Raw genomic sequence first — 144,179 nt, forward strand, 5'->3', positions numbered from 1 at the left:
CATTTGGAATGTTGTGCACGGCATTGATGTACTTCCACTTTATGTGAATGCATTATCTATTAAGGATGGTGCAGGTTATGGCATGTTTGTTGCTGCTAGAGTTGTTTTGCATGTGGTTGAGCAGTCTCGTTGGATTGTTTGAGATGTGTAGGCTCATGCATTGATTGAATTATCTATGAAGTGCACTATTACTCCTCTTCCTTTCCTTCCTTTATCATTTTCTTCTCTTTAGAGTTTCTCCTTGCATGATGTAGTTAGAGTTTCGATGTAGGTAGTGTATTTATTTGTTTTGAATCCATTAGAAAATGTGCATAATTGTCTTATATCTCAAACATACTTAGTCAAACACACCAAAATAGCTATGTCACGGAGCTTTTTTGTCCACCCACATATGCTTTTACTTGGAAGTGGTGGTCACTATTGAGTTTTGTCTTGTCAAAAAGAAATAACATAAAATATTAGATATCTAGTTTTCATGTTTATGTCCAGATATGTTCTAAGCCCTTTAAGGCCTTGCCCAAACGCCAAGGCCTTAAGTTGCCTTGAAATTTTGGCTTGGCTTGAAATTCCGAATCTACTTGGTTAATGCAAAAAAATCTACTATAAGTATGAAATTAGTCGTGTCTTATGTATTTTATATATATATATATATATATATATATATTAAAAAGGTAGGCCTTAGATCCACGTGATAGGATCTAGGCCTTCCCTAGATCGTTATTGCTTTTGTAATGGAATTTGCCTATTCATTTTGCGAGTAGCGGAATTTAATGAGAATACTTTCAAGAAATGATTTTGTGAGCATAGCCGGTAGACATAATTGAAGATAGCAACATAATCATAGCAATTAGTTAACTTGGCATAGACAATACTTTTGCAAGAGAGAGAATTTAGAGAACATGACAAAAGTTGAGGACCGGATTTATGTGGAGCCGGTCCCCCCTCCAATAGGCATTTGTATTATGATTTCTCCCATAAAGAGAGACTTGTTACAATACAGTCTTTGTGTTCCTTGTGACCTAGGTGATGCCATGAAGATGGAAGGCTTCATGCATCACAAACATAACATAAACTTGAAGAAAGCTTTAACTATCCCAAGCCTCAGTCCCAAGACCTCAAACACCTTCGAAGGTGGAGAGAGCTAGCAGGGAATGAGGGTAGGGAAGAGGAAGAAGAAACATTTCGTAGGAGAAAGAATTAGTTCCTCACTTATCATACTCTTGTTGCTAGCATACATAATAGCATAGTAATGAAGAAGAAGGAGATGGAAAGCTTAAGCATTGAAGCATGGCTCTTGGTTGGATTTGCACTCCATAGCCAAGAGTGTTGGTGTAGGCTCTCAACCTCTACTTGCTTGGAGAGGGAGCTCTTGCACTTTGCATAGCACACCATGAGAGTGTTTGTGAGTGTGTGTGGGTGAGTATACCCCCTAAGCACCCCCATAGCTTTCTTGGGTCGACCCCCCCTTGTAGCTCATGCTTGAAGCTCATTGGACCCCTCCAGGCCTAGCCAATCACAAGCAGGAGCCATTACAAGCAACAGGGGTAGCCTTGGGACAAGTGTCCCTCTTTCCCCTTTGAGAGAGAGGACTTGATAAATGCAAAAGCAATTAATTAAATATCCTAAATTATCATTGGACCCCTTGGGTGGCCAACAAATAGGCTTCAGGCACACCATGAGGGCAACATGAGGAGGAACTTGACAAGTGTCCTTGCTACCTCTTCAAGCTGGGGCTTCACTTGTGTGTGTGTGTGTGTGTGTGTGTGTGTGTGTGTGTGTGTGTGTGTGTGTGTTCTCTCTCATCCCCCCCCCCCTTGTAGGCTCGCCCCCCTCCTTGTAGGGATCTTTTTGACTTTAGGAGCTCAAGCACCTTAGTTATCAAGCATGACAAAGCACTTGGACTAGGGGGTATTCCCACAAGCATCCCAGGCAAGCATGTCAAGGCACCTCAAGCACCTTAATCAAGCGGCAAGTCAAGCACCTCAAGCATGGAGTAAGTCAAGCACCTCAAGCACCTTAATCAAGCACCTCAAGCAGGACAAACACCTCAAGCACCTCAAGCAGGTCAAGCACCTCGAGCTTGGGCCGGGTTCCCACCTCAAGCTCAGCCCTAGCTTACCTAAGGTCAAAGGACTTTTTTACACATTATTGGAGGTCTTCAATGAAGCTAACCCTAAGGTCTTATGTTCCATTGGTTAGCCTTGCTCTTGATAGACCATCTCCCATTTGGGTCCCTTTACTATTGTCCCCTTTTTGAGATAGATCTATAAGCACATATCTATATCTTAACACTTGTTCCCGTCTATTCTCCCACATTAAGTGATCAATTTAATATGAGAAAATCATTTGGGTTGGTTAGATATTAAATTTTATTACATTACCTCTCTCTTGAAATCATAGTCGTCCTCGACTATGAGGTAGAAGATATAAAGGCTTAGTCATTAGTCAATCGTACTTAGCGGGTAGAGGATCCCTTTTTTTACCCTACGACATCTTTCCAAGATGGATGACTAATCCATTTGGTGCTTGGGAGACATAGCTGCGGCAAGCATGTCTGCTCTTTAGTCCATTTCATTTTCCCAAAGTAGAGTGACAAATTCTACTTGGTGTTTGAGAGACGTCGTCATCACAAACATGATTCTAACCATGCATACTAGTTAAATTTGTGCACAATTAAAAAGAGGACTAGTCATATAAGACAAAAACATGAGTCATTTAAAAGAAATTTGTACATTTGCTTACTCTAATGTAGCATTGTAAGCATTGACAAGGTTCATACTATCCTTAAGTTGTACTCCTTGCATCCATCTAGCATCTTCAAAAGGATAATTTTTGAACTTAATAAGATACTGTCGGATTACCTTACCATGTCGTAGTACCTTGTCTTCATGCCGAAGGACAGCTTCGGGTTGTAGCACCTCTTCTTGGTCTTCGACTTCGGGAGGGTCTTCAATAATTGGTTCAATTGGTGGCTCTCCTTTGTAGGGCTTAAGTAGGCTTACATGAAAGGCATTGTGTATAAGCCAATGGTTGGGCAACTTGAGTTGATAAGCCGTTTCATTGATAGGCTTCAAGATTTGGAAAGGACCATAGTATCTTTTTGCTAGTTTAGCATAATACTTTTGATGGCCCGTAGGATTTTTGCCCGTCGTTTGCCTTAATCGAGCCTTAGGAAACTTGAGTAAGACCCAATCATTTTCTTTGAACATTAAGGCTCTTCTGTGCTTATCAGCAGCAGCTTTTTGCCTTTGTTGAGAGATGGCTATAGCCTCCCTAATCTTTTGAAAAGATTCTTGTAGGTCACGGCTATACTCATCGGCGGCGAAGATCTTCCCATGTACTTTCAGTAGCAAGGGACTTTTAGGTCTTCCCTCTATGATCTCGAAAGGTGCTTTCCCCACAGAAGTATGTACAATATTATTGTAGGCATACTCTACTAGCGGTAAATACTTTTCCCATTGTGAGCATTGATCTACTTCGGTAACATAAGTTTTGAGTAGATCGAGTATCGTAAGATTGGCTATCTCACTTTGGCCATCCGTTTGTGGGTGATAGGCCGAAGAGAAATTCAATCTTGTTCCTAGATTTTCAAAGAGACCTTTCCAGAAATTACTGGTCATTCTAGGATCTCTATCTGACACGATGGATGTGGGTAATCCATGGTGCTTGAAAATCTGAGATATGAAGAGAGTGGCCTTTTGATGTGCCTTAATAGTCTTTTTGACAGGAATAAAATGTGCTTGCTTGCTAAACCTGTCATATTCCTGTATTCCCATGGATAGACTTGGGCAATCCAAAGATGAAATCCATGGATATACTCTCCCATGGTGAATTTGGAATAGGCAATGGCTGGAGTAATCCAGGTTTCTTCCCTCTATCATACTTGGTCTTTTGGCATACTACACATTTTGAAACATACTCTTGTATGTCCACTTTCATGGTAGGCCAATAGAAATACGTCTCTACTCCTCGGAGAGTAGGTTGAATACCTCTATGCCCTGCATATGGAGGAGCATGGGATTCATACATAACCTTCTCACGAAGGGAATGGGTAACACATAGCCTATTGCCGTGGAGAAGATAACCATCCTGCAAGGTGAATGGTTCCTCTTTCTTCCCCAAAGCAAGGGCTGACATTATGTCTCTAAAGTCAGGGTCAGTAGCATACTCATCTATCATAGAGGATAGATCATTATGAGTAGCTATAGACACCGCATTAACTTTTGGTCGTCGTGAAAGTGCATCGGCAACTTGATTGTGCTTACCAGCTATGTGAGAAATATGGAAATTAAATTGCGAAAGAAAATTTGCCCACCTCATTTGTTTGTCGGAAAGCTTGGTTTGCGTCATGAAATACTTGAGACTTTGGTGGTCGGTTCGTAGGATAAATGGAGTCCCCAATAGGTAGTGCTTCCATGTGTCTAGGGCATGTAGAACAGCTAAAAGCTCTTTCTCATAAATGCCCAAGACTCGTTCATCACTATTGAGCCTTCGGCTCTCATATGCTATGGCATGCCCTTCTTGAAGCAAAACCGCTCCAAGGCAATCACCACAAGAATCACATTGGACCTCAAATGGCTTTGAGAGATCCGGAAGCACGAGGACTAGTTGGGAAGTAAGCTTTTCTTTGAGTTTTTCAAAAGCATTTTGCTCCTTAGCAGTCCATACAAACTTAACGTTCTTCTTTGATAAGTCGTGTAGTGGTCCTGCTACTTGAGAGAATTTTGCTATGAAGCGTCTATAGTATGCACACATACCAATAAATCTTTTTAGCTCATGTAGATTCCTTGGGTTAGGCCATGATTTTATTACCTCTAACTTTGATGGATCCATACGAATACCATCGTGAGAGATAATATGACCTAGATATTGAATCTCTTGAAGGAAGAATTCACTTTTCTTTTGGTTGAGAAAAAGTTTTTTCTCCCTCAAGGCTTGAAAAATCACTTGGAGATGTTGCTTATGTTCCTCCAAAGACTTGGAGTAGATGATGATATCATCAAAGAACACTCCAGTGAATTTACGATATGGTCTAAAAATTTTCTCCATGAGACGATTGAAAGTAGCTTGCATTAGTCAAGCCAAAAGGCATGACTAGATATTCATAAAGACCAAATGTTGTGCGAAACGCGGTCTTTAGGATATCTTCATCCACTATCCTTATTTGATGATAGCCACTCTTAAGGTCAATCCTACTGAAATAGGTAGAGCCTTGTAGCTTATCAAATAGATCTTCTACCCGAGGCACGGGAAATCTGTTTTTGATAGTGATATGGTTTAGTGCTCGATAGTCCACACACATATGGTATGTACCATCTTTCTTTTGCACTAAAAGGACTGGAGAACAAAAGGGAGAGGAACTAGGCCTCACCATCCCTTTGTCTACCAATTCCTATACTTGCCTCATAATCTCCTCTTGTTGAGCTTGTGAGACTCTATAAGGAGGTTTGTTAGGCGGTGAGCTTCCTGGAAGGAGCTCAATACGATGGTCATCATCCCCTCGTTTTGGAGGTAGGTCCATAGGGATATCATCGATGAACACATCTTGGAATCCTTTTAGAAAAGTAGACAAGTCTAACTCTTCTTGATTCCTATCATTTTCATTTGATGAAACATTATTAGCTTTTAGAGACTCTTTGACATAAATCATGTACGCAGAAACTGAACTCTTCATTGATTTATCAAAAGAAAGAGGATTTACAAGTGGAATAGTGCGACCACGCTCACTAGCATCTATATACATGTTCTTTCCCGTGTAGGTGAAGTAAATTCTCCTTTCAAGGAACTTCATGTTGGTAGCCATGCGATCAAACCATGGTGCCCCTGGGATAACATCTTGATGTTGGAGAGGAGAGATGAAGAAATCTTCTTTGTCAACATAGCTTTGGACATGAAGCCTCAACTTCCCAATCAAGGGAGTAACGGAGGCTTGTTGTCCCTTGAAAGCTGCATCAGTTGTTACTATATCTCCCATCTCAAAAGCTTGAATGCCCAACTTGGTGGCCAACTCTATTGATATGAAGTTGAGAGTAGAGCCAGGGTCAAACAAGATGAAGGCATCATGCTCTCTTACCTTTCCCCAAGCATAGGAGAGTGATGATCCTTTGCAATGAGCATCCTCTTTTGGAGCTTCGATGGTGGAATCCCTAGGAGTCTCATTGCGAGTATTCTTCTTGGGGCAAGAACGATAGCCATGTCCTTGCTCCCCACACTTGAAACATTTATGGTCCTTGCGAAAAGCTTCAAGCTCTTCAGGAGAGAGTTTGTTTTTACCTTTGTAAACTCCCTTCTCCTTGGACCGATTGTTTTTGTTGTTGTTGTTGTTGTTGAAAGTGCCTTGGGAATTATTTTGAGCATTGGATTTCCCCTTTGCATCATTTTTATCTTTGTTTTCCATGGGCTTGACATTACGTCTAGCCCCTTGATGTAAATTGATGTGTGAAGCAACCATGATGTGGTGGATTACTTCGGTAATAGTACCGGTCCGTTGAGAGTTGATGTATTCGGCCATCTCTTCAGGTAATCCCGCACAGAATTGCTTTCTTTGCTTGGCAAAGTCTATCTTTTGAAAGACAGTATCTTTGAGATGTAAATCCCAAAACTTTTCTACATACTTGTTGATAGACTCATGAGAGAGAAGCTTCAAGCCGCGCCATTCGGTAAGAACTTTATCTTTAGTATCACTTGGAAGAAATTGCTTCATGATGGAAACTCGTAGAGTTTTCCATGTCTTTGGGGCTTCTCCATTGCCACGAAGGCTAGCCCACCATTGACAAGCTGATTTTTGGAAGTGCATAGCTACATGGCGTAGCTTGGAGGACTCTGTGAAGCCCTCGTCCCCAAAGGCCGCATCAAATTGCTGGATAAAGGCCAACACTTTGTCAGTAGCACCAAAGGTGCCATCGTAGGTGAGAAAAGAGATACTCTTTCCTCCCTCCTTGAACTTCTTTAGCTTTTGTGACCTTCACCATGCAGGAAATGATTTGTGATGTCCTCCCCTCTTGTATTCTCTAGGAGAATAGCCATAACTTTCATCGGAAGAGGAGGAAGGTGAAGAAGAAGGAGAAGAGGGTGACCTCTTCCTAGCCCTTTTCTTCCTTTGTTTCCTCTCTTGCCTTTCAGAGTGATGAGGAGAAGGACTATAGGTTGCTCTTTTCCTCTTGGGAGGAGTAGGCGATCGTCTAGACCGCCGTCTTCGTGGAGCCACATCTTCAGAAGAACTTAGACTGTCATTGCTTTCTTTCTCTTTGGATTCCTCCTCTCGAATGGGAGAGAGTCTTCTTTTGGGGGTCTCTTCAAGAGGCCTCCTAAGCTCTCTCTCCTCTGGGAGAGGAAGGGAAATTCCATAAGCACGAAGTTGTTGAGTAACTTCGGCTTGCAAAACAGGGTTGCCCATAGCTTGTTGCAACCTAGTGACGATATAATTCACAAACATGGGAGCATCATCATTAGCACCTTCATGTGCAAAATCAAAGCTATCAATGTTCATTCTACTCTCTTGATTATTGTCAGCCATGTTAACAAAATTTATGTTTATACTTAGTGTATGCTTTGGCAATACAAAACCTTAGTTGCCACTCCTCTTAGCCTTTGAAACTCGGCTCTTAAGTATCTACACCCACGGCTCAAAGTGGTTAATTATAGAGAGTAGAGGAGTAGGTCTAACATAGCGGAATTGCCAAGGGCTAGCTCCTTTCAGACTTCTTATGGCTCAATAATGGTAAAGCCGTAGGCAAGTCTAAAAAGACTCCATTATGAAGTCCAAAGCTCCCGAGGTGTGCACCATCCCCCACATAGTGGGCTTAACAAAACCGATATTAGATCCCAGTTCCACTTACTCTATTATAATTAACAACATCAACCATTTATAGGCTACTTAAGGACCTCTCTTCTTAAGCAAGAAAAGAGAAACCAAATGCTCTGATACCAATGTAATGGAATTTGCCTATTCAATTTGAGAGTAGCGGAATTTAATGAGAATACTTTCAAGAAATGATTTTGTGAGCATAGTGGGTAGACATAATTGAAGATAGCAACATAATCATAGCAATTAGTTAACTTGGCATAGACAATACTTTTGCAAGAGAGAGAATTTAGAGAACATGACAACAGTTGAGGACCGGATTTATGTGGAGCCGGTCCCCCTCCAATAGGCATTTGTATTATGATTTCTCCCATAAAGAGAGACTTGTTACAATACAGTCTTTGTGTTCCTTGTGACCTAGGTGATGCCATGAAGATGGAAGGCTTCATGCATCACAAACATAACATAAACTTGAAGAAAGCTTTAACTATCCCAAGCCTCAGTCCCAAGACCTCAAACACCTTCGAAGGTGGAGAGAGCTAGCAGGGAATGAGGGTAGGGAAGAGGAAGAAGAAACATTTCGTAGGAGAAAGAATTAGTTCCTCACTTATCATACTCTTGTTGCTAGCATACATAATAGCATAGTAATGAATAAGAAGGAGATGGAAAGCTTAAGCATTGAAGCATGGCTCTTGGTTGGATTTGCACTCCATAGCCAAGAGTGTTGGTGTAGGCTCTCAACCTCTACTTGCTTGGAGAGGGAGCTCTTGCACTTTGCATAGCACACCATGAGAGTGTTTGTGAGTGTGTGTGGGTGAGTATACCCCCTAAGCACCCCCCTAGCTTGCTTGGGTCGACCCCCCCTTGTAGCTCATGCTTGAAGCTCATTGGACCCCTCCAGGCCTAGCCAATCACAAGCAGGAGCCATTACAAGCAACAGGGGTAGCCTTGGGACAAGTGTCCCCCTTTCCCCTCTAAGAGAGAGGACTTGATAAATGCAAAATCAATTAATTAAATATCCTAAATTATCATTGGACCCCTTGGGTGGCCAACCAATAGGCTTCAGGCACACCATGAGGGCAACATGAGGAGGAACTTGACAAGTGTCCTTGGTGCCTCTTCAAGCTGGGGCTTCCCTTGTGTGTGTGTGTGTGTGTGTGTGTGTGTGTGTGTGTGTGTGTGTGTGTGTGTGTGTGTGTGTGTGTGTGTGTGTGTGTGTGTTCTCTCTCATCCCCCCCCCTTGTAGGCTCGCCCCCCTCCTTGTAGGGATCTTTTTGACTTTAGGAGCTCAAGCACCTTAGTCATCAAGCATGACAAAGCACTTGGACTAGGGGGTATTCCCACAAGCATCCCAGGCAAGCATGTCAAGGCACCTCAAGCACCTTAATCAAGCGGCAAGTCAAGCACCTCAAGCATGGAGTAAGTCAAGCACCTCAAGCACCTTAATCAAGCACCTCAAGTAGGACAAACATCTCAAGCACCTCAAGCAGGTCAAGCACCTCGAGCTTGGGCCGGGTTCCCACCTCAAGCTCAGCCCTAGCTTACCTAAGGTCAAAGGACTTTTTCACACATTATTGGAGGTCTTCAATGAAGCTAACCCTAAGGTCTTATGCTCCATTGGTTAGCCTTGCTCTTGATAGACCATCTCCCATTTGGGCCCCTTTACTATTGGCCCCGTGTTGAGATAGATCTATAAGCACATATCTATATCTTAACACTTGTTCCCGTTTATTCTCCCACATTAAGTGATCAATTTAATATGAGAAAATCATTTGGGTTGGTTAGATATTAGATTTTATGATAGCTTTTCATCTTCAGCTTCCCTCCCAAGATTGCAAGCGCCATATTGAAGCATGCTGAGCTACGCTCTCTTGACCTGTGGACAACATCTCCTCTCTCTCTCTCTCTCTCTCTCTCTCTCTCTCTCTCTCTCTCTCTCTCTCTCTCTCTCTCTCTCTCTCTCTCTCTCTCTCTCTCTCTCTCTCTCTCTCTATCTATCTATCTATCTATCTATCTATCTATCTATCTATCTCTATGTAAGGTGTCTCTCTCTCTCACACACACATTCGGCCCTTGCATGCCTCAACTAACTTATCTCAACAGCGCATTGTCAGTACAGCCATTAAGACATCTTAGCATCCCTCTCTCAGTGAAGAAGTAGCCCCCTCTCAGTGAAACCAACCCTTTTCTCTTCGCGTTGCATGTGTGTTCCCTGGTATTGGAGACCACCATTTTTCTCTTTACGCTGCCTGTGAAGAGCAGGTAAAGATAATTTTTAAGCATTTTACTTTTTAACGTTGCCTGTGAAGAGCAGATAAAGATAGAGTTTTTAAGCATACGTTTTTAACGTGCCAATAGTTCAAAAAGTAGCACGAGGAGATGGTGGTTGATCGATCATCCTCAAAAATTCCATGGCTATTCCTACTGGTTGATCGATCATCCTCAAAAATTCCATGGCTATTCCTACCAACATTGTCAGCATTGGGTGAGACTATAATCGTTGAAAGGAGAGAGAGAGAGAGAGAGAGAGAGACAGAGAGAGAGAGAGAGAGAGAGGTTCATCATTTGTTTTTTTTTTCCTTTGCAAGTTTTCCATCCCTCGTTTTCAATTCTATCTATCCCTATCTCTTAGGCCTTGTAAGCTCTCTCTCTCTCTCTCTCTCTCTCTCTCTCTCTCTCTCTCTCTCTCTCTCTCTCTCTCTCTCTCTCTCTCTCTCTCAGTGCAGCCGTTTTTTGACCTAGTAGACAGCAGTCCACTCTTTTGATCATAACTTCTTTATCCGAACTCCGATTTGGGTGATCTATAGCCTCAATCGAAGAGCACGAAGTCCTCTACGCATTGATGTAAAGACAAAAATTTTCAGAGTTATGGAAGGCATTTCTGTAGCAGCATTTCCGAAGTGAACAGGTTCAACAAAATTGATTCTCATCTCCTATTTTACATACAATGTCTTCCGGCACTCGCAAGGGTTCTTCTTCTTCAACAAGGTCCACAACCATTGTGGAAAATGATCCAAAATCTCCTAAGTGTGGAGATAGCAACACAACCACCCAACCAACGACATCAGAAACCATGATCATGGCGTACTTGGTATCATTGCAAGAGACCGTAAACAAACAAGGCGAAGACTTACGAGCACTTGCAATGGAGAATGGCACACTAAGGGTACTTGTGGTTGAGAATGAGAATCTCAAGAGGACACTTGAGATGCAAACAACACGTTTGATGCAACTTGAAGAGGAAGTCAAGGAATGTAAACGCTCTCTTGTGGACTTGAATGCTTTGAAGGAGCGGATGAGCAAAGTAGAGCATGACCATGTATTGAAAGAGGAGAAATTTGACACTATGAGCCGGGATGTATGCGACATGAAAAATGTATGCACAAACAAGTCTTGGGCTGATGTATGTGGTAGCAATGTGGTTTCTAATTCCTCACTCATGCAAGCTATGGTTCAAACAAAGAATGTTGAGAATGTGGATGTGGAGGAGTTGAAGGAACGGGAGCGACGTTCCAAGAACATTGTTATTCGTGGAATTCCCGAAGAGAAGTTAGAGACACCTCCTTCTCTTGCCATTGTTATTGAAGATTTCTTCAAAACCCACTTTGGCATGTCCGGAGTTATGGTCTATGGAGCACATAGAGTGGGGAAGCAAAGAGCTCCTCGCTCGGGAGAACGGCCAATTGTATGCACCATGCCGGATGAGACCAAGCGAAAGATTATCCTTGATAATAGTTGGATCTATTTGAGGTACAAAATGTTTTGTATGTGAAGATCGCACTATTAAGCAACAAAATATGCGTCGCAAGGCATATGAGGAAAAGAATAATAAAAACAAGGAAATCTCTCATGAAGAAAATGTGCCCAAGGAGGAGGCAACTCTCTCAAGCAAATAGGGATGCGTGACCTATGAGACCGAGTTACAATTGAAAATATGATTTTTGAATTGTAATGGATACCCATGGAATGCGGGGGTTGGCATTGATGAACTAACAAGCAAAGCCGATGTTGTACTTCTTGTTGAAACTTGGGAGCATGATACACAAAGGATTAACGGCTTGGAGGATTACAATGTACATTCATTGATGTGGTCAAAGAATCTCAAGCAACGAAGAGGACAAGGAGGGTTAGCATGTATGGTTAAGAAAGGATTGGAAGATTTTGTATCAATTGTGAAAGATGACAAGTACAAACGTTATGTGTGGCTGAAAATTATGACACCAAAAAGAGCACCCATTTTTGTATCCGGTTGCTACATTCCTCATCATGATTCTCCCTTTTATGCTTGCATGGATAGAGATCAACCATTTTCTGATTTGGAAGAGGACATTGCTTATTTCAAAGGTGAAGGTGATGTTATTGTATTTGGGGATATGAATGCTCGCACAAAAACATTGCAACATGATACTCAACAATTTGATATGCCATACATTTCAAGGGAGTTGGAGGAAGTTCACTTGTATGATCGTACTTCAATGGATGAAAAAGAGCCGGATCACTATGGAAAGTTACTTTTACACATGTGTAATAGCACGGGTATGCTCATTGCCAATGGTGTATCTTTGTGGAGTGGAACCAATGGATTTACATGTAGAAGACATAATGGGGATAGTGTGATTGACTATATGCTACTCTCTGAAGCCATCATGTATCGCATAAAGAGTTTTATGTTTGGTCAATGGACCCCGGAATCCGACCATCGCACCTTATGTATTGACCTTTCATGTGGAGAAGCAACTAAGCATGATAATCTCAGCCAAAGGAAAGAGAAGTTATCACTATGTATGGATTTCAAACGGGCACCAATGTACATTGAAATGGTTGAGCAAAAATTATGGATGACAAAGCTTCAATGTGATGCACCATTGGAAACTAAATGGGAAGCTTTCAAGAAAGCTATTTGTTCTTGTGCGGAAGAATGTTTTGCCATAAAGCATCTCCATGGTATCAACAAAGATAGATCACGCAAAAGGTGGTTTGATAAAGAATGTCAAGATGCTCGAAAGTCCTTGATAAAGCTTGATGCAACTTTGGACAAAGACAACTATCAAAGTCATTTGCATACATACAAGGCATTGATTCAAAAGAAGAGAAGAAGATGGGAAGTAAAGCAACAAGAATTTCAAGTCCAAGAAAAGGCACATGCATGTGGAAGATTTTGGAGAAACTTGAGAGGCAAGCGGGTTGAGAATTTTGGTAACTTGAGTCTAGTGGATATGTACACACATTGTAGGCAATTATATGAGCAAGAAAATACTGAAAAAATGCCATTTTATGGTTCACTCCCATGTATGCCGTCCTTTTTTACTATTGAGGATGTATGCGGTGGGCTTGAAAAGTTGGCCACTCGCAAAGCGGGAGATCTTCAAGGTATCAAGCCGGAGATGATCAAATGGACGGGAGATTTTACCCATGAGTGGATGTGTGATATGTTCAACCTTGCACTTCAACATGGTATGCCTTATGATTGGAGTACTAATTGGGTTAAGCCTTTGCATAAAGGAGGGGATGTAAAGAATGTAAGCAACTACCGGACTATAATGATTGGGTCTCTTATGGCAAAGTTATTTGGGTGCATAATGGAGATGAAATTGAGTGATTGGGCTGAAGAGAATGACAAGCGTGCAAAGGGACAAGTGGGTTTTTGTCGATGCCATAGCACCATTGATCACCTTGTCACTCTTCGTGTTCTCATGGAGGAAAGTCGGTTGAAAGGCAAGCGATTGTATTGTTGTTTTGTGGACTTTAAGAAAGCCTTTGATATGATTCCACGTAACAATTTGTGGAGAAGGATGGAAGAACTCCAAGTGCCAAGTGAGTTTATGCTTGCGGTTTCTCGAATCTATGAGAAGGTGATTTGTCAATTGCGCATGGGAAGAGAAATTTCAGAAATTTTTGTAAGCACTATTGGGGTTAGACAAGGATGTCCATTGTCACCAACTCTCTTTGGTCTATGCATCGATCAATTGGAACAAATGGTACTTGACTTTATGCAAGAAGAAGGCATTGAAGAGGTCACTATTTGCAATGCGGTAATCATGCTTTTGTTGTATGCGGATGATGTAGTGCTTTTAGCACACACTTTAGAAGATGCACAAAAGCTTATGGTTGTCCTTGAGAACTTTTGCTTGCATAGTGGGCTGATTGTAAATGAATCCAAAACAAAGGTTATGCTTGTGAAAACCAACCATAAGGAGAAGCCATGCATTGTGTACAACAACGAGACACTTGAAGTTGTTGAGAGCTTTAAGTACCTTGGCCTTGAGGTTCCATCCAATCACAAGTGGCATGAATGTGCTATGCGTCGTTTGGAAGCGGGAAAGAGAGCATATTATGCATTTGAGAACATGTGTAATGCGGGAAACATCAAGTGTTGGGTTCTCAAGAAGTATCTTTTTGATGCATTGGTGACACCGGTTCTTCTTTATGGAGTTGAAGTGTGGGGTGGGAGCATCTCAAAGTCTACTTGGAAAGAGTTTGAGAATGTCCAAAAGCGTTTTCTTACAAACTTTCTCCAAGTTAAGACACAAACACCATATATGCTTCTACTTCTTGAGTCGGGATCTCTTCCAATTGAGGTTATGGGCATGGAAAGGGTTGTGGAGTACATGATAAAGATGCGTCAAAACCCCTCACATCGACTTCCTACAATTGCATGGGAAGCAAGCAAAAAAGTTCAAAAGACGCATAAAAGCAAGATCTTGAGCACAGGATGGATGCAAGACATAAAGAAGTGGTTTGGGAGATGGGATGCATTACACTTGCTACATGATGCTTCAATTGACTCTCAAGTGAATGAAGCTTTTCTACAACACCAATGTATTACGGCTTGGGAGAAATCCGGTGGGTCACGCTTCATACATTACACCACCTATATTGCCCCCAACTACAAAACCATGTTCTTCGCTGAGAGAGGAAACCGTACTCACACTTACATGCTTGAGCCTATTCCCTTGTCCGCGATACGCACTATCGCAGCAATTCGTCTTAGCTCCCATTTCCTTAGATGCGAGATAGGGCGTTGGGGCAATGGAGAAGAGTCAAATCGATTGTGCACATTATCCTCACTGCAAGTTCGAGTCTGAGTACCACACACTACTAGAGTTCTCAGCTTTTGATCACATCCGAACTTGCTTCTCTCACATTTTCAGCCATAACTTAGACCTACACACTTTCCTCTCCCAGCCAAAGTGTGGGCTCTCCATTGCGACTCTCATCACTACAATTTTGGAGCATCGAGAGTCACTCATCAGCCATACACATACTACATCACATGTAACTTTGGTCCCATAGGTCATATTTGACCTCCGAGGACGATAATAAAATCTATCTATCTATCTATCTATCTATCTCTCTCTCTCTCTCTCTCTCTCTCTCTCTCTCTCTCTCTCTCTCTCTCTCTCTCTCTCTCTCTCTCTCTCTCTCTCTCTCTCTCTCTCTCTCTCTCATATATGGTACCTTCTTGTTTCAAATATCGATAGTGAATTAAAAAAACTTCATATTGCTAAAAAATTACATATTATTAAAAAATTAAGAAACAACAAAAATAATTTGTAATTTAGAATTTAAAAATTTATATTAATAGAAAATATAGATAGAAGTATTAAAAAGAGTAAAATTGAAAAAAAAAAAGAAAAAAACTTGATTTAAAAATAAAATATAGATTAAAGTAGATGGATATTGAATGAAAAAAGATAGTGTGAGTTTAATTTGTAATTTAATTTTTATTTTATTCTATTTTAATGCTAGTTTGCATACTATTAAAAAAGTAAAAAAGCTAGTTTATAATTTTAAAAAAGTACTAATTAATAAAAATCTTGATACAAAAACAGAAAGAATGGAATAAATCAATATTTTGAAAACCAAATTGTATGGATAAATACTACATAATTAATAAATATTAAAAACAATAAAAAATCTATAATATATTTTTTTAAGTATTTTCCACCTCAGACTATGAATAAGGAAGGTTGTCGTTTTTCACCCATGTATACATGTGCTTGAGACAAGTTGAGTATAGGTCAGTTTTTTCAAGGAATCTTCTAAGTGACAGTACCTTGTCTTAAGTTTAAAGATGCTTGTTTACTAGAGATAGTCTTTCAGTACTGATTTCAATACTTGTTTCAATGAATCACTTTGTTAGAAAGTCAAAATGAGATATTATTTTAAATGTTAAAAGAAGGTGGTAGAAATTAAATAACAAAGAAGCATGTGTGAGTGCGGTGTGGTAAGTGGGGATCGACTAAGGTTGTTGATTATGAACAGTGAACTTGATTCATTAGGTAACTATCCATTCCCGCATACTAAACATTAGAAGAGTTCTTCATTGGAAGAGGAGTCCAGCAGCGGTCGTGCCCTCACTCATGTAGAGGAAAAAAAGCATTGGACAAGGATACCTTAACCCATTTGCAAAAATTATAGGACCAAAAAAGGTTTTGAACTTTTAGATTTTGTCCGCTTCGGTCTACGAGACAGGACTAGGTCTTTTATAGGGCTATAGTCCCCAACCATTGCCAATGGTAGAGGTCTATTCCTTGGATTTTTCTTAATTAAAGATTTTAGCAAAATCCTTGACCACAATAAAAAATGAGCGCCCAAGGTACTCCAAACCAACAATACATGCAATCAAAAACAAACTAAGCTAGGATGTGAGCATTTACCTCACTAATTCCTTTAGCTTTGACCCACTTGGTAAGATAGTTGTTAGCCACCAATGTGTACTTCTTTCCGCTTGTCAATTTAGGTGGACCAATAGTATTCAAACCCCAATAGTATCCCTTTTTACCTGACATTGACCCAAGAGCTGTTTAATGACTAAGAATGCATCACCCTTAACCACAAGTCCTCAAATCCAAAACTCCACACACTGATTTAACCCTAGATGGAGAGTCAAGTACTTCGCTTTATTGTTTGTGTGAATGCCTTCCAACTCATAAGCCTTAGGCAAAATCACTTTACCTTGTGGATCCTGTATAATCACACCTCCTCCCACCTTCTGTACTACACTTCTGTAATCTTTTTCAAACCACATAGTGAAGGCTTCTTCGAAATCAAGTTCCTCTTTGACCTGCTCTTTCACCACTCTCAGATACATCAGCAAATCCACTTCCTTGCTCACTAGAATGTCCACCAAATGTGACATGCTTGTGTGATAAATCTTAAACCCAAACTCAAACTCTTGCAACTAGAGCACCCACTATGCTTTCCTAGCTTTAGACAAAGCACTACCTTAGGCAAAAAATTGTTAGATGTGAGCACATAAACAATCATGTGCACTTTAAACTTACAACATGAAAACACTAGGGTTATCACCCAATGCTCAGTCTCCATGTATGACCTTTCCCCTGTGCTAATCACATGGCTATCAAAACAGATTATCTTGTAGCATTTACCCAACTTCTGCATTAGCACCACACCAATGGCAACCATACCTATCATCATGGCAACATAGAAATCATCTTCCTTGTTAGGAGGGAAAACCATCAACAAAAATTGCCAAAGAATCTCCTTTACTTTGTCAAAGGCCACCTATGTATCTTAATTCCATTGGAAGCCATGAATGCACTGACCCAAATTTTAAAGAGGGTATACATACTGTGAAAGCATCCAAAAGAACCTAGGCAAATACTTTAGCTCGTGCACAAAGGAAGATAAACCTGCCGCATTGATTGAGGATTCCATCAAAACCAAAGCTTTCACTTTTTTTGGATAGGCCTCTATCCTGATCTAGGAGACCACATGACCCAATAAATGAGCTTGAGGTCGAGCCAACTTGCACTTCTTGGGGGATTCAACTTTCCAATTTCTTCATCCAGCCTTTGAAAGCACAACTTTTACTTCGACAAATGCTCATCCCTAGAGTTGTAACACCCAATATCATCCATAAAAACTTTGATGAGCTTACCCAAGTATGGATCGAACACCTTGTTCATCCAATCTTGAAATGTCACATAAGCATTCACCAAACCAAAAGGCATCCTACGATAGGCAAAGCACCCCCATGATTAAATGAAGGTGGTCTTCAGTTGGTCCTCCAAAGAAATGCCAATTTGGAAATAACTTGAAAATCCATCCATAATTGAATATCTCTCTTGCCCTACTACCTACTTCTAGATCTCATCTTGGAATGGCAAGGGATAGTGATTCCACTTTGTAATAGCATTCAATGGCTTGCAATCTACACATACTCTCCACTTCCCATTATATTTTGGTGTAATGACAACAGTTGAAACCCACTTAAAATCTTTCATCGAATAAATAATATTTGCCTTGAGTAGCGTGTTGATCTCCTGCCACAAGGCCTCCTTTTAAATCTCTCACAATCATTGCAGCTAAAAAAAATTATATTTGTAGTAAATTGTATGCACTCTACTCTTCCTTTCCAATGTTGGTAGACCCTTCATCATAGGTTGATTTTGTCTCATACTCATAACTGGTTCTTGTTAAATTATTTTTTTGGACATCACTCACCAAGTTATACTCCGGATGATCCCATCCCAGCTAGAAATCCGACGGTTTAATCTTTCGATTATGCCTTCTTCTACTTGTCTCTAGCTGCTCTTTTCCTCCATCTACTCACTTTGTCTTTGCCCTTATGAGCTCTGGTCTCTCGTTCAATCTCCGTCTCCCTTTTGCCTTGTGCTCTTTTATTTGCCAAAACATCCACATCTTGTTTATCCACAGTAATGATATTAACTCTAGGAACTTCATCATCATCTTGGTGGAGCTGGTGGTACCAAATTCTCAACTTCCTATTGCTCTCTTTGACCATTGAACTATGCTTGCCCTCTACCTCTTCCAAATAAAGGGTGCATACCTCCACTTTCCCATGGTGGGTGTTGGCAATCTGGAGCATAGCGGCCTTCTTCTCTGCAATTGTAGCATCTATTAGGCAATAGCCTAGCTCTATCTCTTCCAACCCTTGGCTGCCCTTTTTCCTAAATACTTAAACAAATCTCTTGCATTTACTTAGTCAAATCTTGAACAATATGAAACCAATGTTGAGGAATAGTTTCAGATTCTTGACTTGCTTGATTATCTAGTTGTACATTCTCTTTCAGACTTTGGAGTGGGCTAGGATCCATAGCTTCATATCCCAACATTCCTTGCTTGATCTTCTTCTTAATCTTTTTGCTCTTTGCGCTGTCGAGAATTTTGCAATCTTTCCAGGAAAGCACCGGGATTTTGGCTATGAGAGTTTGTGAGAGAACTCCAAAAAACTTTATGAAGGAGTTATACCATAGATGCCATGAAGTCTACAGTTTAGAAGGAGGTGCAATCAAAAAAGCCCCACTCTTTCTCTCTTGCGCTCACACACACAAAGAAAGAACACAAAGAGAATATCAAAACAACACAAAGATGAAAACATCAAAGCTATGGTCGTATCATATCATGGGTAATATGAAAGGGTTAATAGATGAGTTGATGGCGTTCAATATGTGCCAATCAAACAGGTTACGAATTTTCTTTGGAATTGTAATTTTGTGCTTACCATAATATATATGTTTTGTCTAGTGATTGGGATTAGTATACAAATTCTTTTGGTACATAGCAAGACAACTACACTTACGTCAAAAGAAAAGTTATGGTCTATAAGGATAGTATGATGGGATCCAGTGAAAGAATTATTTCATTGAGCCTTTTTGGGCCAAAGAGAAAACACTATACATTGTTGAAAGCGTATTTTATGGCTAATACATACGTGAATTGTAATAGATCAGACAGAGTGGAAGCGATAGAAATTCACATCATGTGGATTATTCATCTATGATACCTTTAGTATGTGAAAAATGTAGACATGAGAGAAGTGAAGGAAAGAAGATTTCCCTCCCAAGCCCTATTCTTGCCCGTAGGAAATAAGGATACAGCAGGGAGAGATGTACCTGTAGCAAGGAGAACCTTGAATTTGTAGAGAGAATGACTTTCGTAGAGTGAGAGAGATAGATTTGGTTGGAGAGGGAGATGAAATTAGAGATATATGTTGGATTAGAGATGAAAAAGAAAACCACAAGAAACCAACAAAATTCCAAAGTAAAATACATCTTACTTGACAAACTCTTCGGGAGTTATTCACTATTTTGATGGAGAGAGAAGAAGAGGGAAGCCTTCAAGCCTTGATTGATGCACCATGTTCAAGATCTTCTTTGATTAGAGTTGATCTTTCAAGGATAGCTTACAAGATTGGCTATTCTTCCTCTAGGAGCAAGTGTAGGCTTAGGCTTATGTTTATGGCTAAATACAATTATGCATCAATCCTCTCACTCCCTCAGGAATGGTTTTCAAGTAATAAGAGGTCCCCTTTTACAGGTGAAGGGAATCCCCAAGGGTTACACAAGAAAGAGAAGAGCCAGTAGGAATTGAAACTGGCAAAGTTTGAAATTAGTTGTCCCTGCATAATATGGGCAGATTTGGTCCACCATTTTGATCATATCTCCTCAACCGTGGCTCCAAATAAATAAATAAAAATAGGAACAAAAAAATAAGCTCATTATCTACGACTCCCATTTTATATACTTTTCCCAATTCGGATTAGAACCTTGTGTTAAAAAATCATCAAAATAGGGTACATTTCTAGCAACAAAAGTCTTCTTGTGGTCCCCCTTATCATAGACTTTCATTTGATACCAATGGACACCTCATGCAATATGAAAGCATGACATTGCTCCTTGACAAATTTTTGTAATCATGTTTGCAATAATGCATTAAAATAGGTGTATCTTTGAAAATCATGCAAGCTAGTGTCCCACTAGGATTTGATTCCTTCCTAGTAAAAAGAAATATAAGAAATATATGAAAAATACATAGAATATATATATATTGGAAGTTACCCTAGATATAGGATCTAGCTAGGGTGTGAGATGATAATGAGATAGTAGAAATAAAGAACCAATGCTTTTGTCCCAAGTTAAAGAGGTGCAGCTATTGACGCTTTTTCCATAGTACTTCTTAATGGTAAATTAAGAATATGTTACCCTTGAGATAAATAATAGGATGAGATATAAAGCTTATTATTATACTTAGATATACATATGTACATTATAGGAAATATACTTATGTATCTAAAACGTTCCAAGATAGATCTTGTAGCATCCGTTCCCACTATGTACGTGTCACCTCTTGTAGATATTCCATGATCTCATCTTCAATCGGCATCACTGGCTTTTGACCATACATCAACTCTGCAAGCATAAAGCCAGTTACTGAGCTATGTGTTGTATGATCAGCCCATAAAGCATATGGCAACAGTTTTGGCCACTCACCAACTCTTCCTTTGCAAGCCTTGGCCAAAGCTTTGGTGATGGGAGGATCCCTCTTTCACTCTTTCCATTGCCTTCAGGGTTGTAAGTTGTAGTAAGAGAAAGCTTGATTCCTAATCTTGAAAAGAACTCCCTTGCTTCCTCGGCATCCACTTCACCTCTGTCTGCAGTGATCTTTTCCACACAACCATAATGGCAAATCACCTCATCAAGAAGGAATTTGCATACAAATAATGTGGTTTTAGCTCTTAATGCTTTCCCTTCAACCTGGTTAGTTAGGTCCTCTCGTGCAAGAACTAAGTATCTCATCTGCCAGAGTCCTAAAGGCATTGTGACTAGATCCACAACCCATTTATAGTGCATGGCTAGTGGATATGTAGGGTGCAATCCATCACGATGTCAAAAATTTGAATACATTTGACAAGTTATACATGACTCTACAAAATGAGATACATCTTTATACATACCCTTTCACCAGTATTTTTCTTTCAACTTGGAGAAGGTTGCCCATAGACCCCTGTGTCCAGCCCATAGACTCTCATGAAACTCTTGCATGAGTTTTACTTGAGTCTCTTTTTTACATATAACCCTTTGTGGTGTAACACCCTTTTGTTGAGGATGCTTCCACAAGTAACCATCCCTCAAAAAGTATCCATATGCTTTCCTGTGTATCCTCTTGAATTCTTGTTCAGACCAATCATCTTGTTTTGCTAGAGTACTCAAGTAGCTTCCAATAAGAAGCCAATCACCTTCATAAAGCTCTGTCAAGAACAATTCAAGTGGATTAGTCATGCATACATTGCTACCTTTGACATGAGAGATAGAATAGAACTTTGTGCCTACATCATCTCCCTCGTCAATCATTTGTGACTCATCTTCATACCTTGCCCTTGATAGCATATCTTCCACTGTATTGTCTTACCTACAATGTGCTTAAACTCAGGATTTAAGGACTTAATTTAGGCAATCCATACAACATAGCAATGTTTCGAGTTGAGCAGCTTGTAATCATCCCAAGAAGTGGTAGACAATTTGTTTCTACAACCACACATGCACCAATTAGGTACTCTTTCCCATTTTTCAAGGCTGTAACCATATCCCATAACTCTCTCCTTATCTGTTGGATAGTTTCTTTGGCCAGCACTTAGTACCTTCTCACCACATACATGTGTCCTTCTTCGTCATCTTGCCCTATTGCCCATCCAATTCCTGTAGGACTAGTGTCTACTGTCACAATTACTGGCCTTTGACACTCACACTCTATCTTTCTTAAAGTTAGTGCTAACTAGAGCAACTCCTTTAGCTTTTTCATGGCTTTTACATGTGGTTCTATCCATTTAAACTTTTGATTCTTTCTAAGAAATTGATAAAGAGGATTAGCTACATGTGCATAATGTGGAATCCAAATAACATAAAAGACACATGCTCCCAAAAATCTTCTAGCCTCAGTGATGCTAGTGCATGTTTCTTTTATTCTTTGGATGGCATCTACCTTTGTTGGTGGACAAGGTTTCCTACCATATGGCCCGCACAAGTGTCCCACAATGAGCACTTCATTGACACTAAACATAGACTTTTTCCTTGACAAAGTAAGATTCACTTCCTCCAACCTACATAGAATTTTATCACAATCATTTATGTGATTTACCACAAACTTGTGACATCCCTTGAGATCCAAAGCTTCATCTGTTCCACCTTCTTTACATTCTTTAATAGGCAAATCGTCAATGAAAGGCATTGTGATTTGAGGAATAAAGTCACGTAAGACCTTATTCATCCCATTCATCATATGTGCAACCGAGTTGGTTGCTCCATGCGGCAAGGTACACATCCTTACCAAACCCAAAGGTGTCCTCATGGTTGGCAAGTCTCTGCTTTCAATCGCAAGAAGAAACTGATCATACCCTGAGTAGAGATCCCCCATTGAGTAGATTGCCCTCCTTGCAAACGCCTCTCCAAACTCATCAACAATTGGACTTGTACCTACATTTCTAATTGTCACCTTGTTCACTGGTTGCATATCTTGGATGAAGTGTAGAGCACCATTCTTCTTTGGAACTGTGAACCACCTGTTTGAGTATGGAGCACAAGAAGGCTCCAAAATCCCCATTTTGATCTTTTCATTCAATAGCTCTACTAACTTGGGTAAATGAGCCTTTGAAACCGCAATAGGCTGCAGATTTCAAGACACATGAGGTATTGTAAAAATTACCATAGGAGCTACAATAGAAGGATCAACACATCCTATCTCATGTAGCTCAAATGTAGCCTTACCATGCTTTGAAAGCATTTCTTTGAAGCACTTTGTCTCCTCCTGTGTTAGAAACTCCTCGCCACCAATCTTCAACTCTTGAAAAGACTCCTTTGTAAAGGTATGCCCAATCTTTTTAGGATTCCTCAAACTTGGTTGCAAAGCAGCTTGCTCAATCTTTTCCCTGTTGTTGGGCGGTAAGGGTGAAGCTATTGGTTTCACCTTATTTGCTACACTCTTGTATTTAGTTTCAACATGGACTTCTGCGCCAACTGTTTGCTTGAAACATTGGTTTTCTAGAATTAAAGGCTTCTATGACTTGACACATTTCCATAGAGCATACTTCCACAACTTTATTTTCAAGGTGCAAACTAAACTCCATTATAGAATCAAGCTCACCCATAGTATCTACAAAAGAAACTTGCTCACACAAACCCAAAACATTTTTAGTAGGCTCTCGCAACCCATAAGTTGAACCATCATCCATTACCTTTGTTTCCATTTGAACTCCCACAATGTAGGGTTGTCCAAGGATAAGATGATATGAAGATGTGTCCTATATAAAGAAGTTTTGTTCAACCCTTACATCACCTATTGTCACCTTTACACTTGGACATGCTGCATACAATTTACCGATGAATTTTTTGCCATCCAACCATGCTCTGTGTCCAATGGCCATTTACATTTGTTGTAAAGACTTTTTTGACATTATATTTATTTCAGAACCACGGTCAATTAAAGAAACAAATGGTTCTTCACAATCACCTACCTTGATCAATGTCTCTGTAGTAGCCGTGCCCAATGGCTTCTAGAATAGTGGCTCCTAGGAATACTTTTAGATTCTTCCCCATCATCGGCAAATTTCACTTGCCTTACATTCCAAGAAGATTGGTAGCATCCCACCATAGCTTCATCACCTTCTTTAGCACACACTTGTACTCCTTGTGTCTTCACAGTATCACCTTCAGCTTGTGGGAAAATAGACTCTCTAAGTGTTTGCTTCTTTCTCTTGATGATGTCGATAATTTATTCATGTAATTTACGCTTGGCTATGCCAAGCACCTCACCCAAAGTAAACTCAACCTTGCTATTCAAAATCATTTCCTCTAGAACTTTATTCAATTCTGTAGCAAGCTCAATGTCATATTGTAGTTTGTAAGCTAGTCCTTTTGGCTTACCTTTTGTTGGCTCCTTTTTCTTTCCTATTGTAGATTCCTCCATGGTCACTTCTGGTGAAGGTGCCTCTTGTGTTGGTGGTGCTCGCAAAGGGGTTGCATCATTCCTCCCTCCACTTCTTGTAGCTCTTTTTGAAGCCCTTCATCACCATTTCCATGCCTACACTTGTCTTCTACAATGGCTTCATGGCTTTGGAAATTTGTAATGTAGGCATGGACAGACATTGAATCCACTGGATCACTCCACCCTGTTTCTAGTCGTATGCAATCACCTGCTTCATGTAGAATCTCTTTTGTAAGCTTTCCCTTTTTAGCTGATTCTATGACATTTGGCCAAAGTCAACCCTCTCACCTCTTCATCACTAAGATGCTCAATTATTACTCCATAAGTAGTTGTCTCAGCTGAAGAGGTGGCATGGTTAGTTTCCATATCTTCAACTAAGGTTTGCATTCCCCCTTCCCAAAGTTCATGTAGAATCTCTTTTGTAAGCTTTCCCTTTTTAGCTAATTCTAAGACATTTGGCCAAAGTCGACCCTCTCACCTCTTCATCACTAAGATGCTCAATTATTACTCCATAAGTAGTTGTCTCAGCTGAAGAGGTGGCATGGTTAGTTTCCATATCTTCAACTAAGGTTTGCATTCCCCCTTCCCAAAGTTAGTTCTCAAGGATAGACCTATCTCTATTAAGTGGATTTTACCATCCTTAAAATAGACAACATCTTTTGTCAAAGCATCATTGAAACTATAACAATCCCTTCTTACATGGTCTGTACTATCACACCAAATACGTCTATTAAACAAAACCTTCTTTGGGTTGTTGTCTTTGCCTAGGAAGTGGCCCGTGATGGTTGGCCTTTTTCTTCAAGTTTTGCAAGCTTCACCTTCAAGTCACGCATTCCCTTCACAAGCTCATCTAGCATAGACTCATCAAACTTAGGAGCTATAAAAGTAGGCTTTACCATTTTGTCAGAAGTTGAGGTGGAAAGACTTGTAGTGTTTACTACCATCTTGTCCCTTCTTCTTTGTCGTTTGGCAAGCAGTGAGACAGCACCTTCTAGCTCATTCCAGTTGGTCTTTAGTCCTTGCTCAACACCTTTATCTTCAAGAAGAAGCTCCAAAAAAATTTGAAATTCTTTACCTGCAGCTTGTAAGAAAGGATATGTCTTCTTTGCAATAGTGTGGCCTTTTCTGTCCTTGTGAGTTGTGCATAGTGCCACTCAAATTCCCTAAGTAGCTCTATTATTGATAGCCCTTGCTTCAGCTTGACTACCCATTCTAAGAATGTCCCTTTGATCACTCTCTCAAAGTCCTCCATGAAATATTCCTCCTTTAAAGCTACTTTGAATTCTTCCTAGTTTCTCCCATGCCCATATTTAATTGCCCTAACATGTTCCCTAATTTTTGGAGCAACAACTAGCTCCAATCTTTGAATCATCTCACCTTCTGACACGCGATGCAGCTCCATCTCCTTCACATACTCACGGAAGTACTTGGTTACATCTTTGTCATTGAATTGATTCATTCTGTTGACAACCTCTTGTGTGGCTTTGGTTGTTGAAATATCCCTTCTTTCAGTGGCATGTTGTTGTAGCATGAACATTGCAAATGCTTGAAACATTTGCATTGTTGCTGGGTCAAAATGCATACCATGTTGCTCCACATGATTACCCATGGTTATCCACAAACTCTCACCCTGGCAGATTCACATTGGGTTCACCAAAAATATGTCGAGAAGTTTGCGGTCTTTCCAGGAAAGCACCGAGATTTTGGCTGTGAGAGTTTGTGAGAGAACTCCAACAAACTTTATTAGGAGTTATACCATATATGCCTTGAAATCTAGGGTTTAGAAGGAAGTGCAATCAAAAAAGCCCCACTCTTTCTCTCTTGCACTCACACACACAAAGAAAGAACGCAAAAGAGAGTATCAAAACAACACAAAGATAAAAACATCAAGGCTATGGTCATATCGTATCATGGGTAATATGAAAGGGTTAATGAATGAGTTGATGGCATTCAATCTTTGCTGACCAAACAGGCTACAAATTGTTCTTTGGAATTGTAATTTTGTGCTTACCATAATATATATATATATATATATATTGTCTAGTGATTGGGATTGATTGTGTGTACAAATTCTCTTGGTTCATAGCAATACAACTACACTTACATCAAAAGAAAAGTTATAGTCTATAAGGGGTAGTATGATGGGATCCGGTGAAAGAAGTATTTCATTGAGACTTTCTAGGTCAAAGAGAAACACTATACGTTGTTGAAAGTGTATTGTACGGCTAATACATACGTTAATTGTAATAGATCACATAGAGTGGAAATGATAGAAATTTACATCAAGTGGATTATTTATCTATGATACCTTTAGTATGTGAAAAATGTAGATATGAGAGAAGTGAAGGAAAGAAAATTTCCCTCCCAAGTCCTATTCTTGCCGGTAGGCAATAAGGATACTGCAGGAAGAGATGTACCTGTAGCAAGGAGAACCTTGAATTTGTAGAGAGAATGACTTTCTTAGAGTGAGAGAGATAGATTTGTTTGGAGAGGAAGATGAAATTAGAGATATATGTTGGATTAGAGATGAAAAAGAAACCAACAAAATCTCAAAGTAAAACACATCTTACTTGACAAACTCTTCGGGAGTTATTCACTATTTTGATGGAGAGAGAAGAAGAGGGAAGCCTTCAAGCCTTAATTGATGCACCAAGTTCAAGACCTTCTTTGATTAGAGTTGATCTTCCAAGGATAGCTGACAAGATTGGCTAGTCTTCCTCTAGGAGCAAGTGTAGGCTTAGGTTTATGTTTATGGCTAAATACAATTAGTCATCAATCCTCTCACTCCCTCATGAATGGCTTGAATGGTTTTCAAGGAAGAAGAGGTTCCCTTTTATAAATGAAGGGGACCCCCAAGGGTTACACAAGATAGAAAAGAGCCAGGGTGAATAGGAACTGGCAAAGTTTGAAATGAGTTGTCCCTACATGATATGGGCAGATTGGGCTCCAACTAAAGAAATAAAAATAGGAGCAAAAAATTCAGCCCATTAGCTACAACTCCCATTTTATATACTTTTCCCAATTCGGATTGGAACCTTGTGTAAAAAAATCATCAAAATAGGGTACATTTCTGGCAGCAAAAGTCTTCTTGTGATCCCCTTAGCATAGACTTTCATTTGATTCCAATGGACACCTCATGCAAAAGCATGACATTTCTCCTTGACAAAGTTTTGTAATCATGCTTGCAATAATGCATTAAATTAGGTGTATCTTTGAAAATCATGTAAGCTAGTGTCCCACTAGGATTTGATTCCTTCATAGTAGCTATTAAAAGAAAATATAAGAAATATATGAAAAATACATAGAATATATATATATATATTGGAAGTTACCCTAGATATAGGATCTAGCTAGGGTGTGAGATGATAATGAGATAGTAGAAATAAAGAACCAATGCTTTTTGCCCCAAGTTAAAGAGGTGCAACTATTGACGTTTTTTCATAGTACTTTTTGACGATAAAGTAAGAATATGTTACCATTGATATAAATAAGAGGATGAGATAGAAAGCTTATTATTTTACTTAGATATATATATGTACATTATAGAAAATATACTTATGTATCTAAAAAGTTGCAAGATAGATCTTGTAGCGTCAGTTCCTATTATGTATGTGTCACGGCACGACAGTGCGTGCAATCGCAATTGCACCATTGTAATTCTCTAGACTCTCAAAATCCACCTTCTCTCAAACTTTGAGATGCATATACACCATAGTACTCACCATTTTCCAAATGCATAGTGGCTACAAACTCTACCAAGCGCTCTTCAAAACAATTAAGGAAAACACCAAATTCTTCATTTACATCTTATCTTCAAGCCTTCAACCGTGCATCCAAATCAATTGGAGACACCACATTACAAAAATCTTGCAAGAAGAAATCATGTAGGGCTGGCCATATCAACTTGGGTTCTCCTTCTAAAGCATCGAACTATACATTTGCTTTGTTTGCATGAGTAGTGAAATTTTTTGCATTTTGCTTTCTTCATTCGGCATATGCAAACACAACATATACAACTTGAAATCAGAAATCCACTCCTCCTCATCCTCCTCGCCCAGTGAATATTGCCACATAGCTTTCTATTGGTATTAGGGCTACAAGAAAACACACATAGCTTGGAGAAGACGAAGGAATCTCAAGGCACACAACAGAGAGTGTATTACTTAGTGTGCAATGGAAAGATAGATAGCCCTAGAGTGATGGGAGTGTATACAATGCACAGGGGGGGAAACCTCCTAAAGAGGGGAAAAATGCCCCGGTAGTCCTAAGCGTGTTCACACACATCACTACCACATGTATATGGTAACAAATCCCCCTTGGTGTGATGCAGTGAACAAGAGCTAGCACATAGATTAAAGGGAAGTGCCATGCCTTGAGGACATGATCAAAAGTTTGCAATGGGAGTGGCAATAGGTTTGCAATCCTCAAGTCCAAAATTACATATCAATGTCTCTATGTAACTTTTCTAACACAAGGCAATACCATCATCACACTGCTTAAATTGTATGTCCAAGTAATGATGCAACAGCCCCAAATATTTCATCTTGAAAGTAGCATTTAAATCAGCCTTAAATTTAACAATATGTGCCTCATTGGGACCAATGATCAGCAACATCCACAAAAGAACAGCAATGAGAAGTACATTGCCCTCACGCTTGACATACAATGTGATTTCTGTTGGACTATTACGAAAGCCTCGTTCGACCAAATGAGTTTCAGCTTTCTCATACCAAGCACGAGGATATTGCTTCAACCCATACAAAGCCTTCTTACATCTACACACTTTGTCCTCTTGTCCTTTCTTGACAAAACCGCGAGGTTGCGTTACATAAACTTTCTCAAATATGTTACCATTCAAGAAAGCAGTAACAATGTCTAATTGATGTACACCCCAACCAAAATGAGCTACCAATGCACATAGAAAACGAACAGTAGTCATACAACAAGCGGGAGTAAAAGTTTCTTCATAATCTATGCCTTTTTGTTGCGCATAGCCTTTTGCAACAAGTTGAGCCTTATGACGATCAATCTCACCATCCAGCTTGCATTTCAACTTGTAAACCCACTTCGTACCAATGGCCTTTTTGCCAGGAGGCAAATCACATAAAGTCCATGTGTCATTTTCTATAAGTGCATCATATTCTGATTGCATGCCAGTCATCCAATTTTTTGAATTTTGTGCTTCATCAAAAGACAAAGGTTCCTCAACATCATGTAAGCTAGACACAGCCAAAGCATAACAATCTAATGCATATGAGGCATAACAAGAACCTGAACGAGTATGACTAGACAAAGGTGCATCCAATTTACTATCACGCAATGTATGCACCAACCATTTTGGCATACCTCTGGCCTCCTTATTGTCAGCCCTCTCCTCATCAAGTGCATCATGTACATCTATATCAGTAATAGGCTGATCTGTAACATTTTTAGAAACCACCATAGGCAGTACATTTGCCTCATTGGAATTTACATTCGAACTTCCATCACTAAAAAGAGACAACAAAGTGTCATAAATGTCATGTGAGGTTACATTATTGTCTCTAGGACATGACAACAAGGGCTGAACAAAATCTTTCACAAACACAACATCCCGTGAAACGAGAATACGCTTCGTTTGTGGATGATACAACCTGTAACCTTTGCTTTCAGCACTATAACCAACAAAAATATATTTGACAAGCTTATCATCCAATTTTTTGCGCTGTGTTTGTGGCACCAAAGCATATGCCAAACGGCCAAAAACTCGCCTGTCCTCAATAGAAGGCTTTCTATCATGCCATGCTTCATATGGAGTAATAGATTGCAAAGATTTTATTGGACATCTGTTTAGTACAGAAGTGGCACACATGATGGCCTCAAGCCAAAACGAATGTGGCAAAGCTTGACTTTTGACCATTTTGTTGAGGCATATAAGGCACTGTACATTGGTGTTTTATCCCACGACTAGCCAGAAATGGATTAAATTTATGAGACATATACTCCCCCCCTCGATCGGAACCGAGGGTGCCCATAGTACATTTTGAGACATTTTTAGCCATAGCCAGAAATTGTTTGAAGCACATAAAAACTTTTGACTTTGATTTAAGCGAAAATACCCATGCATGACTGGAGTAATCATCAATGAAAGTCATGAAGTAAAGGTAATTGCCCAAGGATGGAGTTTGCATGGGCCCACTAACATCACTATGCACAAGCTTCAACCTGCATGTGGCCCTAATTGAACCATCCTTTGGAAACTTAGAACACTGCATCTTACCCAAAATATAGCCTTCACAAACGTGTTTGATTGGTGCTTCAAGAGGCAGCAAAGAAGCAACGATATCAGATTTTTGCAAATACGACAAACTAGCAAAAATCAAATGACCAAAACGTGCATGCCAAAGTTTTACATATGACATAGCCTTTGAATCCAAAACTGCATTTGCAAAATTTTGTCCACACTTGTCATACAAAGTGAGCTTATACAGCCCACGGCATAAAATGCCAGATGCAACAATTTCATCACCGAAACTGAGATCATGTATTGTACATCTGCCATCCACAAATTTGACTACAAGATCAAGTCTAGCAAGTGCAGATACACACCAAAGATTCTTCTTGATCCCAGGTACATGAAGTGCATCAACAAGTGTGAAAGAAGTGCCATTTGCAGCAGTAAGCACAATCTTTCCAACTCCCTAAACCGGATAAGAGGCATTGTTGGCACAAGTAATTGAGTTCCCATGAGGGACAGACTCAAGAGACGTAAACAAATCACGATGTGAGGTAATGTGCTTTGTAGCACCACTGTAAAAATACCACATGTGTGAATCTGCAGCAACAACTGACATGCATGCATCATGGATAGCAAGATTATAGGTACACTCTGCACTAAAAGCCTATTCTACATCAACATCAGCATCACAGTCTCCTTTCACAGAAGACTCAACAATAGCTGCATTTGTAGTAGAACCAGCATTTGCAGTGGAACCGCCCTCTTTCTTCTTAGTCTCTTTGGCCTTCAACTTAGAACACTGCTTGATCAAGTGATCATTAGCTTTACAATAATGGCAACGCATCTTCTTTTTCCCCTTATCACCATAATTTCCAGATTAATTGCTGCCAATAGAAGCATTAGGAACATGTAGTTTTCCACTCGCAGAAGAACCATAAGAAGTGGTTGCATTGCTATTACCACCCTTTCTTTGAGCAGCAATAAAAGCCTATTCAACTGCACATTGTCTAGTTCTGTTTTTTTTGGAAAGTGACTCTTGCAACAACAATGTGCATAATGCATCAAACTTGAAAACTTCAGGATTTTCCTGGGGTCATAAGTCTCCAAGTAATAGCAAAAGTGTGGTAAGAATCTGGTAAGGCATCAAGAACAGTCTGCACAAGGGAACTATCTGAAATGACTTCACCTGCAGAAATAAGTTGCTCATTGATATTCTTGACACCAGCAAGGAAAGTGTCCATATCATCTTCCTCATGCATAATCTTCGACTCCAGCTCTTTAGGCAGCAATGCAATTTTTTCCTCATTGCGGTTGTGCGTGTCTCTGGCACGTGTCAATGCAAGGGACTTGCCGATACACTCTGTGCGAGCCACAACTGGCTCCAAGCACACAACTAAACTAATCTAGCAAGCTCAAGAGAGCAAGGGTGTGTCACTCACCGCCCTACGCTCGCCTTCGTGGAGGATTCTTCACCGCAAAGAAGAAGGAGCCGCCGCTGCGCCGTGCTCAATCGCTCCACCACCGTCGTGCCATCGTCACAATGCTCAATCACCCTCTCTCTCTCTCTCTCTCTCTCTCTCTCACGCATACACACACACACACACACAAGGATATGAAGAAGAAGAAGATGGAGATGGAGCAAGAGCACTCTTCAATTGCACAAATGAAAGAATGAGTGATTTTTAGGTTTTGGTGACTTTTATATTAGCTCGACCCATTCACACTTGGGAGCTCTCTCTCTCTCACGCATACACACACACACAAGGACATGAAGAAGAAGAAGATGGAGATGGAGCAAGAGCACTCTTCAATTGCACAAATGAAAGAATGAGTGATTTTTAGGTTTAGGTGACTTTTATATGAGCTCGACCCATTCACACTTGGGCGCCCATACTTAGTCAACTAACCCTTGAATGTTCCTGTTAGAGTGCACCTCTCATTGGTGATCACTCTTACCATTTTTCTATTGGACCGACAAGCCCGGTGCCTGACTCTACCAAATAAATAATACGGCGTCTATCGTAGGTGATAGGAATGTGCGTGAGGGTTAACGTGCCCCCCTTTCTGATGTATATTCCGTCCTCAGAAGATATTGAGTTGAAGCTCGTTCATCAAGGTGGAAGAGCATTTGAGATGAATGTCCTTAGCCTTCTTCAGTCACTGCAAAATCAAACAACATTGGCACAGTAATTGCATTCTCATATACAATTAAAAAGCATATGCAGTTGTAGACAGACAAATTGATTGGTAACAAAATTTTAAACCATTTGTCAGTAATAAACATTAAATTGTAATATAATCCAGCGCATAAACATTTGTAAAGATAAAAAATTAAACAAGTTTGGGGTCACTAATTCAATGGTCGAAAGGCACTAGAGATGAACTATTAATACCATGGGTACGCTTCTCAATTTTCTCTGGTCAATTAAGTTGTTTAATCGCAAGACCCAAGTATTTCATGTCCGAAGGGTGACTAGAGGCTATACCTAGAAGACCTTGTAGTTAAACTACGATAAAAGGAATTGCTCATGAAATCATCGCCTGACTTATTTCCTTTTCTTTGACCCCCCAAAGTATTTTCACAGTGATTCAATTTTGATGTGTGTGCTTATTTTGTATGCTTTGGGTTTTTTGCTTTTCAAGGAAAAGCGCCCACACTGGGAACCTCTAGGGCTTTAGTACCATAGGTGATACATGTGAGTGGAGTATCAAATCAAGCTGAGATTTCTCTTCCAGCTTAAGATTTTACATTGTGGCACTTTGATTTCTTTTTGTTGTTCATTTTCAACATTTCAATTTTGTAACTTTGGGGGGTCATATAACATTGTTACCCTCCCCAGGCTCATCACACTAGTAAACTCCCTTTATAATACTTAAGCTACATGTCAATAAGCACTAAGCCTACTAGAAAGCCCTAGTACATTTCACACAATGCTACCTAAATCGGATTAAGAACCTACGTAACCATTGATTATTAGGAAGGCATTCCCCATGGTATTAAGAGAAGATCTCTAACACCTAACTTGGTCAAACTAGCTTAGTTGGACTGCTTGATTTTTAAACCTATACAAGTGCTTATGACAACAAATTCATTGAATTTAATGTTTGGTACTAAGAAAATGCGCTGAATATTATGCTACCAATCACAATTAAAGCAGACAAACATAGATGCAAAAAAGATAAGGGACAATGCTAATGGACAAAAAACACATGTTTGTGTTGATGATCGCACTTGGTTTGAAGAGTGAACAAGAGAAAGATTCCATGAAGGTCCAAATCCTAACCACAGCAACACGTTCCTGTACACACGAGGAAACACAAAGAATACCTCTAGGAGGCACATCAATGGGAAGAAAGAACTTTGCTAATCACTAAACTCTAAAACATAAACACTCCTATCGTACTAATCTTACCTACCCTCCATCACTCGAGTGATGAGGATCAAAGGTGTTTGATGACATAGGTTTCTGTTTCAGTGTACCGGATGTGAATGTGTAGGTCTCGTCAATGTTTTGACTTTTATTGTGCATACTCTTTTGCTAATTGCTCTTGCTCTTTACTATTTTTGTCTTGTTTTTGTGAGTATAAGGCTTTATATATACATTCCCTAGGATTGGAGATTGAGAGGTCAGGGAGGAAGGTTGAGAGGGAAGCAAGTGAATGATGGATGTCAGCAAACACTCCCCCCTGCCTTGGGTAGGTCATACTGTTTGAAATGTGCTCGTCACCTTTTGAAACCAATTGTTCCAGTTGGTAATAGGTGAGGATTTTTTCCATTATTTTTCTATTACCTTAAGTGCCTCATCGAGTTGCAAGGGTGGTAAGGTACTCTCCCAGGATCGAACTTAAAGTGGTTCATCAGGTGATTCTTGAACACTGGGAGATGTGGATTCCTTTGTAGCTTTATGGAGGTCCACTATTGTAGGTGGAGACCGTGGAGAAGCGTTTACCTCTATGGATGCATTACATGAGGAGCTAGAAGCTTCATGGGACTTGCCCCTTCCTGAGCTAGGTGGAACAAAATTTTCTTTCTTCGGTACCCAAACTAGCTCTGGAGCGGGTGTGTAGCATTCAGTGATTTTTTTCTTTCCACGATCGTCGATTCATTTTGGAGCTACGGGATTGGACTCACATGGGTCACGTGACAGGTAAGAACACAATCTACGTTTTGACACCCAGATTTGATCATTTCCTTGATAGTAGCCTTGGGCTTCCAATAGTCGTTTAGGAATCCAACGCCATGTTTCCTTACATTTCTTGGAGCCAGTGGGACGTTTCTTACAAGGCTTCTGTTTTTTACCATCAACCATGGTCGCTAAAGAAGCTTTAGGGACCCACTTGTACGTTTTCTTTGTTATATTAGGATGAGTCTTGTCAAAAGCTATATGCATTGATGTAGCATATTTAAGGGTACGGGCATTTCATCCCCCTCAGGTGTTACCCAAGTCGTCCCCCTATTTCCCCAAGTGTCTATGGTTGCTGCTAGGTGCACCCAATCCACATTGTCCGACTCAGTCATCCCAGGTAGTACATTCATATAAGGAGAATATTCCCCAACATCAATGTGCATTGTACACGTGTAACAATACTGCAATGGGGCCAAGTGAACTGTGGTGTCAGATATATGATCAATTATAAACCTGTTCGTAGGGGATGTGCTCTACCAGTTACAAGATCCACTCGAATGACAGAATCTTGGAACTGCAAGTAGACATGGTTTTTAGACCAATCATGCACCATTTTTGCTTCCCTCATGAAAGGAAGTCCTAAGATCATCTTAGATGCCATAGTGTGCTTGGCGATCTTCTAGCATCCCAATAGGTTTAACAATAGACCCATTGGCCATCTTCACTACTATGGTTGTGGTCGCAAGGTGAGGTCTTCCCATAGTTTCCAAGCAATTTTTAGTCACAATGCTAACCCCAGTGCCACCATCAAGGATTCCCTTCACAGTTAATCCCTTAGTAGTGATTGGTATGGTCGCATTGGATTCATCACCCTCAAAGTATTGTCCCAACTTGTTAACAGGTGTTTCTATAACAAGGTTCTCATCTAGGTTTGGTTGTGGATCTAAGTGTTCCTCCTCTAGTGGAATCTCCCCAGCTCCATCCATCTGTGAAAATTGTGGTAGCCCAAACTTTAGTTCTCCATTGAGGAAGGCTCGAAGAGCTGAGACTAGCTCAGGGTCTTTATATAGTTTGGACATGATGGTGGTTCTAACTTCTGAACACAAGAAATCCATCAATTTGGAAATGTTTAACGTCACCTTTTGGGCTTCAGTCCCTTGACGTGGGGAAGATGGGATCTCCATTTCTTCGATAGGATCAGGTAGTCCCTCTGTAAACATTCTTTCCATCAAGAAGTGAGTACGCCCACTTTCCCATGACTTTAAGTCACTTTCTTCTTGGATGACACTAGGTATGGCTAAGGGTCTATGGACTTGGTGAGGTTGTTGTTGCATAGGGAACACTGTGTCTGTAATCTGGATCTACCTAGGTGCTGGCTCTAGATCCCTTTGGGTATCTTCTACCAAACTCCTTAATTGCTTGACTCGCTCAATCTCCTCTATAGGATTGGGATAAGTTCCTATCTTCTTCTTGGATCCTAGCTATTGTGGTTCGTGAAGATCTTTCTTGTTGGCTTCTATCTTAGTGGTCATTTTGGTCTCCATGGTTTCACCTGAATCAGAATCCTCTTCAGCATCATTCATATATACGGGGTCGTCACCAATCCCTATGTTGGTCTTTGAACTAGGGCCTGACTTGGCTGCTTTTTGCAATCTCTTCCTTCATGTTTTCTTCTTTTTTTGAGATTGGGCAATTGATGCCGTGTCTCTTTCCTCAAGAATATAATTTTGTTTTTGGAGCATCGATCGTGTAAGTATGTTTACTGGTACCACAGGTGTACTTTGTGATGGCTCCTCGGTAACCTCAATCAAGTTTAATGGCGTGATCTGTGCATTTGGATTATTTGGACATTGGGCAATCAAATGATCTATGCCACATCGATTACACATGAGTATCGGCATTGTAGATGTGCTTGCTTGATTGGTTTGCATTAGTGTGGCGTTCTTTTGTAGCCTAATAGGACACTCGGCCACACGATGTGGACCTCCACACTCATAGCATTGAAGAGGTGGTCTCTTAGCAGTGTAATTGATATTTTGGCCTCTTGTAGCAAGAGCAGCTACTTGATAGACAGGTTTGACTTGTCCCCAATAGTCCTCCATGTAGTATTGGGGACTTTCTTCAAGCGCATCCATCCCATAGGCAATATTAGGGTCTATATCTTCCTCGCAGCCTTCCAAACAAGCAATGGATGACTCACAACCCGCTTGATTCATAGAAGTGATTCTTGGATGTGGTGGTTGCGGTCCTAGCACTAGAGGTGGTAAGGGTGTTGTTTGAACAACATTTTGGGCCCTAGGGACCATGTGTTGTGATGTTTGTTCAAGAGGTGGGGCCGGCATCAATGCAGGCACTCGATGTGTGTCTGTCCATGCTAAGGTTGGTCTATTGGCCATTGCGCGCTTAAATACTATGCAATCCTTAGCTTGATCACCATATCTCCCACAGGCATTGCAGTTCCAATTTAATTTTACTCTAAAAGTAGGGCATTCACTGGTACTATGCGGTCCATAGCATACTGAGCACTATTGTTGCTCCCTTCTTGGATACATATGATTGTCTCTAAGACTCTCTTGAATGGCCTTGGTGAGATCTACTAAAGTCATCTCATATATCTTTGGCTCCTTAGCAATAGGCTTTAGGGTCATTGGTTGATGCCCTGATGCTTGCGAGCTAATAGATTTAGACTCAACAGACACTCTTTCTCCTTGAATCATTAAATTATCCTCCAATTGGATCGCATTGGTGGTGACTGCTTCCCAAGGGGTGATACCTCTAATGACTAGACCATTGTAGATATCCTCATGTCGTAATCCCCTAATCAATCTATCAAGCAATTGATTATTATCGAAGCGCTCATTTGGATTACAACAAGAATTCAAATGCTTCAAGCGACTAATAAAGTCTCTCACCGACTCCCTTCCTCTCATTGGGCTTTCTGGAGTTGAGAGGCTACACCCCAAAGCACTCCCTCTCGTATGTATTGTTTTAAGAACAATCTCCTAAGAGTAGGGTAAATCGTTTTTTCTTCTACCCTTAGGGTTCTTTACCAATCCCTAGCCTTCCCACTTAAGGTGAGGCTTAAAGCATTACTCGTATGCACGTCATTGTGTTCTCCTAGAGAAGCACATATTTGTTCAAACACTTCGATATGCTTTCTCACATCCCCGTCTCCACTAAATTTTTGTGTGAGGTTGTTTATTTGTACTGCCTTACTTCTAGGTTCTTTATCAGGCCTGCTACGCATATTCTCAGCAATAGATCGACCGATAGCTTGAGAAAATGTTGCCAAGTCACCTAAGTTAGCAGGAATCGTGGGTGGAGGTGCTCCAGAGACTACATGTGGAGTAGGTATTGGCATTGGGCTTGGCGCATAGGAAGCCCTTGGGTTCCACGTTCGATACGGTGTGGTGCCATATGGTGGCCCAAAGTTCATATGTGTGGCCCTAGGCATAGCAGATGTTGGATGTGACATGCTAATGCTAGCCGGTATGGTCCCATAGAAATAAGAGCTTGGGTGTTGTGGTTGTGGAGCAAAGGTAGTTGAAACAATGGGAGGGGTAGGAACTACATGAGTACGAGAACCCATGGGTGTATACGATTGGTACACACTTGTAGGTATTGTTGTCAGCATTGAGCTACCATGTAGTGGTGTTTTACTAACAAATGAGGTCCATGGCGTGTTTCTTGGCATGCCCGTCATTAGGGTAGGCATGGTAGCCGTGGTGTCATCAAGGGAAAGATGAGCTAGGCTTGGAAAAGTAAAGCTATCACTTGTGGGCTCAGATTTCACTGAGACCCCTGGCGAAACAACATATGGAGGATCAATCGGACTTACCAAGGGAGTCTCCATTTGCGATAAGGTTGGTTGTTTAGCCTTCCCTGTATCCAAGAATCTCATGAGACCCGTTGAAGGCATGTGGATCCCCTTGTTTTGTCTCTCTAGTTCAATAACCCTATGGATGACCTCACAAACTCTTTGTTGTTGATCCTCCACACTAGTAGCTCCCATTGTGGATTGTAGGACATCTAACCAACCCACGTGATAGGTGTGACCTATGTATAGGACGGTTAGAGTTTCTGTTTGTAGTTCGTACTCCCATTTCTCATTTAAGAACGCTCCATCTAGGCTTGAGGTGCTAGGGGTGTCCTTTGAGCTAGATGCAATGTTGCTCTCTATGGGTTGACCCTTAGTGGTCGCTAATTCAGGAGCACTCGATTACTCTCCTAGCAAAGATATTGACATAGGGGCTTTCGCTTTTAACTCTCTTCGTTGTTGCGCCTTGCGTAAGCTCTCAATTTGCTTTTCCCTAGCCGCAATGATATATCGCTCGACCTCTTGCACTTCTGCAAGGCTTCTACCATCAGGTAATATAACCTCAGAGGAAAATAACTCTAAAGAGTTAGGGGGTGCAGTGAATGGAGCATTTACTTCTCCACTCTCTAAGAGCATAGGGTCTACGTTGGCCATGACTGGAGAATTTACTTCCCCACTCCCCTCATTTACATCGTTAGTTCCATGTTCGGAGCAAGTGGCTCTACTAAAGGTTTCCTTCAAGTGGCTAAGCACGCTCGGCCCGAACCGTGGACCCATGGCATGCATATCTTGGCTTGAGCTATCGGTATTAGGCATTGGAAAACCCTCCATGACGTCGTAGTCAGAGGAAGAGTCACTAGCCGCTATGTTTGGGTCTTGGTTTGTACTACCTTGGGTCCCCGCCGAGGGCCCGGAACCTAAGGTAGGTGGATATTGAGAACTCGCGTAAGTCGAAATGCTCTTTAGTTTCTCGGCCTATAGCACACTACCAGAGCACAGATGCGTGTGCCTTTGGCACCCTACAAGCGTTGGCGAATAACCTCGAAGGTTAACCGCTTACTTTTTTACGTATCCGTTTTCACTCGTTTTTTTAAGTTTTTCATGTTTTTTAATGATCGTTTTTTGGATTAGAGCGTATGATAGCTCAAAACACGTATATCGCTCAAGGGGTCGTGGTGTGCTTTACCGCACAGTGTTCAGTTACCTGAAGCTCCGTTGGTCCTCAAAAAGGTCAATTTTTACCTACACATAATGCTAAAATACGTAATTTTAAAGGGGGACTGAGGCCTGAGCCTGAGCTTGGGCTTGGGCTTGGGCTTGGGCTTGGGTCTAGGAGATATTCCCAATCCCATTCCTACCTTTAAAAAAATTTATTTTTATTTTTATTTTATTTTTTTTGGGATAAGATCGTTGCGGCCGCGCTGTGCGCGCAAGCACACACACACCTAACCTACATATTTACAACTAATACAACTATTGTTATACACTAACACACTACTACAGCAACTCCATAGCTAACACAACTATTGTTATACACTAACACACTACTACAGCAACTCCATAGCTAACAGAACTACTTATTGTACTTTACACAGAACTAACATTATGGATCTACTATCTTAATCCTAACACCTTATCACAGAGAAAACACAGTACCTTTCAACACCTTATTAACAAAAAAACACAGTACCTTTAACAAAACAATACACAACGGCAAAACAAACTCCTTCTAAACACACACACCTTCCTTCTCTACCTTTCCTACAATTCAAAATGCACCACAAAGTAGCATAGAGTGCTACTCAAGCTTAATGCAAGGCATTTCCCCGGCAACGGTGCCAAAAATGTGCACGTCTGTCGCACGTGTCAATGCAAGGGACTTGCCGATACGCTGTGTGAGAGCCACAAATGGCTTCAAACACATAACTAGATTAATCTAGCAAGATCAAGAGAGCAAGGGTGTGTAACTCACCACCCTATGCTCACCTTCCTGGAGGATTCCTCACCGCAAAGAAGAAGGAGCCCCCACTGCGCCGCGCTCAACCACTTCACCACCGCTGTGCTGTTGTCGCAATGCTCAATCACCTCTCTCTCTCTCTCTCTCTCTCTCTCTCTCTCTCTCTCTCTCTCTCTCTCTCTCTCTCTCTCTCTCTCTCACGCATACACACACACACACACACACAAGGAGATGAAGAAGAAGAAGATGGAGATGGAGCAAGAGCACTCTTCAATTGCACAAATGAAAGAATGAGTGATTTTTAGGTTTAGGTGACTTTTATATGAGCCCAACCCATTCACACTTGGGCGTCCTTTCTTAGCCAACTAACCCTTGAATGTTCGTGTTAGAGTGAAACTCTCATCGGCGGTCACTCTTACCTTTTTCCTATTGGACCGACAAGCCCGGTACCTGACTCTACCAACTAAATAATACAGTGTGTGTCGTAGGTGAGAGGAATGTGCATGAGGGTTAACAGCGGCTTGCATAAAGACCAGCCAGAATATCCCAAGTATGTTTTGCAGATTTAGCTGAACAAATGTGAGGAGTAAAGCTCGTGCACGTCACAGACAACACAATCAATGCATGAGCCTACGCATCCTTTACATCCCAACGAGCTTCTTCTATCGTAGTCAAAACAACTCTAACAATCGCAATCCTTGCAACAAGACCTGCAACATCCTCAACATCGCTTACATCCTGAGAACCAGAACGTGCATCAATGCCCTGCACAATATTCCAGACACCCTTTGACACAAGAACATGTTGCATCATGTAAGCCCACATAGGGTAATTGTCCCCATCCAATCTGTCCTCAGCAGCAAACATCTTGAACAAATCTGTGTTGTTGTCAACCATGGTAAATGTTGCACCTGATGTGAAAACTGCCCAAAAAGAGGAAAGACAAGCAGGAACAACACGTGCTATATAGCACAAACCATAGAAGGCTGTGAGGGGCCTGTCATGCAGAAAACGGCACTGACAAAAATTCTGCACAAAATGACAAAATAGCATGTACAGTACTGCTTGTAGTGAAAACGAACGCTGAAATGAGTCCGAATCAGAAATCTAAGCATATTGAGCTCTACAAGCCATGTCGAAATTTTTGTCCACCTGCGAATGTTCGCCAAACCTCACTGAAATCGGAGAAAGTGAATAGGCGTGTGCTGGAGCTATTGGCGACTAAGCTCGAGAGAAGGCAACCTACTCTGATACCAATTGTTGGAATTAGGGTTGCAGGAAAACACACAGAGCTTGGAGAAGACGAAGGAAGCTCAAGGCACACAATAGAGAGTGTATTACTTAGTGTGCAACGGAAAGATAGATAGCCCTAGAGTGATGGGTGTGTATACAATGCACGGGGGAAAAAACCTCCTAAAGAGAAAAACAATGCCCCGGCAGTCCTAAGTCTATTCACACACATCACTACCACATGTATATGGTAACACTTTGTGCTACCATCACTTCTTTGCGAAAGAAACTACCTTTCTTGATCAAACCAATGAGAAATAGATTCTCCTCAGTGGAGGCACCAAAAGATGGAGAGGGGGAATGTGAACACAAATAGAAACACACACGCCTAAAACATGGAAAGGGGGAATGTGACCACACCTAGAAACACACACATATTGCCTTTCTATAGCCAAGGATACTCACAACACCCACTCCACTCAAAAAACATCTCTAGAATGGCACACTTTCCACAACATATACCTTTTGCTGCACACAAACAAGCGTATACACACCTTGAAGAATCAATGCCTACACAATACTCATAATTCTTCAATCATACACACCACCAACACACAACACAATTCTCTCCCTCTTTGCACCACCAAACACGGCTTGGAACTCACACACACATCGACACCAACACCAAAGCGCAGAGACAATGGAGAAGGGAAAGGGGTTGTGGAGATTGACAACAAGGGGCAATCGGCACCTGATTTTTTATCAAAAGGATGTGTACAATGCTTCTTCTACTCTCCCTTCAAGCTTACGTATTTTCTATCCCAAAACGGAAAAAGGGGGTCCCTTATAGAGGGAAAAACTTTTTGCCCCCTTATAGGGGAGAGAAATTTCCTTTTTTAGCACACTTCTTTTCCTCCGAGCACTTCTCCAATTCTTTGTCTACTTGCATATAAACTAGACCCGTGATTTACTTATCATTGCACGTGGATAAGACCTCCTATTTATGGAGGGCATCTTATGGTGACTTGGGACCCAAGCAAGCGCCCAAATTGCCTCCAACAAAAAGGAGAGGCTTGGGGGAATGCCCCATATTAATACCCCCTTATGGGTGGCTACCAAAACCAAGAATGAGCACCACAACACCCACAATGACCACCAATGTTCACTCACATCTTCCATCACCGCCAACAGGGCCACACACAACTAATTTGAATTTTATTGTACACAAAATTTCAAATGGTGAGTCTAAAATATTTGCTTGCCCTTCCTCTTGTCTAGTGGTTTATTTCTTGTAGGTTTTTGCAGCTCTCTGATTGGTATGGTATTGGAAGATCCTTCCAAGTGGAAGTAGCATTTCCTTTTGTATGATCCTGTGGATTGCTTTTTTCTCCAGCTACTCTCTGTGCTCTTTTAGCACCTCCATTTTATATTGCATTAAGTAGTAACATGTCTTCATGTCTGGCTCATACAGCGTCTTCTTTCCTTTGGCTAACCTAGCCTTGGCCATCTTGTGGCAAATAGAGGTTGTATGGATCCACCATGCTTGATCTGGCTAGTTTTTATTTATGCGGGCTTCAAACAACACCTTTGCCACCTCCTTGAACTGCGGTTTAGAACTGGACTTATTGGCCAAGTTCTTCTGAGGTATCTTGGAGTCTTTGACTAACAATTGGAGTAATTCATTAGTGTATTTGATGAGCAAATTGATTTGGCTTCTCCTTTGGGTCATCGTGCCTCAAAAGTTCACGAGATCGTCTTTAAGCTCAATCAATATGCTTTTCTTTTCTGTTTCATTAAGCACTAACTTCCATGTGACCCATAGTTCCTTGCTCTGCTTGTACCATTCTCTAATTTGGTCTACTATACTTTGATACTTCATTTGATAGTAGGTTCATTGTAGCTTGGATAGAGGGATGAGTAAACCTTTGGTAAATCCTCATTTCTCATTAGAAGTGCATACATTAGTAGTAGAGAATCGGGATCTGCCTTGATGTAGTTGCGTTTTCTAGATGCATCATCTTTCTCAAAATTCTTACCAGATGGAAGTATGCATTCTGGGTCCCCAATTGCTAGATGCAATGAGCATCCTAATATTTTGATTCAGTAGATGTCTGGCTATCTTCATTTTCACTAAAACTACTTTGATTTTTGTTCTAATATCTTGCATACATCGAAACTTTGTTTTGTCCCCTAGTAAGACTTCCAGCTAAATCCTCAAACTTAGTAGCATTGGGGTGTTCATCATCATCGTCATCATCATTATCCTTCTTGCCTGATAGTCCCCCCTCATCAGCATCCTACTCTTTATCTCCATCCTCGTTGTCATCTTTGACCATTGTACATAAATGGTCAGTTAAGGCTTGGTTGGATGGGGTGTTGGTGTTAGTGGAGGGTTTTGCCTCCATATCTTTCATTGTAGTCACTAGGTTCTCTAAATCCTCCAGATTTAAGAATTAGGTTGCCATCAAAATTTGAAATGTCTACTAATCACCAATAAATATATTTATAAAATATCGATTCTTTCAATAAAACATGCACTTCTTTCAAGCTGCTCAAAGTTAGAGTCTTCTAATATTTGTGATTCCAGCTCCTCAGTCAACTTCCATTTCTCAGTAGTGATGCTAGAGTTGAGACATTGCAGATGCTTTGCTTATTCTGCTAGCTTCTTCATTTGTACTATTTGCTCCTATGGCTTTATTCTCTCATCAATCAAATGGTTTTTATTCTTAGATTTTTTTCTTTCTAGAATGCTATGTTTGCTTTCTCTTGTTCCAACTACTACTAATTTAGTCGATCAATACCTAGCATTTGAATACTGGTCTAGGCCTCCCCATCATCTAGCCCACGACATTCACTGTCATGTTCTAGACACTTTGAATTGTGGCCACACATCCATCTGTAATTGTTTTGACTTCCTAGAAATTTGTTTCATACCAAAGTAAAGCAACATCATAGGGAGCTTCCAATTTCCTAAAAGTATCAATGATCAGATTCCCCATCATATCATCTTTTTGTAAGTGTCTGTATCCTGTCAGTTCGATGGTGTACCAAAGTTGTGGTTGTGATTGTAGCTTGTGTGAAAATTGTTTGTCGATTGGCTTCCAACTTCTACAACTTGACCCTGATAGGTGGGTTGGTTGGTAATGCTATGGCAATTTCTATAGTTATTCCATGTAGAAGATTAGTTGCCTATGGTACTTTCTTAGCTATATGTTTCTCTTCTTCAGCTTTCTTTGTTGCATTAGTTTTGGCTCTGACTTGATGTTCGCTATTATCAATGATCGAACTCAGATTAATTTTGCCTTTTTTTTTATGGATCTGGCCAAATTCATACCAAATAACTTCTCTGAAACATATGTAAGGTTGTTTTTGAGCATGATCACCTCCCCAAATAATCGGTATGTTGCGTTGTTGCGTTGTTTTCCAGTGCAGACACTTGAATGCCCTATGTGCCAACTTTTCTTCCCTCCTTCGTCTCGGGTGTTTCCTTCATATTGTGTTTGCACTGCAGGTATGAGATTTCTAGTCATAGGGCAATCTAAAAATGTGTGAAATTACCGCATTTGTTATTTGGAGATTTTGGCCATTAACCATTACAATTCTTGGGTCAGCGTCAAATGTATTGACTACAAGGAGAATTAACATTCCCCAATGTTGGAGTTCTTCCCTTTCCTTGTCTTGAAACACATATTTGCCAATTTGGCTGATAAGATGTCATGATTTGTGCTTGCCTCGGTCTGACTAGCTGCAGATTTGCAATGGTTTTTTTTGCTCATCGAGGATAGCTTGCATGGCTTGTGCAAAAGATACCACGCTTCCCCATTTTTGAGCTCTACGAGAGTGGATGTGTAGAGAAGGAAAATTGAGTTGATAAGGTAGGCAAGAGAAACCAGACGTGTACAAGAGAGTGTTTTAGCTTAAAATTTAGGGCCAAGAAAATGATTTCTTTAGAGCATTGGATTGTGATCTACATTGGTCAACAGACATTCCTATTGCAACCATACAATGTCCTAAAGTGATTTAAAGGATGGTTGTGTATCAACCCCCCCCCCCCCCCCCCCCCCCAAATATGTTGGCTACATCATGCAACTACCACACTTGCCACATATGGGCCACCCCCGGTGGTGTCATAACTAAACAGCATGTGTCCATGTCTACCTACTTTACCTTTGTATGAGATGTTTCAATTGTAGTGTGCAGCTGCCAACGACTGACGTCATTCAATTATTCATTGCATGCATGCGTAGAGACAGGAAACAATCAAACTTTTCTATTTGAAAAAATATCAATTCTTTTATCTTTTTCTTTTCAATTGGAAGCTAGCAAAGCCTTTGGCTTTTCTCACAAACAAAACTAGTTGGGAGGGTTGTGCCTTATACAAGTGTTAAAAAAATCCCTATGTCTTTTGGTAGGCAAGAAGATTAAGTAATAAGATGTGATGAAAACCATTGATGTGGCTTCCAAATAAAGCAATGAACAATATCCTAGGGCAATAAGCCCGTGTGGACAATGGAGTTGAACGGCACTTCTATGAGAGCAAGTAGCTTGAGAGAGAGAGTCACAAGAGACCAACTGCAATGATGTAGTAGCTACCTATAACAACAAGCAAGTAGCCCATGAGATATTCATAGGGACCAAGGCAGAGAAAAAGAGGTGAATGCAAACATCACGTGAGAAACAAACGCGAGCAGACGCAACTCACTATGGAATGTCCCTCAAGAGTGCTAACAATAATTACATCACAAAGAGCTAGAGTTGCACGCCGAGGGAGGTGCGATGGATAGAAGATACCTTCTCAAAGAAAAGTTTAAGAGGGAGACTCAGACACAATCGCTATTTCAAGGATAACATGTGATCATATTTTCAATTTGAAAAATCATGGAGAAGGCAAAAAATAATCTCTTAGAAGACTAGCAGCAACAGCGACAACTAACACAGATAGACGAACAACAATGCACAACCATAGCACTAACAAAAAGATGATGGAACTGATAAGTTAAGAAGGCACATGGATGCTAGTATTATTTTGATGTCACTGTGGCTATTACACCATTAGTTGTCCATTGTCTAGAGTTGTAGTAGCTGTCATTGTTTCCAATATATTGTAATCCATTTCCCAAGGATTTTTCATGTCTCAATTCGGTCTTAGTTACTCTCATATCATTTATCTAGAACAGATTGATACTTCCAATCCCATTCCAATTACACTTTCATTCAATTCAAATTAAAGTTTCGATCTTAGTTCCAATCATCTTTCTCCGTTAAGTCTTTAGCTCAATGCTTGAATAATTTCAAAAATAACTCTCCTAACGTGTATAAATCTTAGTATGACCAAATGACTCACACTAGAATTAGCTATCCTACTTTCTATTTGGCTGATCATGGTGGTAAGCCAAAGTTAAAGGCCAAAGAATCCATAGAGCAAGTGTCAATAGTGTTCCACGAGTCAAGCTGCCAATTCTCATGTCCCGAGGCATAGAGGAAGAAAACCATCACACTGTCAATTGTTTGCGAGAAAGATGATCAAGTTTCATTGACGAAGGAGTCCTACTGTGGAACTAACCAATCCAGAAGGAGCTACAAGAATCACAGAGAAGACATTGCTCATTCTCTAGACAGAGAGTGTGTTTAGAAGATTTGGAAGAGATTGTCGAAGGTCTAAGACAAGAGTCTACATGGCACTCCAAATGTCTTCCAGAGAGCCTCCAAGGTCTAAAAGGGGGAGTGATTAGTCTAATGGCTACAATTGGTGACTCAAACAACAAACACGCCACTGCACCATCACATTGTAACACATCATCAGACACTCTCATAGATAAAAAGAGAATGAGAGAGAAAGAAGACAAGGCATTAAAGGAAAGAAAATGCTAACACAGCCACAATGAAGAGCCGACTGAAAGACTAGCGAGTCAAGTACTCACGAGAAGTTTTGATACGGATTTAAAACTTCTACCAACATTCAAACAGGGTAGTATGTCTGCTTTTGATGTGCATGTACAAGTTTTTCCAAAGTGGGTAGTATTGCAAAGAAAAAGGACAACTGATTATGGGGAAAACCATTGAAGGACAAAGCAAGGAAGTTGTCTATGGATTCCTCTATCTTGACCGAAGTAGACTTTGCACGCTTTTCAAGCAATTCTTTGTACATGGCATACTAACAAGAGCATTTATCTAGCATTTCAATGAAAACCAAACGAAACATAAAACATTTGTGAGTCGGTTAGTGCACAGATGTGTACACTGTAGACTTCATTAAAGACCTAGCTAGAGCACTACGATATCTTCAAAAAAGAATCTCAGATAATGATCTTGAAATGACTCCCCAACAAGCAACTCATATTGAATAATTATAACACTGCACAGCACTTGCATTCATCAACGGTGAGCTTATGCTTGTTTAAGTGCACCCTGAAAATATAAATATAACAGCCCATCTATGCCTGCCCAAATTTAATCAATCCCCAACATTACCTTGAATTGATAAGGAAAAATGAACAATGTGCCACTGGCCCCATCGAAATTCATCAATATGACAGTCTAAACACAGGCCAAACACAGGCCTTAATATCTCACAAGAAGGTCAGATTTAATTAACTTGCCATTCCATGCCCTATCATTTCCTTCCATGTCAGTAGGAAGTTCCCTGCTAAAACCAACATAGAAAATAATTTCCTTAATAGCGATATCCATCTGAAGAATTAACTTCACGAACATTTGATGGTATCGAGAAAAGACCCACGTTGAAAAAATGCTCGTACAAAACATTAACACCTAAAGAAATGATATTTCATCCATACAGAATCCACACAACCTTTTATAAGTTAATCTTATTCCTGGAAGCCTAAGAGGCCAGGGTTTCTGCAAATAACTTTTGTCGCATAAATTGCCTTCGCTTGAGAAGAATGTGTGGCAGAGTAGCCAGCAGATTTGACATGCTGTAGAGCTAATCCCTTACAGCCCGAATAGTTCCTGCAAAAATTCAAGCCTCTAATTAGATGTGTTTGCAAAAGCTTTGAGCCAAGGAGCTTTGCAAGTATGGCAGTCTCTGAACCTGACATACAACCTCCAGCAAACAAACATGTGCACATAACCACAGACAAATAAGTACAGACTTCGAGTTACCTCTTAGCTAAAACTCTAGAGTGCACGAAGATAAGAAGACTACTTACTTCATTCAAACACATATGAGAAACTTACTCAAACCTTTAAACCAAGGCTGAAAAGACTTGGACTTCGAACTCTTAACAACAACACGAACATGAAACAAAAGAGCAATTTCTATATGAAGCTAAACTCAAAAGAAATTTTATAAAAATAAGGAACAGGTATGACATGGTCAACAACATACATAAAAACCATCTTCCAAACCTTGTGTGGACCTTAACTTCACTGTTTGTCCAGACACAACGTGAGACAGTGTCACAAAATGGATTGCTCAATAGAAACAAGCACATGGATGAATATAAGTACTCAAAAGCATTTTAGAGAAGCAATTGCTTTTTGCAAAAGCAAGTTGCTTTTCAAAAAAAGCGGATGCTTTTTCCATGGAGACTAGGCATTGCATAGCATCAATGTACAAGACCACATCCAGTTCCTGGGCCAATGAGCGAGAGCATATTGATTAGCTAACCTTTGACTAAGTTTTTACAGGCAAAGCCCCAAAACGTCAAAAGGCAGGTACACACTATATAAGCAAGCAATCTCTCCCTTGGGAGCACCAACACAAAATTCAAGTGATTTATGGTGATAACTCAAGATGAGTGCTCTATAATCACTTCCGGCAACACTTTTAGTACTTCAAAACACTGGAATAAAAGAGAGGGAAGACGACATGGCACGACGAAGTTCCAAGCCAAGCCACGTTGGCCCCAAAGATTGGCGCCCCTGTTGGTATTTCTTTATTATTAAATTGCAAGAGTACAACTCCCGTTGGGTCCAAATCTTCCAGCTCTGCATCCAGATGCCTTGAAGAGTGGCCCTAGGGGCACTTATAAAGAGTACAAGGGATGCTAAAAGCAAAGCCCCAAAAGCGTAAGTTCTAAAAGCATTTAAACTCAAAAGAAACTGGTCCAAAAAGCTAGGGCTAAAAACTCCGAATTTCAGCCAGCGCAATTTGTGAAAATCCGTACAAGCTGCCACATCATCACCAGCAGCACAAATCGCGAAAATTCCATACAGCAGTGTCACGTGAGTAGGGTCAGCGTGATTTACGAAAATCGGTTCCAAAGTTCAAGCTTTTGACTTTAGGGTTTTAGGCCCCTCTGGCCAGTGCTCCATAAGTGGTAGTGCCACCTCACGGACTTGTCACATACCCCTCTTAAAGAAGAGTACTCGTCCTCGATGACACCTGCAAATTAGCTATAGGACAGAAACTTCCTTCGATAGACACTAGCTCTAGGTATTCATGTACTAAGTCCACAAGAACGTACATTCACTGAACATGCAGTTCACAAATCACACACTAAGTTCACATTGAACACTATGTTTCAATTATTTAGTCTAGTCATCTCATCCGTCCAGAAGTCTTGATGCATCCATCCACAAGAACATGCATTCATTGAACATGCAGTTCACAAATCACACACTTAGTTCACATTGAACCAGTATATTTTTGCACAACTAGTTATGAATCCTCGACAAGGACGTTCACTGAATATGTTCAAAATTCGGTAGTAGATCCACAGTTATATTCGATATTCCTGATTGTTTTAAAGATGAATACTTCATTGATCGAGATTTTGCTGAAGTTTTTCGAGTGCTTTGAACAAACACTCCTACACAGGCAGAAATGAAGTTGGTTGCAGCGTATACAATAGAAGATTATTTGTTGTATTATGAGGACAGAATTTTCGTACCACATAATTTGCCTTTGAGAAAGATGATTATTCAAGAACATCATGAAGTACCTTATGCTGCTCATCCCGGCATCAACAAAACATACAAACTGTTGACAGTTGTTTATTATTGCCTCAAATGAAGCAAGACGTGGTGAACTTTGTCAAAGCTTGTCACTCTTGCCAAACTATGAAGGCGTCATGACAATTACCACAAGGATTGTTACAGCCTTTACCAATTCCAAATGAACGCTAGGAAGGCATCAGCATGGATTTCATTACAACGTTGCCTAAATCTTCAAAAGGCAATAATCAGATATCAGTGATAGTGGATCGATTTTCCAAAATGGCACATTTTATATCTTGCAGAATTACTGCTTCAGCACCAGATATTGCTTCATTATTTGTGCAACATATGTTTCAAATCCATGGATTGTCAAATCAATCATTTTAGATGAGATTCTCAGTTCACATGACATTTTTGGACTTCCTTATTCAAATCATTGGGAACGATTCTTTTATTCAGTTCAGCTTATCATCCACAGACTGATGGGCAAACTAAACGAGTGAATCAAACATTGGAGGAAATGTTACGACATTTCATACAGACTCGCCTTTATTCTTGAGAAGAATATTTGCCATTGGTAGAGTTTGCTTACAATAATTCCGTTCACTCAGCAATTGGCATGACTCCCTTTCAAGGACATACACCATTACTTCCTACAAACTTTGTGATATGACATAAGGTTGCTTTGACAGATCAGTTGGTAAATGAGATGCAAGACATTCTTATTCAAATCAAGGACAAATTGGGACATGTTAGACAGACTTATCAAAAGCAAGCAAATCAAGGTTGCATCTGTACGTACGTACGGAACCTATCCGTACGGTACAACCGTACGTATCGTATGGTTCAGTACGGTGGTAATTGGCGAATTTGGACAAAATTGCAGTAAATTGGAACGCAAGCCGTTTTGGGCTTTTGGGTGGTATGGAAACCTAATAGCCAAGGGTTACAAGTAGAAACTTATTGCAAGTAACGATTTCCAGATTCCAGAAAGCAAGTTTCTGCAAAGAACTTCACAGACAGTAGCACAGAGACTATGGGTTTTTTACATATGGTAGGTACCTATTACATACCCGAGAGGTGGTTCAGTACGGTATACGTTCCGTACGTACCTAAAACATGACGTACACTACGTATCTTTCCACCTGGAAGCAAATAAACATCGTCACCATACAGAGTTTCAAGAAGGAGACTTGGTGTTATTATATGTTGCTTCACATCGATATAAAACAATGCAGTCTGTCTTTCCTAAGTCACGGCCCAAATATTATGATTCTTTCAAGATTTTGAAGAAGTATTCTACAGTCAGTTTACAGACTTAAACTTCCACCAACATGGGGAAAGAATCATCCAACATTTCATATTTCTTGGTTAAACAAATATATTCCAGGAGATTCAATTATTCCAGGTTTTTCATCCTCTGTTCCAGAAATAGAAAAAGAACACTTGATTTTAGTTCCAAAACTTATTCTTGATGTTCGTCCAAAGGAGACAAGACGAAAGATTACTACAGAATTTCTAGTTAAGTGGATGGATCTTGATGAGTCGGACTCTACATGGCAAACAGATAAAGAGATGCAACAATACCCTCAGCTTCTACAAGAGTTCTTTGATAAACGAATGTTTAAAACTAACACACAAGGTTTTTGTCACGTGCACAATTAACCCTATGTGTACGTGGACAAGCTACTTCATGACAAGAGTTCAGTTCAGTTCACTTCAGTTAGCCTAGCTTAGGAAGTGTTCTGACACTTTTGTGAGTCTGTTTGCAAACCGTGCATGTCCAGATACTTAGAGTAGATGCATATCCTCTAGTTGCACACAGCATTATCATCAGATTACCATCAGGAGCATTTTTACAGTGCATAGACCTATTTTTCCTACTTTAGCCATTTTTCACTAATTATTTTTAAGTGACTTTTGTTGGGAAACTCGGTAGGGCAATTTTGACAAGCATGTATATAAGAAACCCTAGCGCTAGCACTTTCTGGCAGAAGAGGCAGCAGGGACCAGAAACCCCCCCCCCCCCAAGCAGCAAACCTAGCGTTTTCCAAGACAAAGCCCAGCGTTTTCTTCAAGTACAAATTCAGCCCAGCGTTTTGTAGATGCAACAGCCTGGCTACAGCAAACACATCAAATCACTAGCGTTTTTGCATCCAGCATGATTCAACCCTAGCGTTTTGCAGCAGCAGGCAACCTAGCGTTTTGCAGTTTCTCCGTGATAGGATCAGCAGATAGACCAGCGTTTTTAGTTTTCAGCATTCAGACACCGTGCTGCAGCCCCCAAACTTCGCAAATCTCACCTTCCCGCAGCAAATCCTCGCCGCACGGTTAGATCAGCCAAAGTTTGCCGATTCAGCCCGGATAACGCAGATTTCAGCATCTTCGTTTTTCAGCGCGTCGTCGTCACATCGTCATCACCGACATAGAGTCAGAATTCACCAGATAAAGATTTGCAGATTTCAGCCATTAGCGTTTTCAGATTTCAGCCCGTCTCGTCGTCGTCGTTGACATCGTAGGCAAGTCCATAGCATTGTAGAGATTTGTGCAATCAATAGTAGACCGCTCTCGCCATAGAGAGTGGGGCCTTCGGAGGAGGGTTTGACAACATTTTGGTGTCGTATTCTTCTCTCTCTATCTCTCAATCTCTCAGCACCTTCATTCACAGTGTTTATCCACTTTGTTTGTAATCACTAAAGGAACAGAAGGCTCTCCCTTCCGTAAGTAAAGGAACCTTGAGCACAATTCGGAGCACTCATCTTGAGCAAAGTTTAACATTCAAATCCGTGGCACCTTACATTGGTATCAGAGCTTTGACAGTGTTCTGTATCACTCAAGGAAAGAACCACAAGAATTTTTTTGCTTGTTGCGGTCGCACGTAACCCAAGTCCACTTGGGCGTGTTGATTCCTAATCGTGTTTTTGAAGAGTGACAGGAAACCCAAGAAAGAAGGGCTTGTCCAACCTCCCCTTGTTTCTCTTTTCACTCATTGAAAGCGGACCGTGCACTTAGCGGCCGGCCAATCGACGTGAGGTGGGAAAAAGCAACCTTGGTGTGAGCGCAAGGCCGCCAAGGGGTGCGCCCATGGGAAAGAGAAGAGCTCGGGTAAGAGAAGATCCTTCTCTTACACATATTGCAAGCTAAAGAAGAACCTCCAGAACTCAAGACCTCAAGAACCCAAGTTCCTCGTGAACTTAAGAACCGAAGACTTCAATGTATGGTCATTACCCGAAGCGGAATGGATACTTCGCATGGAGGTGATGAGCATGGCAGTGGCTAAGAAGAATTTTCCCCACCAGGAGGTTTTTTTGACTCTCCCCCTTCCCCATCTACGCCAAGGATTGCACCAAATCCTATGAAGGCTTTGGTCAAGTCGATGATGGACATGATGATACGACAAAATAGACAACAAGAAGTGTGGCACGAAGAAAGAATGGCAGCCATAGATCGTGAGCGCAAGCAAGTGCGCTTGGCGGCCGTAGAAAGAAACGCAGAATTGGATCACTAGCACAAAGAAAGAATAGCCGAATTGGATCGCGATCACAAAGAAAGATGGTTAGAGCGTGAAGCGCAAAGAGACCAACGCATGCAAGAGTTGGTCCTACTATTTTATAATGTGCAGGTGCAGATTGAAGAGAATCAGGAGAAGGAGACTCTCTCAGTCTTTTCTTCTCCAAAGCATGACACACATGATTTGCTTGATAATGATAAGCATGATGATTTGCATGATCAAGATGTGAGCATGATAATGATAAGCATGATGAATTACATGATAATGATAAGCATGATGAATTGCATGATAATGATAAGCATGATGAATTGCATGATAAAGATGTGATTGTTCACAAGGATGATGGTTTAGACAATACTTTGTCTAGTAAAGCTAACCTCATTGCACATTCGATCAATCACGAAGAATCGATCTTGGCTCTTGAGTCGAGGTCCAAAGAACCCCCACAGGAAGTATTATGTATTCGAATGATTAGTCAGCACGCATTGTTCGAGTGTTTCATTCGTGATGCTTTCTGTAACAGACTTGGACACTCCAAGTCAAGAATCAATCACGACAGCACCAAATAACCACTTCAAAACAGTTCACAGTTCACAATAGATTTGCACTCGCCCGGCGGCGTTCTGTGCCTAGAGATATTGGCCCCAAAGACTGGCGCCCCTTTCGGTATTTCTTTATGTATTAATCAGTTCAAAGTACAAGAGAGAGCAATTAGGGTTTCACTCTCAGACTCTGCATCCAGATGCTCTACAGAGTGGGATGCCAAAAGCAGAGCCCCAAAAGCTTCCAATTAAAAGCAAATTGTTTCTCTCACAAGCTCTCTCTCTCTCTCTCTCTCTCTCTCTCTCTCTCTCTCTCTCTCTCTCTCTCTCTCTCTCTCTCTCTCTCTCTAGGATTTTAACAAAGCAATGCTCAAAATTGCGTCGCTAGAATAAAGCAAAAGCTGCAGTTTTCAACGTCGTAATTTTCGTCGCAAATCTCGGAATATCCGTACTGCTGCCACGTGGCATTTCTGCCGCCCAAATTAGGGTTTCAGCCACATTTAGGGTTTCAGAAACAGTTGGGGTTAGGGTTTCCAGAATTAGGGTTTCTCGTAGAAATTAGGATTAGGGTTTTTGCTCTCGGTAGCCACGTCATCACTTTGTGACATACCCCCCTGTTGAAAGCATTGTAATCGCCCTCGATTACGCCTGCAAAACAGACAGAGACCATAAATCGTCTTAGCAGACACTGACTGTTAGTACCTACGTACTAGGAACACACATGTAGCACATGTACCAATCGACAATCACATCACACGACATCACAGGACATCACAGGACATTCAATCATTCATTCGGATCTTAGACCATGATTTATCGGCAATGTAGCTAGCAATCGCATCTAGATCCAATCGGAACTTCATCGATGTTCGATTGACTAACCCCTATTGCAACCATGTCTATTCGAGATCAATCAGACCAAAATGCTGCAGTCATTTCGTCTATCAGTTCTTGCACTTAAGAAAAGTCAAGAACAAATCAGTATCATAATCAGGAATTCCATTTCATTAAAGTCATGCAGTAGAATATTGTCAGCTTTCAGTATCCCTGAAGCTCAAAGAGACATCAAGGACTCTAGTATCTAAATCAAGGCATCTGTTGACAAAGGAGCGGAGCGACTCCCCTCTTGTGCATCCCACTGCACCAGATCTCCAGCCAAGCTGAATTCTGGGTTCCGTTTGGAATAGACTATGCTAAACCAAAAGCATCGAGGTAAAGTTTCACAATCTGAGGAGTAACTGCTAGGTCCTCCTCCTCCAACCACTTCGCATCCAATGCAGGATAGTTCTTGAACTTAACCAAGAACCTGGCCTTCGGACTTTACCTTTATTCTTCGTATCCTTATGTGCCAAAATCTGTTCAGGAACAAGGATCTCCTCGTTTTCTTCCACTTCAGGTTGCTCATCAGGCTCCCCATCATCAAGCACATCACCCTTAAAAGGTTTCAACAGACTCACATGGAATGCATTGTGAATTCTCCAAGTATCTGGCAGTTTCAATCGGAAGGAGACATCATTTATCTTTTTCAGTCATTTGGAAAGGTCCGTAGTATCGCATGCTAAGGTTTGGAAAAAGCCTCTCCTTTCCCTTTTTCTTTCGTAGGCGTGCCTTCTCAAAACGTAAGAGCACCCAATCATCCTCCTTCAATTTCAAATCGTGACGATGGCGATCCGCTGCCTTTTTTTGTCGTTCTTGAGACTTCTGCAAAGTCTCGCGAACCTTGGCAAAAGCCGTATCCAAATCTCGTGTATATTCATCCACTTCAAGGATCTTATCTTTTCGTGCTTAGGAAGGGTGGAACCTTCGTAGTACCCTCAACAATCTCAAATGGCGCCTTCCCCGTCGAAGAGTGTATCGTGTTATTGTAGGCAAATTCCACCAAAGGTAAGTACTTTTCCCATTGAGTCTTCTGATCTGAGATATATGACTTCAATAAATCTAGAACCACTGAATTTGCAATCTCAGATTGCCCATCAATCTGCGGGTGGAACGATGACGAGAACTGCAACCGCGTGCCAATGTTCTCCCAAATTGCCTTCCAAAACAAACTCGTGAATCTGGGGTCTCTATCGGAGACAATCGTCTCATGCATGCCATGTAATTGAAGATATGGGCCACAAACAGTCTCGCTAAGTGATCCGGCTTGACTGTTTTCTTCACTGGAATGAAATGAGCCTTTTTGCTAAATCTGTCAATGACAGTCCAGATACCATCGTGACCACTCTGTGTTCTCGGGAGATCAAAAATGAAATCCATCGCAATACTTTCCCAGGGGCGGGTGGGTATGGGTAAAGGCTGTAACAATCACTGTGCCGTATGCCTGTCAAACTTGACCTTCTGGCATACTAAGCAACTGCGCACAAACTCTTCCACATCCTTTTTGAGTCTCAGTCAAAATAAGTATCTCTCTACCCCCTTCATGGTGGAAGCAATGCCGCGGTGACATCCAGCTATTGTCTCCCCATCCCGTATCCGTGTGAAAATATCTGCAAAATCTGTATCTATGGCATACTGATCGAACATATCATCGAAGTTCTTATGATATATCGTGGAAATAGCCAGAACCAATGGCTTCCGAGACACAGCATCTGCCACCACATTCTTCTGTCTCTGCACATGGACAATCTGGAAGTGAAATTGTGATAAGATGTTCGCCTACCGCATCTGCTTTTCCGAAAGCTGCTTCTGTGACAAGAAGTAGCGCAAACTCTGATGGTCTGTAAAGACAGTAAAATCCGCCCCAAATAGGTAATGCCGCCACTGAGTAAGAGCATGGATAACCGCCAAAAGCTCTTTCTCATATATCTGTACTGTCATCTCCGGCCTAGAGAACAATCAGCTCTCGTAAACAATGACATGGCCTTCTTGCATCAAGACCGCACCCAGACTACAACCACAAGCATCACAATATACTTCAAATGACTTCTGCAAGTCCGGCAAAGTCAAAACTTGTCCCGTAGTCAATTTCTCTTTCAATGTCCGAAAGGCAGTAACCTCTGTGAATCCCCACGAGAAAGGGACTCCTTTCTGTGTCAAGACATGCAAAGGGGAAGCGACCTCTGCAAACTTTCGTATGAACCACCTGTAGTACAAACACAGTCCCAAGAAGCTTCTAACTTTATGGACAGTCGGGCCAATCACGTATAGTCTCTATCTTGGCTGGATTCATTTGCACTCCTGTTGTGCTGAGACAATGTGGCCCAAAAAGTGTATCTCTGGTAGAAAAATTTCGCTTTTCTTTGCATTAATCACTAACTTGTGATCTCGTAATGCCTAAAAGACCTAAAGCAGATGATCTCTGTGTTCTGCCTCATTCTTGGAGAAAACAATGATGTCGTCAAAGAAAGTGCCAACAGATAGCCTATACTCGCGAAAAATAATGTCCATCATCCGGTTAAATGTCGCAGGAGCATTGGTTAAGCCAAAAGGCATCACCAAAAACTCAAATAACCCAAAAGTAGTCCGAAAGGCTGTCCTGTAGACGTCTCCCGGTGCGATTCGAATCTGATGATATCCACTCTTCAAGTCAATCCTGCTAAAGCACGAGGATCCCTGTAACCTGTCGAGTATATCATCAATCCTAGGAATCGGAAATCTGTTCTTGATGGTGATTTTGTTGAGAGCTCTATAATCGATGCACATCCTCCAAGATCCGTCTTTCTTCAAAACCAACACTGGAGAGCAATACGGTGAAGTACTAGGCTGGACAAGACCTTTTTCCAAGAGGTCTTTCACTTAGTTCATAATCTCTTCCTTCTATGCTCGGCTCACATGGTAAGGTGGCCAGTTCGGTGGTGTGCTGCCAGGTATCAGATCAATGCTATGATCTTCAAGACGAGCAGGTGGTAACTCTCTTGGTAGGTCCTCTAAGAAGCAATCGGCGTGAGAGTGGAGAAAATCTTGGCGTTCTTTATCAAGTTTAGACATATTTGTCCTATCCTTATCGCTCAATTCTTTCATAAAGATCGAGTAAACAAACAGACTGAATTTCATTAATTTTGAAATGGCCAAAGCCGATACAATAGGGACAGACTCGCCCTTCAGTCAATATCAAGTACAATTGTTATGCCCTTTTCTGTCGTCAAAGTCGCTTTTCTCGCCCGATATTCGACCACGGCGTTGTTCTTGTGGTACCAGGGAATCCCTAAGAGAACATCACAACCCTCCAAAGGCATTATGAAGAAGTCCTCACGCCCTAAATAGCCCTCACAATGCAACCAAAGTTTGCCAATGACAGGTGTAATGGCTACGTCCCTGCCGAGTGCCACTAGCACTGCCTCCGCAAGTGGTTCCATCCGATCGAGAGTAATCTCGAGCCGCGCCGCCAATTCCGGTGAAATGAAGTTTGCCTTGGCTCCTCCATCAAAGAAAATCAGGGCCTCCTGATCTTTCACTTTGCCCCAAGCTCGGCAAAGTTCTGTACTCTCATCCATGGTGTCTAGATCGGTACCCACACAATCTGGAACCAGTCTTGTTTTCATCTTGCCTTTTCGTCCACGTTCCTCAGCTGCTCTCAAACTCTCAGGCCTGTCGTCGTCCTTATCATTCTGTTCTTTCTGTGCCTTTTTAGGGCACTTCGCAGAGATGTGTCCATGTTCCCCGCATCCAAAGCACTTCCCTTCCTTGATGAATCGAGCTCGCTCCTGAGGAGTAAGCTTGGGTCGTGCATCCTTTTTCTCTGGGTTGCTCTTTTTCTTTCTACTTTCATTCCAAGAAGTCTATTCGGCTCGTTGTGTCATGTTCTCATCTGTGGGGTAGGTCAGACTGCCAGAGTGAATGGCAAAGCCCCACTTCGCATGACTCATCAACTCCTGAATAGAAGCTGACTTCTGCTCCAAGCAGTGATCTCGGATCACTGTAGGTAGACACAAGGTGAACCGCTCAATCTGTTCTTTGAACGAGATCTTCTTGAATGAAGAGGCAGGTAGAAAAGAGCTCCAGAATCTCTCACGGTAAGCATCCACTGTATCCCTCTTGGTCATCCGAAGATGGTTCCAAGCAACTCGTATATCGCGTTCATACTCTTACGTCAACCAAGAAGAAATAAAAAGCTTTTTAAATTTCAACCATTTAATTGGCGCAGTCTTGTTTAAAAGAAGCCGGGACCACCAAGTACGAGTATTCCCCTTAAAGTAAGAGGCAGCTCTCCAAATCTTGGAATGCTCTGAATAGCGTCCTCCCGCAAAAGCAATGTCAAACTGCTATATAAAAGACAAAGCCTTCGAAGCATCTAAGTATCCTGAAAAAGTATCAAACTTGATCAAGTGGCCACCTTCCTTAAACTCTCGGACTTTCTTGCTTTTATCTTCGAGAAAGTCATACTGGTTGGCTTTGTAAAAATTCTTCTTGTTCGCATAAAAGTTTCCATCATCAGAATCTGAGCTGTCTGTAGACGAGTCCTTAGTAGAACTGTCAGTCTTTGGGCGAGATTTAGCCTTCTTTGCCTTTTTCTTGCCCTTTCCGAAGCTTTGTTTCTTGCTTCGCTTTTTACCTTTTCTGTCTTCTTCGCTCGAATCTGAAGAGCTAGAAGAATTGTCACAAGAAGAAGAAGATGAAGAAGAACCGGGTACTCCTTCAAATCGAACACGCTTCTTCTGTTTCTTTGCTTTGTCAAAAGTCGACTGACGACCCAAATATCCCGGGAAGTCCGTGCTTTTCTTCTGCTTTTTGTCGTGCTTTTTGGCTTTCATTTGCGCGTCAAAAAGCTGAGCAATCCGTGCATCAACCACCTCTTGTAATTCCTTCTCTAAATACTGTTTGTGATCAGAAGGTTTCTTGAGAGCGGGTTTCAGGGGTGATGTAGTGGTTGTCTGCTACGACGCATGCACTTCCTGAAAAGAAGTCTCGCTCATATATTTTGCCAATTTCGGATCCTTCGCAAAACTGAGCATCATCTTTGTTACATCGCCGATCAATTGCCGACGCTTCATCTCTCTTTGCTCCGCCTGAGTAGGCCCGAGGCGGGCCATACTCTCTGTCTAAATCTTCGTTGTGATCCCTGCCCGCATCTCCAGATGCAGAGGGAGTCAACTGATCCTTGCGTGAAGCCATAGGTGCCGCGGAAAAAAAAAAATTGGAGATCGGATTTCCCGTAGAAGAGAAATCGGACGTGCTCAGATACCACTGTAACAGACTTGGACACTCCCAAGTCAAGAATTAATCACGACGGCACCAAATAACCACTTCAAAACAATTCACGGATCACAATAGATTTGCACTGGCCCGACGGAGTTCCGTGCCTAGAGATATTGGCCCCAAAGACTCGCGCCCCTTTCGGTATTTCTTTATGTATTAAATCAATGTCAAAGTACAAAGAGCAATTAGGGTTTCACTCTCACACTCTGCATCCAAATGCTCTCAGAAGTGAGCCCTAAACCGTGAATATAAAGATTACAAGGGATGCCCAAAAGCAGAGCCCCAAAAGCTTAAAAATTAAAAGCAGATTCTCTCTCTCACTCAATGAGAACAACAATAAAGCAAGTTCTCTCTTTCTCTCAAAGCGTAGCCACGAAAAAAGCCCAAAAGCTAATTTGCGTCACTAGTGCTTTTTTCCCCAGCTTCCGTAATTTTCGGAAAAAGCCGTACACTGCTGCCACGTGGCACTGGCGCCAGAACTTAGGGTTTCATATCAATTAGGGTTTCAGCCAGCAGTTAGGGTTAGGGTTTTCGGAAATTAGGGTTTCTATAAAATTAGGGTTTTTGGCAAAAATTAGGGTTTGCAAGACTTTTATGGTTTTTGGCAGAATTTAGGGTTTCTACTGTCGGTAGCCACGTCATCACTTTGTGACACTGATGCTCTGATACCACTGTCACAAGGCGGGCACCACGTGCCAATAGAAAAGAACAGACTGAACACGCTTTTAGCACTTCAATAACAACCGAACTGAAAGAGAAAGAGAGAGAGAGAGAGAGAGAGAGACAACACGCGACACGGATTGGCGGAATTCCACCCCAAAGAGTATTGGCCCCAAACCTTGGCGCCCCTTTCGGTATTTCTTTAGTACAAGCCGGTACTCCAGGCTCTGCAACTTCACCAGGACGTATTCCAGAGAATGATCCCTAACCTCATAATTAAAGGACCTTGGGCTAAAAAGCAATTACAATGAAAAGCCTTCAAACTTAAAAGCATTTGGTCCAAAAGCAAAGCCAAAAAGCTGTCAGCATAAATCACGAAAATCCGTACAACTTGCCACGTCATCAGCCAACGCAATTTTCGGAAATCTCTCTGCTTCCCTTACGGTTAGGATTAGGATTTCTACAGTTTTAGGGTTCGGGTTTCCAGAATTAGGGTTTGCAGGTTTTAGGGTTAGGGTTTCTAGAATTAGGGTTTATAGGTTTTAGGGTTAGGGTTTCCAAAATTAGGGTTCAACAGTTAGGGCTTCTGGCAAAAATTAGGGTTAGGGTTTCTACTCTCGAGCAGCCACGTTATCACTTTCTTACACTTCTTGTGTTACTTGTTCTTCTTAGGGTTTAGGCCCCTCGGCCACATCTGTAAGTTGGCTCCATTCTTTAGGCTTTGACACGTCAGCAGTTTGTTACAGTGTCCCAAAAAGTGTATCTTTGGTAGGAAAAAATCACTTTTCTTTGCATTAATCACTAACTTGTGATCTCGTAATGCTTGAAAGACCTGAAGCAGATGATCTCTATGTTCTGCCTCATTCTTGGAGGAAACAATGATATCGTCGAAGAAAGTGCGAACAAATAGCCTGTACTCTCGAAAAATCATGTCCATCATCCGGTTAAATGTCGCGGGAGCATTGGTTAAGCCAGGCATCACCAAAAACTCAAATAACCCAAAAGTCGTCCGAAAAGCTGTCTTGTAGACGTCTCCCGACGCTATTCTCATTTGATGATATCCACTCTTCATATCAATCCTACTAAAGCACGAGGATCCCTATAATCTGTCGAGTATATCATCGATCCTAGGAATCGAAAATCTGTTCTTGATGGTGATTTTGTTGAGAGCTCTATAATCGATGCACATTCTCCAAGATCCATCTTTCTTCAAAATCAACAACACTGGAGAGTAATACGGTGAAGTACTAGGCTGGACAAGACCCTTTTCCAAAAGGTCTTTCACTTGGTTCATAATCTCTTCATTTTGTGCTCGGCTCACACGGTAAGGTGGCCGGTTCGGTGGTGTGCTTCCAGGTATCAGATCAATGGTATGATCTTCAGGCCCTCGAAAAAAAGCAATCGGCATGAGTGTGGAGAAAAATCTTGGCGTTCTTTTCTTAAGGTCAAAACATATTCGACCTTTATCCATCGTTCAAGTCTCTCCCAAAAGAATGAGTAAAGAAACTGAAGTTCATCAAGTACAATCTCTGAGCCCTTAATTTGTCAAAGTCGCTTTCTCGGCCAAGTAGTCGACCACGGCGTAATTCTTGTGGTACCAAGGGATTCCGAGTAGAACGTCACTCGCGTGCCCTGAACACTCCTGTCATTGCAAACGACGTTTGCCAATGCTCGGTGTAATGGCAACATCCCGTTCGGGTGCCACTCGAACTACCTTCGCCAGTGGCCTCAGCGTGTCGGGCGTAGTTCCAAATCGAGCCGCCAATTCCAAGTGAAAAGAAGTTGACCTTGGCTCCTTCAAAAGAGCTTCCTGATCCTTCACTTTGCCCCAAAAACGGCAAAGTTTTACTTTCATTCATTTGATTCCTTTCACGTTCCACACCATGTGGTGCTTTTTTTTATTTGCCTTTTCTGCCACGTCTCTCAGCTGCTTTAGAACTTTCTAATCTTGTTCATTCGGTGCCTTGTTAGGGAACTTCGCGGAGATATGTCCATGTTCCCCGCATCCAAAGCACTTCCCTTCCCTGATGAAGCGAGCTCTCTCCTCAGGAGTAAGCTTGGGTCGTGCATCCTTCTTTTCTGGGTTGCTCTCTCTCTTTCTACTTTCATTCGCTGAAGTCTGTTCGGCTCGTTGTGTCATGACCTCATTGGTGGGGTAGGTCAAACTGCCAGAGTGAATGGCAAAGCCCCGTTTCGCATGACTCATCAACTCCTGAATAGAAGCTGACTTCTGTTCCAAGCAGTGATCCGGGATCTCTATAGGTAGACCCAAGGTAAACCGCTCAATCTGTTCTCTAAACGAGATCTTCTTGAATGAAGAGGCGGGTAGAAAAGAGCTCCAGAATCTCCCACGGTAAGCATCCACTGTATCCCTCTTGGTCATCCGAAGATGGTTCCAAGCAACTCGTATATCGCGTTCATACTCTTGCGTCAACCAAGAAGAAATAAAAAGCTTCTTAAATTTCAGCCATTTAACTGGCGCAGTCTTGTTTAAAAGAAGCGTGGACCACCAAGTTCGAGCATTCCCCGTAAAATAAGAGGCAGCTCTCCGAATCTTGGAGTGCTCTGAGTAGCGTCCTCCCGCGAAAGCGATGTCAAACTGCTGTATAAAAGGCAGCCTTCGAAACATCTTTGTATCCTGAAAAAGTGTCAAATTTGATCGACTGTCCACCTTCCTTAAACTCTCGAACTTTCTTGCTTTTATCTTTCAGAAAGTCATACTGGTTCGCTTTATAAAAATTCTTCTTGTTCACATAAAATTTTCCGTCATCGGAGTCTGAACTGTCTGTAGACGAGTCTTGTCACTCACTGGGCGAGATTTAGACTTCTTTGCCTTTTTCTTGCCCTTTCCGAAGCGTTGTTTCTTGCTTCGCTTTTTGCCTTTTCTGTCTTCTTCGCTCGAATCTGAAGAGCTAGAAGAACTGTCAGAAGAAGAAGAAGAAGAACTGGGTACTTCTCCAAATCGAACACGCTTCTTCTATTTCTTTGCTTTATCAAATGTTGACTGACAACCCAAATAACCCGAGAAGTTAGTGCCTTTCTTCTGCTTTTTGCCGTGCTTTTTAGCTTTGTTCTGCGTGTCAAAAAGCTGAGCAATCCGTGCATCAACCACCTCTTCTAATTCCTTCTCTGAATATGTCTTGTGAGCGGGTTTTGGGGGTGGTCTTGTGGTTTTCTGCCATTGCTCGTGCACTTCCTGAAAAGAAGTCTCGCTCATATATTTTGCCAATTTCGGGTCCTCCGCAAAACTGAGCATCATCTTTGTTGCAGCGTCGATCAATTGACGACGCTTCATCTCTCGTTAATCCGCCTGAGTAGGCCGAGGTGGGCCATACTCTCTATCGGAATCTTCGTTGTGATCCAGAGGGAGTCGACTGATCCTTGCGTGAAGCCATAGGTGCCGCGGAAAAAACATTGGGAATCGGATTTCCCGTAGAAGAGAAATCGGCCGGGCTCTGATACCACTGTAAAAGACTTGGACACTCCAAGTCAAGAATCAATCACGACAGCACCAAATAACCACTTCAAAACAGTTCACAGTTTACAATAGATTTGCACTCGCCCGGCGGAGTTCCGTGCCTAGAGATATTGGCCCCAAAGACCGACGCCCCTCTCGGTATTCCTTTATGTATTAATCAGTTCAAAGTACAAGAGAGAGCGGTTAGGGTTTCACTCTCAGACTCTACGTCCAGATGCTCTGCAGAGTGAGCCCTCACCGCTTATTTAAAGTTTTCAAGGGATGCCAAAAGCAAAGCCCCAAAAGCTTCCAGTCAAAAGCAAATTCTTTTTCTCACAAGCTCTCTCTCTCTCTCTAGGCTTTTAACAAAGCAATGCAATTCCCTCTCTCTCATGCTCAAAATTGCGTCGCTAGAATAAAGCAAAAGCTGCAGATTTTCAGCATCGTAATTTCCGCCGCAAATCTCGGAATATCCGTATTGCTGCCACGTGGCATTTCTGCCGCCCGAATTAGGGTTTCAATCACATTTAGGGTTTCAGCAGCAATTAGGGTTAGAGTTTCCAAAATTAGGGTTTTGGCAAAAATTAGGGTTTCAACAGTTAGGGTTTTTGGCAGAAATTAGGGTTAGGGTTTCTGCTCTCGGTAACCATGTCATCACTTTGTGACACTTTCTTGTATTTTAGTCACCGTCCTTACGTAATCCCTTTTCACAAGCATGCCATATTGCACGATGAACACGATTCACTCATGAATGAGCACGGATGTATGCGGATTACTCATGAAAAGATGAAATGTTTGCATCCAAGGAATTCACATTCCATGTCTCTTCCTTGGCATGGCACAATATCCGAAAGAGCACAAGAAGGATTGAGCATCAAGCATGGGCATTTCCATTGTGATTTGCCACAGTTGATAGATTTAGATCAGAAAGACAAGTTTCGATTCCATTGTTTGCGTGTGTTTGATGAACGGTTTGGCACTCCGTCTATATGTATGCACAGTTTTTAAAGAAGACTAGAATTTTTCCAGTCACTTTACATGGAATGGGTATGTTCATGTTTTTGTGTTGGAAGTGGTTTCAGGAATTTTCATCCTCGGAGATTCTTGAAGAAGGTAGACACATGACTATAGACGAAGTTGAAGCATTGAAGGAGCCACAGATGACTTTGTCTCGCGCTTTCGGCGCGGCCCATAGAAGCAAGCATTGCAGACCTTTATGAAGTTCAAGTATCGCATGACCCACGCATCAGAGTGGGCCGGCGAAGAGTCCTTTCCAGGATTCCAAACGCTGTTGGCGATCTCCCTCGACGCCATACAGTACGGTACCAGTATCTCACTTTACAAAGGAGGGGATGTCACGTGCACATCTAACCCTATGTGTACGTGGACAAGCTACTTCATGACAAGGGTTCAGTTCAGTTTAGTTAGCCTAGCTTAGGAAGTAATCTGACACTTTTGTGAGTCTGTTCGCAGACCGTGCATGTTTAGACACTAAGAGTAGATGCATATCCTGTGGTTGCACACAGCATGATCATTAGATTACCATTAGAACCCATCAGGAGCATTTTTACAGTGCATAGACCTATTTTCCCTATTTTAGCCATTTTTCACTTATTATTTTTAAGTGACTTTTGTTGGGAAACTGGGTAGGGCAATTTTGACAAGCATGTATATAAGAAACCCTAACGCTAGCACTTTCTGGCAGAAGAGGCAGCAAGGACCAAACATCCAGCAATGCACCTTCTCAGAAAGACTCCCCCGAGCAGCAAACCTAGCGTTTTTAGCCAAGACAAAGCCCAGCGTTTTCTTCAAGTACAAATTCAGCCCACCGTTTTGTAGTTGCAGCAGCCTGGCGACAACAGACACATCAGATCACTAGCGTTTTTGCATCCAGCACAGATTCAGTCCTAGCGTTTTGGAGCAGCAGGCAACCTAGCGTTTTGCAGTTTCTCCGCGACAGGATCAGCAGATAGACCAGCGTTTTCAGTTTTCAGCATTCAAACACCGTGCCGCAGCCCCCAAACTTCGTAGATCTCACCTTCTCGCAGCAGATCCTCACCGCACGGTTAGATCAGCCAAAGTTTGCAGATTCAGCCCGGAAAACGCAGATGCTGTCGTCATCACCGTCGTCATCGACATAGAGTCAGAATTCAGCAAATAAAGACTTGCAGATTTCAGCCATTAGCGTTTCAGATTTCAACGCGTCTCGTCGTCGTTCTCATCGTCCTCGACATTGTCGGCAAGTCCATAGCATTGTAGAGATTTGTGCAATCAATAGTAGACCGTTCTCACCATAGAGAGTGGGGCCTTCGGAGGAGGGTTTGACAACATTCTGGTGTCGTATTCTTCTCTCTCTATCTCTCAGTCTCAACACCTTCATTCACAGTGTTTATCCACTTTGTTTGTGATCAGTTACACTCTCTCACTAAAGGAACGGAAGGCTCTCCCTTCCGTAAGTAAAAGGAACCTTGAGCACAATTCGGAGCACTCATCTCGAGCAAAGTTCAACATTCACATCCGCTGCACCTCACAATTTTATTTTAAATGGGAGGGAATGTCACGATTGTGACGTATTCTTTATTTTTGTATTACCTTCCTCGCTTGGTTCTCTTGCAGATACGCAGACGTACCAGATCAGAGACCCCTGTTCTCAAAAGGATGTGTCTCTTCGCCCAAGAGTCGCACCTATTCAGTGAATAGCCATGCCTCTTCAGCGAATGGCTACACCTCTACGCCGAACGGCCACGACTCTACAGCAGAGAGAGACGACTATTGGCCTAGAGTCATGTCTTTTGACCTATGGTCATGTCTCTTCATCGTCTCTTCAGATTCTATGTAAGAACGCCCTTGTAACACATTTCAATCAATCAAACACATTCAATCTCTGAGTCTCTTGTCATCAAGTTCTGTTCAAAGTTTAGTTTTCATCTAAGTTTAAGTATGAATAAACACACATAGTAAGCGTGTTCTTCATATTTTCAGATTTCAGCCACCAGCGTTTTTGCATAGCCTCGTCGTCACCGTCGTCGTTGTCGTCGCCGGCACAGTTGCAGAATTCATCCCTAGAACAACGCTCAGTTTTAAGCCAGCCTTCAACCTAGCATTTTTTATTTTCAGCCGTCGATCTTCGTCGTCGTCGTCGTCGTCATCGACAACATCATCGTCGTCATGTACCACAACAACTAGAAGCATTGTGTCACAAACTGGTGATGTGCCAATCCTAGGGGTTGTCCCAACTTATGGCCAATGACGAGGGGACCCCGGGTACACATGGAAATAAGAGAACTGACGTGGCTGCCGTATGGAACCTCCACAAATTGCGGCGCATAAAGCGCTGACCAACCTGTACGGATTTCCACCAAGAGTACTGGCTGCTTTTGGACTCTCTGCTTTTGAGTGAGAAGCTTTTTTTATTAATGCTTTTGGGGCTCTGCTTTTGGGCATCGCTTGTACCAAAAAATAAGTGGGCTAGGCCTCAACTCTGAGAGCATCTGGACGCAGAGTCTGAGAGTGTCACGTGACACATCCAACCCTATGTGTCCGTGGACAAGCCACAACATGATCAGGGTTCAATTCAGTCAAGTCAGTCTAGAATAAGAAGTGATCTGGCACTTTTATGAGTGTTTGCAGACCGTGCATATCCAGACACTTAGATTAGATGCATATCCTCTGGTTGCACACAACATGACCATCAGATTCCAGTCAGATCCCATTAGTAGCATTTTTACAGTGCATAGACCTACTTTACCTATTTTTGACATTTTTCACTTACTATTTTTAAGTGACTTTTGTTGGAAAGTAGGTAGAGCAAATTGAGTAAGTTGGTATATAAGCAAACCTAGACTAGCACTAAATTGGCAGAAGAGGCAGCAGGAGCACCATTGCTCAACAGGCAACTTCTCAGCAGAACCCCAAGCCGTAGCGTTTTTGCTCCACAGCAACCACCTAGCATTTTTGGACCAGATCAGCCAGCGTTTTTGGTTTGCAGATCCCTGGCAACAGAAGACTCCACAAGAAGCCTAGCGTTTTGCATTTGCAGAACATCCGCGACAGCAGAACCATTTTCAGCCCTAGCGTTTTTGATTTGCAGATCAGCCCCAGCGTTTTGCAGATTTACCGCGACGGAACATCAAGAACCAGCAGCGTTTTCAGTTTCCAGCACTTGGACATCGCAGATCAAGTCCTGAACCTCGCAGATCTCACCTTCCCGCAGCAGTTCCTCGCCACACGGTCAGTTTCCGCAAGGTTTACAGTTTCAGCCCGGAAAACGCAGATTTCAGCATCTGCGTTTTCAGCGCTCGTCGGCGCATCATCGCCATCGACATCGTCATCGACATAGAGTCAAAGTTCAGCAGATACAAGATTTGCAGATTTCAGCCCTTAGCGATTTCAGATTTCAGCCCGTCTCGTCGTCGTCCTCATCGTCGTCGACATCGTCGGCAAGTCCAAGCATTGTAGAGTTTTGTGCAATCAATAGTAGACCACTCTCGTCGACGAGAGTGGGGCCTTCGGAGGAGTTACGTCTCTGGTGTCGTATTCTCTTCTCTCTCTATCTCTCAGTCTCATACACTTGCACGCACAGTGTCCATTCACTTTGTTGTGATCATAGCACTCTCTCATTAAGAACGGTAGGCTCTCCCTTCCATAAGAACTAAAAGGAACCTTGAGCACAGTTTGGAGCACTCATCTTAAGCAAAGTTCAAACATTCATTCCGTTGCACCTAACATTGGTATCAAAGCTTTGGCAGTGTTCTGTATCACTCAAGGAAAGAACCACAGAATTTTTTTTGCTTGTTGAAGTCGCACGAACCCAAGTTCGCTTGGGCGTGTCGATTCCTAATCGTGTTTTTGAAGAGTGACAGGAAACCAAAGAAAGAAGGGCTTGTCCAGTCTCCCCTTGGGCCTCTTTTCACTCATTGAGAGCGGACCGTGCCAACCCTATGTGTCCGTGGACAAGCTACAGCATGATCAAGGTTCAATTCAGTCAAGTCAGTCTACTTTTGTGAGTCTGTTCGCAGACTATGCATGTCTAGACACTTAGATTAGATGTATATCCTTTGGTTGCACACGGCATGACCATCAGATTCCAATCAGATCCCATCAGTAGCATTTTTACAGTGCATAGACCTAATTTACCTATTTTTGACATTTTTTACTTATTATTTTTAACTGACTTCTGTTGGAAAGTAGGTAGGGTAAATTGAGTAAGTTGGTATATAAGCAAACCTAGACTAGCACTAATTAACAGAAGAGGCAGCAAGAGCACCATTACTCAACAGGTAACTTCTCAGCAGAACCCCAAGCCCTAGCGTTTTTGCTCCACAGCAACCACCTAGCGTTTTTGGACCAAATCAGCCATAGTTTTTGGTTTGCAGATCCCTGGCAACAGAAGACTCCACAAGAAGCCTAGCGTTTTGCATTTGCAGGACATCCGGCGACAGCAGAACCATTTTCAGCCCTAGCGTTTTTTATTTGCGGATCAGCCCCAGCGTTTTGCAGATTTACCGCGACGGAACATCAAGAACCATCAGCGTTGTCAGTTTCAAGCACTTAGACATCGCAGATCAAGTCCCGAATCTCGCAGATCTCACCTTCCCGCAGCAGTTCCTCGCCGCACGGTCAGTTTCCACAAGGTTTACACTTTCAGCCCGGAAAACACAGATTTCAGCATCTGCATTTTCAGCGCATTGTCGTCGCATAGTCGCCATCGACATAAGAGTCAAAATTCAGCAGATACAAGATTTGCAGATTTCAGCCCTTAGCGATTTCAGATTTCAGCCCGTCTCATCGTCGTCCTCATTGTCGTCAACATCGTCGGCAAGTCCAAGCATTGTAGAGATTTGTGCAATCAATAGTAGACCACTCTCGCCGACAAGAGTGGGGCCTTTGGAGGAGGGTTTTACAACGTCTATGGTGTCGTATTCTCTTCTCTCTCGATCTCTCAGTCTCATACACTTTCACGCACAGAGTCCATTCACTTCGTTTGTGATCATAGCACTCTCTCATTAAGAACGGAAGGCTCTCCCTTCCATAAGAACTAAAAGGAACCTTGAGCACAATTCGGAGCACTCAACTTGAGCAAAGTTCAAACATTCATTCCGCTGAACCTAACAGAGAGTGAGCGCATGCCTACTCTCTTGTACTTTTAACACAGATTAATATAAAAAGAAATACCGAAAGGGGCGCCAGTCTTTGGGGCCAATGCCTCTCGGCACGGAACTACGCCAGGCCGTGTCATCTTTGTGAACTGTTTTGAAGTGAATCTTTGTTGTGTCTGTAACAAACTACTGACATGTCAAAGCCGAAAGAATGGAGCCAACTTACAAATGTAGCCGAGGGGCATAAACCCTAAGAAGAACAAGTCGCAGAAGAAGAAGTCCTACCAACTTATGGGGACCCGTCTGATGGGGCCCCAGCGACATAAAGGGATTAAAATAAAGCACGACCCGCACACACGCAAAAACTAATGACGTGGCAGATTTTCGAAAATTGCGCTGACATGATGATGTGGCAGGCTGTACGGATTTTTGCGTTTTGCGCTAATTGATGACGTGGCAGGCTGTACGGATTTTCGTAAATTACGTTGACAACTTTTTGGCTTTGCTTTTGGACCAGAAGCTTTTGAGTTTTAAAGGCTTTTTACAGTAACTGCTTTTCAGGCCAAGGGCCTTTAAATATGAGGCTAGGGCTCATTCTCTGGCATGCTTCCTGGTGAAGGTGCAGAGTCTGGAGTACCGACTTGTACTGTGTTGATGCAATATAAAGAAATACTGAAAGGGGCGCCAAGGTTTGGGGCCAATACTCTCTGGGGTGGAATTCCGCCACTCCGTGTCGCGTGTCGTCTCTCTCTCTCTCAGTTCAATTGTTAATGAAGTGCTAAAAGTCTATTCATTCTGTTCTTTTCTATTGGCACGTGGTGCCCGTCTTGTGACAGTGTCGCAGTAGAATCTCGACTTGGGGTGTCCAAGTTTGTTACAGTGGAATCAGAGCACGACCGAATTCTATTCTACAGGGAAATCCGATCTTTTTCTCGCGGCACTTATGGATTCTAACAAGAAACAGTTGCCTTCTTCTGCATCTGCGAATGCGGGAGGAGATCACGAAGAAAATTCACATGATCAAACAGAGAAAGAGTACGGCCCACCTCGGCCTACTGAGTTCGAGATTGAGAGATGGAGCATCGACAACTGGTTGACGAGGCAACAAAGCAGATGATTAAAATTGCGAAGTGTCACGTGACACATCCAACCCTATGTGTCCGTGGACAAGCTACAGCATGACCAGGGTTCAGTTCAGTCAAGTCAGTCTAGTATAGGAAGTGATCTAGCACTTTTGCAAGTCTGTTCGCAGACCGTGCATGACCAGTCACTTAGATTAGATGCATATCCTCCAGTTGCACACAGCATGATCATAAGCATTCCCATCAGAATCCATCAGGGGAATTTTCCAATGCATTAGACCCATTTTCCCTATTTTTGACATTTTTTGTTAGGTGCAGCGGAATGAATGTTTGTGCTTTGCTCAAGATGAGTGCTCCGAACTGTGCTCAAGGTTCCTTTTGTTCTTATGAAAGGTAGAGCCTTCCGTTCTTAATGAGAGAATGCTATGATCACAAACAAAGTGAATGGACACTGTGCGTGCAAGTGTATGAGACTGAGAGATAGAGAGAGGAGAGATACGACACCAGAGACGTTGTAAAACCCTCCTCCGAAGGCCCCACTCTCGTCGGCGAGAGTGGTCTACTTATGATTGCACAATCTGGTACAAATGGTATGCATGAGACTGATGCAAGTCTAGGCTATGTCGACGATGACGACGGTGATGACGAAGTCGACCTAAGGGCTGAAATCTGCAATCTGGTATCTGCTGTCCAAAAACGCTATGGGCTGAAATCTGCTGCAGGTCCAAAAACGCTGATTTTTGGGGTTGTTTCTGTGGTTCTTTGTCGCTGAAATTCTGCAGGTTTAGGGTTGAAAACAGAGGTTCCTAAAGGCTGAAAACTGATGGTCTTTCCCGGCTGAATCTGCTACTTCTTTTAGGGCTGATCTTGATGGTTTTCCTACTGCTGAAATCGCTGCATGCTGTGGCTGAAAACGCTGCAATCTGCAAACGCTGTGACAATCCAAAAACGGTAAGGGGAGCTCTGCAAAAACTCTATCTAATGGGGTTCCTGTAGCCAAGGTCCTGTTGAGAAGTTGCCTGCTGAGCTTGGCTCCTGTTGCCTCTTCTGCCAAATAGTGCTAGCTTTGGTTTGCTTATATATTTTCTTACCCAAATTGCCCTACCTACTTTTGTTGGAAAGTCACTTAAATTAATAAGTGAAAAATGTCAAAAATAGGGAAAATAGGCTAAATGCACTGAAAAATTCCCCTGATGGATTCTGGTGGGAATACTGATGATCATGTTGTGTGCAACCAAAGGATATGCATCTATACTAAGTGACTAGGCATGCACGGTCTACGAATAGACTCACAAAAGTGCCAGATCACTTCTAAATCTAGACTTACTGGACTGACTGAACCCTGATCATGTTGTAGCTTGTCCACGGACACATAGGGTTGGATGTGTCACGTGACATCCCCTCCTTTTCAAAGTGAGGCATTGGTACCGAACTGTATGGCGTCGAGGGAGATCGCCAATAGCATCCGGTATCCTGGAAGGGACTCTTCCCCGGCCCACTCTGATGTGTGGGTCGTGCGGTACTTGAACTTCATAAAGGTCTGCAACCCTTGCTTCTTTGGGCCGCACCGAAAGCGACACAAAGTCTTCAACTTCGTCTAGAGTCATGCTTCTTCCTTCAAGCTCTCCACGGCTGAAAATTCCTGAAACCACTTCCAACACAAAACCATAAACATACCTATTCCATGTAAAGTGAGTGGAAAAAATCTTGTCTTCTCTAAAGACTGTGTATGCAATGTAGATGAACATGGAGACGGAGTGACAAACCGTTCATCAAACACATGCAAACAATGACAGAGAATCTTTCTCTTTGGATCTAGAGCAATCAACTGTGGCAATTCACAACGGAAATGCCAATGCTTGGTGCTCATACTTTCATGTGCTCTTCCTACAAATGTGTCATGCCAAGGAAAAGACATTTAATGTGACTTCCTTGAATGCATACTTTTCAGCTTTTCATGAATAATCCGCATACATCCGTGCTCATTTATGAGTGAAACGTGCTCAACGTACAATATGTCATGCCTATGAAAAGGGATCACATAAGCACGCTGACTAAAATACAGGACACGATCACGAATGAAACACTCGAACACTGCGTGCGTATCAATCATGCGAACACATAATACTTCCTGTGAGGGTTCTTTGGACCTAAGCTCGAGAGCCAAGATCGGTTCTTCCTGAATGATCGAATCGTCCTGTGGGGGTTCTTTGGACCTCGACTCGAAAGCCAAGATCGGTTCTTCGTGATTGATCGAATCTACAACGAGGTTAGCTTCGCTAGAAAAAGCATCCTATTGCTAAATTGGCTTTATCTGACAGAAAAATAATTCTAAATGAATTATTGGATTTATAAGTGAGACGGTTTTCTCGCTTGGAACACCAAGAAACTAATTCTAAATGAATTATTGGAATTTTAAGTGAGAGGGTTTTTCTCACTGGAGACATCCGAGTACAGAGTATTCCTAGTGCGTCATTCAAAGTAATGACGGGAGCACTGTGAACAGGAATATCTGTAAGGCCACCAAGAACGGGTACTTCTGATGCGTCACATCGGATGGGTGATAGGGAGCGTCGGGAAGAAGTATCCGACCATCCGGGAACGGACATCTCTGATGCGTCATAGGATGGGTGACATAGAGCATCGTGAAGGGGATTGTATCGTATGTTCGGTAGGAAAGGACTAGGTGATGGGTATTCCTGATGCGTCACAAGGTGGGTGACGGGTGCATCAGAAAGGGGATATCCATAGTCGAGAGGAAATCCGAACTAGAAAGAGGAATACGCGTAAAGACGCAAGCACAAGAATAAAGATGGGTTCTGAGAAGCTTTTCTCAAAAAGCGGAATATTTTAACGAGCTTTTCGGGAAGAGCAGACGCTTTTCCGCGAGGAATCTATGTTTGCATTGCATTCGTGCATGTGGTTGCATCTAGGGACGCCTGGGAAGTGCTGTGAAAGCATTGTTTTTAACTTATAAGGTTTTATTGAGTTTTTGGGCAGGTTTAGACCAATTTTAAAAATATGCCGGCCGTCCACTTAATAAGTGGGCAGCCACTTAGAAAATAAAGCAACAAAACCAACCAGCGAATTCTCTGTCCCTATTTCGGGTAGAACGGGAAAAAAAAAAAGGCCGCAATCTCTCCGTGAGCAGCTATTCGTGCCGTGGTGAAGGAGCTATAAAATCACCACATGCCCTCACTGAAGGGAGGTTGCCAGCGCCAGCAAGAGAAGACTCTACCGCCAGAAGACGCGAGAGATCGCGAGACTACGAAGCACGGAAGTCGCTTTTCTCGCGCAAGAGCGACAGGTACCTATTGTGGATTCGCCATACGAATTGTTGTCGTGTGTTTGCGTGTGGTTGCAGGTACTTCATAGTGAAGGAGAAGCGAAAAGGCTTCGGCCTACGCTTGGGAATTCCGTTTCCGGAATTCGGAAATTGTCTGCGGAGTCTCAACTCCGAGTATAGACGGAAAAAGGATTGAGAGCTTGTCTCTCGGATTTCCCTTACGGGAAGGAACGACCATCGAGTCAGAGATTTAGAACGGAGGGGTTTTCTCCGATTCTTGTGCTTGTAAAAAGATTCTCCCTAATAAAGAATTCCCTTTAAAGGGGGGGACCAGCCCATCTTCTGGTCCCTAGTATTGTGTCGATCTTCTCACTCTCTCTCTCTCACTATCTATTTCTCTCTATATCCTTGGGCTTCATTATTAAGTGATAAAATCTATTTATCCGAGTATATTTTATATTGTTATGCGCTCCCGTTTGTGACACATCCACTAACACATATCCTTGTGAACAATCACATCTTCTTCATGCAACTTATCATGCTTGTGAGAAATCACATCTTGATCATACAAATCATCATGCTTGTGAGAAATCACATCTTGATCATGCAAATCATCATGCTCATCATTGTCATCCAAATCATTATGCTGATCATTGTCAATCAAATCATCATCATGCAAATCATTGTCATTCAAATCATCATGCTTGTCATTATCATTCAAATCATCATGCTTATCATCATTCAAATCATGTGTGTCATGCTTTGGAGAAGAAAAGACGGAGAGAGTCTCCTTCTCCTGATTCTCTTCAATCGGCGCCTGCACATTAGAGAATAGTAGGACAAACTATTGCATGCGTTGATCTATCTGCGATTCACGCTGTAACCGTCTTTCTTTGCACTCGCGAGCCAATTCGGCTAGTCTTTCTGTGGACTCGCAATCCAATTCTGCATTTCTTTCTGTGGCCGCCAAGCGTGCTTGCTCGCACTCACGCACTATGGCTGCCATTCTTTCTTCGTGCCACACTTCTTGTTGTCTATCTTGTAGTACCATCATGTCCATCATTGACTTGACCAAAGCTTCCATAGGAGTTGGTGCAATCCGTGGCGTAGATGGGGAAGGGGGAGGGTCGGAAAAACTTCCTGGTGGGAAAAATTCTTCTTCGCCTCTCTCATGCTCATCACCTCCAAGCGAAGTATCCATTCCACTTCGAGTGATGACCATCCACTGAAGTCGTGGGTTCTTGTGGGTTCTTGGGGTCTTGGGTTCTTAAGTTCACGAGGAACTTGGGTTCTTGAGGTTCTTGAGGTTTTCTTTCGCTTGCAAACCGTGTTCGAGAAGGATCTTCTCTTCAGCCGAGTTCTGCTCTTTTCCGCGGGCGCACCCCTTGGCGGCCTTGCGCTCACACCAAGGTTGCTTTTTCCCACCTCATGTCGATTGGCCGGCCGCTAAGTGCACGGTCCGCTCTCAATGAGTGAAAAGAGGCACAAGGGGAGGCTGGACAAGCCCTTCTTTCCTGGGATTCCAGTCACTCTTCAAAAACACGAATAGGAATCGACACGCCCAAGCAAACTTGGGTTCGTGCGACCTCAACAAGCAAAAAAAAATTCTTGTGATTCTTGTGGTTCTTTCCTTGAGTGATACAGAACACTGCCAAAGCTCTGATACCAATGTTAGGTGCAGCGGAATGAATGTTTGCGCTTTGCTCAAGATGAGTGCTCCGAACTCTGCTCAAGGTTCCTTTTGTTCTTATGGAAGGTAGAGCCTTCCGTTCTTAATGAGAGAATGCTATGATCACAAAGTAAGTGAATGGACACTATGCGTGCAAGTGTATGAGACTGAGAGATCCATCGCAGAAGTGCACACCCTATGGAGGCCAAGCACTAACTCCTATGAAGGCTTTCGACAAGATGATGATGGACAACAAGTTAGAACTCAAAGCAAGAAATGCAGAAAGAAAAGCAGAAATAGAGCGTGAACACGAAGAAAGAATGGCAACCATAGAGCATGAGCACAACGAAAGGAAAGCCGCCTTGTTCCGATTCTTTTCTCAAGTGCAGGCACAGATGAAGAGATTCGGGAAAAGGAGACTCTCTCAGTATCTTCTTCTCCAAAGCATGACACACACAGGATTTGCATGATGATAAGCATGATGAATTAAATGATAATGATAAGCATGATGATTTGGATGACAATGACAAGCATGATGATTTGCATGATGATCAAGATGTGATTTCTCACAAGCATGATGCTTTGCATGAAGATGATGTGATTGTTCACCACGATGATGGTTTAGTAGATGCTTTTTCTAGCGAAGCTAACCTCATTGCAGATTCGATCAATCACTACGAACCGATCTTGGCTTTCGAGTCGAGTTTCACAGCACCCCCACAGGCAGATTCAATCGATCACGAAGAACCAAATGATTAAAATTGCGAAGGATCCGAAATTTGCAAAATTTTGTCTCAGTAATCCATCGCAGAAGTGCACACCCAATGGCACAAAGCCACAGAACCACCCATCAAATCGGCAATCAAGAAACCTCCTTCTCCGAGGATGTTTACAGAGCAAGAATTACAAGAGGTGGTTCAAACACGGATCAGCCGGCTTTTGGACACAAACAACAAATCCAAAAAGCGAGAGAAGAAGCACAAGAAAGGAACTGACTTCCCAGGTAATTTGGGTCGTCAATCTGCTTTTGCATCAGCAAGAAATCTAAAGAGCGAGTACGATTTGAAGGACTACCCAGTTCTTCTTCTTCTTCTTCTGACAGTTCTTCTAGCTCTTCTAACTCGAGCGAAGAAGACAGAAAGGGAAAAAAGCGAAGCAAAAAGAAAAGCTTCGAAAAGGGCAAGAAAAAGGCAAAGAAGCCTAGATTTCGCCCAGTTTTTGTGGTTCTACAAAGGAATCATCCTCAGATAGTTCAGACTCTGACGATCATATGTTTATGCAAAGAAGAAGCACTTTTACAAAGCCAACCAATATGACTTCCTCGAAGATAAAAGCAAGAAAGTAAAAGAATTCAAAGAAGGTGGACAGTCGATTACATTTGACTCTTTTGCTCGGTTCCAAGATGCTCCGAGGGCTTTGGCCTTTATTCAGCAGTTTGGCATAGCTTTCTCTAGAGGCCATTACTCAGAGCATTCCAAGATTAGGAGGGCTACATCTTTCTTCAAGGGAAATGCTCGAGCATGGTGGTCCACTCTTCTTCTGAGGCAGGAAGCGCCAGTTAAATGGTTGAAATTCAAAAGGCTCTTTATTTCTTCTTGGCTGACTCGGGAGTACGAACGAGATATACGAACCGCTTGGAATCATCTTCAAATGACCAAGGGAGATTCTCTCGACGATGAGATTTTGAAACTCTTTCCTACCAACCTCTTCGTTTAAGAAGGTCTCGTTTAAGGAACAGACTGAGCGGTTTTGCAGCGAACTTCCTACAGAGATCCAAGACTACTGCTTGGAACAAAAGTCAAATTCTATTCAAGAATTGATGGGTCATGCGAAACACGGTTTTGCGATACATTCACGAAATTTTTTATTTTTTTTTTCCGAGAAAAAGATCCTTCTATTAGTTAATGAAAGCTGCCCATAGGGCTACATCCACCTCTGCAAGAGAGGGCTACAACAAACATGATGGGGAGACTCTCCCAATGAAAAAACAGCATATATACAATAGGGCTAAATCAAGAGATGGGAGGAGGGAAAAGCCACACAGGTGGACAGTAGTGCCATCTGAGTACCCCCTGGACCATGGAGTAAAACGGCCCAGGGCGCCAGAGACGAAGGAAAGCCTCGCGGCGCTCCCGCATGCGGTCGGAGCAGCCCTGTAGTCCCTCAAGCTGTCCTCTGAGAGTATGGATCAGCTCTAGCCAAAAGTCACGAACAGTCTCTGCTGGTGGTACAAGGCGAGCCTCAAAGATGCGGAAACAACGGGCCCGCCAGATGAACCAGAGAGCTAGGCCACTGATGAGCTCCCAACACTCCGCTCTCTCACTGCTCCACTCCTGTGGAGTAAGGTCTGTAGCAGGCTGGAGTGTAGGTCGACCCCCCTGTATCACTATCATCCTGCTGGTGGAAGATAGCTCAAACTGAAGTGCCGGGCCCGTGAGGGTGGACCAAGCCGCCGCCCCCCAAGTGAACTGTCGAGCCGTGGAGAGGACAGGCATCAGCCGAAGAACTCGTAGCCACACCTGCTGGGCCGAGGGACAATCCCAAAGACAGTGTCGCTGACTCTCCACCAACTGGTCACAGGCTGTACATGCGGCCGAGAGACCACAATGTACAAGCCAGCTCCCTACTGCTGTGGCTCTGTGTGCAACCAACCACTGGAACAAGGTGACGCGCCTCGGCTGTCTGGAGTCCCACAGCCTCTCCCAAAAAGCTGCCAAGAACTCAACTGTGAGACCCGCCTCCTGCCAATGACGTGCTGCAGCGGGGCGGGCCTCTCTCTGTGCTGCAAGTATATGACGTCCAAGCCGAACAGTGTACTGAAAGAAAGGGACTCCTGGGCGGTCTGCAGAAGAGAATGGGTCCCTCCATAGCCACTCACCAGGATCCCACTGTACTCGTGCCAGTGGACAGCACTCCCAAGCCCATAGCCTCGAGTGTCCTGTCTCAAGAGCTGCTGGGTCAGGGTCTATGACGCAAGTCCTCCCACAGATGCCCACAACTCGGATCCTCTGGAAACAACACTCTGCTACCTGCGGGGCCTCTACTGCAACTCTCTGTAATCGTCCCCCACCCTGAAGCTCGAAGAACAGGGCTGGGACAGTCTCTGAGCAAGCCCTGACTGAAATGAGAACCTCCAGTCGTGTGAAGGCTCCCATCCACCGGGGTGCTACTGGCTCGAGAGGCGTGAGCCAATCAGCTGGAACTGACTCTGAGATGTCCTGACACATGCTCTGAACCCCTCTCATGCCCTGTAGCTGGACAGCCTGCACCTCCTCTGACAGACCTGTGAACTCTAGCCAGTCACCTAGAGAGCGCGCTGGACCTGCTGCCATGGGACCCCAAGAAACATGAGGCCTACTCCCAACCAAGTGGCCTCTCTGAGTGCTAACCATGGGGTTCCAGACGAGGGGCTGCCGTAGGCGCTCCTCCGTGCACGTCGGCTGTCGCTGCTCTAGGCAGCGCCGCAATAGCTCCCAAGACCGAAGCAAACTCACAGCGAATCGGTCCTCCAGTCTCCTGCTCAAACCAACTCGGCGCAACTCTGTAAAGATCCATCTGGTCGAAGGTTGCCAAGGGCCTCCTGCCTAAGGCACCCTGGCACGAAGCCTCTGCAACAAGAACTCCTTCCAGGGCTCCTCGCCTGGAAGAAGTCCTCTGACGACGAACTTCCCAAGAAGGGCTCTGCTCTGCTGTGCTGGATCAATGATCCCAAGCCCTCCCTGAGAACAAGGAAGTGTGATGACCGACCAAGCCACCTTGGCTCGGGCAATCTAAGTGTCGCGACCAGACCAAAGGAAGTTCCTGATCAGCCTCTCTACCTGGCTGATACAAGAACTCGAGAAGATCCAGCAAGAAGTGATGTACCACATAGTCGCCAACAACACCTGGTTGGCAACTACTACTATACCAGCCAGCGAAAGTCGTGTTGAGCTCCAATGTAACAGCTTTCTCCTGATGGACAGGAGAAGAGGAGCAATCTGCTGCTCGGGGGACAAATCCAAACCAACCTGACAACCCAGGTACCGAACTGCAGTCCCTGGAGGAATCCACCTGAAACCCTCTCCTGGCATTCAATCTGGCACAGGAGCACTACCAACTGAGAAAGCCACTGTCTTTCTCCATTTGATCAGTGCGCCCGATGCACAGCAGAAGGTCTCCAAAGCCTGCCCACATCTGTGTAAATTGGCCTCCTGGCCCTCTAAGTACAAGGCTGAGTCGTCGGCAAACTCAGCGTCCAGAAGCTCATCTCCCCGTATAGGGAGTGCTAAGCCCCTCAAACCAACCTGCTGTGACACCAAAAATCTGCTCATCGCCTCCGCATAGAACAGAAAGAGAAAGGGGGCAAGAGGACAACCCTGTCTGACCGATCGTGTGAGCATGAAGCGCTCACCTCTACCTCCTGCCAAAAGCACCCGACTGTGGGCCTGTCTGTACAAAGCCGACACCCCTCTGATCCAAGCCTCTGAGAAGCCCATCCTACGTAGCGTGCCCTCTAGAAAGTCCCAGTCAACTCTGTCGTATGCCTTCTCAAAATCGAGAAGAAGAATCACAAGGTCCTCCCCACGGAGCCGTGCAAGGGCAGAAGCCTCCCAAAAAGTGAAGATGTTGTCAAGGATACTGCGTTCCTTGACAAAACCTGTCTGAGTCCCATGTATAAGGCTCTCCAAAAGTGGCTGAATCCTCAAACTCAGAGCCTTGGCAAGAATTTTGTAGGCTGAGTTGAGAATGGTGATGGGACGCCACTGTCGAATCTCATCCAAGGAGCCACCCTCCTTAGAAATGAGGTAAATCAGGCCCTCACTCATGCTATCCGGCATCACTCATGTGTGCAGAATGTACTGAAAGGCACGACAAAGATCTGGGCCAAGCAGGTCCCAGTACTCCAAGAAGAAGCTGGGAGTCAGCCCATCCTCACCTGGACAGCTACCACGAGGGAGGGCCCTAAGAGCCGTGTGCAGCTCCTCAAGCTGAAGAGGTAACTCAAGCCTCTGCCGCATCTCCTCAGTCACAAGACAGGGCATCTGTGCCCAAACCTGCTCCCTGCATGCATCCTGCCTCTCTGACTCTGGCTCAGCCGACAGAAGCTCACGGTAAAAGTCAATAGCAACTGCACGCATATCCTCTGGCTCGCAAACAACTGACCCATCGGGTCTCCTCAACTGATTGACCTTGGCATGCGAGTGCCGAGGTCCCACTGTCTCAAAAAAAACACCTGTCACTCTGTCACCCACCTGAGTCCACTGAGATACATGCCGGTGAAAGGCAAACTCATGGCGCCTCTCCTCTGTGCAAGCAAGCTCCGATCGAGCCTGCTGAAGCTGCTCCTCCAACCATGGACTGTCTGGATGCTGCTCCTGCATCCTCTGTAGTGAAGCAATGCCTCGTCTGAGACGCTGCTCCTCCTCTCTCGCTGCAGCCCGTCGAGCCAAAGACTCCTGGAGAAAGAAGTGGCTGAGCTGAGCTAGGCCTGAGGCCACTCTGTCTGCAGGTGGAGCCTGGCTGTCCATGCCCTCTGTCCATAGAGCCTCGACCCTCTCTCTGAGTGCTGAGTCCAACAAAACCCGCTCTGGGATGCGAAGCATTGTGCTCCCACTCCTCTGCCTGTCTGCCACTGTGAGGATCACTGGAGCATGGTCCGAGAAGGATGTCCCTGCCAAGATGCCCACTGATCCCCCCAAGTCACTGAAGTGGTCACTAGTGTAGAAGCGATCTATGCGCGATAGATTCACTCCTCCCACTCGGCGGTCCGATCTAGAGAAGGCAAGACTCTCTGGAGGCCTCACAAAGCCAGAATGCTGCCATGTATCCGAGACCCTCAACGTCATACAAAACCTCTCCCAAGCTGCTAACTCGACTCCATGCACAGTAGCATGGCTGCCTCCGATTCTGTCAGAAGGGTCCTCCAACATGTTGAAGTCCCCTCCTACACACCACTGGTCAACCTGAGGCAAAGACTCAACCATCTGTGACCAAAACTCTGCACGAGCACTCGCCACATTGGGCGCATAGATGTTCAGGAAACCCACAAGGCTACCCTGAACCTGCATAGTAATCCACTGAACCCTGCCTGGTACAATAATCCCTCTGCCCACAATGGCCTGCTGTAATGAGTCCGCAATAGTCATACATACCCCACCCTGGATGCCTCCAGGTCCATAAGCAGCTGACCAAAAGGTATCATAGCGTCCACGCAAAATCTGACCACATCGCCGAATGCGGCTCTCAGACAAATGGTGCTCCTGAAGCATAAGGAGATCAATCTCTCCTCCCACAAGGCATCGCTGAAGCTCCTGACGCAATCGGCCCTGCTGTCGCTGAAACTGGGGCCCACCGAGTCCCTGCACGTTCCACGAGACGATCCTCATGGGGAACGAGAGAGAACAGATGCTGCCGCAGCAGCAAGACGAGCTATCTTCGAAGCAGGCTTGGATGGGGAGTAATCCGCATCCGAGCGTCCTCTAGATAGGCGAGACTGCAGTGAGTGCCTGGTCCAAGCCCAAGTAGAGCGAGCCGTGCGTAAAGCAACCTCCTCTGTCCAGGAGTCCTCATGAATGAATACATAGCAAGGCAAACACTGCGTATCAGCAAAAAAGTACACCACAATGTGTCTACATCCTGCTGAATCTGGGGGTGTCACCGCAAACTTGGCCAGTGGCCACAAAGTCTGCAGCAGATCTGTAACGCCAAGTTCTCCCATGTGGTGAGAGAACTCGAGAACCTGTGTATGCAACCATCCCACCACTGAGTCGAGGGACCACTCTGTCTCAGTCCTGCCACAGAGGGGGAAGGAGAAACCAACTGCTGAGTCCAAGGCCTCTGTCCCCCTAGCGGCGAGGAACAGAGCGTGGACTCTGAAGCAGGCTGCCTCGTGGTCTGCTGCGGAATCACCAAGAAAACGAGTAAACCCGTAATCGAAGAAATCCCAGCGGCGTCAGAGGTCAAAGCTCGTCAAACCACGAGGGATAGCTGCAAGAGGAGATGTCTGAATCTGCAGTGGGGGCCGCAAGAAGGGCTGACCCTCTCTCGCAAGGCGACTCGTGGCGAAGGCGCTGCCAAGAGATCTCCTGGCCGCCGGCAAGGGTCCAGTCTCCAGAGCCGACTGTGGTACTGAAGCAGGAGGAGGGGGAGAAGGGGCTGGGGGGGGGGGCGGGGGAGAGGAGAAGCGGGGTGGGGCGGCAGAGACATGGGGGGGGCGAGGTGGGGAGAGAGTGGTAGCAGAGGGCGGGGGAGGGCATGAGGAGGAGGAGGGGAGATCGGAAGGCGGAGCGGCTGGCGAGGGTGAAGCGGAGGTGGAAGCTGGCGTAGGGGGCTCCTCCTGCTCAAGAGGACCAAAGCGGTTCCCCGTGGGAACCCACTGCTGCTGAGTAGGCACTTGGGGGCCACTCTGAGTGCCAGGCTGTCGCTGTGGCCCCTGGCGTCGACGGCCACGGGCCTGCTGCCACCCCTCCTCCGCTGGAGCCCCAGGCTCGGAGGGTGGCGCTGGATCTGTGCTCTGCGTCGCTGGCTGTGGCTGCGGCCCAGCCTTGGCAGGCTGGGGCTGAGGCTGCGGTGCGGGTCGTGGTCTCCTCCGTGGACAGGCCTTCGCTAGGTGGCCCATCTGTCTACAAATGAAACACTGGTTCGGGAGACCAGAGTACTCCACACTCTGTCTAAACCAACCCCCACTCACCCGAGGCAGAAGGATGACCTTCGGGAGCGTGTGGGTATCTCTGACCAAAACTCGAACTGAAGGGATGCCAGCCGCCTTGGCAGCTACTGATGCTGCCGTACGAGGTGTCTCCAGGACAGTTCCGATGGCGGAGCCAATCCTGGAGAGAAGTGGAAGGTACTCCCTCCGTAAACCCGGAAAGCAGACTGATATGGGGATGTCCGCCTCCTCTACTGGCACATCCGAAGACGGGTCAAAACCATGTCGCCACTGTCGAAAGTGGGCGCGTGCTACTCGGATGGCCAATGGACTCATAGCTATGACCTTGGAGGCCATCTCGGAACTCTCGAACTCAATCTGGTAGTACCCCCGTCCGAGAATCTCGATATCCAAGATCTTGCCCACCTCTGCGAGGAGGCGGGCCTGGAGAAGATCTCGCAGCTCTCCTCTGCTGGGACGAGTGCCGAGAACCTTGCAGATGACAGAAGTCGCCTGCAAGCGTTCTACCTCTGTGGCGAGGCTCGCTTGCTCTGCCGGCGTAAGAGCAAGTCGAATGGTGGGCTCAGCGGGGTCGGGCGAGGGGGCTTCAGGCGAGTCCCTCTGAGGTGGAGCTGGAGCCTCCATCTATGTCTACTGCTGAGTCGAAGAAGCGGGCGATGAAGAAAATCTGCGAACGAGTACGCCAAGCACTTGTCCAAAGAGAAAGTGTTGCCGAGCCAGGTGCAGAAGACCTTCGGGAGCAAAGAGGACGGGGGGGGTGGGGTGGGGATGGCAACGCGAGAGGAGGGCAGCGGGCAGCCTGTGGGGCAGCGCGAAAACAGGGGGGGGCAGCGGGCGGGCAGCAGCGCGCAGGGGCAGCGGGTGGAGGGGGGGGGGGGAGAGGTTAGCGCGCAGGGGCAGCGAGTGGGGGGGAGAGGGCAGCGATGGCGCAGCAAGGGGGGGGCGAGCAGCAGTAGCGAGCATCTTCCGGGTTCTTGCCTTTCTTCACATTCACAAAATTTGACTTATCCCACTGATAAGATCTTGACTCAGAGAACCCAACAAACTTCTAACAATGAAAGTAGAAAGAGAAAGAGTTCCCAAGAAAAGACAGACAAGGATACATGACCCCGGCTCACTCTTCGGGAGAGGGCCAGTTACATCAAAGAAGGGAAGTGTTTTGGATGCGGGGAACATGGGCACGTCTCCGCGAAGTGCCCCAAAAAAGGCACAGCAAGAACAGAATGAAGACAGGCCAGAGAATTCGAGAGTAGCTGAGGAACGTGGTAGAAAAGGCAAGATGAAAGCAAGACTGGTTCCAAATTGCAAGGGTACTGACCCAAGCACGATTGATGAAAGTACAGAACTTTGTCGAGCTTGGGGCAAAGTGAAAGATCAGAAAGCCCTGATTTTCTTTGATGAAGGAGCCAAGGCCAACTTCATTTCACCTGAATTGGCAGCGCCGCTCGAGATTACACCCAATCAGATGGGACCACCAGCAGAGGCAATTCTAGCAGCACCCGGACGGGACATAGCCATTACACCTATCATTGGCAAACTTCGGTTGCATTGTCAGGGGTATTTGGGGCACGAGGACTTTTACATAATGCCCTTGGAAGGTTGTGACGTCCTCCTTGGAGTCCCTTGGTACCATAAGAACAATACCGTGGTCGATTATCGGACAAAGAAAGTGACATTGACAAATGAAAAGGGCCAAAAAATTGTACGATGTGAAACTAAAGGGCGAGTTTGTCCCTATTGTATCGGCTTCGGCCGTATCCAAATTAATGAAATCCAGTCTGTTTGTTTACTCGATCTACTTGAAAGAGTTAAATGATGAACACAAAACGAATATGACTGAACTTGATAAAGAACGCCAAGATTTTCTCAACACTCATGCCGATTGCTTTTTTGAGGGCCTGCCAGGCGAGTTGCCACCATCTCGTCCTAAGGATCATACTATTGATCTGATACTTGGAAGCACACCACCAAACCGGCCACCTTCCCGTGTGAGGCGAGCCCAGAATGAAGAGATTATGAACCAAGTGAAAGACCTTTTGGAAAAGGCTCTTATCCAGTCGAGTACTTCACCCTACTGGTCTCCGGCGTTGTTGGTTTTAAAGAAAGACGGATCTTGGAGAATGTGCATTGATTATAGAGCCCTTAATAAAATCACCATCAAGAACAGATTTTCGATTCCGAGGATCGATGATATTCTTGATCGATTACAAGGATCCTCTTGTTTCAGCAAGATCGATTTGAAAAGCGGATATCATCGGATCCGAATCGCACCCGGAGATGTCTACAAGACAGCTTTTCGGACGAGCTTCGGTTTATATGAATTTTTGGTGATGCCTTTTGGCCTTACCAATGCTCCAGCGACTTTCATGGATAGGATTTTCAAAGAGTACAGATCTTTTGTTGGCACTTTCTTTGATGGCATGAAGGGATGAAGCAGAACATAGACACCATCTGCTACAGGTCTTTCATGCATCGCGAGATCACAAGTTAATAATCAATGCCAAGAAGAATGAACTTTTCTTACCGGAGATACACTTTTAGGGACACGTCGTCTCAGCAGCAAGAGTACAGATGGACCCGTGAAACTATACGTGATTGTGACTACCTTTCAGACTTTGAAAGAGAAATTGACTACGGGACCAGTTTTGACTCTGCCGGATTTGCAAAAGTCATTCGAAGTATATTGCGATGCTCGCGGTCGTAGTCTGTTTGTGGTCTTAGTGCAATAAGGCCATGTCATTCCCTATGAGAGCCGATTGTTTTCAAGGCCAGAATTGATAGCACATTTATATGAGAGAGCTTTTGGCGGTTATCCATGCTCTTACTCAATGGCGACATTACCTACTCGGAGCCGATTTTACAGTCTTCACTGATCATCAGAGTTTACACTACTTCTTGTCACAGAAGCAGCTTTTGGAAAAGCAGACGCGGTGGGCTAACATCTTGTCACAGTTTCACTTCCAGATTGTCCATGTACAGGAACAGAAGAACTTGGTGGCAAATGCTTTGACCCAAAAGCCGTTAGTCTTGGCTATTTCCGCGATTCACCATAGAAGCTTTGAGGACATGGTCGATCAGTACGCCACAAATCCAGATTTTCGGATGAATTCACACGAATACAAAATAAGGAGGTAGTAGCGGGATATTCCATACGGGATGGCTACTTGATGAAGAAAATTGTAACGAATTGCTGACGTGTCAAAGCCCTGCTGAAGGGGACCAACTTGCAAATATCGGCCGAGGGGCCTAAAACCCTAAAAAGAACAAGTAACAGAAGAAGAAGTCCTACCAACTTATGGGGACTGTCACAAGGCAGACACCACGTGCCAATAGAAAAGAACAGACTGAACAGACTTTTAGCACTTCAATAACAACTGAACTGAGAGAGAGAGAGAGAGAGAGAGACGACACGCGACACGGAGTGGCGGAATTCCACCCCAGAGAGTATTGGCCCCAAACCTTGGCGCCCCTTTCGGTATTTCTTTATATTACTGCTGATTCGCAAAGTACAACAGCCGGGGAGCACCTGCTCTGCAATTTGCGCGCTAAAAAGTGCCAGAGAGGGCCCCCAAGGCTCATATTTAAAGGCCCAAAGCCTAAAAGCATCAAATATAAAAAGCTGACTTCAAAAAATCACTTTCCTAAAATTTCGGGACTTCCCTAAAAATCAGCCACGAATTTCAGAACGTCTGTACAAGTGCCACATCATCATATTTTGATGTGCAAAGTCTTTTGAGCGTGTTCTGCTTTATTTTTAATGCCTTTATGTCACTTGGGGCCCCATCGAACAGGGTCCCCATAAGTTGGTAGGACTTCTTCTTTTGTTACTTTTTCTTCTTAGGGTTTCTAGAATTAGGGTTTGCAGGTTTTAGGGTTAGGGTTTCCAAAATTAGGGTTTCAGCAATTAGAGTTTTTGGCAGAAATTAGGGTTAGGGTTTCTACTCTCGGGCAGCCACATCATCTGTAAGTTGGCTCCATTCTTTAGGCTTTGACACGTCAGCAGTTTGTTATGGGGACCCCGTTTGATGGGGCCCCAAGTGACATAAAGGATTAAAATAAAGGAGGACCCGCGTACACAACAACAACAACAAAAAAAAAAAAAAAAAAGATGACGTGGCAGATTTTCAAAAATCACGCTGACTGATGACGTGGCATGCTATACAGATTTCTACGTTTTGCGTTGGTTGATGACGTGGCAGGCTGTACGGATTTCCGTGATTTACACTGGCAGCTTTTGGCATTGCTTTTGGACCAGAAGCTTTTGAGTTTGAAGGCTTTTCATGTATAATTGCTTTTGGGGCCTAGGGCCTTTAAATATGAGGTTAGGGCTCATTCTCTAACACACTTCCTGGAGAAGGTGCAGAGTCTGGAGTACCGGCTTGTACTGTGATGATGCAATATAAAGAAATACCAAAAGGGGCGCCAAGGTTTGGGGCCAATACTCTCTGGGGTGGAATTCCGCCACTCTCTCTCTCTCTCTCTCTCTCTCTCTCTCTCTCTCTCTCTCTCAGTTCAGTTGTTATTGAAGTGCTAAAAGTTTGTTCAGTCTGTTCTTTTCTATTGGCACGTAGTGCCCGTCTTGTGACAAAAACGATGATGTGCGTTACACAGCCGTTGAGGAGAAGATTCTAACTGAATGCCATTGTCCACCGTTTACGAGTCACCGCGGCATTGACACCACCTTGAAAGGTGTGGAGCGTTACTTCTTTTGGCCGAGACTCTAGAAGGATGTGGACGACTTTGTACGCACTTGCTTGGAATCCCAGAAGGTCAAGTTTGATAGGCATAAAGCATATGGATTGTTACAGCCTTTACCCATTCCCACCCGCCCCTAGGAAAGTATTGCAATGGATTTCATTTTCGATCTCCCGAAGACACAGAGTGGGCATGATGGCATTTGGACTGTCATCGACAAATTTAGCAAGCAAGCTCACTTTGTTCCAGTGAAGAAGATAGTCAAGCCGGATCATTTAGCGAGACTGTTTATTTCACAGATTTTCAAATTACATGGCATGCCTGAGACAATAGTCTCTGACAGAGATCCTCGATTCACGAGTTTGTTTTGGAAGGCTATTTGGGAGAACATTGGCACACGGTTGTAGTTCTCGTCGTCTTTCCACCCACAGACAGATGGGCAATCTGAGATTGCAAATTTAGTGGCTCTAGATTTATTGAAGTCTCACATTTGTTATCAGAAGACTCAATTGAAAAAAAAATTGCCCTTGGTGGAATTTGCCTACAATAACGCGATCCACTCTTCGACGGGGAAGACACCATTTGAGATTATTGAAGGTGCTACAAAGGTTCCACCCTTCCTTAGTACGAAAGATAAGATTTTTGAAGCCGACGAGTACACGAGGGACTTAGACACTGCTTTGCCAAGGTCGGGGAGGCTTTAGCGAAATCTCAAGAAAAACACAAGAAGGCAGCAGATCGACACCGTCGCGATTAGAAATTAAAGGAAGACGATTGGGTGCTCTTACGTTTTGAGAAGGCACGCCTAAGAAAGAAAAAGGGAAAGGAGCGGCTTTTTCCAAAGCTTAGCATGAGATACTATGGACCTTTCCACATAAAAGAAAAGATAAATGATGTCTCTGTCACGTGACACATCTAACCCTATGTGCATGTGGACAAGCTACTTCATGACATGGATTCAGTTCAATTAGATTAAGAAGTGATCTAGCACTTTTGTGAGTCTGTTCGCAGACCGTGCATGTCCAGACACTTAGATTAGATGCAGATCCTCTGGTTGCACACAGCATGACCATCAGATTTCCATCGGAACCCATCAGGAGCAGTTTTATAGTGCATAGACCTATTTTCCCTATTTTTGACATTTTTCACTTATTATGTTTCAGTGACTTTTGTTGGAAACTAAGTAGGGCAATTTTGCTAAGCAAGTATATATAGAAACCTAGCGCTAGCACTTTTGGGCAGAAGAGGCAACACGAACTTCGGTTCAACAGGCACCAGATCTGCGGCCAAGCTGAATTCTTGGTTCCATTTGGAATAGACTATGCTAAACCAAAAGCTTCAAGGTAAAGTTTCACAATCTAAGGAGTATCTGCTAGGTCCTCCTCCTCCATCCACTTCGCATCCAATGCAGGATAGTTCTTGAATTTAACCAAGAACCGCCTTCTTACTTTACCCTTATTCTTTGTGTCCTTATGTGCCAAAATCTGTTCAGGAACAAGGATCTCCTTGTTTTCTTCCACTTCAAGTTGCTCATCGGGCTCCCCATCCTCGGGCACATCACCTTTAAAAGGTTTCAAGAGACTCACATGAAATGCATTGTGAATCCTCCAACTGTCAAGCAGTTTCAATCAGAAGGAGACATCATTGATCTTTTCAGAAATCTGGAAAGGTCCGTAGTATCTCATACTAAGCTTTGGAAAAAGCCTCTCCTTTCCCTTCTTCTTTCTTAGGCATGCCTTCTCAAAACGTAAGAGCACCCAATCATCCTCCTTCGATTTCAAATCGCGACGATGGCGATCCGCTGCCTTTTTCTGTCTTTCTTGAGATTTCTGCAAAGCCTCGCGGACCTTGGCAAAAGCCATGTTTAAGTCGCGCGTATACTCATCCACTTCAAAAATCTTATCTTTCGTGCTTAGGAAGGGTGGAACCTTCGCAGCACCTTCAATAATCTCAAATGACGCCTTCCCTGTCGAAGAGTGTATCGTGTTAGTGTAGGCAAATTCCACCAAAGGTAGATACTTTTCCCATTGAGTCTTATAATCCGAGATATAAGACTTCAATAAATCTAAAACCACTGAATTGGCAATCTCAGATTGCCCGTCAATCTGCGGGTGGAAAGATGACGAGAACTGCAACCGTGTGCCAATGTTCTCTCAAATTGCCTTCCAAAATAAATTCGTAAATCTGGGGTCCCTGTCGGAGACAAATGTCTCAGGCATGCCATGTAATCTAAAAATCTGGGCCACAAACAATCTCGCTAAGTGATCCGGCTAGGCTGTTTTCTTCACTGGAATGAAATGAGCCTGCTTGTTAAATCTGTCAATAACAATCCAGATACCATCATGACCACGCTGTGTTCTCGGGAGATCAAAAATGAAATCCATTGCAATACTTTCCTAGGGGCAGGTGGGTATGGGCAAAAGGCTGTAACAATCCCTATACTTTATGCCTGTCAAACTTGACCTTCAGGAATACCAAGCGACTGGCACAAACTCGTCCACATTCTTCTTGAGTCTCGGCCAAAAGAAGTATCTCTCTACCCCTTTCATGGTGGTAGCAATGCCCTTCGGTTTTCGAGGTGAGGACATGTAGGACCAAGTTCGTTCATGCGTTCTTCTCTTTGGGCCTCATGCTCGACCTCCAAGGCCACTCTTCTTTCTTTGCATGCGTTGCGCTCGCCCTCTAAGGCTGCCATTTTGTCTGTGTGTTCACGATCCAAGTCTTTCTTTTGCTTTTCAGCCACCAAGCGTGCTTGCTCACGCTCCATGGCTTTCTGTCGTTCTGCTTTTCTTTCTTTTTGTTCCTCGGCCGCCAATAGTGCTTCGCGATCCAAGGTGTCCTGTCTGCTTTGGCGATCACACTCTATTGCTAATTGGACTATTTTCTTAAATATTTTTAATGATTAATCTCTTTTTCTAGGATATTTTATTGTGTACACTAAGAACTGTTAAAAGATTGTAGCTACAGGAAGTGCCATCAAGAACGGACAACTCATTTGATGGGTGACGGTAAACATCGCGAAGGAGTTTCCATAAGTTCGGTGGAAAGGGCCGGGTTACGAGTGCCCCTGATGCGTCACATGATGGGTGACGGGTGCATCAGTAAGGGGGCATTCCGTAGGCTAAGGAGGAAATCCGAACTGAGTAAGAAAATACACGTAAGAACGCAAGCACAAGAATAAAGATGGGTTCAATGAAGCTTTTTACGAAAAGCAAGAACATTCGCGGGAGGGCAAATGCTTTCCCGCGAGGAGTCTGTGTTTGCATTGCATCTGTGGCCGTGTTCTGCACCCGGGGACGCTTGGAATGTGTTTGTGTCGCATTGTTTCTAACTCACTGTGTGGTTTTTAAAGTTTGAACAGATTCACACTTTATTTTATAAAGTGGCCAGTCACTTTTAAGTGACCAGCCCTCTTATAATAAAATAAAGCAAGGCTCTTCTAAAAATAAAAAAAAACCAGCGCTAATAAGCTACGCAGGGCTGAAAACAGCGAGCTCTCTCTCCTCTCTCTAGAAGCGCCAGAAACAGCGAGCTCTCTCTCCTCTCTCTAGAAGCGCGAGAGCTTCTGCTTTTTGTGCCCTATTTCCACCGGGTGCCCGGGCCTATAAAAAGGCAGCAAGCGTTCCAGTTTTAGGGAGGGCCAGGAGCAACAGAAGGAGTTAGCGTTGAGGATTCTGGAGCAAGTACCGGCGACGGAAATCTACGAGAGTTCGTGTGTCGACGGAGTGCAGAAGTCGCTTTCTCGAGCGAGGAGCAACACGTATAATTTGTCGTTTACACATCGCGAGTATTGCTTTGTGTGGTTGTTTTGCAGGAATCCTCCCTCACGGGAAGTCCCTCACGGGAAATACGACATTTGCGTCTAAGTCCCTTACGGGAAAGTACGGCTTCGCGCCTAAGTCCCTTACGGGAAAGAACGGCCTTGTGCCCAAGCCCTTTTACGGGAAAGAACGACCTTCGGGTCTAAGATTACACAACAGAGGGGTTTCCTCGGGTTCTCGTGCTTGTATATGAATTCTCCCTAAATAAAGAATACTCTTGACGGGGGGGGGGACCAACCCATCTTCTGGTCCCCAATACTGTGTCGATCTTCTCCCTTCTCTCACATTTGCAAAGTATTTTATTTTTCAGATTTCTAAGTGCTCGTGTACGCTCCCGTTTTGTGACAGTGGTATCAGAGCTCGGACTCCTCTCTTTCTCTACAAAGAAGGACGATTCCGGGAAGAACGAGAAGAACCATGTCGAGCCAAGGGAGAAGCGTTGAAGAGGAGCTTCAACAAGTGCGAGCTCAGCTTGCGGATTTGCAACAAATCTTACTATTGCCAGATGTCCAAAAGCTCTTGGGTGGAATGAAGAGAACGAATGGAACCGATGCAGCCGGGCATCCAGACCACACTGTTGGTGTGAGACCACAGGAGGAAAGAGAAGAAGAACTTGCTGAGGTGCACAAAGGATCTTCGGATCGGAATGAACAGCCTACTCCAAGGAAAGGCCAAGAAAAAGCACTCTCTTTGCTAGACGAGAGCAAGGACATCTCTATCTCATCTCCATCCTACTCTCCTGATTATACTTCTACTTCTCGATCGTCTCGTCAGAAGAAGGAAGCCCCTACTACTACTACCCTACATCAACCTAAAGATAAGCCTCGATTCAAGAAGCATGGTCGCAAGTCTCAACATCGCATGAGAGTCTTCAAATCGGGCGACAAGGACATCAAGTTCGAAACCTACAACGGACGGAGAGATATCTCCAAAGCACTGTCCTTCATCAGACAGTTTGAAGTCGCCTTTACTAATGGGCACTTCACAGAAAGATCCAAATTGCGCCATGTGGGGATGCACTTCAAGGAAACGGCAAGTAATTGGTGGTTAGCCAAGATTCTGGAAGGTTCTCAGGCCAGAACTTGGGAGAGATTCAAATCTGAATTTTATGAACAGTTTCTTCCGCCTGACTTCGAGCAGGACATACGGAAGGAATGGGACTGGCTCGCCCAGAAGGAGCATGAGAGAGTCACAACCTATGTGGACAAGTATTGGTCGGTTCTTCTGAAGGTCACTCCCTTCATGAAGATTGCCGACGAGGAAAAGAAACGAAAGTTCGAAGCGGGTCTCCAACCACAGCTTCGAAAGAGTATGAAAGTGTATCCGCATGACACTCTTCAGAGGATGATGGAGTCAGCAATCATTGCTGAGGATTTGCACTCAACTGGGACACCCAGAAAAATGGAGCATAGCACCTACCGTGCGAGACAAAGAGGGGTCTACGATGACCAAGGGGGCCAAGGAAGAAAACGTCCTCCATCTAGGGACCATGATCATTCTAAGAAACCAGAGGGCAATGGCAAGCAAACTAAGTATCTCTCTCCTACTCAACTCCAAACCTTCAGAGAGGAAGGAAGATGCTTCTACTGTGGAGAGAAAGCACATATGAATCCGGGCTGCCCTCTAAAGCAGCAACGGCAAGAACAAGCCTCTACGAGGCAAGATAAAGCAAGGAAGGAACCCGCTCTACCAAGCTTGAACTCAATTCCAGATGTTCAAGGAAACACAGCAACTGAGAAAGGGAAGCGTCAGCTTCTGAAGGGCTGGGGGTCTCTGAACAACCAGCGAGTACTGATTCTTTATGATCCAGGATCCACAGATAACTTCATCTCCCTGGATCCTACGAAACGTTTGTGCCTCACACCGGCTCAGCTTGGCACACCGATTACATCCGGATCGGCATTCGAGGGGTGGACAACCAATGCAACTCCCGTGCAAGGACAGCTCAATCTTTGGATTGGCGAGTACAAGGACCGCGAATCATTTTTGACGGCACCCATCGAGGGATGTGATATCATCTTGGGTATGCCATGGCACTTCCACATGACACCTGTCCCCGATTATGTGGAAAAGACCCTCACTTTTGATCATGGGGGTAAGAAAATAAAGATTCATGCTGATGTAGGAGATTAGCAGTTCCCAATTGTAAGTCATATCTCCATTAAGAAAGAAATGAAGAAGTGTGTTTCTGCTTACTTGATTTTTGCACGTGAGAAGGATAAAACTAGTGGGGATCCACTCTCTAGTCTGGAAATTAAGCGTTTTCAATTTATTGAAAAGTACAGAGATTGTTTCACGGAAACACTCCCTGATGAACTACCTTCGGTACGCCCGGAAGATCACCGCATAGATCTCATACCGGGTAGCTCGCCTCCCAATCAACCCCCTTATCGGGTGAGTCTTGCTCAGCAAGAGAAAATTTTGAAGCAAGTCAACGAGCTTCTAGAGAAAGGGTTAGTACCACCAAGTGCTTCACCCTACTGCTCTCCAGTTCTACTGGTGCAGAAGAAAGATGGCACGTTTCGAATGTGCATAGACTATAGGTCTTTAAACAAGATCACGATCAAGAATCGCTTTCTGATCCCTTGGATTGATGATATACTTGATAAGTTGCAGGGTGCAAGTGTCTTTAGTCGCATAGACTTAAAGAGTGGGTATCATCAGATACGGATCGCCCCTGAGGATGTCCATAAGACTGCTTTCCGCACAACCTTTGGACTATATGAATTTTTGGTAATGCCTTTCGGCTTGACCAATGCTCCTGCGACGTTCAATCGCATGATGGACCGCATTTTCAGCCCGTATCGATCTTTTACGGGAGTATTCTTTGACGACATACTCATCTTCTCTAAGTCAGAAGAGGAACACCGGAAGCACTTGGACCTAGTGTTTCAAGAATTGCGAAAGCATGAGTTGCATGTGAATGCAAAGAAGAGCGAGTTCTTTCTCTCAGAGATACACTATCTCGGCCATATAGTCTCTCACAATCAAGTGAGTATGGATCCTACCAGTAGAAGATTGGCCTAATCCCACTACGGTACATGATGTACTTAGCTTCCTGGGATTATGTTCGTATTATCGAAGGTTTGTCCGAGGATTTGCTCATGTAGCAGGACCACTTCATGATTGGACAAAGAAGAAGATTCCTTTCAGATGGGGATCGAGACAACAAGCAGCTTTTGATCGGCTCAAGTACTTGCTAAGCCATGGACCTATTCTGATAGTGCCTGACTTAAGGAAACCATTTGAGGTTCACTGCGATGCTTCAGGCGATTGCATCGGAGCAGTGCTAAACGAAGAAGGCCATGCAGTGGCCTACGAAAGCAGACGGCTTAAGGATGTACAGTTGCATGCATCAATCTACGAAAAGGAACTCACGGCTGTGATTCGCGCCTTATCCAACTGGAAGCACTATCTTCTAGGAGCGGATTTTGTGATCAAGAATGATCACCAGACTTTGCGGTATTTTCTTACGCAAAGGAAACTATCTGAGAAGCAGATGAGATGGGCAAACTTTTTGTCTATGTTTCACTTCCATATCCTTCACACGGCTGGGAGTAAGAATGTGGTCGCGGACGCATTGTCTAGGCGGCCAAGGGTGAACGCTATCACTTCGGTGTATCATCAAGAATTAGAAGCACTATCGAATTTGTATCCGAATGATCCAGACTTCTCCACCGTTTGGGGAAAGCTACATCGTGGAGAGAATGAGTTTCCCTATTCCATAAGGGACGGTTATCTCTACCACCATCAAGCCATATGTGTGGCAGAACAATTGAGAAAGAAGATCATGGATGAAGCACACGCTTCGCCTTGTGTGGGTCATCGGGGTATTCTCCCTACGACCTTAGCAATGGAAAGATAATTTCTTTTGGCCTAGCCTTAAAGCAGACATTGATAAGTATGTCAGGGAATGCTTGGTTTGCCAAAAAGTGAAGTATGATCGGCATAAGACGCCTTGCTTGCTACAACCATTGCCTGTGCCTAATGAACCTTGGGAAAGTATTGCCATGGACTTCATCATGGACCTCCCTAGAACTCAGACTAGAAATGACGCGATCTGGATCATTGTGGACACGTTTAGCAAGCAAGCACACTTTATACCAGTCAAGAAAACGATCAAAGCAGATCATATGGCTAGGGTCTTTCTAGCACAGATCTTTAAGCATCATGGAATGCCTAAGTCTATTGTGAGTGATCGAGATCCTCGCATGACAGGAGATTTTTGGCGTGCCTTGATGGATAATCTTGGTACGAAGTTGAATTTTTCGTCTGCCTACCATCCTCAAACGGACGGGCAAAGTGAGATAGCCAATTCCACAGTATTGGATATGTTAAAAGCTTATGTCTCAGACCGGCAATCTGACTGGGAGAAGTATTTGCCCCTTGTCGAGTATGCGTATAACAATACCATACACTCATCGACGGGGAAAGCACATTTTGAGATTCTCTATGGTAAGCCTTTGCTTCCACCGATCCTTTTAACTAAGGATAAGATCTTTGCAGCAAATGAATTTGTCCGGGATTTGGACACAGCCTACGGGCAAGTTAGGAGAGCTATTCTACGCTCTCAGGAAAAGCATAAGAAAGCTGCAGACAAGCACAGGAGGAATCTAGACTTAACAGTCGGACAGCTAGTCTTACTCAAGTTTGAGAAGGCAAGACTTAAGAAACAAGCGTTTCATAAGAGGAAGGTGGTAAAACTTTCTACCCGTTATTATGGGCCGTTTAAGATCACTGAGCAAGTGAATGATGTCACCTTCCGATTAGCGCTACCGCCTAATTGGAGGATCCATAATGCGTTCCATGTCAGTTTACTCCGGCCGTATGTGGGACCGCCTCCAAGTCAGCCAAGTGTTGAGGAACCTCCTGAGGTTGAGGAAACAGAAGAAATACTCCAACCGGAGCAGATAGTAAGTCATCAGGAGCGGCCCCCGAAGTCCGGAAACATAACACGGAAGTATTTGGTTAAATTTAAGAACTATTCGAATCTAGATGCTCAGTGGATGACGCAGGAGGAATTAGCAGCTTATCCCGAGATACTGGAGGCATATGTCCAAGCGCTACAGTTGAGGTCAACTGTTTAGAAGCCAGAGGGATGTTGCTAATTAGACTATTTTCTTAAATATTTTTAATGATTAATCTCTTTTTCTAGGATATTTTATTGTGTACACTAAGAACTGTTAAAAGATTATAGCTACAGGAAGTGCCATCAAGAACGGACAACTCTGATGTGTCATTTGATGGGTGACGGTAAACATCGCGAAGGAGTTTCCGTAAGTTCAGTGGAAAGGGCCGAGTTACGAGTGCCTCTGATGCGTCACATGATGGGTGACGGGTGCATCAGTAAGGAGGCATTCCGTAGGCTAAGGAGGAAATCTGAACTGAGTAACAAAATACGCGTAAGAACGCAAGCACAAGAATAAAGATGGGTTCAATGAAGCTTTTTACGAAAAGCAGGAACATTCACGGGAGGGCAAATGCTTTCCCGCGAGGAGTCTGTGTCTGCATTGCATTGTGGCCGTGTTCTGCACCCGAGGACACCTGGAATGTGTTTGTGTCGCATTGTTTCTAACTCACTGAGTGGTTTTTAAAGTTTGAACAGGTTCACACTTTATTTTATAAAGTGGCCGGTCACTTTTAAGTGACCAGCCCTCTTATAATAAAATAAAGCAAGGCTCTTCCAAAAAAAAAAAAAACCAGCGCTAATAAGCTACGCAGGGCTGAAAACAGCGAGCTCTCTCTCTCCTCTCTCTAGAAGCGCAAGAGCTTCTGCTTTTTGTGCCCTATTTCCACCGGGTGCCCGGGCCTATAAAAAGGCAGTAAGCGTTCCAGTTTTAGGGAGGGCCAGGAGCAACAGAAGGAGTTAGCGTTGAGGATTCTGGAGCAAGTACCGGCGACGGAAATCTACGAGAGTTCGTGTGTCGACGGAGTGCAGAAGTCGCTTTCTCGAGCGAGGAGCAACACGTATAATTTGTCGTTTACACATCGCGAGTATTGCTTTGTGTGGTTGTTTTGCAGGAATCCTCCCTCACGGGAAGTCCCTCACGGGAAATACGACATTTGCGTCTAAGTCCCTTACGGGAAAGTACGGCTTCGCGCCTAAGTCCCTAACGGGAAAGAACAGCCTTGTGCCCAAGCCCTTTTACGGGAAAGAACGACCTTCGGGTCTAAGATTACAGAACAGAGCGGTTTCCTGAGGTTCTCGTGCTTGTATATGAATTCTCCCTGAATAAAGAATACTCTTGACGGGGGGGGGACCAGTCCATCTTCTGGTCCCCAATACTGTGTCGATCTTCTCCCTTCTCTCACATTTGCAAAGTATTTTATTTTTCAGATTTCTAAGTGCTCGTGTACGCTCCCGTTTTGTGATACGCTCCATGGCAACCCGTTCGCTTCTTGTTGTGCCATCGCAACGCAATTCGCTTCTTGTTGTTGTGCCATCATGTCCATCATCGAATTAACCAAAGCCTCCATAGAAGTTGGTGCAATCCCTGGCATAGATGGCGAAGGGGGAGGGTCAGGAAAACCTCCGTGGTGAGAAAATTCTTCTCACTACTCTCATGCGAAGGAGCCATTCCGCTTCGGGTGATGACCATACACTGAAGTCGTGGGTTCTTGTGGGTTCTTGTGGGTCTTGGGTTCTTAAATTCACGAGGAACTTCAGTTCTTGCGAGTCTTGGTTCCTGAGATTCTTGAGGGTCTTGAGGCTCTTGAGGTTCTTGTGGTTCTTCTTTCGCTTGCAATCTGTGTTAGAGAAGGATCTTCTCTTCACCCGAGCTATACTCTTCCCTACGGGTGCACCCCTTGGCGGCCTTGCGCTCACACCAAGGTTGCTTTTTTCCACCTCACATCGATTGGCCGGCCGCTAAGTGCACGGTCCGCTCGCAATGAGTGAGAAAAGAGCAAGGGGAGGTTGGACAAGCCCTTCTTTCTTGGGTTTCCTGTCACTCTTTCAAAAAAACGCTTAGGAATCGAAATGCCCAAGAGGTCTTGGGTTAAGTGCCACCGCAACAAGCAAAAAAAATTATGTGGTCTTCCTTGAGTGATACAGAACACTGCCAAAGCTCTGGTACCAATGTAAGGTGCTAACTTTGCTCAAGATGAGTGCTCCAAACTGTGCTCAAGGTTCCTTTTACTTACCGAAGGGAGAGCCTTCCGTAACTTTAGTGAGAGTGCAAATGATCACAAACAAAGTGATAGACACTGTAGATGTCACGTGACACATCCAACCCTATGTGTCCGTGGACAAGCTACACCATAACAGGGTTCCCATCAATCCAGTCAGTCTAGATTAGAAGTGATCTGGCACTTTTGTGAGTCTATTTGTAGACCGTGCATGCCCAGTCACTTAGTATAGATGCATATCCTCTGGTTGCACACCGCATAAGCATAAGCATTCCCATCAGATTCCATCAGAGTCAGTATGGGGATTTTTCAAGTGACTTTATCCTATTTTTCCCTATCTTTAACCTTTTTCACTTATTTATTAAGTGACTTTTGTTGGGAACTCAGTAGGGCAAATTGGGTAAGTTAATATATCAGCAAACCCAAGTTAGCACAATTGGGCAGATGAGCAAGGAGCACAGCAAGCTTTCCAAGCAACAGGTGTTCCCTCCCTCTCTCAGCAAGAACCTCGTCAAGCTCGCTTGGTGAGGCCAACCCCCTTCAGCCCTAGCGTTCTGGGATCGCCATCCTCTATCCATCCTTGGCGTTTTTCCCCAACAGCCTATCGCCAATGCAGAGCCAGCACCATTAGCGTTCTCCCCCCTACAGGCAGCCCAGCCATTGGCGTTTTTGGATAGCCAATCTCCTGCCAAATTCAGCGTTTTACCTCAGCAATTCAGCATTGAAAAACGCAACTTGGACAGTGTTTTACAGCAAGTAATTCAGCCCCTAAAAACGCAGCTTTGCCTTGAAATCTCCAGCGTTTTCAGCCTACAACAACAGTCCCAACAGCTTGACAAAGACAGATCCTCAGCATTTTTGCCACCGCATGAACCCCGACAAAACCAGTCATTTTCAGTCAAAAAAACAACAATAAATCAGTCATTTTCAGCCTCCCAAAGTGGTGCAGATTCTCAGCCAATACCCCTTTGTCGACAGCAGATATAAGAGCATCGAATTCAGCCCTAAAGTCTTCATCGTCATCATCGGCATAGTCCCGGTTTGCATCAGCCCATGTATCATCATTGTACACCTTTGTGCAATCAAAAGTAGACCACTCTCGTCGACGAGAGTGGGGCCTTCGGAGGAGGGTTTTACAAACTCTCGGGTGTCGTATCTTCTTCTCTCTTTCTCTCAGTCTCATACACTTGCACGCACAATATCCACTCACTTTGATCGTGATCATAGCACTCTCCATAAAGACGGAAGGCTCTCTCCTTCCCTAAGAACTAAAAGGAACCTTGAGCAAATATAGATCACTAATCTTGAGAAAATACAACATTCATCCCGCTGCACCTTACAGTAAATGAAGGTGCATGAGTCTGAGAAATAGAGAGAGAAGAGAATACGACACCAGACAAGTTGTCAAACCCTCCTCCAAGGGCCCCGGTCTACTTATGATTGCACAAATCCGGTACAAGATGCTGATGCAAGTTGCAAGGCTATGATGCAATGTGGATCTAAGTCTGTAGACGACGGTGACGACGAGAACGGCGACGGCGACGGCTGAAAATACTATCTTCGGGATTGTTCTTCTTCTGCTGAATTCTGTTGTGCAAAACGCTGAATTCTCTTGGCTGAATCGCTGGTCTTCACTGGCTGAAAAACGCTGCATGTCCAGGCTGAAAACGCTGGCTAATGGGGGCTGAAATCGCTATGGCAGCAGGCTTCAAAAATGCTGGCTTGATGGCTTCAAAACGTTGAAGTGCTGCTTGAAAAACGTTGGATCTGCTGTATGTAAAAACGCTGGTTCATGCTGTTGTAAAACGCTGATTTGAGGGGTCTTTAATCGCTGATCTGCTGCCTTAAGGGCTGAAAACGCTGAAGTCTTGCAGTGGTTCTTGCTTGAGAGAGAGTCAGACAGATGCCTGCTGCAAGTGGCTTGCTTGTGCATTCCTGCCTCTTCTGCCAGATAATGCTAACGCTGGTTGTCTTATGCAAATTTCCCTACCCAGTTTCCCAACAAGTCACTTAAAAATAATAAGTGAAAAATGTCAAAAATAGGGAAAATAGGTTTAATGCACTAGAAAATGCTCCTGATGGATTCTCATGGATTCTAACGGTAATGTTGATGATCATGTTGTGTGCAACTAGAGGATATGCATCTACTCTAAGTGCCTGGGAATGCACAGTCTGCGAACAGACTCATAAAAGTGCCAGAACACTTCCTATTCTAGATTGACTGAACTGAATTGAACCCTGGTCATGAAGTAGCTTGTCCACGGGCACATAGGGTTATATGTGTCACGTGACAGTTTCGTACCCAAGTTTGGGAAGTAGATCCACGGATCGGAAAGAGGTAGTCTCTCGAGCTGTGATCCGGATGTCACGTGACACATCCAACCCTATGTGTCCGTGGACAAGCTACAGCATGATCAAGGTTCAGTCACTCCAATCAATCTAGATTAGAAGTGATCTGGCACTTTTGTGAGTCTATTCATAGACCGTGCATGCCCAGTCACTTAGTGTAGATGCATATCCTCTGGTTGCACACAGCATGATCATCAGAATTCCCATCACAATTCATCAGAATCTATTAGGGGAATTTTCCAATGCATTTAGCCTATTTTACCTATTTTTGACATTTTTCACTTATTATTTTTAAGTGACTTTTGTTGGAAAATAGGTAGGGCAAATTAAGTAAGTTTGTATATAAGCAAACCTAGACTAGCACTAATTGGCTAAAGAGGCAACGGGAGCCAAGCTCAGCAGGCTCCTTCTCCAACAAGAACTTGGTGGATTTCCTCCAAGCAAAGACCATCCCCCATCCCCTAGCGTTTTTGAAGGAGCTTCAGTACCTAGCGTTTCTGGAGTGCATCAGCCTAGCGTTTTTGCATCAGGACACCATCGCCACAAACCCCTTGCCCTAGCGTTTTGTATCAGCCCGAAAAGACCAGCAAGCTAGCGTTTTTGGAGACACATCAACCTAGCGTTTTTGCACATTTGCAGCGTTTTCAGCCACAGCAATGCAGCGTTTTCAGCAATGAAGACCATCAAGTTCAGCCCCTAAAGAGTAGCAGATTCAGACCTCTGCAACCCTTAAGAACCTCAGCTTTCAGCCCTAAACCTGCAGAATTTCAGCGACAAAGACCCAGAGGAACAGCCCCCAAAATCAGTGTTTTTGGACTAGCAGCAGATTTCAGCCCATAGCGTTTTTGGACAGCAGATAAAAGATTGCAGATTTCAGCCCTTAGGTCAGTCTCGTCGTCACCGTCATCATCGCCGACATAGCCTAGACTTGCATCAGTCACATGCATTGTACTAGATTGTGCAATCATAAGTAGACCACTCTCGCCGACGAGAGTGGGGCCTTCGGAGAAGGGTTTTACAACGTCTCTGATGTCGTATCTCTCTTCTCTCTCTATCTCTCATTCTCATACACTTGCACGCACAGTGGCCACTCACTTTGTTGTGATCATAGCATTCTCTCATTAAGAACGGAAGGCTCTCCCTTCCATAAGAACAAAAGGAACCTTGAGCACAATTCGGAGCACTCATCTTGAGCAAAGCGCAAACATTCATTCCGCTCCACCTAACATTGGTATCAGAGCTTTGGCAGTGTTTTGTATCACTCAAGGAAAGAATCACAAGAATTTTTTTTTGCTTGTTGCGGTCGCACGAACCCAAGTTCGCTTGGGCGTGTCCATTCCTAATCGTGTTTTTGAAGAGTGACAGGAAACCCAAGAAAGAAGGGCTTGTCCAACGTCCCCTTGTGCCTCTTTTCACTCATTGAGAGCGGACCGTGCACTTAGCAGCCGGCCAATCGACGTGAGGTGGAAAAAAGCAACCTTGGTGTGAGCGCAAGGCCGCCAAGGGGTGCGCCCGCGGAAAAGAGCAGAACTCGGGTGAAGAGAAGATCCTTCTCAAACACGGTTTGCAAGCGAAAGAAAACCACAAGAACCCAAGACCCGCAAGAATCCAAGTTCCTCGTGAACTTAAGAACTCAAGACCACAAGAATCCACAAGAACCCACGACTTCAATGGATGGTCATCATTGGAAGCGGAATGGATACTTCACTTGGAGGTGATGAGCATGAGAGAGGCGAAGAAGAATTTTCCCCACCAGGAGGTTTTTCCGACCCTCCCCCTTCCCCATCTACGCCAAGGATTGCACTAACTCCTATGGAGGAGTTGGAGCAGATGTTTATGAAAAGGAAGTTAGAACGCGAAGCAAGATATGCAGAAAGAATGGCAAAAATGGAACGCAGATACGCAGAAAGAAGAGCAGAAAGAGAAGCAGAAAGAAAGGAAGCCAAAGCAAGACAAGAACAGAGCGACCGACACAACAAAGAGTTCTGGCGACTCTTTTCTTAAGTTCAGGCACAGATGCAAAGAGATTTGGGAAACGGAGACTCTCTCAGTCTCTTCTTCTCCAAAGCATGACACACATGATTTGCATGATGATTTGAATGACACAAATTTGCATGATGATTTGAATGATTATGATGAGCATGATGGTTTGGTTGACAATGACAAGCATGATGATTTGCATGATCAAGATGTGATTTCTCACAAGCATGATGAGTTGCATTAAGATGATGTGATTGTTCACAAGGATGATGTGTTAGTGGATGCTTTTTCTAGCGAAGCTAACCTCGTTGCAGATTCGATCAATCACGAAGAACCGATCTTGGCTCTCAAGTCAAGGTCCAAAGAACCCCCTCAGGAAGAACCGTTCTTGGCTCTCGAGCCTAGGTCCAAAGAACCCCCTCAGGAAGAACCGATCTTGGCTCTCGAGCCTAGTCAAAGTCTTTATGTGATCCCTTTTCCTAGGCATGACATATTGTACGTTGAGCACGTTTCACTCATGAATGAGCACGAATGTATGCGGATTGTTCATGAAAAGCTGAAAAGTATGCATTCAAGGAAGTCACATTCCATGTCTCTTCCTTGGCACGACACAGTTGTAGAAAGAGCACATGAAAGTATGAGCACCAAGCATGGACATTTCCGTTATGAATTGCCACAGTTGATTGATTTAGATCCGCAAGACAAGAGTCGATCTCATTGTTTGCGTGTGTGTGGTGAACGGTTTGGCATTCCGTCTATTGGTTCATCTCTATTGCATGCACAGACTTTGAGGAAGACAAGATTTTTTCCAGTCACTTTACATGGAATAGGTATGTTCATGATTTTGTGTTGGAAGTGGTTTCAGGAATTTTCAGCCATGGAGATTCTTGAAGCAGGAAGAAGCAAGCCTCTAGACGAAGTTGAAGCATCGAAGGAGCCACAGAAGACTTTGTGTCGCTTTCGGCACGGCCGAAAGAAGCAAGCGTTGCAAACCTTTATGAAGTTCAAGTACCGCACGACCCACACATCAGAGTGGGCCGGCAAAGAGTCCCTTTCAAGATTCCGGATGCTATTGGCGATCTCCCTCGATGCCTCCCTCGATGCCATACAGTTCGGTACCAGTACCTCACTTTGAAAAGGAGGGGATGTAACGTGACACATCTAACCCTATGTATCCGTGGACAAGCTACAGCATGATCAGGGTTCAGTCAGTCCAGTCAGTCTAGATTAGAAGTGATCTGGCACTTTTGTGAGTCTATTCGTAGACCGTGCATGCCCAATCACTTAGTGTAGATGCATATCCTCTAGTTGCACACAGCATGATCATCAGCATTCCCATTAGAATTCATCAGAATCCATTAGGGGAATTTTCCAATGCATTTAGCCTATTTTACCTATTTTTGACATTTTTCACTTATTATTTTTAAGTGACTTTTGTTGGCAAATAGGTAGGGCAAATTAGACTAGCATTAATTGGCAGAAGAGGCAACAGGAGCCAAGCTCAGCAGGCAACTTCTCCAACAAGAACTTGGTGGATTTCCTCCAAGCAAAGACCATCCCCCATCCCCTAGCGTTTTTGAAGGAGCTTCAGCACCTAGCGTTTCTAGAGTGCATCAGCCTGGCGTTTTTGCATCAGGACACCATCGCCACAAAACCCTTGCCCTAGCGTTTTGTATCAGCCCGAAAAGACCAGCAAGCTAGCGTTTTTGGAGACATATCAACCTAGCGTTTTTGCAGATTTGCAGCGTTTTCAGCCACAGCAATGCAACATTTTCAGCAATGAAGACCATCAAGTTCAGCCCCTAAAAGAGTAGCAGATTCAGACCGGAAAGACCATCAGTTTCAGCCCTTAAGAACCTCAGTTTTCAGCCCTAAACCTGCAAAATTTCAGCGACAAAGACCCACAGAAACAGCCCCCAAAATCAGCGTTTTTGGACTAGCAGCAGATTTCAGCACATAGCTTTTTTGGAAGCAGATAAAAGATTGCAGATTTCAGCCCTTAGGTCGGTCTCGTCGTCTTCGTCGACATAGCCTAGACTTGCATCAGTCACACGCATTCCCATTGTACCAGATTGTGCAATCATAAGTAGACCACTCTTGCCGACGAGAGGGGGACCTTCGGAGGAGGGTTTTACAAAGTCTCTGGTGTTGTATCTCTCTTCTCTCTCTATCTCTCATTCTCATACACTTGCACGCACAGTGTCCACTCACTTTGTTGTGATCATAGCATTCTCTCATTAAGAACGAAAGGCTCTCCCTTCCATATGAACAAAAGGAACCTTGAGCACAGTTCGGAGCACTCATCTTGAGCAAAGCGCAAATATTCATTGCGCTGCACCTAACACCGGAAGTTGGGATTCCCAAGTAAGGACTTTGTGCTCAAAAAAGCAGAGTTGTTCTGCAGAAAGAGGACTCTGGAAACAGAGTGGGAAAAGAGAGTTGCAGGGATGCCATGCCCTGAGTCTGGAAGGTGAGATCCAGAGGCGAGAACCTTAGTTCTCGAGGATTTGGAATAAGGAACGGAAGTTCCTTGGAATAGGGTTTCGCCCTAAGAATCGCAAGCTGAGGCTTCTAGGAACCATCAAGTCTTATTCTAGAACAAACGTGGTAATACGTTCGGTTCAAGTGCTTGTATAGACTTCTCCTCAGAAATAAAGATACTATTACGGAGGGGACCAGCCCATCTTTTGGTCCCCAGTACTGTGTCGATCTTCTCACTCTCTATCTCTCCCTCTCTATCTATTTCTCTCTATATCCTCTCGCTTCAGTATTAAGTGATAAATTCTATTTATCCGAGTATATTCTATATTGATATGCGCTCCCATTTGTGACAATCGTTGCTTTCATTGTCACATCAAGGGTCACATAAAAAGAACATGTCGTAAGCTTGAATCTACGACATGAATTTCATGAAACTAAAGAACCCACAGAACCCACTTCCTCTGTCAATGCAATAAATGAGAACACGAGTGTGACCCATGCCTCTCATGATCCTCCCATTGATGAGTCTCTCATTAAGTGTTATGGACCATGGTCATGTGAAGGGTCAACGTTTTGTCATATTGTTGACCCAGGCAGTATGCATGATTTGATTAGTGACTCTCTGGTCAAAAGAGCCCACTTGGAGGTTCGCAAGACATCTCCTTTCGAGGTGGCAAGCTTCTCTCCCGGTATGGACACATCACGCAAGAGTGCCTTGATGTTTTGTTCACTATTCAACAAGTGTCCTTCCGCATAAAATTTGTAGTCTCTCCTCTTTCAGAATGTGATATGCTTTTTTGGGCATTCGATGGTTTCATGAGCATAACCCTCTCATTGATTGGGCGGAAAATACATTCACTTTCAATGCCAAAAGTGACTTATTTTTATATTAAAGCTTGAGCAAAGTTACAAAGTCCGAGGGTTCTCTCTGCTCAGCGCTCGTTAACCAAACTGAGTGCAAGAGGCCCTCTCAATACATATTTAGAGGCCCATGGCCTCTCAAAAGCAAAACAAGAAAAGCTTCAACTCAAGCGCATCTTGGCCCAAGAGTAGAGCTCCCAAAAGCTAGCAACATAAATCGCGGAAATCTGTACAACTGCCACATCATCAGTTTCTTTGCGCGAAACGTCCGTACAGCTTCCATGTCAGCCCTTCACACGTTTCTCTTTTTTTTTTTAATACTCGTGTGTCCCCCAAGGCCCCATCAAACGGCACCCTATGAGTTAAAACAACTTATAACTTTAAATCTTGTCAAATTTTTGGACAGACATGCCACGTCATCATTTTGTGACAGATTCCGGAAGGTACTCAAGCCCGAACATGGGACTCCGTGCAAAGATGAATTTTAAGAACAATTCCTTCCGCCTGAGCTCGAGAAAGACATCCAAAAGGAATGACAATTTTATGACCAATTCCTTCTGCCTGACCTCGAGAAAGAACTTCAAAAGGAATGGGACCGGCTCGCCCAGAAGGAACATGAGAAAGTCACGGCCTACGTTGACAAGTATCGGTCGGTTCTTCTAAAAGTCACCCCTATCATGAAGATTGCCGTCGAGGAAATGATGTCGAAGCAGACCTTCAACCACAGCTTCGAAAGTGTATTCCCATGGTACCCTTCAGAGGATGAATCCACAATCATTGTTGAAGACCTATACTCCACTGATACCCCAAGAAGGATGGAACAAAGCACGTACTGTGCAAGACAAAAAGCGATCATGGCAACCAAGGTCAAAAGTGTCCCCCTGAGGACCCTTCTCAGCCTAAGAAGCCAAAGAGTACTGGTAAACGGCTTAAATGCATCCTCAACAAAATCTCCCCATGCTTCAAAGTTTTCAGCAAGGAGTTCTTCTCCCCAAGCTTCTTATTCGAACTACTATGATTATCATCTTTAGCATTTTGGACATTGACCATCCATCTAGCAAGTGTTGGCGATTGTGTAATCACCAAAGGGTGGCACCTAGTTGCATTGCAAGGTTGTTGTATTAGCCCTTTTAGCCCTGCATATGTATATCAGCCTCTTAATTAGCCTTTACTAGGAGGTATTTTGGCCATTTTGTCCCCTTTTTTCGTAAGGCGGCCTGCTTAATAGTTGGGCACAAAAATTACTAAGGTACATGCTACGGCCAGCTGGGCCAGATAATCCAATCCTTGGTGCAAGCAAGTTTACCAATAAAGTAGAAGGCCACAATATTGCCCATGCTACAAAGGGACCAAGAATACAAGAGGGATACCTTTGAATCGGCTTCTGTTGATTTCTGCATTCTCTTTTGTAAGTTTCTCTACATCTGCTTGCAGTTTCTCTTCCCAATTAGCAAGGGCATTTGCAGCAACAATGCCAATGCTAATAAGCAGTACATGCTCCCATGGATCTGAATCAAATAAGGCAAGAGGTAACACACTTAACCTCCACAACCTTAACTAACAGCACATTATCCTACTGTTACCAAGCCTGCCCTCAAATCAATTAGCACTGCTTTCTGCGATAAACAAGAAGACAACTGAAAAGTGTCAACTGAACCACTTGTGCTATCAACATCGCGAGTGCAGGTGCAGTATAAAACATTCCCGATCGACCACAATTATTTCAACAGAATCTGAACAAGCATCTGATGCTTTTATCTCTTCCTCTATTTCTCAAAATTGCACGACCCATTGAGTGCCTGATGCAGTGAAAATGCAGAGCTCCTTCTCGAACAGTCTAAGCGCCCGCAAAAGAAATTTGATCACGTGAGACTCAATTTGTAACAGAGGGAAAGTGTGGGCTTACGCCTCATGAGAGGTTGCTTGCGAATGCCATTGGAGTAGAACTGACAAGCCAGACCAAACGCGGCCCCAAAGAAGGTTGCACTTCCCATGTCGACACACAGAGCAACGCGCAGACTCGAAAGGGCAAATAATCAAAAAACCCCTGAAATTTGAGGAAATTCCCAAAACGGCCCACAAAGTTCTCACATTTTGCCAAAAATTCCCAAAATGCCCTAACATTTTTCCAAAATTCCCAAAATACCTCTCGTTATTCCTGCAAACATGTCCAAACACTTTTTGCAGCTCTTCATAGCGAGCTTAGTTCTCCCTCAACGAAAGTTGATAGGAGTAGGATACTCGATCGCATGGTGGGCAGTTCTATTAATAAACACAAATGCCTCTATTTGTGAGCTCATTGGTGAAAATTAATGTATATGTAAACGCTTAAAGGTAGATCTCTATCGCCAAAAACACTAAATTGTGAATCATCCAAAATTGATACACAATATTTTTTGAGAATTTTTGAATTTGAGGAATTTCCCCAAACTTCAAGGGAATTTTGGTAATCATAAGTTAGGAAGTATTACACATCACCATTATGAACATGGGAAGCTGCCCAAAAGATGGCGGCCCATTTTCAAATGATAAGCATTGATAGTCATATTGAAGAAAAATGAAGCATGGAAAGTAGTTTTGTGATGACTTGCTCGCCCAAGGGTCACCATCGTTGGGCAACATGAGAGGGCCATCCAACCTGGGAAGGAATGGCACTAGCTAGGCTACCAATTGTGATTTTGATTGCACTAAGAAGTGGCATTGTGTATTTTCCCTTCAACTTTGGTCATTTGCTTGAGAATGTGCTTGCAGTTATCGCATTATATTCTAACACTGTGTCACTATTTTTGTCCTCAAGGAGGGGAGAAATCAGTCTCACAAGGTTTTTTTCTTTTAATATTCATAACAAATGAACCATTAATATGTAAAATTGTTGGCATGGCAACATTCTTAAGGATCTAACCTATCATCTCACAGTTAATTATTGTAACTTTTCATTTGTATTTAGAGATGTTGTGTGCAAGACAAAAGGTTTATATTTGGAAAATAAGCATTCAAATAGAAAATTAGTAGAATTTTCACATATTATAAACAAATCCCAATGAATGATGATAAGCTCAATGTATCTCATGCAGGTGCTTCTTCTTCTTCTTGTAGAGATTAGTGAGGATAAAATAGAGAACCATTCATGGAATTAACCTGATAGACCACTTAATTACACAATAGATATTGGAGTAGAGTGTAGACACAAAAATTGATGATTAGATTGAATGAAAGTGAGTACAACGAGGCTCATTATATAGAGCTAGATTAGGCATCTCATGTAGCATCATACATGGCATCGTAAGAGCCCAAATCCACTAGAGAACACATGGGTGGTCTTTTAGGCCATTTTATGAACGCTTTTACTAAGTTTAGGTGAGTCCACACCCTCTAAAAATGCCTTGAGGTGTCTTTTTCACATGCCACCACATGATTCTTGTCACCTAGGCATTTTGTAGACATGAGGTGTTACACGCACACATAAGATAAAGCCCATAAACTTAACATCCCTCTCCTTATTTAGACTATGATATCTAGCAACTCTAACACACTCCAATACAGGAGCAAAAGAACGTCCCCAATCAGGCATACAAAAACATCTATGAGATATTGCACACCTCCCCTCCTCAAATAGACGTATATATTCTAAGACCAAGCTAATCCAAACTATCTCCAAACAGAATACACTAAGAGGTTAAGGCAAAAACAAAGCTACAGAATGTCATCATAGTTGTAGTCATAGGAGACAAGAAGGTTGTTACCGCTTCTTCTTTATCTTCTTTTGTTAAACATGTCAATCTTTTGGGCTTTGAAATATTATCGGTACTGTCTTCGTCTTTCTTGAAGCACTTGGGAGGAAGATGGCCCTTCTTTCCACTAATGATGCAGACGTTCGATGTTGGGAAATCTTTGGCTATATGTCCATCTTTGCCACACTTATTTTATTTCTAGAACTAACTGCAGATGTTCCTCCCCTTGAAGTTGAGTTCCTCCTCTGCTCCTTCTCCTTGGAGTCTAAAGAGTTGATCGCATCCTGCAAGTTGAGCGATGGGTCCTTCTCTTTAGTGATGGTTACTATTCAGTCAAAGCGAAATGGCAAGGCTTTTAGTAGGATGGCAATCTTGTCCTCCTTAAGTATAACACAATTCACATCTGTGAGTTGTGTGATCATACTTTTAAGCAATTGACAAGGCTCGCTATATCCTCATTAGGCTCCATTTTTAGCTTATGGAGACCCTTCTTCGGGCTTACCCTACTTTTCTTTATGAGATTTCACAATCATTTTTGAAATATACATAATTGTCATGCAATGATGTCATTATGATTTCGATTGCTTGCTCATCCTTTGCTTGGTTATGTGCGCTCATAGTCCACGTCTACGCTTGTCCCTCATCACTAGAAGAGGAATCACTAATTGTTGGCTTGACTATCCCCCGTAACCCCTTCTTCACTAGGCTTCATTATGTAGCTTTTTAATTTTGGATGCCATGTGTGGAACCTTGCTCCATTAAATTTATTGATCCCCTTCTCTTCCATTGTGCAAATTAGAGGGGTCTTATCTTATGAGACTCTCCCAAAGCGAGTATCTACCTCTTTACAAAGAATCACAATGATCAAGTCAAATACATCTAACTTCTTGGTTGTGATAGGTTTTAACAAATTTTATCTTGCTCACAACCCTCACAAAGCATAAGCGCTTCAATACTCCTAAAAAGGTTGTCCTCGATATAGAGTGCTCCAAGAAATTTCACAATTCATAAGTCTTCAAAATAATATGCCTTTCAAGGCCTTTGCTTGATAGTTCGGATGCGTGAATTCTCCCTTTGAAGGGGCCTTGGAGCTTCTTCTAGGTGGGAAGGTCTTCTTGCGGAAAGGAATTCCGGCCTACAATGGGAAAGGCCTCTTGGCCTTACGTGAGGCTCAATAACAAGTCGGGCTCAAGTTGCACACAATAGGGTAATCTACGATTTTCGCTACTAGGGAGCACACGAGCAATGTGGCCTAGTGGATCAGGTGTCGGACATTAGGGTGGAGGTCGTGGGTTTGAAACTTGCAGCTTGCACCAAATTCTTTCTTTTGGTTCTTAGGTGGATCCAAAACTCACATGTAATGGAGTTGAGTGCCTTCTTTGAAGTCCTCCGCATTCCATTTACCAAAATAAGGTAGGAGGAAGTTGAATACACAACCTCCTTCGCACACATAGGAAAATAGTGAATGTACTATTTTCCACCGAGCCCGTGTGACTTCACACATTTTTTCCTCCTTTAAAATTTTAATTAAGCATGTACAGTTTACAGAGAAATAAAGCGCTTCAAATCAAATTTGAGAGCTTGATTGAATGGGAAAATGGACGTCAAATGTGTTGGAATTAGGGTTGCACACACATCTTGGAGAAAACGAAGGAAGCTCAAGGCACACAACAGAGAGTATTTTACTTAGTGTGCAATGGAAAGATAGATAGCCCTAGAATGATGGACATATACACAATGCAAGGGGGGGGGGGGGGACTCCTAGTGAGGGAAAAATGCCCCGACGGTCCTAAGTGTGTTCACACACATCACTACCACATGAACTAAAAAGCTTCATTGTCAACAGAATATATTGGAGGTTCAGTATCTCCCTCAATCATATGAATTTGATTTTACCCTTTTGAAAGCATCTATTTGATGGATGATTTGTTTTACCATAGTGAACACAAGGATTCTTCTTGAAACAGTCTTTTGTCTGATGATTGTTGCGCCCACAAATGGCACAAGATCTGGTACCACTAAATGGTCGAGATGAAGTTGAGGTAGCAACACAATTAGTGACTGCATAGGCACTGGAAGTATCAGAAGAACTCTAAAACTCAAAAACACATCAAAAACATATTTTTTCTATGCATACAACGATATGCTTGAAATGGCCATATCAAACACGTAGAACTTCCCATTATTTTATATACTCTCAAGTAAAAAAATTTGCACATGAAACTTGAAATTATCTATAGCACAATCGTAGAAAAGTTGTGTACAATTTTCTACAAAGTCACTTCATTTTCTTTTAAGCTTATAAGCTTCGAACTTCTCACAAAACAATGCCTTTGAGAAAAGATCTGCAAGGTTGTAATGTGTTGACACGTAATCCAAGCTGATTTCTCCTGCTGAGAGCCTTTCTCTGACATAGTGGCAATGCACCTCAATGTGCTTTGTGCGAGCATGAAAAATTGGGTTCCTCGCAATTGCGAATGTGCTCTGACTGTCAGTGTTGGTAGTATCCCGTCCAACACCCAAATCAATCATAAGGCGTCTAAGCCGTACGCACTCAACTGTAGCTGTGAAGAATGCCCTGTATTCAGCCTAACAACTAGAAGTGGTCTAAGCATAGGTAGGCTCTCAAGTAGCGGAAAATCCTCTTGAGAGCCTACCAATGCTCAGACCATGGGCTATGCATAAATCTGCTGACCTGTGAGACTGGAAACTGAATATATGGCCTCATGTTGCATACATAAATGAGGCATCCAACAACAGTTTGGTAAAGAGTGACATCTGCAAGATTACCAGTATCATGAAGACTCAATTTCAAACCTGTCTCCATGGGATTGGCAATAGGTTTGCAATCCTCAAGTTCAAACTTACATAGCAATGTGCCTATGTAACTTTTCTGACACAAGGTAATACCACCATCACACTGCTTAAACTGTATACCCAAGTAATGATGCAATAGCCCCAAATCTTTCATCTTGAAAGTAGCATTCAAATTAGCCTCAAATTCAGCAATATGTCTCTCATTTGGTCTAGTGATCAGCAAATCATCTACATAAAGAACCACAATGAGAAGTACATCACCCTCGCGCTTTACATACAATGTGCTTTTTGGTGGAGTGTTACAAAAGCCACATTTGACCAAATGAGTGTCAGACTTCTCATACCAAGCATGAGGAGGTTGCTTCAACCCATACAAAGCTTTCTTACATCTACACACTTTATCTTCTTGTCCTTTCTTGACAAAACTGTGAGGCTGCATTACATAACCTTCCTCAAATATGTCACCATTCAAGAAAGCAATACCAATGTCGGATTGATGTACATCCCAACCAAAATGAGCTACCAATGCACACAGAAAATGCAAAGTAGTCATACGACAGTGGTAGCAAAAGTCTCATCATAATCTATGCCTTTTTGCTGTGCATAACCCATTGCAACAAGTCGAGCCTTATAGAAATCAATCTCACCATCCGGCTTGCGTTTCAACTTGGAAACCCATTTCGTACCAATGGCCTTTTTGCCAGGAGCCAAATCACATAAAGTCCATGTGCCCATTTTCTAGAAGTGCATAATATTCTGATTACATGGCAGCCATCCAATTTTCTTAATTATGTGCTTCATCAAAAGATAGAGGTTCCTCAACATCATGTAAGCTAGACACAACCAAAGCATAACAATCTGATGCATAAGATGCATGGTGAGAACCTGAACGAGTACGACTAGACAAAGGTGCATCCAATTTACTATCATGCAAAGTATGCACCATCGATTTAGGCACATCTCTAGCTTGCTCATTCTCATCCCTTTCCTCATCAAGTACATCATGTACATATGCATCAGTAATAGGCTGATCTATAACATTTTCAAAAACCCCCATAGGTTGTACATTTGCCTCATTGGAATTTACATTTGAATTTCCACCACTGAAAAGAGATAACAAAGTGTCATAAATGTCCAGTGAGCTGACAACATTGTCTCTAGTACATGACAGCAAGGGCTGAACATAATTTTCTACAAACACAAAATCCCATGAGACCAAGATACACTTTGTTTGCGGATGATACACCCTGTAACCTTTGCTTTCAGCATATAACCAACAAAATTACATTTGACAGCCTTATCATCCAATTTTTTGCGCTGTGTTTGTGGCACCAAAGCATATGCCAAATAGCAAAAAACACGCATGTACTCAATAGAAGGCTTTCTATTATGCCATGCTTGATATGGAGTAATAGACTGCAAAGCTTTTGTAGGACACCTATTAAGTACATAAGTGGCACACATGATAGCCTCAAGCCAAAACGAATGTGGCAAAGCTTGACTTTTGACCATACATCGTGTCATTTCTGTAAGTGACCTGTTTTTCCTCTCAACAACACCGTTTTGATGAGGCGTATAGGGCACTGTACATTGGTGTTTTATCCCATGACTAGTAAGAAATGCATTAAATTCATGAGACATATACTCCTCCCCTCGATCATAACGGAGGGTGCCCATAGTACATTTCGAGACATTTTCAGCCGTAGCCAGAAATTGTTTGAAGCACATAAATACTTCGAACTTCGCTTTAAGCAGAAATACCCATGCATGCCTAGAGTAATTATCAATGAAAGTCATGAAGTAAAGGTAATTACCCAAGGACATAGTTTGCATGGGCCCACAAACATCACTATGCACAAGCTGCAACCTGCATGTGGCCCTAACTGAACCATCCTTTGGAAACTTAGAACGGTGCATCTTACCCAGAATACAGCCTTCACAAACATGTTTGACAAGTGCTTCAAGAGGCGGCAAAGAAGCTAGCATATTATATTTTTGCAAACGCAAAAAACTGACAAAATTCAAATGACCAAAACGTGTATGCCAAAGTTTTGCATCTAAAATAGCCTTAGAATCCACAATTGCATTTGCAAAATTCTGTCCACACTTGTCATACAAAGTGATCTTATACAGCCCACGACATAAAATGCCAGATGCAACAATTTCATCACCGAAACTGAGATCATGTACTGTACATCTGTCATCCATAAATTTTACTACAAGACCAAGTCTAGCAAGTGCAGATACAAACAAAAGATCCCTCTTGATCCCAGGTACATAAAGTGCATCAACAAGTGTGAAAGAACTTCCATTTGCATCAGTAAGCACAACCTTTCCAACTCCTTGAACCGGATAAGAGGCATTGTTGGCACAAGTAACTGAATTCCCATGAGTGACAGACTCAAGAGAGGTGAATGAATCACAATGTGAGGTAATGTGCTTTGTAGCACCACTGTCAAAATACCACACATGTGAATCTACACCAAAACTGACATGCATGCATTATGGACAATAGGATTATAGGTACACTCTGCACTAAAAGCCCATTCTGCATCAACATCAGCATCACAGTCTCCTTTCACAGAAGACTCAACAATGGCTGCATTTATAGTGGAACCAACATTTGCAATGGAACCACCCTCTTTCTTATTAGCCTCTTTGGCCTTCAACTTAGGACACTGCTTGATCAAGCGATCATAGCTTTACAATAATGACAACGCATCTTCTTTTTGCCCTTATCACCAGAATTTCCAGACAAATTTCTGCCAGCGGAAGCATTAGGAACATGTGATTTTCCACTCGCATAAAAACCGTAAGAAGTGGTTGCATTGCTATTACCACCTTTCTTTTGAGTACTAATAAAGGCATGTTCAATTGCACGCTGTCTAGTCTTGTTTTTTTTTTAAAGCGACAATGGAAATGTGCATAATGCATCAAACTTGAAAACTTCAGGATTTCCTTGGGTCATAAGCCTCCAAGTACTAGCAAAATTCTGGTAAGAATCCGGCAAGGCATCAAGAATAATCTGCGCAAGGGAATTGTTTGAAATGACTTCACGTGCAAAAATAAGTTGCTCATCAATATCCTTGACACCAGCAAGGAAAGTGTCCATGTCATCTTTGTTATGGAATTGATATCTTATTACTTATTGCAACTGTGAGAGGTGGAAAAGGCTTGACCGAGCTAAGCTATTGCAAAAGGATATCATATTTTATGTACATTTTAGTGCTCTTTATGAGCTTTGGCCAGTTTGTACTCACTTTGACCATTCAAGAATCTATAAATTAAATACGTACAAGAGGGAAATGGTCACTCTTGCACGGGGGGAGATTGCACCCAGTGTCTGTGTACTTCTTCTCTCCTCTCCTCTCTTCTCTCTCGCCGTACCGGCGTAGCACTCCGCTCTAGGAGGTGCGCCTGCACGCGCTCTCTCGTTCTATCATGCTCTCTTTCTCTCTCTGCTCGTGTACAACTTGTATTGTTGTCTGCGGACATCATTGTCATCATCGCCACTGTGATGGGCATCGCCATCCCCAACGTTCAAAGACCTAGCTTGTCACCCTAGCCTGGTCATCAGCCCGAGATGACATCAACAATGCTCGACAGTTTTTCTCTTGCGTCATCATATGACGAGATCGTGACGCTGTCAGCGGGAATGCAAAGCTTAATGACGAGCAAAACCACTCTTCCACAACCGGGCGCAACCAAGTGTGTATGTGTGGTTGGCATGCACCCCATGCAGGCAGAAGCGTGTGCGTCTCCCTTGTCTGCAACTGAAGGCAGCTTCACCACGCGCTGCCAAGGACGCCACCTTCCCCCCTTCTACTACAGAGGGCTCGTAGCAGACCCTATGCCAACCGTACACTACCTGGAAACCCACCTCCGTCGGCTTTCCTCTTCCCATTCGGCTCTTCAGCCTGCAACGACTACCCGGCTACTTGTTTCGTGCAGTATCAACCGCTCTTTTTTTTATAGCTTACCTACTCCCCCGTCAACCATCCTCTCCTCTCCGGGTTCCTGCTTTATCTGCGCCGCCCTCCACTGGAGTGGACCACCCTCCATCATTGCATGCATGCCCTACCACCCTTCGTCCTCCTGACCACTCTAGGGCTTGGCTCCATCTACTACCACAGAACTCAGCCCTGATCTGTAGAATCACTATGAGTTGCATAGTTCCTACCCTACGTCTCTCTCTCTCTCTCTCCAACCACGTGGTCGGCTGCTGTCTGCAGCATACCTTTACCAACCAACCTTCTCCCTCTTTCTGGCCGCCATGTTGAGGGTGTAGTTCACTATACGTAAGTGCACGGCTGTGTGGGCGCTGCCTTTTCTTTAATCCCATGCCACACACACAGCCCCTACTCAGCAGTAGACCAACCCACACTCCCTTCTCTCTCTCTCTCTCTCTCTCTCTCTCTCTCTCTCTCTCTCTCTGCTGAGAGCCCATCAAAGCTAACCTTCTTTGTCTCTCTCTCCTCGGCCGCCTACTTCCTTGATCATCACCTTTGGTCTCATGCAGACCAGGAGCCACCGCACACCGTCTTTCACTCTGTCCATCTCTCCCTTTCTCTCTCTCTTTCTCTCTCACCCCACTTCCCTGTGTCCTGCAGCAGCACACATATAGAGGAGACATCTAGAGATCAGCAGAAAGAGTGTGGCGGACAGTCTCATAAGCTGGATCAAAACGCCGCTGACCTCTGTCGGCTACCTCTCCTCTAGCTTTGTGTCGAGCGGCCCTCGTGTTGGCTGCAACCAACCTCTTTTCGACTGCAGCAAGACGTAGCCTGCCATGCAGATCAGTCGATGTAGCGCAACGGCTTGCAGCTTGACCTTCCTCCACCAACCTTAGTAGGCGGCTCAAATAGTACATGGCGCACACAAACTCAACTGGCACGGACCCCTGCATGTGGAGCACCGTAAAAGCTACATTCATCACCTCTCTCAACCATGGCATAGTTGCACCCTCCCCCCTCCTAAGCATATTTATCTCTGCCTCTCACCTCCATGCAACGACTCTCCTTCTGTCTCCCGCCAACTACCTACAGAACCGGATGGTGTCAACGCTCTTCAGTAGCTGCTAGCGATCTCTCTATCTCCCCCAGTAGAGCTGAGTATAGTGGAGGGCATTGACAAAAATCTTCTGCAGCTGCTGCAATACTTAATTCTCGGACAGCGCCGACACCAGCAACCAAAGTTTCAAACATTGATGTTCAAATTTTTTATTTTTTATTTTAAATTATTTTGTACCCGCTCCAAAAGGATTGTATTAGTTTATTCCAAATTCCCATAGGCCTTTTGCCTGCGTTTAATATAACATTCAATTTCATTTCGCTCTCTCTTCCCCCTCCCATTACGATTCCGTACCACGGCAGCCATTGAGGAAGCTCTTCGGCGAGCCTTGCCATACTTTCTGAGACACATGCCAACGACGATGATGAGGATTTTAGTATGATACTTTTAGGGTTTTAATTTTAGTCTTTCAATCTACTTCCTTAGTGCCCAAACATTGGCTTAGATTCACACTGATGGCATCAATTTTGACTCGGAATGTAATTTTGGCCTTTGAAGGCGTTAAATGTAACATTTTCATTTCTCGCTCTTTCCCCCTCGTCTACCACATCTAACACCTCCACCAAGTGTTTCCCCCTCCCCCCCCCCGCCCGAGACTACTTACAACATTGGACATCCACAACACTCTTTCATGACTAATGCAATACGTTCTCCAACGACGCCCAAGGCCGGGCATTCACGGGACTTGACGACGACGACGATGCTTTTAGTCTATCTTCGTACCCAGACATTGTATTAGATCCACAAGGATTGTCCCACTTTGTTTTCGTAGGTAAGTTATGCATTTTAAAGACGGTTAATATAACATTTCATTTCATTTTCTCCCTCTCTTTCCCCCCTCAACCATAGTGACGTTGTTTTCTACGTCAAACACCTACTCTGTAATTTGAACTATCGATTTACTGATGTAAACTACCACCCACTTTTGGCATTTAACACCTGTCTTTACAGGCCATTACAAAAAATATTGGACTCATCATTCCAAGATCCTTACAGATCAATTTGTTCAACGTAGTTTCTCTTTAAACTTTAGTTTTCTCAATAAGGACTTTCAAGTGTTTATACATACTTGCCTGCTGTTTATACATACTTGCCTACATCTAACACAAAATCATCTTTAGTGCTTTGTCCTTGAGAAGCCCTTTTGTAGTTGAAGCCCCCTACAATGCTATCATATCAAAGGACCTTCATGTATAAAAATTTTCATTGCATTTCAATTATATACTTTTAGTAGGCTCTCTCTATCGTTTTTGATCTACTGGGATTCATAACCCATGTCTTAGATTAATGTCAATTGTCAACAGTACCTCTCGTAGCACATGATTCTTGCATCCTTTACACTTTCTAGCAATCTCGTTCTCATTATATTTTCAGTTGTTGGTGAATGATTCTAATTAGCGCAAGCGGGTACAAAATGTTCTATGCTCATACTCCCACTACCAGCTTGCTTGGTAACCACTCTTTGCAACTTCATCTAATTACGACCTGGCTCTATTGCATGCTCTTTCTGAGATCCTTGTATCAATCAACATTGTCAAATATCCTGCATTATTAATTAGGGACTTAAAATTTGTTAGACTTCTCAAACTGTGAAGATTTTGTGGATTTTCTCCTTTTCGAATAGCTCATTCTTACATTTTACTAGTTGCTGTACATTAGCGCTGCTCTACACCATTATGTTTAGTTCGTTTACAACAATTTTAAAGAAATAAACGTATATGTCTTGCTTGACCGTAATCAAATGACTTTTATCATGATCTTCACTTGTTCCATTTCTCTAACTCATTTAAGGATTCACAAAAACCTATGCAGGCCATACTGCGAGGACGTCAGATAAGTAATATCTTTGCTTTATTTTGCAAACTCATTTTTACAGCTTTTGTACTAATACCCTAACCATATTTTATCCGACTTTATGATACCCTCTTACACCGCTAAGGTCATGCCCTCTAATTATATTGAAAGAAATTCTTGTTGGGATGATTTGTCAGTAAGCTATGCAACTACTCATGGGAGCTAAGATGCTCTGGGACAGTGCACAACCATTTGTAAGTTCTTTGGTGATATACTGCACTATGATGTCGACAACGTAGTAAATATACTTTTTCTCATTTATGTCTTGTCTAGTCCATTGGTCACATGCACACAGATTCGCCGATTTAGGCAGTGTGTCAATGCTCATCTAGTGCAGATTCAACGATTTAGGCAGCACAACAACAAACTACCGATTCACACTTTTTAAACAATATCCAATGCAGATTCGTCGATTTAGGCAGCATTAGTGCAGATTCGCCGGTTTAGGCAGCACGTCTTATTGGTGTAGATTCGCCGATTTAGGCAATACCGATCACAAAATCATGCTGCAGTGGCTGGCCACGACTGTAACTGGTATGATTTTGTTACCCGGGTACATAATGAAAGTGATTTGGATTTGGAATTATATTGTGGAATTGGAATTGGATTGGGATTTGGTATCTGGTGATTATTATGGCAGTGTTTATGTGATGGGACTTGACATTATGAGCTTAATGATGAGTGTGACCAATGATATCCTGATTCATCAGGGTATGACATATACTGCTTATTCTAGTGGTATGGGTCACTAGAATAGGTAGTATGTGGATGACGGCAGGCATAAGCTAATGTTGTTTAGTTTCATAAATTTTTCTTTTATTATGTGATGTTTTTGACACAACATACTAATCACTGTTTTTGACAAGTATGGTTTGCAGATTTTTATCTTCGCAACTGAGGACAGTTGCTTTCCAACGGAGAGGTATGTTATGGAATTGATATCTTATTACTTATTGCAGCTGTGAGATAGGTGGAAAAGGCTTGACTGAGCTAAGCTATTGCAAAAGGATATCATATTTTATGTACATTTTAGTGCTCTTTATGAGCTTTGGCCAGTTTGTACTCACTTTGACCATTCAAGAATCTATAAATTAAATACGTGCAAGAGGGAAATGGTCACTCTTGCATGGGGGGAGATTGCACCCAGTGTCTGTGTACTTCTTCTCTCCTCTCCTCTCTTCTCTCTCGCCGTACCGGCGTAGCACTCCGCTCTAGGAGGTGCGCCTGCACGCGCTCTCTCGTTCTATCATGCTCTCTTTCTCTCTTTGCTCGTGTACAACTTGGATTATGCGTGTGCGATTCGAGGTATGCAGATTTTTTCGTTTCATGGCTTGTAGTATATTGTTTTTGCTATTTTGCAGGACCCGCGACGCCTCCGTTTGTAGCAATCTTTCTCATGCATAATCTTCAACTCCAACTCTTTACGCAACAATGCAATTTTTGCCTCATTTTGCGACTTGCATAAAGACCAACCAAAATATCCCAAGCCTGTTTTGCAAATTTTGTTGAACGAATGTGAGGATGAACGGTGCGCTTTAGAGACAACGCAATCAATGCATGAGCATTCACATACTTTACACCCCAATGAGCTTGTTTTGGCGTAGGGAAAACAACTCTAAAAATAACAAACCTTGCAGCAAGACCTGCAACATCCTCAGTATCGCCTGTATCCTCAGAACCAGGACGTACATCAATGCCCTGCACAATGTTCCAAACGCCCTTCGACACAAGAACATGTTGCATCATATAAGCCCACCAGGGTAATTGTCCCCATCCAATCTGTCCTCAACAACAAACATCTTGAACACATCTATGTTGTTGTCAGCCATGGTAAATGTTGCACCTAATGTGAAAACTACCAAAAAAGAAGAGAAGGAAAGCGAGAACAACACATGCTATATAGCACAAATTGAAGAAGACCGTAAGGAACCTCTTATGCAGAAAATGCCACTGACAAAATTTTTGCACAAAATGACGAAATAGCATGTGCAATACTGAATGTAGTGGAAACGAAGGCCAAAATGAGCCCGACCTATGAACGCTCGCCAAAGCTCACAAAAATCGAAGAAAGTGAGCAGGCGTGTGTTGGAGCTGCTGGTTACTAAGTCGGGAGGATGCAACCAGCTCTGATGCCAATTGTTGGAATTAGGGTTACAAGAAAACATACACAGCTTGGAGAAGACAAAGGAAGCTCAAGGCACACAACAGAGATTATTTTACTTAGTGTGCAATGGAAAGATAGATAGCCCTATAATGATGGGCATATATACAATGCACGGGGGAAAAAACTCCCAGTGAGGGGAAAAATGCCCCAACGGTCCTAAGTGTGTTCACACATATCACTACCACATGTATACGGTAACAAAATGGATAAGTTAATACCTCTGGTGAAAGCCATGTTGCACAAATGAATAGGAAAATGGACGTCAAATGGATAAGTTAATAGCTCAAGTGAAAGCCATGTTGCACAAATTTTGCACACATAAAAGACAAGTTGAATGTTATGAAGGGAGTAAAGGAAGCTCCAAGATAGCCAAAAAATTGTCTTATTAGTGAAAATGAAAGCTGAGAAGAAATTGGTTTGATTCTTCTCAATGCAAGGGTGATGATTAAGGGAGCAAATGCTTCTAATAAAGCGAGTGCAAGGAGTTATGATTAACAACCAACTAAAGCAGTCCATCTAGCATAGGGATTGAGTTATGAAAATATACGAAACTCTAAAGTACAAATCAATGAGACCTAATGCTAATTAGATTTCTAATCAGCTAGTGAGTAGTGGCTTAGGTGTCTTAAACTCAAGAACATGCTCATGCTTACCAATTAAACATTAATCAAGCATAAGGTATGCAATGGGGAGAATAGAAGAGAGATACTAAGGATCTTAATGATGGTAGGAGATGATAATCACCTTTAGTGGTTTTGATGTTATTTATAGAGATTAGGGAGGATAAAATAAGAATCATTCATGGCATTAACATAATAATTGCCACTTAATTACAGGATAGAGATTGGAGTAGAGTGTGGACACAATATTGAAAATTAGATTCAATGAAAGTGTGAGTACAAAGAGGCCCATTACATAGGGCTAGATTAGGCACCTCATCTAGTATCAGACATGACATCATAAGAGGCTCCAAATTAGCCCAAGTCCACTAGAAAACTAGTGGGTGCTCTTTTAAGCCATTTTATGAAACCTTTTACTAAATATTGGTGAGTCCACACCCTCTAAAAATGCCCCACATGGGTACCTACACCCTTTAAAGTGTCTTTTCCTCCAGCCACCACATGATTCCTACCACCTAGGCATCCAACAAACAAGAGATGTTACTCATAAGCATAGGATAAAAACCATTAATCTAACACTTCTTCTTCTTCCTGTACTCCTCTTGTTGACCCCAAAACTGAATGTGCTTTGGTTGTAGAAGAAGGCTCTTATTTGCAAGGAATATAATCCCCTACCTCCGTTGCTTGCTATGGGAATGAGCAATTGGTTTAACATTTTGATTTTGGTGCCTCAGGTGGGAAGTGCAAGACCATTATGATGGGATTCCCTCTTCTGTTGGTAAGAGTATCCGCCCTCAACCTCCTAGAGAATCTAGTGTGAGAACAACCTCTGCCAACGAATTTAGTGGGGTAAATTGAGTAACATTGGCATCCAAGAGTTCAACAAGGCCACATGTGTGTGGCATTGACCGAACATGTTTCCTTATGTGCTCTTTTGAGCTGAGGTTGAAGACCGAAGGTCTTCAAAAGAAACCATCCTCCTACGTCAAAAATTGTTACCATATACATGTGGTAGTGATGTGTGTGAACACACTTAGGACCGCAGGGGCATTTTCTCCCTCACTAGGAGGTTTTTTCCCCCAGTGCATTGTATATACACCCATAATTCTAGGGCTATCTATCTTTCCCTTGCACACTAAGTGTTGGGGTATAAAGCCCAATATGGTCGCCCAGGTAAGTGGGCGGGCCGCCAGGTATGTACACATATTCTTTTGTAAAAACCTAATAAGAACTCACTATGCTCTACACATTATAGTAGAGCGAGTTCACCATATTGTCGTGCTCTTCTTCTCGCACTCTCTCTCGCGTCGCACTTCCGCTCGTACTCCTTCAACTGGTATCAGAGCTCAGATCGAGGCTCGGGGCAGCACTGTAGGAGGCTAGAGTCACCAGCTCAGATTGGAGTGAAATTCGACAGGCCAAGACACGGCCCCAAATCTCGTGGGTGAGCCCGAAGAGCTCGGTGTGCTCAGAATTTCATTCTGAGATCATCTCGGTCACCGTTCGGCTTCGACAAAGGTCTGCGTAGGCCATTTTCGACTACGTGGTCTCGGCGGGTGCAGATCCGACTCTGCAAATTTGGGGTTTTCGGCCTACGACTGCAGGTGCTGAGGATATTGACACTCCCAGAGTGTTGATTTGTGGCTGTCTACACATCGAAGGACGGCTCACAGTTCTTGGAGGCGTGTCACATACGACACGGGCGCATCTACACACAGACTGTAGGCGACATCCACTAGTTCATCAGGTAGCTTGTGTTTGCTGCTTGATATTCCAGATTTCATCCTGACATTGCAGGTACTTCCACATGGGATGTATTGTCAGAGATGATGTATGTCTGTTGAGGGTTTGCTGGCTGTGAGTCACGCAGCAAACAACCGCCGCAGCGGTTACAGCATACAGTGGGAAATTTGTGGATGTATGACTTTGTGGGAAGTCTATGTACTGTCAGATTTACTGCAGCCTTTGTTGAGGGTCGAGTGAGGTTTTATTGAGCTGGGGGATTCTCGAATGTTGAGATCCTTTCGGTGATACAGGTCTTGGAGCGATCCCTCGAGCACCCTTAGATAGGCAGCTAGGATGTATTGACTGTGAGTTAGACAGTTGGGATTGCATCTTTGCTTTACTGCCGTTGAGGCATTGTCACAGTCTATGCTTATAGGACAGTGAGAGACAGTACAGGTGCAGGACAGGTTTACCCGTAGCTTACAGTGTCAGAGAGATAGTGTTTTTTGAGCTGTTTTTTGGTCTGTTTTTTGAGTACACCAGAGCCATTTTACAAAGGAGACTCTGCCAAAATTTATGCAGAATCTAAAGCTTTCTTGGTTCATTTGACAGGTTGATATTGGTTCAGAGGTCAGTTTATAGGGGAAACTCTGCCGAATTTGTCCCAGGAAAGTAAACCACTGTGAAGCGTAGCTATGGATGGATCACAGGACACTGCTCTTTACAATATCAAGAAGCTGGATGGAACCAATTTCCCATTGTGGAAGAAGCCGATTTGGCACGTGTTGGTACAAAAGAAGCAGATAAAACCTATAAAGCTCAAGGGGATAAAACCAGAAGATATGGACGAAGATGAATGGAGTGAAATGGATGAATTGGCACTTTCTACCATTATGCTGACTTTGGCAGAAAGCGTTTACTTCAATGTAGCAGACGAGATGTCGGCTTATCAAGCATGGTTAAAGCTGAGTGATCTTTATGAGAAGCAGAGTGCAGCTTCACAGGTATACTGGCTTAAGAAGCTTGTTGACTTGAAGATGAAAGAAGGGACACCTATGTCCAATCATCCGAATGAATTCAACACAATCTATAGTCAGTTGTCAGCTCAAGGTGTCAAGTTTGATGAACCTATTAGAGCTATGTTCCTGTTGATCACATTGCCGTAAAGTTGGGACACTTTTCGCACAGCTTTGAGTAATTCTGCACCTCCAGATGGTTTGAACATAGCAGGTGTAGAAGGAAGTCTGCTTACTGAAGAAACCAATAGAAAGACAATGGACAAAGGCAAAGGAACAGCCTTAGTTGTCAGGGGAAGGACCAAAGAAAAGTACAAAGGTGGAAAGAGGAATCAGTCTCGTAGCAAGTCCCGCAGTGCTAAAGGCAAGAGTGACATAGAATGCTACCATTGTGGCAAGAAGGGTCACATGAAAAGAGACTACAGAGAATGGAAAGCAGGAAAAGGCAAAGAGAAAGCTGAAGACCATGGTGAGAAGAACAAGTCCTCATTGAAGATTCAAGAAATAAATGTGAGAAACACTGTTGCAGAGGATGACAGTCTAGTGTCAGGAGACATCTACTTCTTGAAGAATACAATGGACTCAGCTCTTCTTACAGCATCTGATGGAAATGCACTAAGTGACTGGATTATAGACTCAGGGGCATCACTTCATGTGTCTCCAAACAAGGAGTGGTTTACTTCTTATGTGACCACTAAAGATCATGTTCGGCTAGGCAATGGGCAGACATGTGAGATCTTAGGTGTTGGAGATGTTCAATTGAAGTTTCTGAATGGCTCTTCTTTCACGTTGAAGAATGTGAGACATGTTCCCGCAATTACAAAGAGCTTGATCAGCACAGGTTTACTTGATGATGCTGGCTATGTCACCACTTTTGGACAACAATGTGGAAGATATCCAAGGGTTCTATGATAGTAGCACATGTAGTAAAGTCTGGAGGACTTTACATGATTTTTGTATCAAATGTCTTAAAAAATGTAATCAATGTAACCGAGTAGCCGAACGTTTCTTTGTGGCATAGCCGGTAAGGACATATGTCCAAGAAGGGAATGGAAATCTTGTCTCGTTCTGGTTATTTGCCTGGCTTTTCATTTAATGATTTTGAATTCTGTGAACATTGTCTGTATGGTAAGCAAACACAATAGCCACATAAGCATAGAAGCAGTAGAAGAGATACACAGTTGGCACTTGTTCATAGTGATTTGTGTGGACCTATGCCTAACCTATCTCTAGGGGGAGCTTCTTACTTTATGACATTTATAGATGATTACTTGAGGAAAGTATGGGTTTACTTTCTCAAGCACAAGGATGAAGCGTTTAGTGTTTTCAAAACGTTTGTGACACTTGTGGAGAATTAGAGTGGCAAGAAGCTTAAATGCTTACGCACTGACAATGGTGGAGAGTATGTTTCAAAGGCTTTTCAGGACTTTTGTGAGTCAAAAGGTATAAAACGTGAACTTACTGCTCCTTACAATCCTCCTCAAAATGGTGTTGCTGAGAGGATGAATAGGACCATACAAGAGAAGGTCAGAAGTGTGTTGTCTAATGCACAGCTGCCAAATGGGTTTTGGGCTGAAGCTGTATCAACAGCTGTTCATCTTGTAAATAGATCTCCTAGCAAGGTTTTGCAGAAGGATTCAGTGCCAGAGTTGTTATGGTCAGGCAAAATGCCCTCATACAAGCATCTCAGAGTCTGTGGCTGTGAGGCATATACTCATGTTCCAAAGGAATTTAGGAACAAACTTGAGCCAAAGAGTAGAAAGTGCATCTTTCTAGGCTATGGTAATTCTGGTGAGATGGGGTACAGACTTTGGGATCCCGAATCCAGAAAGGTTGTCCACAGCAATGATGTTCACTTTAATGAAGCCAAATATCATTCTAAACCAGAGAAAGTTGAGGAGATTAGAAGAGTCGTCTTCCAAGAAGATGGACCTGCACGTGCAAGACAAAATGTCAGGGCTCAAGAGGAGCAAGGACAGGATAGAGTGGAACCACAGGTTGTGGCTGAGCCTGAGTCACCTATTGTACGTAGATCTAGACGTGTCACGCGACCTCCTGATAGGTTTGTTCCATCTATGAATTATGTCATGTTGACTAATTGCAATGAGCCTTCATGTTACAAGGAAGCAGTGCAAATGAAGGACTCCGGGAATTGGCAATTGGCCATGCAGTCAGAGATGACAACTCTACATAAAAACCAGACATGGAAGCTAGTTAAATTACCACGGGGCAAAAAGGCTCTACCTTGTAAATGGGTTTACAGGTATAAGATCACCGCTCATGATAGTCAGCCAAAGTACAAAGCAAGGCTTGTTGCCAAGGGCTTTAAGCAAGAACAAGGCATTGACTTTGATGAAGTCTTCTCTCCGGTGGTCAAGATGACTACATTGAGATGCTTTCTTGCATTGGTTGCCATATTAGATTTGGTGTTGCACCAAATGGATGTCAAGACAACGTTCTTGCATGGTGATTTAGATGTGGAAATTTACATGCAGCAGCCAGAAGGGTTTGTTGAGAAAGGCAAGGAAGATTGGGTATGCCAGTTGTTAAAGAGTCTTTATGGCTTAAAACAATCACCGAGGGCATGGTACCATAAATTCCACAAGTTTATGCTTTCTCAAGGCTACAAACGTAGTGAGTTCGATCACTGTCTATATACAAAGAAGGCTAAGGATGGTAGTTGGCTGATCCTTATTTTGTATGTGGATGAAATGTTGATTGCTGGCAAGCACTTGGAAGAAATTTCAGCTTTGAAGTCAAAGATGGCAAAATCGTTTGACATGAGAGACATGGGTGAGGCAAGTCATATACTTGGTATGCGCATTGAGAGAGACAGATCAAAGAAGTTGATTTGGTTATCTCAAACAGAGTATATTGACAAGGTTTTGCAACGTTTCAATATGGAGAAGGGAAAGGCATTGAGTGTTCCATTGCCACCATATGTGAAACTTAGCAAACAAGATTGTCCTGTGTCTGAGGAAGAACAAGCTGAAATGGATAAGATTCCATATGCGTCTGCAGTGGGTAGTTTGATGTATGCAATGATTGCTACTCGCCCAGACATTGCATTTGCAGTGGGAGTAGTAAGTCGATACATGTCAAACCCAGGCAAGAAACATTGGGAGGCAGTGAAAGGAATATTGAGATACCTGAAAGCTACAAAGAGTATGCGTATATGCTATGGGAGTCAGGAGCTAAGTGTAAAGGGTTTTACAGACTCAGATTATGCAGGTGACTTAGACAACCGAAGGTCTACGTCAGGGTATGTCTTTACATTGGCTGGTGGAGCAGTATCATGGCGTTCTAGATTACAAGATTGTGTTACTCAGTCTACTACAGAGGCTGAATATGTTGCAGCATCAGAGGCATGCAAAGAATCAATTTGGCTTAATCGACTAGTAACAGATTTGGGAATCAAAGAAGAGATGCCTGTGTTATATTGTGATAGTCAAAGTGCTATACAATTGGCTCGCAATCCAGTTTATCACTCAAAGACAAAGCATGTGGATGTGAAGTATCATTTCATCAGGGAAATGCTCGAGGATAAGCAACTTCAGCTTGTCAAAGTTCACACCACAGAAAATCCTGCTGATCTACTTACAAAAGGACTTCCCTCAGAGAGCTTTGCGCATTTTCGCAAGCAGTTAGGTGTAGGGTAGTACATCACTTCTCTACATCTCTTGTATATTAGCTTGTATAGTAGCTTCTCTCACACTTAAAGTACCACATTGGACTTTAAGTGGGAGGTTGTTGGGGTATAAAGCCCAATGTGGTCGCCCAGGTAAGTGGGCGGGCCACCAGGTATGTACACATATTCTTTTGTAAAAACCTAATAAGAACTCACTATGCTCTAAACATTACAGTAGAGCGAGTTCACCATATCGTCGTGCTCTTCTTCTCACACTTTCTCGCGCGTCGCACTTCCGCTCGTACTCCTTCACTAAGTAATACACTCTCTATTGTGTGCCTTGATCTTCCTTCGTTTTCTTCAAGATGTGTGTGTTTTCCTGTAACCCTAATTCCAAAAATTGGTATCAGAGAAGGCTGCATCCTCCCGGGCTTAGTCGCTAGCAGCCCCAGTAGACGCCTGCTCACTTTCTCTGAACTTTTTGAGCTTTGACAATCATTTGTAGGTCGAATTTTTTTTTGGGAGAGCCAAATAGCTCAGTCTGCTCAAATTTTTTATTCGGGCTCATTTTGACCTCCGTTTCCCTTGTAAGCAGTACTGCACATGCTATTTTGTCATTTTGTGTAGTAATTCTGTCAATGCCGTTTTTTGCATAACAGGTCCCTTACGGTCTTCTACGGTTTGTGCTATATAGAACCTGTTGTTTCTGCTCTCCTTCTCCTCTTTTCGGGCAGTTTTCACATCAGGTGCAACATTTACCATGGCTGACAACAACACAAATGTGTTCAAGATGTTTGCTGCTGAGGACAGATTGGATGGGGACAATTACCCTATGTGGGCTTATATAATGCAACATGTTCTTGTGTCAAAGGGCGTTTTAAACCTTGTGTAGGGAATTGATGTATGTCCTCGTTCTGAGGATACAGGCGATGTTGAGGACGTTGTAAGTCTTGCTGCAAGGATTGCTGCTGTTAGAGTTGTTTTGCCTATGGCTGAACAAGCTCGTTGGGATGTAAAGGATGCGCATGCTCATGCATTGATTCGGTTGTCTATGAAGCGCACCATTACTCCTCACATTCATTCAGCGAAATATGCAAAACAGGCTCAGGATATTTTGGCTGGTCTTTATGCAAGCCGCAATGAGGCAAAAATTGCATTGCTACGTAAAGAGCTAGAGTCAAAGATTATGCATGAGGAAGATGATATGGACACTTTCCTTGCCGGTGTCAATGATATCAATGAGAAACTTATTTCTGCAGGTGAAGTCATTTTAGACAGTTTCCTTGTGCAGACTGTTCTTGATGCCTTGCTAGAATCTTACCAGACTTTTGCTAGTACTTGGAGACTTATGACCCAATGAAATCCTGAAGTTGTCAAGTTTGATGCCTTGTGTATATTTTTGTTGCAAGAGTCACTTTCCAAAAAAACAAGACTAAACAGTGTGCAGTTGAACAGGCTTTTATTGCTGCTCAAAGAAAGGGTGGTAACAACAATGCAACCACTTATTATGGTTCTTCTGTGAGTGGAAAATCACATGTTCCTAATGCTTCTACTGGCAGCAATTCGTTTGGAAATTTTGGTGATAAGGGCAAAAAGAAGATGCGTTGCCATTATTGTAAGGCTAATGATCACAAGATCAAGCAGTGTCCTAAGTTGAAGGCCAAAGAGGCTAAGAAGAAAGAGGGTGGTTCCACTACAAATGCTGGTTCCATTATAAATGCAGCTATTGTTGAGTCTTCTGTGCAAGGAGACTGTGATGCTGATGTTGATGTAGAATGGGCTTTTAGTGCAAAGTGTACCTATAATCCTGATGTCCATGATGCATGCATGTCAGTTGTTGTAGATTCACATGTGTGGTATTTTGACAGTGGTGCTACAAAGCCATTACCTCACATTGTGATTTTTTCACCTCTCTTGAGTTTGTCCCTCATGGGAATTCAGTTACTTGTGCCAACGATGCCTCTTATCCGGTTCAAGGAGTTGAAAAGATTGTGCTTATTGCTGCAAATGGTAGTTCTTTCACACTTGTTGATGCACGTTATGTACATGGGATCAAGAAGAATCTTTTGTATGTATCTACACTTGTTAGATTTGGTCTTGTAGTCAAATTTGTGGATAACAGATGTACAATACATGATCTCAGTTTTGTTGCATCTGGCATTTTATGTTGTGGGCTGTATAAGCTCATTTTGTATGAAAAGTGTGGGCAAAATTTTGCAAATGCAGTTGTGGATTCAAAGGCTATTTCAGATGCAAAACTTTTCCATGCACGTTTTGGTCATCTGAATTTAGCCAGTTTGTTGCATTTGCAAAAATCTAATATGGTTGCTTCTTTTCCGCCTCTTGAAGCACCTATCAAGCACGTTTGTGAAGGCTGTATTTTGGGTAAGATGCATCGTTCAAAGTTTCCAAAGGATGGTTCAGTTAGGGCTACATGCAGGTTGCAGCTTGTGCATAATGACCTTTGTGGGCCCATGCAAACTCCGTCCTTGGGCAATTACCTTTACTTCGTGACTTTCATTGATGATTATTCCAGGCATGCATGGGTATTTCTGCTTAAAGTGAAGTTTGAAGTATTTATGTGCTTCAAACAATTTTTGGTTATGGCCGAAAAAATGTACTATAGGCACCCTCCGTTTTGATCGAGGGGGGAAGTATATGTCTCATGAATTTAATGCATTTCTCTGGATAGTCATGCGATAAAACACCAATGTACAGTGCCTTATACGCCTCAACAAAATGGTGTTGCTGAGAGGAAAAACAAGTCACTTACGGAAATGGCATGATGTATGGTTAAAAGTTAAGCTTTGCCGCATTCTTTTTGGATTGAGGCCATCATGTGTGCCACTTATGTACTAAACATGTGTCGTACAAAAGCTTTGCAGTCTATTACTCCATATGAAGCATGGCATGATAGAAAACCCTCTATTGAGCACATGCGTGTTTTTGGCTGTTTAGCATATACTTTGGTGCCACAAACACAGCGCAGAAAATTGGATGACAAGGCTGTCAAATGTATTGTTGTTGGTTATAGTGCTGAAAGCAAAGGTTACATGTTGTATCATCCACAAAAAAAGTGTATTCTGGTTTCACGAGACGTTGTGTTTGTGGAAGATTATGGTCAACCCTTGCTGTCATGTACTAGAGACAGTAATGTAAGCTCTCATGACATTTATGACACTTTGTTGCCTCTTTTCAATGGTGAAAGTACGAATGTAAATTCCAATGAGGCAAATGTACAGCCTATGGGGGTTTCTAAAAATGTTACAGATCAGCCTATTACTGATGCATATGTACATAATGTACTTGATGAGGAAAGGACTGAGAATGAGCAGGCTAGAGGTATGCCTAAATGGTTGGTGCATACTTTGCATGATAGTAAATTGGATGCACCTTTGTCTAGTCGTACTTGTTCAGGTTCTAGTCATGCATCTTATGCATTAGATTGTTATGCTTTGGCTATGTCTAGCTTACATGATGTTGAGGAACCTCTGTCTTTTAATGGCACTTCCCTTTACTCATGTCTCTGCTCTTGTTCACCGCATCACTCCAAGGGGGATTTGTAATCATATACATGTGGCCAACGGGGCATTTTTTCCCTCACTAGGAGATTCCCCCCCCCCCCCCCCGTGCATTGTATATACGCCCATCAGTCTAGGGCTATCTATCTTTCCTTGCACACTAAGTAATACATTCTCTGTTGTGTGCCTTAAGCTTCCTTCATCTTCTCCAAGGTGTGTGTGTTTTTCTGCAACCCTAATTCCAATAGAAATACCCCCTCTATACTTCATGCCTTACGTTGTGTACTTTTATAGATCATGAGGTATGCCTAGCCACATTGCCCACCAACCCTAAAAATCAATATCATTGCTGGCTTCTTGATATCTTTTCAAAAGTTTCAACACAACTTTGATTCTTCAAATCCAAATAAATTAGCAAAACATTGATTGAATAATCACAATACACAAAGAGAACAACATGAACAAGAATCAAAATAGAAGATTGCATGATGGGTACCAACTATCCCCCTCAATCAATCTGATTGAGTAGTTGTCTTCCATCTCTTTATTCATCTCTTGGAGCATGAATTACAATAATACGAATATATGAAAGATAAGAGAGCATGAGCTACACAATCAAGAGAGTGTATGCCATGATTAAGAGAGAAAATTAGCATGAAATAGAGCAAAAGTGAAACTTTTGTAGATTTTCTCTGATCGATATTTTGATGGACCCCTTGGCTTCAAAAGGGGCGTAAACACTAGGTCACCTGATCAGGATGCTTTCAGAGTACTCATCTTCTCGTGAAGACTCAAGAAGATGATTCTTGTTGAAAAAGTACGGTGCATGCAAAGACATGATTTCAGGATTCTCTCTCTCTCTCTCTCTCTCTCTCTCTCTCTCTCTCTCTCTTCATGCATGCATCAAAAATATAATTGGTTGCTTTTCACTTAAACTCTAAGAATAGTAGGTAAAGGAGAGTTTACATAGCTTCTTTTGAATGGTTTTTGAAAAAAACAACATAAGTTAGTAATAGTGATAACATTCCTCCTTGATAGAGAAACAACTAACCTCAGTTAAAAATAGAGAAAACTAGGAATTGTCAAAATTTATGTGGAGACAAGGCAGATATCCACAACATGACATATATTGAATCAAGTAAAGTACTCAAAGGGAACTTCCCACTGCTCATCATAATATCCTAAAAAGAGAAAACCAAAAAGGTAAGTGCAACCCACATTACGAAATTGAAAGAGATCTTTGTTAATGGGCCCTCTAACAAAGACAAGAATAGCATGACAACAATGAAAAACAATCACCTTTTAGGTATGAAATACCACGGTCATCAGCCAAAGGGCAAACCTCATATGTAAAAAATAAAACCTTTCACCTTTTAGAAGTTTGAAATACTTCTGATGCAACATACCACTGCATGACAAAGTATTTTACTAGTCTATGATGGTCTCAAGGACAACAACAATTTTATAATCTTCTTCCAAAAGGGTGGATTATCAATGATAGGGAGTGATGGTAGAGAACCTTTGAAAGGATGAAGAAGATGTATGTGAAATGCATTGTGAACTTTCTAAGAGTCAAGGCAAGCTAATCAAAAGAAATTAGTGTAACATTTAATGGCTTAAAAACTTGTGTGTAGCGGAAAATAGCATAAACATAGTGGGCATTTCATTAAATAGATTCCTAATGAGCATAACAAGAGTGCTTGGATGGAGAGAGCAACAAAAAGCATAACACCTAGTTAGATAGGCATGAACAATACTTCAAAAGAGAGAGAAATTAAGCTATTGACAACAGTTGAGGACCGGATTTACATGGAGCCGGTCCCCACTTCAAAAGGCTTTGTATTATAGGTTTCCCCCATCAAGGGAGACATTTTACAATACAATACTTTGTGTTCCTTCAATAACTTGCTGATGCAATGAAGATGGAAACTTCAAGCACCTTGCACACACTTATAAAACACAACATCAATTCCCTCACGGTCTCAGACCCAAGACCTCACACACCTTCGAAGATGGTGAGAGCTAGCGGGGTATGAGAGTAGATTGAGAGGAAGAAGGAGTAGCCTTATGAGACATAAGTATATCTCCTCACATAATCACTCATAAAAGCTTAGCATAGCTTAGTTTGTCTCTTGGTTGGATTCGTATCACAAAGCCAAGAGTTGTTGGTGTAGGCCTCCCTTCTCACAAGCTTGGAGTAGATGATGAGCTTTCCATTAAAGCTTGAGAAGGAGAGAGAGTCTTCTTTGCTTCACACATGAGGTTGTGTGAGTGTGTGTGTGATAATGCCTTGCCAAAATCAGCCCCCCCTCTCTCTTGGTCAACCCCTCTTGCATTTTACGCTTGTTGGTACCCCATTAGACCTTGCAAAGCTTAGCCAATGATAATTGAGAAGCATAACTTATAGCCTTTTGACATGTGTCCCCCTTTCCCCTTTTGTGAGAGCTTTACGTATTTAATTAATGCAATTAAACTCTCATTGGACCCCTTTGTCTTTTAGCCAATAGGAATCAGGCAAGCCATTGGGCTGCTGAATGCTCATTGGACCCCCTGGGAGACTATCCAATAGTCTTTTAGAGAGATTCATTTCTATTGGTTCTTTTATCAAGTGTTTTAAAATGAATTAAACTAAATGTACTCTAGACTAATTCTCATTGGTGCACCTCTATGTCCATCCAATAGGATTTGAATGCACCTTGGGGGCAACTGAGCTAGGAACCTGACATGTGTCCACTATGCCCTTTGTGTAAAGGGGAGCCTTTGAGTGTGTGTGTGTGTTATCTCACCTCTTTCTATCTCTTCCCCTAGCTTTAGGGCTCGCCCCCTCCCATGTAGGGATCTAGGAAGACTTTGTGTACAATTACAAAGCATCCAATTTCCTTAAGCTTGACCATTTGGACTTACCCATTGAAACTTGGAACCTTAGCATTTTGGAAGTCTTAATGGGCTGAACCTTAGGTCTTTGAAGCCCATTGCTTGCACATTTCTCTTTTGCAAATGGTCCCCCTTTGGATCCCTTTTTTCTCTCCTTTGGATCCCTAATGTGACCAGTCTGCTAGCATTACCAATAATCTAGCTTATTTCTCCCCTGGTACTTCCCCATATTAAATAATCAGTTTAACATGAGAAAATCATATAGGAGAATTAGATATTAGTTATTATGACATTATTTGCCCATCTTATTTGTTTGTCGGAGAGCTTGGTCTGCATCATGAAGTACTTAAGGCTTTGGTGATCCGTTCGCAGAATGAAAGGAGTCCCTAGTAAATAGTGCTTCCACGAGTCTAAGGCATGTAGAACTACGAGGAGTTCCTTTTTATATATTCCTAGAGCTTGCTCAACAGGGTCGAGCCTTAGACTTTCATAGGCTATGGCGTACCCTTCTTGAAGCAAAACAACTCCAAGGCAATCACCACAAGCGTCACATTGGACCTTGAATGGCTTTGAGAGCTCCGGTAGTGTACGCACAGGTTGAGAGATAAGATTTTTGAAATAGTTTTTCTCCTTGGCAAACCATTGCATGACCTAACGTTTCTCTTTGTTAGGTCATGTAATGGTCCCGTGATTTATGATAACTTTTCTATGAAGAGTCTATAATATGCACATACCTATAAACTTCTTAGTTCATGAAGATTAGTTGGATTAGGCTATCCTTTTATTACCTCTAGCTTTGATGGATCCATTTGGATGCCATATTTTGAGATAATGTGACCTAAATATTGAATCTCTTGTAAGAAAAAATTACTTTTCTTTTGATTAATATAAAGTCTATTCTCTTGTAAGACTTGAAATATTACTTGGAGGTGTTGCTTGTGTTCGTCTAATGAATTAGAGTAGATGATAATATCATCAAAGAACACTCGAGTAAAGATTCGTTGAGGCCTGAATAGCTTCTCCATCAATCGGTTAAATGTGGTTCGTGCAGTGGTCAAGCCAAAAGTATGTATTTGTAAAGACCAAACGTAGTGCAAAATGCGATCTTTACAATGTCTTAATCAACTATCCTTATTTGATGGTAGCCACTTGTTAGGTCAATCCTACTGAAGTAGGTCGACCCTTGTAGCTTATCAAATAGGTCTTCTACCTATGGAACGAGAAACCTATTTTTGATAGTGATCCTATTTAGTGCTCTATAGTCGACACACATACGATATGTGCTGTCTTTCTTTTGCACTAATAAGACGGGTGAAAAATGGAGATGAGCTAGGCCTAACCATGCCCCCCCTTCTCAACTAATGCATGCACTTGCCGCATAATCTCCTCTTGTTGAGCTTGAGAAACTCTATAAGGAGTTTTATTAGGCGGTGAACTTCCTGGAAGAAGCTCAATTGCATGGTCATCATTTCCTCGTTTAGGAGGTAGTTCACAAGGGATCTCTCAATAAAAACATCTTGAAATCCATTGAGAAAATTGGATAACTATAATTCCTTGTGATTGTTTATATTTTCTTTTGCTAAAGCATTAGGTTCATTTTGAGAATCTTTAACAAAAATCATATACATGGAACTAGAGCTCTTTATTGACTTATTGAAAGCTTGCATATGTACAATGGGTATGGTGTTACCCAACTCCCTAGCATCTATGTACATATCTTTTTCCCTGAACCTAAAGTAGATTTTCCTTTCAGGGAATTTAACATTGGCAGCCATGCGATCAAACCATGGTGCCCCTAGGATTACGTCCTCGTGCTTGAGAGGAGAGATAAAGAAGTCCTCTTTGTCCACATAGCTTTGGACATGGAGCCTCAATTTCCCAATTAAGAGAGTGACTGAAGCTTCTTGCCCCTTGAAAGCACCATCGGCGGGTAGGACATCTCCCATCTCATAGGCTTGGATGCCTAGCTTGATGGCCAACTCTGTGGATATGAAATTGTGAGTAGAACCAAGGTCAAAGAGGATAACAACATCATGCTCTCTTACCTTTCCCCAAGCATGGCATAGAGGAGATCCTTTGTGGTGAGCATCCTCTTCTTGGATTTCGACCAAGGTAGCTCTAGGAGGATCATTTTGTGTATTCTTGTGGGGGCAAGCACGATAAGCATGCCCATGCTCCCCGCACTTGAAACAACGGTTATCTTTACGATAACCCTCAAGCTCATCAGGAGAGAGTTTATATTTACCTTTACAAACTCCCTTCTCCTTGGCTTTGTTGTTGTTGGCGTTGCCTTTAGGAGACTTTTGGACATTGTCCTTCCCCTTAGGCTCATTGTTACGGTCCTTGTTCTCCGTGAGCTTAAGATTTCTCTTAGCCCCTGTTTGGAAATTGATTTGTGAAGCCACCATGGTATGGTGTATGACTGCAGATATGGTGCATGTCCTTTGGGAGTTGACATACTCCGCCATATCTTCAGTTAAGCCCGCACAACAATGTTGTTTTCGCTCTCCAAAATCCATCTTTGTGAAGACAGTGGCTTTGAGATGTACGTCCCAAAACTTGTCTACATATTTGTGAATGGATTTGTAGGGAGAGAGCTTCAAGCTTTGCCATTCGGTGAGTACTTTGTCTTTGGCATCGGTAGCCAAAAACTGCTTCATGATGGAAGCTCTTAAAGCTTTCCATGCTGTGGGGCTTCACCGTTTGCCCATAGGCTAGACCACCATTGCCTGGAGGACTTTTGAAAATGCATAGCTACATGGCGTAGCTTAGAGGACTTCGTGAAGCCCTCATCTCCAAACAAAGCATCGAATTGTTGGATGAAAGCCAAGACTTTGTCCGTAGCACCAAAGGTGTCATTGTAGGTAAGAAAAGAGATGATCTTTCCTCCCTCTTTGAACTTCTTCAACTTGGATGACCTCTTCTAGGCGGCATATGATTTCCTATGGCCTCTTCTTTTTGGTGGTTCAAAAGTTACACCATCGCTTTCTTCAGAAGATGGAGAAGAGGGTGATCTCTTTCTCGCCTTTTCCTTGCCTTGTTCCTCCTTGTATGCACCATCACTTTCTTCATAAGAGAAAGAGGATGAAGAACATGGAGAAGAGGGTGACCTCTTTCTTGCCTTTTTCTTCTCTTGTTTTTTGTCATCCCTCTTTGAATTATGGTGTGGAGAAGTTTGCGATGGTCTTCTTCGTTTAGGAGGTGATGGAGAGCTTTTTGCCTGCCATCTTTGCGGAGCCATCTCCGTCGAGGTGGCAGGAGACTCACTTCTTTCTAGTTCTTTTGGTGGGGCTCTTGAGTTCTCCTTTGGGAAGGAGATGCGTCGTCAAGTAGTACATTTTTTAGCCCTTCATATGGATCCTCTTCTTCTTCCCGAATCGGAGAGAGGCCTCTTTTAGAAGTCTCACAAGGAGGCTTACTAGGTACTCTCTCTTCTTGGTGGGGACTTTGGAGAATCCCATGAGCACGAAGCTTTCATTGCACTTCATTTTGGAGGGATGGATTGCCCATGGCTTGTTGAAGCCTAGAAACAAGGTAGTTAACAAGCATAGGGGCATCATTAGTAGCCTCCTCATTAGCAAAATCAAAGCTATCAAAATTAATTTCACTCTCTTTACTATTGTCAGCCATTCTAACAACTTTTAGGTGTAAACTGTTTTTTTTATAGGTGTACTTTGGCACTTCAAGCCCTAGTTGTTACTCCTCTTTACCCCTTTAGAAAAGCACTCAAGATCCTGTACCTGTGGCTCGAATATCATTAATTGCAAGGAATAGAAAAGATGGTCTTTCAACACCAAAATAGTACCGGCTCCTGTCAAGCTTCTAATAACTCAATAGTGGTTAAGCCATAGGCAAGCCCCGTAGAACTCCACTATTAAGACCATAGCTCTCGACGGTGATGCCCCGTTATCTGCACAAAGCACGCGCACTGCAGGCTAAAAAATCCCTATTCTACTTACTCAATTGCAATAAATAATACCAACCATTTATAGTTAGCTTGAGGACTCCCTTCTTGAGCAAGAAAAGAGAAACCTTGTGCTTTGATACCAATGTAATATTTAATGGCCTAGAAACTTGTGTAGAGTGGAAAATAGCATAAACATAGTGAGCATTTCATAAGAATAGATTCCTAATGAGTATAACAACAGTGCTTGGATGGAGAGAGCAACAAAAAGCATAACCCCTAGTTAGACAGGCATGAACAATAATTCAAAAGAGAAAGAAACTAAGCTATTGACAACAGTTGAGGACCCGATTTACATGGAGCCGGTCCCCCCTCCAAAAGGCTTTGCATTATAGGTTTCCCCCATCAAGGGAGACATTTTACAATACAATACTTTGTGTTCCTTCAATAACTTTCTGGTGCAATGAAGATGGAAACTTAAAGCACCTTGCACACTTATAAAACACAACATCAATTCCCTCACGGTCTCAGACCCAAGACCTCACACACCTTCGAAGATGGTCAGAGCTAGCGGGGTATGAGAGTAGATTGAGAGGAAGAAGGAGTAGTTTGACAAGAAAGAAGTATATCTACTCACATAATCACTCATAAAAGCTTAGCATAGCTTAGTAATTAGCATGGTAGAGGAGATGAGCATGCATTGAAGCTTGGCTCTTGGTTGGATTTGCATCACAAAGCCAAGAGTTGTTGGTGTAGGCCTCCCGTCTCACAAGGTTGGAGTAGATGATGAGCTTTCCGTTAAAGCTTGAGAAGGAGAGAAAGTCTTCTTTGCCTCAAACATGAGATCGTGTGAGTGTGTGTGTGATAATGCCTTGCCAAAATCAGCCCCCTCTCTCTCTCTCTCTCTCTCTTGGTCGACACCTCTTGCATTTTACTCTTGCTGGTACTGCATTGGACCCTGCAAAGCTTAGCCAGTGATAATTGAGAAGCATCAATGATAGCCTTTTGACATGTGTTCCCCTTTCCCCTTTTGTGAGAGCTTTACATATTTAATAAATGCAATTAAACTCTCATTGGACCCCTTTGTGTTCTGGCCAATAGGAATCATGCAAGCCATTGGGCTGCTGAATGCTCATTGGACCCCTTGGGAGACTATCCAATAGTCTTTTAGAGAGCTTCATTTCTATTGGTTCTTTTATCAAGTGTTTTAAAATGAATTAAACTAAATGTACTCTAGACTAATTCTCATTGGTGCACCTCTACGTCCATCCAATAGGATTTGAATGCACCTTGGGGGCAACTGAGCTAGGAACCTGACATGTGTCCACTACGCCCTTTGTGTAAAGGGGAGCCTTTGAGTGTGTGTGTGTGTGTGTGTGTGTTATCTCACCTCTTTCTATCTCTTCCCCTAGCTTTAGGTCTCGCCCCCTCCCATGTAGGGATCTAGGAAGACTTTGTGTACAATTACAAAGCATCCAATTTCCTTAAGCTTGACCATTTGGACTTACCCATTGAAATTTGGAACCTTAGCATTTTGGAAGTCTTAATGGGCTGAACCTTGTGTCTTTAAAGCCCATTGCTTGCACATTTCTCTTTTGCAAATGGTCCCCCTTTGGATTCCTATTTTCCCTCCTTTGGATCCCTACTGTGACTAGTCTGCTAGCCTTACCAATAATCTAGATTTTTTCTCCCCTGGTACTTCCCCATATTAAATGATCGGTTTAACATGAGAAAATCATTTAGGAGAAATGGACATTAGTTATTACAACATTATTTGCCCAGCTCATTTGTTTGTTGGAGAGCTTGGTCTGCGTCATGAAGTACTTAAGGCTTTGGTGATCCGTTCGCAGAATGAAAGGAGTCCCTAGTAAATAGTGCTTCCACGAGTCTAAGGCATGTAGAACTGCGAGGAGTTCCTTTTCATATATGCCTAGAGCTTGCTCAACAGGGTCGAGCCTTCGACTTTCATAGGCTATGATGTGCCCTTCTTGAAGCAAAACAGCTCCAAGGCAATCACCACAAGCGTCACATTGGACCTCAAATGGCTTTGAGAGATCCGACAGTGTAAGCACAGGTTGAGAGATAAGCTTTTTGAAATCATTGTTCTCCTTGGCAAACCATGTATACCTAACGTTTCTCTTTGTTAGGTCATGTAATGGTCCTGTGATTTGTGAGAACTTTTTTTATGAAGCGTCTATAATACGCACACATACCTATAAAGATTCTTAGTTCATGAAGATTCCTTGGATTAGGCCATCCTTTTATTACCTCTAGCTTTGATGGATCCATTTGAATGCCATCTTGAGAGTAATGTGAACTAAATATTGAATCTCTTGCAAGAAAAACTTACTTTTGTTTCGATTAATATAAAGTTTATTCTCTCGTAAGACTTGAAATATTACTTGGAGGTGTTTCTTGTGTTCGTCTAATGAATTAGAGTAGATGATAATATCATCAAAGAACACTCGTGTAAATGTTCGGTGAGGCCTGAATAGCTTCTCCATCAAGCGGTTAATTGTGGCTGGTGGAGTGATCAAGCCAAAAGGCATGACAATGTATTTGTAAAGACGAATCGTAGTGCGGAATGCGGTCTTTACAATGTCTCGATCAACTATCCTTATTTCATGGTAGCCACTTTTTAGGTCAATCCTACTGAAGTAGGTCAACCCTTGCAGCTTCTCAAATAGGTCTTCTACCTGTTGAACGGGAAACCTTTTTTTGATAGTGATCCTATTTAGTGCTCTATAGATTCGACACACATACGATATGTGCCGTCTTTCTTTTGCACTAATAAGACGGGTGAACAAAATGGAGATGAGCTAGGCCTAACCATGCCCTTCTCAACTAATTCATGCACTTGATGCATAATCTCCTCTTGTTGAGCTTGAGAAACTCTATAAGGAGGTTTATTAGGCGGTGAACTTCCTGGAAGAAGCTCAATTGCATGGTCATCATTGCCTCGTTTAGGAGGTAGTTCACAAGGAATGTCGTCAATAAAAACATCTTGAAATCCATTGAGAAAATTGGATAACTCTAATTTCTTATGATTTTTT

The 144,179-nt window shown here is 43.0% G+C and overlaps 1 protein-coding gene across 2 annotated transcripts; it reads right to left on the bottom strand.

Moving 5' to 3' along the window:
- Positions 1-48,465: 48,465 nt before the first annotated feature.
- Positions 48,466-110,266, bottom strand: LOC147446485 (excitatory amino acid transporter). Of its 2 annotated transcripts, XM_086525691.1 has the most exons (3): positions 110,109-110,266; positions 109,573-109,710; positions 48,466-48,867 (listed from the first exon to the last, which is right to left on the bottom strand). In XM_086525691.1, the coding sequence occupies exons 1-3, from the start codon at positions 110,194-110,196 to the stop codon at positions 48,842-48,844; spliced, it is 252 nt and encodes an 83-aa protein (XP_086381817.1). In that variant the 5' UTR covers positions 110,197-110,266; the 3' UTR covers positions 48,466-48,841. The 2 variants fall into 2 exon arrangements, with proteins under 2 accessions (XP_086381817.1, XP_086381816.1); XM_086525690.1 differs by lacking the exon at positions 48,466-48,867 and having other exon boundaries at positions 109,526-109,710.
- Positions 110,267-144,179: the final 33,913 nt, after the last annotated feature.

This window comes from Adiantum capillus-veneris, chromosome 12 (assembly GCF_014529385.1).
Source record: "Adiantum capillus-veneris isolate H3 chromosome 12, ASM1452938v2, whole genome shotgun sequence".
Lineage (NCBI taxonomy): Eukaryota > Viridiplantae > Streptophyta > Polypodiopsida > Polypodiales > Pteridaceae > Adiantum > Adiantum capillus-veneris.

Bases quoted from the DNA above. Each gene is read 5' to 3' on its own strand.
- LOC147446485 (XM_086525690.1), bottom strand. From the start codon at position 110,196: ATGGGAAGTGCAACCTTCTTTGGGGCCGCGTTTGGTCTGGCTTGTCAG. The intron at 109,711-110,108 runs GTAAGCCCACAC...TATTTGATTCAG, and splicing joins CAAGCAACCTCTCATGAGGC to ATCCATGGGAGCATGTACTG.